The 137,789-nt window shown below is 53.7% G+C and overlaps 6 protein-coding genes and 1 long non-coding RNA gene across 8 annotated transcripts; 3 read left to right on the top strand and 4 right to left on the bottom strand.

The window, feature by feature from the left end:
• Positions 1-3,503: 3,503 nt before the first annotated feature.
• TCF15 (transcription factor 15) lies at positions 3,504-9,444 on the top strand. The gene is made up of 2 exons (XM_067554579.1): positions 3,504-3,980; positions 8,895-9,444. Exons 1-2 carry the CDS (start codon positions 3,504-3,506, stop codon positions 8,967-8,969), a joined length of 552 nt encoding a protein of 183 aa, XP_067410680.1. The 3' UTR covers positions 8,970-9,444.
• Positions 9,445-31,043: 21,599 nt separating this feature from the next.
• CSNK2A1 (casein kinase 2 alpha 1) lies at positions 31,044-65,031 on the top strand. Its single transcript, XM_067554003.1, has 13 exons — positions 31,044-31,174; positions 49,542-49,753; positions 51,473-51,584; positions 52,769-52,870; positions 53,525-53,575; positions 54,842-54,901; positions 55,904-55,987; positions 56,710-56,820; positions 57,763-57,864; positions 59,113-59,213; positions 59,928-60,076; positions 61,608-61,694; positions 62,233-65,031. Exons 2-13 carry the CDS (start codon positions 49,653-49,655, stop codon positions 62,346-62,348), a joined length of 1,176 nt encoding a protein of 391 aa, XP_067410104.1. The 5' UTR covers positions 31,044-31,174; positions 49,542-49,652; the 3' UTR covers positions 62,349-65,031.
• A 2,734-nt stretch (positions 65,032-67,765) lies between these two features.
• On the bottom strand, positions 67,766-71,639 carry LOC137157286 (uncharacterized). The gene is made up of 3 exons (XR_010921049.1): positions 71,345-71,639; positions 69,360-69,440; positions 67,766-68,067 (listed from the first exon to the last, which is right to left on the bottom strand). It is a non-coding gene; the product is annotated as an uncharacterized lncRNA (long non-coding RNA).
• Positions 71,640-71,802: 163 nt separating this feature from the next.
• On the top strand, positions 71,803-86,716 carry TBC1D20 (TBC1 domain family member 20). The gene is made up of 8 exons (XM_067554001.1): positions 71,803-71,937; positions 75,460-75,645; positions 76,897-76,977; positions 78,436-78,622; positions 79,645-79,746; positions 80,835-80,976; positions 82,087-82,271; positions 83,159-86,716. The coding sequence occupies exons 1-8, from the start codon at positions 71,895-71,897 to the stop codon at positions 83,412-83,414; spliced, it is 1,182 nt and encodes a 393-aa protein (XP_067410102.1). The 5' UTR covers positions 71,803-71,894; the 3' UTR covers positions 83,415-86,716.
• A 998-nt stretch (positions 86,717-87,714) lies between these two features.
• On the bottom strand, positions 87,715-98,181 carry RBCK1 (RANBP2-type and C3HC4-type zinc finger containing 1). The gene is given in 12 exon segments (XM_067554002.1): positions 87,715-89,049; positions 89,521-89,664; positions 90,200-90,298; positions 91,097-91,276; positions 91,479-91,590; positions 92,821-92,981; positions 94,582-94,850; positions 94,941-94,979; positions 95,255-95,453; positions 95,640-95,733; positions 96,348-96,492; positions 97,041-98,181. Coding segments are annotated over 12 exon segments (1,560 nt in total). The 5' UTR covers positions 97,078-98,181; the 3' UTR covers positions 87,715-88,968.
• A 3,319-nt stretch (positions 98,182-101,500) lies between these two features.
• TRIB3 (tribbles pseudokinase 3) lies at positions 101,501-106,202 on the bottom strand. The gene is made up of 4 exons (XM_067554000.1): positions 105,880-106,202; positions 104,344-104,628; positions 103,566-103,858; positions 101,501-103,243 (listed from the first exon to the last, which is right to left on the bottom strand). The coding sequence occupies exons 2-4, from the start codon at positions 104,626-104,628 to the stop codon at positions 102,754-102,756; spliced, it is 1,068 nt and encodes a 355-aa protein (XP_067410101.1). The 5' UTR covers positions 105,880-106,202; the 3' UTR covers positions 101,501-102,753.
• Positions 106,203-126,153: 19,951 nt separating this feature from the next.
• On the bottom strand, positions 126,154-133,321 carry NRSN2 (neurensin 2). Of its 2 annotated transcripts, none has more exons than XM_067554577.1 (3): positions 132,007-133,321; positions 129,294-129,484; positions 126,154-127,148 (listed from the first exon to the last, which is right to left on the bottom strand). In XM_067554577.1, exons 2-3 carry the CDS (start codon positions 129,477-129,479, stop codon positions 126,690-126,692), a joined length of 645 nt encoding a protein of 214 aa, XP_067410678.1. In that variant the 5' UTR covers positions 129,480-129,484; positions 132,007-133,321; the 3' UTR covers positions 126,154-126,689. The 2 variants fall into 2 exon arrangements, with proteins under 2 accessions (XP_067410678.1, XP_067410679.1); XM_067554578.1 differs by lacking the exon at positions 132,007-133,321 and adding an exon at positions 130,987-131,061.
• Positions 133,322-137,789: the final 4,468 nt, after the last annotated feature.

The following is a 137,789-nucleotide window of genomic DNA, read 5'->3' as shown; positions in this document are numbered from 1 at the left end:
GAGTCAGAATAGCCTCTTCTGTAGCTGCATCACAGTGCTGACTCATCAGTTTGTGATCAGCTGTAACCCCCAGATCTTTTTCACAGTGCTACCACCTAGCCAGTTAGTCCCCGTTTTGTAGCGTGCGTTCGATTTTTCCTTCCTAAGTGTAGTACTTTGCACTTGTCTTTATTGAATTTCATCTTCTTGTTCCTATGACCAGATTGTAATTTTCCGTGTCCTCCCAACATCTAGCTCTCTGTTCAGGTTGCCTTTTCTATGCTTACCAGTGGCCCCCTGGGAAAGCCCTCCTCACTAGATTGGCGAGTTGCTGCATGAAGATGTTCTTCCTCTTCTTGATTAGGTAGGTGGACCCCATCTCTTCCCTGCAGTCCTGGAGCCCTGTAGTCACTGCTGATCTGCTCAGGGGCAGAGCTGGCAGTATGGTTAGTGCCCACGTGACTGAGCAGCATGGGGTAGAGCTCAGAGGGTCAGAGGTGCATGTGACGTCCTAGATGCAGGCTCCAGACAGGCAGCGCACCTCCCGGGACATCATCTGCAGCTGGCAGATGGGTGCCTCCATTCTCCGCAGGAGGGAGACCCTTTTTTGTTAAAATCACAGCGCTGAGTCTTCTGCCGGAAAAAAAAAAAAACCCCAAACAAACAAAAAACAAAACCTGAGGCTGCTTTTGCATCATTATTTCATTTGTTCCTCCAACCTGATCCAACCGTAGGCCCCCTCTCGCTAAGGGACAAGCAGCCGGGCTGAAAATCGGTCGATTGCACAGAGACACGCTCCTTTGTTGAAGCGGGTTGTTGCATCGCACTTGCTTTGCTAAGGAACCTTTGGTGAGGGAATTAATGAGTGACTGGAGGGCTGTCCTTTAATAAGTGCAACGGGCCACTTGTTGGTTTCAAGCCCCGTCAGTGTAAATAAACGTTCTCTCTGTTGGGGGAGCAGGTTCCCCCTCTGTGTGTTGAAGCTGCCTTCACAGTTTGACCTGCAGAACTCATGGCATCCCAGGCCCTGACGATCTCCGCTCAGCCTCAGGCCTCTGAGGAAGGGAAGCGCAGGAAGCCTTCTGCCGGCTTTATCTGGCTCGCTTCCCCTCCTGCCTTCGCTCTCTGGACCTCTGCTTTCAGGCTGCAGAGGAGAGGAGAGACACTGGGTGCAGTGGGGAGAAAGAAAGGGAGAGCGAGACAGGATCAATAGCTCTGGCAAAGAAGAGCAGGCAGGAAATCTCCCAGCAATAACTCATGGTTTCAGGAAACCAGCAATGGGCAAAACCCGCCCTGTGTGTTTAAGGGCTGTTCTGACCTCTCTGAGCTGCTAAGCCCAGCCGGAGGCTTTCTTCTCTGCTGGGCTGCTGGTTGGAGAGGATTTGCTGAACCCCAAGTGAATTCAAAGGCTTTTGCTGCTCTGATCTCCCTCCACTTGAGGAAAAAAAACTTCATTTTTCCACTGCCGGCACACACCTTCCTCCTGGGGCGAGAGGAAATGCTCCGACTCAGCCATGCTCCAACCCAGCGTTCAGAGGGTTTTATCTAGCGAAAGCTATTTTTTCACTGGGATGATTTATGTGAATAATGGAAAACCCAGAACTAGGGGAGCAACTCCCGGCTCCTCCAATCCCTGGCCCTGCCTGCAGGTATCTCTGGAGGGGAGATTGTAAGAGTGCTGGTGGTGTGCGCAGCTCCCAGGAACGACCACCTGGGAGGGGGGAGGCTCAGAGCTACTCCAGTCACGGGGCTAGTCTACACTCGACGCACTACCGCGGCGCAGCTGCATTAGCGCGTCTGTTGAGGACGCCCGATGCAGACGGTAAAAACCACCTCCGCGAGAGGCGGTCGCTAAATCAGCAGGGGAAGCTCTCTTGTCAACATACCACGGTTCACACGGGCGCTTAGGTCAGTGTACATCACATCGCTCACATCGGGGTGGCTTCTTCACACCTCTGAGCGACATCTGTTATACTCACATAACCTGTAGTGCAGACAAGCCCACAGCCTCTCCGAGCACTTCCCCTTCCGGGAACGGGAGACAGGCCCTGTCCTGAGAGGGTCCTGCAGCTTCTGCATTCGCAGTGCGCAAGATCCCCCCACGAGAAATCAATAGCTCCACTGACGCGAACTGAAATGTACAGCCAGGCAAAGCAAGAAACGTGCAGCTTGAGAACGTCTCAGGAGTTGATCGGAGGCTCTTTACTTGGTATCTTTGGACAGGGGATGTTGACAATGTGTGTTTTAATGGGCATGAAGCTTGAACTTTTCAAATCACCCTCGGCTGTCATTAAATAATTACCGGCTGATCTCCCCCCTCCCTATGATTTCCCACAACTGTGACACTTGAAATCGATACAAAGAGGAAACAATGCTGAAACACAACCCTGGATGCTACCTGTCGAAATGACAGCAAAACAGAAATCAAATTCTGCCAGGCCTGACGCTAGGCAGCGATACAGGGCGCAGGCCGGGCCATAGAGGCACTGAAAGCTAAAGCAGGCCCAGCGCCTCCCAGGAGGTGACGCAGGAGACGGCCTTTGAACGCTCAGCTCCCCTCCAGGAAAATGAAACCCACCATGTGCTGCTAAGGGACCCTGCCCATCTTAATGTCGACATCTTCTGCACCCCCCACGAGCCAGCCCCGCACACCCCACCCTTGGGGGGCGTGCGGCAGGGAGCCGTGCATGGGGGCTAGCTCTGTGGAAGCTCTTCTCGGGGATGATGTGCAGGTGCTGGCTGCGGGGAGGGGGGGTCTCACAGCCTGCAGAGGGGGCGACGGAGAGGAGACGGGGGGGCTGGCTGTGAAATGGGCTGGAGCTGCTTGGTGGGTCTGTGCCAGGAGGAGTTAGCACAGAAGCAGCAGCTCCCCAGCGGAGATCAGATCTCTGATGTGCAGCAACACTTTCCAGGCCAGCCTGTGCCCAGCTGCAGCCTGTTTAGACTCCTTGCTGTTGGCCGCCCCGGCAGGGTTGTGCTCGCAAGGTGTCTGCGAACCAGAAAGGGCCCCCAGCCCGATCCTGCTCTCGTAAAGTACAGCAGGCCAGCAGCGCCTGCTGCCGGAGTGTCTGCTGGCTTTAAACTCCGGGGGCTGGGGCCGCACCACGGTCCTGTTGGCTGGATGGAAAAGTCCAAGGCGGCCCCATTGGCTGGCCAGGAATCTGCTCCGAGTTCCTAGCCCCTCCTAGAGCTTATATAGAGAGATTCTTGTGACTCCCACGCCAGCAAACTGTACCACCCTCTCCCACACGAAAGGGGAGACGCTGGAGCAACAGCTGGGAAGACAGACGTCAGGACCTGCAGAGGGGGTGGGGAGGGCTTCCTGCTTGTGTCCGTGCGTTGCGAGCCCTTGAACGCCACCAGGGTGAGCCTCCGGAGGGAGTCCCTGGTGCTCTAGCGTGGAGCCAGCCGCTGAGACGGGCTGCCTGCCTCTCCGAGCCCTTCCAGCCTGGAGCACGCAGAGGCACCTTGCTGAAGGCTCTCGGAGAGCGGAGGGGCCCCTGGCTCTGGGGGGAATCCCCGCCATGGCATTCACCATGCTGAGACCCGTGGCAGCTCACGTGCTGTACCCAGACCTCAGCCTGCTCTCCGAGGACGAGGAGAACCGGAGCGAGAGCGACGCCTCGGACCAGTCCTACGGCTGCTACGAGGGCCTGGAGAGCAGGAGGAAGGTGGCCAGGAAGCCAGGTCAGGTGGTGATGGTGAAGCAGAGGCAGGCGGCTAACGCCCGGGAGAGGGACCGGACGCAGAGCGTCAACACGGCCTTCACGGCCCTGCGGACCCTCATCCCCACCGAGCCCATGGATAGGAAGCTGTCCAAGATCGAGACCCTCCGGCTGGCCTCCAGCTACATCTCCCACCTGGCCAATGTGCTACTCCTCGGGGAGGGCTGCGAGGACGGGCAGCCCTGCTTCAGCACCATCTACGGCTCCAAGGGGGACCTGGACAACAAGCAGCCCCGCAGCATCTGCACCTTCTGCCTCAGCAACCAAAGGAAAGGGGTGAGTCCATTTGCCCCGCTGGGGCAGACAGGATCCCTGTGAGAAGGGAGGCTGGGAAGGGAGCGCTGCATTTGGCCTGGGAAAGGCCCTACCGCGGTACAGAGGGATGCCTGCAGGAGGGGAGGGTGCTGGGGGTCCGGTGTCGGGATGAATGCAGGCAGAGGCATCAGTGGGACTCTCTGGGGTGTGCCTGGCCGAGTGGCGGGAGGATCTGAAGGGCAAAGGAGAAGAGGTGACAGCTGGCGCAGGCTATCTGGAATACAGACGTGCTGTGGTTCATACTGAGCAGGATGTTTGTGTGTTAATTAACTGCTGCCTGATTGTAGGGGGGGGGAGTGCAGGCATTCACTGAGGCGACCTGTTGCTGGTGGCCAAATTCTGCCCTTCGATCCCTGCACGCAGCTCCCACGCAGATCCCTGGGCCAAAAGCTGCCCTCGGTGTAAATCCCGAGGAACTGAGCTGAAGTTATTGGTGGCGCTCCAGATTCACAAGGGTGTCAGTGCGAGCAAAACCTGGCCCAAGGAAAATAGTGCTCCTGGTGCCTGTGCTTGTGTGGTGGCTTTCAGCCGAAGGTCTCAAACGTGAGCAAATCTCATTCGTGCCCTTTTACAAATGGGGAAACTGAGGCACAGAGGGGTGCACTCCTTTACAGTGAGTGTGTGTCACTCAGCATGCACTAGCGGGCCCATAAACGCTAGTTTAAATGCATACTAAAGAGAATTTAGGGCCCTTGATCAGAAGTGGTTTCGCTCTCTCTCTTCCATCTCCCTTTTCTACAAGCATGTTTCTTGCTCCGCACATCTGCTCAGAGGGCGTCTCAGGAGCTTTCCCTTAGGATCGTCTTGACTCCCCGGCTGTCTCACTCCTCATGGAAACGCTGAGCTCCTACCCCTGGGGCAGAGAAGCCGAGCAGAGATACTAAAAAAGCACAGGCCCCTCCTGTGAGAGGCCTCACACAGACACCGGCTGTGCCTATCACATAACTCGTTCTAGTTTCCATGGGCTTGGTTTACATTTCAGGGAGAGGCAGGCCCGTGACTAAGCTGTGGAGACGTTATACTGACCAGCCTGCAGAGCCTAGGGGTGCCTGGGCCAGGGGGGTCAGATCAGCCCTTTGTTGGAATAAGTCAATATCGAGTCTGGATCCAGCTCGACTCCCATCTTCCCCTCTCCCCAGGCTGTGGGGATGATTGCTTCCTGGGTTCTAGTTTCACCGCGTCTCACGTTCTAGTTTCTCTTTCCTACCTGGAGATAATCCATTGCCGTTTTGCTGGAGGCAGCTACCACCTTTGGAAAGGCCGATCTGGAGTCTTCCCAAATGCCTGTTCCTGGCTACACAGCCGTGCTTTACCCAAGACCCCAGCCTTCCTCCACTAATATCACAATCTCCTGCCTGTGACATCAGAACCTCTGTGAGGTCACAGCTAGGATGTTGGCGTAACGTGGGGAATACAGAGCAGGAGGAGATGAACTTGAAAGGGACAGGGATGTTAGGCCTAACCCTAAGGCCCTTCCTTCGTTTTCACTCAGTCCCTGCTCCCAGAAATCAGAGGGAGTTCGCTGCAGTAAGCACCGCAGGATCTGGCCCCCTCTGCAGCTCTGTCCTGGCTGGTACAGAAGGAGAGGACAGAAACTCAGAGATAGGAGAGTAGCAGCTTCATTGTCTCCCGGCGATGTGGCCTGTCTCTTGGACAGGCTGCAGTGTGGTTTGAGCTGGCACCGGGTGGGGACTGGGAATCTGAAGTCCCGAAATGCAAAGCTCCTTTGGGCAAGCTCTCTGGATGCGCTCGATTACCCTCCGCATGCAGCCCTGCGTGCACACACTGCCCCCGGCTCTCACACACGGCCTCGAGTTTAGTCTCCAGGCCAAGGGTACCTGAGGCTGGATCTTACTCCTGCTTACCGCAGCTGTACCCTGGTGTGACGTGGCTGGCTGATGCACACGCTGGCCAGCCACGCTCAGACCCATAATCCTGACTGAGATTTTTCCCCGTTCCAGTTTCTCTTCCTTTATTTTTCCCCTTTCTCCACCTCCCTCCCCCTCCTCGTCCACCTCTCCTCTCTCTGTTTGCTCTCTGGTGATTGAAGCATGTGAGCTGATGGGTTAAAAATAACAACAGATGCTCCAGAGAGGCCACTTTCCACTTTGCCCGTGCAACGTGCACCCAGAGCATTTGGGCCTGTAGTTGCATGGCAGACCCAGGTCTGGCACCGCTCTCAGTGGCTCTGGTCTGGAGTTCTTCCCAAGGACTCAGGCATGGAAAAGAGGGAGACGACACCTCAACCCTTTTGGAAACTTGCACTTAACCTCTGAGGTCCGAGAGGATAACCCAAAACACCCTCTCACGCCTGTGTGCGGCTGGCAGGAAGGCGGCGGGCAGGGGCTAAGTATTCAGGTATCGCGTTAGAGATGGACGCCATCGTTAGGACCATCTCTCCCTTCTCCCTCCCAAGGCGGGATTGTTCCCCCACAGCACATTTACTAGCGCTGGGGCGAGTCCAGCTTTAAACATCCCAAGCAACGGCGCTTCCACCACTTCCCTGGCCAGATAGACCTCCGCACCAGGAAGCTTCCTCCCGATCTGAATTTTCTCCCGCTGCCGCTAGCTCTAAGGAAGGAGGTTTTAGTGCTTTGGGGGCTGATCGGCGGGCCCTGTCACGGACAGCCGCCGCAGAGCCTGCTCACCAGCCTGTGGGAACAGCAGCCCTGTCTCTAAATGGGAAACAAGCATCTGCAGCAGTTGGGGGTTTCTTTCCCACAGAAAAGACGCCGAGAGAGGAAGGGACTCGTCCAGCAGGTCATTGGTAAACTGGGAAGAGAGCCCAGGCCATAGGATTCCCAAGCAAGTGTCCGGTCCACCAGATTTCACTGCCACGTCTGCCCCTCCCCAGCAGGGTTTGTCAGGGTCAGGTCTTTGTCGGGGGTCCCATCAATGGGACTGGCTCTGGAATTTGGGGGGGTTACTCAATGTGCCGCAGGTCCAGCTGGCTTGGGGTGCAGGGACTCAGGAGTACAGAGGCTTCGTGTGCTGACCCTTTGCCCCTGGAGACCTGGATTCAAATCCTGACTCAGGCAACCGGTGAAAATGACACTTCTGGCCTCCGCCTCGTCTGCTCTCTGCATCACAAAATCCTTCCCCCCCCTACCCCCCTAATACATGCACGTACGAGGGTGGCTGAGGGGCTGCGGGAGCGCAGGGACGCTGCATCTGCAAAGCTTGGAAGGGGGCCCAGGCCCTAAAAGGAGGGCGACTACAGATCAGGACTGGGGCAGGGCTGGGAGAGCTGTGGGCTGGGCTGGGGCTGCAGAGCGGGTGGGGCGTGAGGAGCCCGGTACAGCACCGTCAGCACTGGCGTGAGCCGGCAAAGGGGATCGGCCTCAAAGTAACGGGCACCAAATGCCCTGCACAGGCGAGGGCAGGACCTGGCCTCACCTCTCCGCAGGGGGTTCCTAGCGGAATCCCGCAGCATGGAAGGGCCCCGGTAGTTCACGTGTTATCATGGTAACCAGGATCCCCTCGAGGGCAAGGCCCTGCTTAGAGAGAAGCCGGGTCCCTCTGTGCAGGGCGTGGCGGGCGGGAGTTCAGTCCAGGGGGTTGGTTTCCTGGGGCGGAAGGGCCCGTCTGCCCCGGGGGAGGGTTTACAGCTGGGGGACAGTGGCACCTGCTCGCGCTATTTGCAGGGACCTCTGCCTGTCACAGACTCCGTCCCCCACACCCCGTCCTCACGCTCCTGAGACAGGCTGAGGAGCACGGAGCACCCGCGAGCGAGCCCCAGGGGAGAGGGGCTAGGCTGTGACTGCACCCGCCAGGGATGGCAGAGCAGGATGCTCGTTCCGGGGAGTGTAAAGAGGGCAGGGGCCACGCGAGGATCATTGTCCCAGAAGATCCCAGGCCTCTCTAAATGGGCAGTGGGGATGCTGTGGGGGGGGGGCTGCAGTGACTTCCTGGGGATGCCGTGGGGGTCTGCAGTGACTCCCTGGGGACGCCGTGAGGGTCTGCAGTGACTCTGCAGAAGGGCTGGGATGTCAAAAGCCTTCTGTCTGTTTCTCACTCTCAGCTGGGGGCCCGGGGCCACACTCAGCTGGGAAGACCGCAGGGCACTTTCCAGAAGAGCAGAAGTTTGTTCCTTAGCCAAAACGTCCCCTCCTGCCGCCCCAGGCTGCGTGTTGGTTTGGGACGTGCTCTGGCCTCCTTGGCGAGGAGAGTCGCTAACTCGGCTGTTTTCCTGGCCAGTGGCTCTCTCCCCTGCCGCCCACGTTGCACTCTGACGCATGCTAGTCAGGGATAACCCAGTGCCGGGGGTCAGTCCCTGATTGTTTTTTGCCCAGGTGCATCAAATCTAGAGACAAAGGGAATAAACATAAATCCAAAAGGATTTCAGAGCGAAGTTCCCAGCCAGTGGGGTCCCCAGAAAAGAGACCCAGGAATATCATCACTTTCCAATGCAGGCTCTCATCAGGAGACCGTCACTGGCAGAGGAGCTGGGAGCAGGGAGAGAGAACCATGCTTCATTAGCTCTCACCTCCAGAGCGTAGATGTCACGCTGACCTTGACAGCTAACCCCTTGGCACCTGCAGAACATCACCCAGGATCCCTGAGCTCCTTGCGAGGGTTTTAGTCAGGCAAAGCCCCCAGGAAAGTCACACTGAATTGAGAGAGGACCTCCTGCTCTGGGCTGTTGTGCTCCTATGAAGAGTTAGCAAGGGGAATAGGGTGCTGGGGCAGCAACACTGGCAACCACAACCCACAGCAAACTCTGTTGGAGGATTTTCCTGGTCCCCTGAGCATCTCTTTACCCCCCAAGATGCACCATATCTGGGCTTTCCTCTGTCTTCTGCCAGAAATTTGGGCCCAGCGCAGCTGGAATGAGGCGTGGGCGTCCTGTCTCTAGCTTTTCTTCCTCTTTTGCAGGGCAGCCGGAGAGAACTTGGGGGCAGCTGCCTGAAGGCGCGAGGGGTGAACCCGATGCGGGTGCCGCGGAGATGAGCCAGAGCTGCGGGAGCATCTGCCTGAGAAGCCAGGCCAGGTGGCCAAACCCCAGAACACAGGAGCTTGATAGTCCAGACCAGGGTGGCGGAAAGAGCCAGGGATCCCTGGGGCTCAAGGAAAGGAAAGCCTGTGTGAGACGAGACCACGCTCGAAGGACGACACAGGGGGCTGGGGCAGCACCGACTTGGACTGAAAGGCAGGAAGATGCTCTAGATGCAAATGAGAGAGAGCCACCACTCCTCTGCCATCCGCTGTGCCTGTCCCTCGCGGCCAGTGGGAGCCGGGGGGCAGCAGGGCTCACTGACCCCTGGGAGGGGACGTTGGCCCAGTGGCTGCGTGACAGAGGAGCAGGCAAAGGCAGAGAGTGTAAGATATGGTTCAGCGCTCCGCGTCAATACAGAGCTTTATGAGAGTTAAGATTATTGCAGGTCTCCGTGGTCATTGTTTCTTTTTTTTTTTTTTTTTTTTCATATTCAGCAGGTTTGAAAATAAAGTTATTTTTTTGGATCATTTGGCAGCTCTTTTTTCATTGTTTTCCCCCTCATTTATTCTCAAGACACACAGCTCCAGTACGGGGGAGGGCCAGGAGTCAGGCGTCATTGAGCCAGGACCCACTCCCCCTCCAGGGGGCTGACAGCAGACTGGCTCTGCTTCCCCCGTGGGACTTTTTTGCTTCTGCTCTGGAGGACTTGATCAGACACCCACACCCAGTTCCCCTGAGCCAGTCGATGGCCAGGGAGTAGCAACCAGCTCTGCACTGCAGCACCATCCTGCTGCTCTGCTATCCAGCGCTGTGGAAGGGTGAGCAGCTTGGAAAAAAGATGCAGAAAGTGGCAGGGCTGCCTTGGGAAGGGAGCCAGAACCAGTTTAATGGATTTCAGCTACCCAACTCCAGTCGGCCTCTGGGCTGGATCTGAGACCAGCCTCATGAGAAGTTTGCTAGCAAACACAAGGAGCAGAGAGGCCTCATGGGGATATTCATGTGGTGTTGACTAATGCTTCCTTTAAAGCAGTCAGGGCCAAATTTTCCCTCTAAAAAGGTGCCTGCTAAACTTGCACGTGAAACCAGGTGCATCTATGAAATCATGCTTTTGCACACCCAACTGAGATAACTGTGCATGCAATGTAGCACTGTGTGTGCAATTCCCTGCTGTGCACATGGATAATGTGTAACACTTAGAGAGCACTAAACAACTCCACTGCTCTTTACAAGCCCTAACGAGTTACTGTTCCCAACCCCTGTGGACTAAGTATTTTCTCCTACTCTGACCGACTAAGAAACGAAGACATTTTCAAACAAATTAGGCACACCTAATCTGTGAATCCAAGTAGGATGATTGTGTGTGCAAAAGGCTAGGTACATCCGTGCGTGCAATTACTTGGCGTGCCCATGTGATTGCACGAGCAAATTAAATAGGCAGAGTTGTGCACTTTACACACTTGACATTCTGCCCCAGGGAAGCGTGAAGGGACTTTCCTAAAAAAATCAGTGGTAGAGCTCGGAGTAGAAGTCAAGAATTGTCCTCTGCTTGGTCCACTAGAGCACGCTGCCCTTTTCTGTCAAGGCCCTCTTCTTTAAGGGACTGACTTACATGTTCACACAATTGCTCTGAATTGTGCTTTTCTTTGAGGAAGTCTTGTGAACTCTGGTGGCATGTTCACTGTCTGCTGTCTTGAGAGACCTGCCGGGGCAATGTTTGTGTGAACTGACTCAGTACCGGTGCTGTAACGGTCCAAACCGGTCTGGCACGCCGTGGGTGTTTGCTGATACCCGTGGCTGGCTGTGATAATGCAGAGACACACCGGCACTAGAGCAGTAATTCTGTGTGCTGCCGTGAATCAGCATGTCCCATGGGCTTCCGTTAGTATCTGATGACCCAGGCTCAGCACGGCCAGAGCGCGGGAGGAAGGAGGATCATGGGAAAGGTACGACAGTACGGGGTAACTCGCGCACGTCCAGTGAGCTCATTTGCTGTCAGACACAGCTGTGGAGTAGGGCAGGCTGCTTCACTTCCCAGGCACACAGGATTCCCTTTTATAGAACAGACATTTCCAGGGTTCTCTCACCAGGGACAGCGCTGACCTCTGGGAGCCTCCAGCCCAGCTCAGTCCCCGACCAGAGAGATGCAAAGTCTCTCCAGTGGGACAGATGCATGAGCCCGTCAGCTGCGGATTACTGCTGAGAGCCAACGCTAAGGGCGGGCCGAGAAGTGCTCCACCCGGGCCAGGAGGGAGCGGTTCCTCGGGGCCACACTGGGCTCCCCCGGGAAAGCAGTGTGAGGAAGGCCCCATGCACCGAGCCCCATTCACTCTTAGAGTTGCCAAATGCCTTTCCCTCAACCACTGGGGAGGACGAGGGAATCATTTCCTCCCCGTATACACCCCAAGGGGAGAGAGGTTGGGGGAGACACCCCCTATTCATACACATGCTGCTGCCAGACTGACGTCTCGCTCACTCACTCTGGCGCCTGCATTTCCCTTCCCCATCACCTCTGTAAATGCAGCTGCACCCTTGTGCCCACAAACCCCACTCCCCCCCGCGGTGCAATGACCAGGAGAGCCCGTGAAACGCAGCCTCCGGCCAGAGAACGGAGGGAGCTGCTGCTGGTCCAGAGGCAGCACCGTCCTCTCTAGAGACCATCTCCTGCTCCCCCAGCTCCTGTCCCTTCCCCCAGGGTTTGATTTATGTAGCTGACAGCCCGGCCCAGCTGTGCGAGCAAGTCCCCGTCGGGGACAGGGTGGGTGGGGAGAGGTTTGTTCTCAGCGTATCTAATCTGTACCAGACCCCAATAAACAGCCGTGAGATTCTCTAAACGTTTCTGGGACACACAATCCCCAGCCTTGGGTTTACTGGGGGGCCGGGGAGACGGCAGGGGGTGGGGGGCTCGTTAGACCGTTAAAGGCAGACAACCTTTTCCTTGGAAGGACCGAGGCCTGCAGCTGGAGAAGAAGCCCAGAGACGGTGTCGCTGCAGTTCCTCGAGGAGTGGCAGCTCCCGACTGCGGCCTGGGAGCGCGTGTCCCGGCGGTGCTGCGGGGCTTGCTGCTCGCCGGCTCCAGGCTCGGGCGTGCGGCTCCCCACGGCACTAGCACTGCTGGTGCAGGAGTCCTGCTGCACTCCAAGGCCGGGAGCCTGAGCTGGGCAAACGCCCCTCCTGGTGCTGCTAAGGCTGTGTCAGTGTAAGGGGGGTGAGCCCCGGGAAGTTCAAAGGACACTGCCACATTCCACTACGGCAGGGGAGTCCAGCGGGGAAGGGTTAAGCCAGGCCCACGCTGGTCTGCAGCGGGAAGGGAAGGGGATCTTTCCAAACATGCTTTCCGTGGAGGCTCATATTCTCTTCCTGCCAAACCAGGCGTGGGTTCTTTTCGCCCCAGCTCGGTGCCGCACTATTATGCTTCCCTCTCCTGCGCTCTCTCTCCTTCACCCTCTGCCTGATCTTGGACACCCTTGGAACGGCTCTTGGCTGCTGTCTCTGAGACAGGAAGGTGTCCCCGCGTCTCAGGAAGGAAAAACACTCAGTGCTGAACCCACAAAGACCGTCTCCGAGGGGCTGAGGCTGGACGGGCTCCAAGCCTGACATCACCTGGGAACTGGAACCCGAAGTGCAGCTGCTCTTTGCTCCTCGGGTTTTTTTGTTTTTTTCCCTTTAACTTGTGTTTTTAAGCATTCTTTTTATAGATCTTTTCTTTTCCCTCCCAGTTCCCCTCCCAAATACTTCAGGCTTGCTGAGATTTTAACCCTGAAGGGCCAAAGACTCTGGAAGGCAGAGGGCTGGGGAATGATCTGATTCCTCCCCAGCAGCCAGGACTGTCAAATCCCCGGTCACACCATATGTGCTGCGGGCACAGGAGGAAGCTGGGGTGGCGTGCAGAGGGTTTGTTCCAGCAGGGAGAATGGTGGGGAAGGGCTGCATGGATGTAAAGGGGATGGTAGCAAAGCAGCTGGCGCCAGGGTCCGGCAGCACAACAGAGCAGCTCAGCCTACGGGGCTTTGCGGGAGATTACCCGGCTGCCCCTGCGGAGGACGGCACAAGGTGGCACGGATTCGGAGTTTGAGGCTGGATTCAGCATTGACCCAACAACAAACGCACATGGCGTGTGCTGACGCACAGCCCGGGCAGTTCCCTTTGGGCCAGACTCATCCTTGTGCAATGCCATCGTCTCGGGGGATGTCACTCCAGGGACGAGTTCAGCCCGGTGCCATCTGTGGGGTCAGAGACTGAACCCCAGGCTGTGACGTGACGGCTCAGCGGGGGAGAGCCCCACTCACACGGGGCTGGGAGACAAAGCGAAACTCTGTGTTACGTGGCCGGGGGAGGCGGGATGGACAAGGCCACAGAGCAGGAGGAAGTGACCGAATGAGTCTGATTCCCGCTGATGGCTTGATGAGCAAGTCTGCAAACACACGAAACTTAGGAAGGAAGAATCCCATGCACAGCTATAGACTGGGGACCAACGAGCTGGGCAGCAGCTCTGCAGAAAAGGACCTGGGGGTAACAGTGGATAAGAAGCCAGATATGAGTCAGCAGTGTGCCCTGGTTGACAAGAAGGCTAATGGCATATTGGGCTGCATTAGGAGGGGCATTGCCAGCAGGTCACGGGAAGTGATTTTTCCCCCTCTATTCGGCATTGGTGAGGCTGCATTTGGAGTATTGTGTCCAGTTTTGGGCCCCCCACTACAAAAAGGATGTGGACAAGTTGGAGAGAGTGCAGCGGAGGGCAACCAAAATGATTAGGGGGCTGGAGCACAGGACTTATGAGGAGAGGCTGAGGGAACTGGGCTTGTTTAGTCTGCAAAAGAGAAGAATGAGGGGGGATTTGATAGCGGCCTTTAACTACCTGAAAGGCAGTTCCAGGGAGGATGGGGCTAGGCTGTTCTCAGTGGTGGCAGGTGACAGAACAAGGAGCAACGGTCTCAAGTTGCAGTGGGGGAGGTCTAGGTTGGACATTAGGAAAAAGTTTTTCCCTAGGCGGGTGGTAAAGCACTGGAATGGGTTACCTAGGGAGGTGGTGGAACCTCCATCCTTAGAGGTTTTTAAGCTGAGGCTTGACCAAGCCCTGGCTGGGATGATATAGCTGAGGTTAGTCCTGCTTTGAGCAGGGGGTTGGACTAGATACCTCCTGAGGTCCCTTCCAACTCTAATCTTCTGTGATTCTATGAAACCCAGGGCTGCGGGTGTGGCACCGGACCCGTGCCTTTGCGCCGTCTCTGCCTGTGAACTGAGGGCACTGGGCCTGATTCTGTGCTCACTTACAGAGGTGCAAATCAGGAGTCGATTGTTAGCCTGGGGTCCAATCGGGGTCAGGCGGCAGAGGGTCAGCCCTACGGCACGAGGCTGACCGACCCGGTGCCCTTTGTTACAACAGCTGGCTGCTGCTTCCGAGCCCATATTGTCCCTTGGCTCCCCGTCAGAACGTAGGCGGGGGGTGGTCCCGCTATTGCAGGGAACGTTCCTGGCTCAGACACGACCCCCGTGGAGTTGGCGAGCGGAAGGATCTGAGTCCTCGCGCCCACTCCCTTTACCCAGAGGCCAGCCTGACTGCGAGGACGCCCCTCCCACTCTCCTTGTAACCCTGACAAGGTCGGGCCCAGGATTCCTGCAGGCTCGCCCCCCAAACGTCTCCTGGTCACTTAGGACAGGGGCTGGGGCGTCCCCACCCCGGGGTGCTCCCTCTGCACCGGACACTGCCCTGACCCACTGAGCGATGCCAACACAACTGATTAAACAGCAGCCAGTTAAACCAAATAAGAAGAAATGGGAAAGGTTAAAGGAAAACACCTAACGCCGCCCCTGGCCCGGGGACCTCACCCAGCATCTCTGGGCTGTCAGGGATGCTCCCAGTCTGTGTCACACCTCGCAGGCCCCCTGCCCAGGCCTGGGTGCGCCGCAGGGATGCAGAGTCAGACGCTTGCTCTGGCGGTGGCCACATGCTCCCTGGCGCTAGGGGGCAGGGCCCTTCTCCCCAGCATCTGCCCCCCTCCCCCCCCGTTGGGGTCATGGCCTCCCTCCCCATCCAGCCTGCGCGGCCTCTGGGCTGGGGGCGTCTCCCTGCACTGGGTCCTACCCAGCGTCCCCCTCGCTCTGCCCAGCTGCTCACTGCACCCAGCTCCAGCCAGCCCCAGCCCCTGCCCCTGGCCCACTCTGCCCCAGCGCTGCCGCGGCTCTGCCTCCAGCCCGGCTCCCTGGGCGGTTCCTCTGGCCTCTCTGGCTCTGAGTGCGAATCTCTCCTTAGCTCTGCCCAGGCAGCTCCCGCTCACACAGAGGACGGGATCCCTGGCCCCTGGCTCCCTCATTGGCCCGCCCACCCTGTCAATCAGGCTGACCTGGAGCGTTGGCCTCTCCCTGCTGGCCCTGGGGACTGTCAGTCTCCGGGCCCTGATTTCTCCTCGACCCTCCCCTGTCCGTTGGTCCTGGGAGATGCCAGCCAAATCCCCACTGTGGTTCAGCAGGGGGCCGTCAGCCCCCTTACATGAGCATGGGTCTATGATAATGAACACACAGAACATGCCTCGAGCCCTCTTACCAGAGCAACTGCTCCGCCATCACTGGGGCGCTGAGAAATGTACCCAGACGTGTCCTTTTGCTTGTGCAAACGCTGTGTTCCTGGATTTACTAATTCTGCAAAGCGCTGATTAGCCAAGAGTCACAGCCCGTCTCAGAATCACAACCCATCCCAGATCACCCCAGAGTCACAACCTGTCACAGCTCGTCCTGGAGTCACAGCCCATCCCAGATCACCCCAGAGTCACAACCTGTCACAGCTCGTCCTGGAGTCACAGCCCATCCCAGATCACCCCACAGTCACAGCCCATCCCAGAGTCACAGCCCATCCCCGAATCACAGCTTGTCCCGGAGTCACAGGCCATCCTGGAGTCACAGCCCATCCCAGAGTGCAGAGGTACAAAAGCCCAGTTTACAGGCTGACGGCAGAGTGACATCGCAAGAATCCCCACCAAGACAGCGGATAAATGCAGTGAATTGTCTGGGATTCGTCCAGAAATAATGCAGAGGGGTTGCAATCTTACATTTTGCTAGGCAGCAAGCCGAGAATCCATAGAGCAGGTCAGCCACAGCCTGGTCTCTACTTCAGGTAGGTTTAAATCCTCAGGAGACTGCATTCATCACCCCAGCTGAACCTTCCTCCTGGTGGTAGACTTTAACCTGCTCTGACCCTGGGGAAATGAAACTCTGCATAAAGCTTGCAGGCAGTCATTGCAAATCAGGGATCCCCAGAGCCATGTGCTCATGGCAAGAAACTCGCTAGGAGTGAGAGGGACCCGTTCCCATTTGCACTAGCTGCCATCTCCACAGATCTATGCTGCAGCCCCATGCAGAAGGCCTCACAGCGTCTACTTTCCCACTTACAAGGGCCCTGCCTTCCCTCCTCATGCCCTGAGTGCGGCTCAGCTGGGCCCTGATCTCCATTCTTTGCCAGTCACCTACCAGAGCAGCCAGTGCAATCCCTTTACCCACTGCGCAGTCAGGGCTCCCGGCATGCTCCAGGCTTTCTGGGTGGGTCTGAGTGGGCTGGGAGCAGTCCAGCTGCCCCGCCTTTGGTCGGTTACGGTGATTTGTGGCTCCAACTGATGTCACAGGTGCCTGGAGCCTCAGAAAGGAGTTTTCAAACGGCTTTTGAGACCTCTAAATAGACCAACAACCTCACACTCTCCCTTGTTCCTCACTGTCATGTGCCCCATCTTCACTGCCCCATGTCAGGCTCCAGCCCCCTCTCACCGTGCCTTTCCCCTGCATGCCGGTGTCATGCTGGTTAGATTGGGGGGGGGCGCATTTAGTATATTGTTTGACATCAGTATGTCAAACTCACAATAATTCAGGTGAGCTATGCCGTGCCCGGTACTGTTAGAAAGGCTGTAACGTGCTAAGTAAGATGCTGATGTTTATGTTCATGTGTGATATGTAAGATGGAAGTTATGGATACGGTCGATATATCTGTATTTCAAATTGTGCTGGCTGGGTAACGCCCCAGACAGGATGGCCGCAGAACAATAGCCTGCTTAATGGCCCGTTAAGATGCTCAGGGATGCAAGGGGCCCAGGAAGAAACGAAAGGCATGCCTGAAGAGTTACCAGGATTGGCCCATGTGACTCCGGACTCCATTTTAGTTCTTGTAACATTCCACAAGGCAGCATGGCCGGGGCCAGGGGGTATATAAGGCCAAGCCACAGAATCCATTTTGTCTGTGATGCTGCTCAGTTACAGACACATACCTGCCTCTGGATCATTTCATTTGCAACTGAACCGAAGGACTGAGACCCATCCAGGTGTTGGATGCATACCAGAGGGACTATACAAGCCTGCAACTCCACAATTCTCCCAGAAACTGGATGTATCTGGACTTTCAATCATTTGTATGTATCTGATTTGCTTTGACCCTTTAACATTTCTCTCATAGTTTGTTTCTTTCCTTTTACAATAAACCTTTAGTTTTAGTTAATAAAGGATTGGCCGGCAGCGTGGTATTGTGGGTAAGATCCAAACTTATATTGATCTGGTGCTGTGGCTGACTCTTTGGGGTCAGAGGGAACCTTTTTAGTAAAGAGCAGAGAGTTTAAATAACTGGTCTCTTTACTGGACCCAGTGACTAATTAAGAAACTGAATGCAGTAAAGGGGGTTGTGTGTATTTGCATACTGGCTTGTATGGGGATTCAGAAGCGCAGTTTGTGGCTGGTTTGGAAGTCTGGTTTCAGTGCCACCCACCAGTGCTGGGAGAATCTGCTCTCCGTTTGCAGCCTGCCCGGACCTTGGCATTTTCAGGTGGCTACCCTGGGCATGGACGGGTCACAGCCAGCACAACACTTCATGTGTCCCGCTACTGCCTCCCCTCAAAGGGAGAGGGACTGTGCTGGCGCTTCCCCAGTGGGCTTGGGGCAGATGATGCTTCTGTAGGGAGATGAGGAACGCTGCAGTGACAATAGAAAACCAGTGTTAGTATTTCTGATGCATTCACCCTGGCAACTCACGCAATTCTCAACAATGTGCTCTATCCATCTCTCTCTCTCTCTCTGGTATCACCCCACCTCCCTCCTGCCCTGCACTTCCTGTATCACCCAAATAACTCGAACCCTTAGGAAGTTGTGGTGTTGTCACATGACGCTACAGTTTACATCAGAAAAATTAATCCTAAAACTGAACCTATAGAACAAATTCTCTTAAAGGTACAAACCCGCTGAAGTGGGTTTCTTGGCCTGCTTTTCTTCAGTGTGAGTTTTTATCTCCTCTCATGGCCCACGTTTAGGCGCCAGCACATGGTCTCTGTGTCTCACGTTGACACCCATCCCCTCACACAATTCCTGGCCAGGCTGTTCCTATGTTTCTTTGCATCTCTACATTTTTTGCACTTAAAAAGGGCTTAGGACCCTACAGTGGTTTGCATAGATGTGTGGGTATTTATTAATTATTATTATTATTGTTGTTGTTGTTTTACAAATGGGGAAATGAAGGTACACAGAGGTTAGATTTTCTCTCTCTCTCTCTATCCCGTCTCTGTGTGTGAGTGTACATGCGCTGACATATTATCTAGATGAATGCCTCTGTGTATATTTATAGTAGAGATACATATTCTGCATCTCTCACTGACGGCCACTCTGCTTCCCAGACCGCTGTGTCTCTCACGCCTTCTCACCGGCCCCTCTTTCCCTCCTGATGTTTGCCTCTCTCCTATTTCCTCCATCTCTCTCTCTTAATCCCCAGTAGGGACAGGGTGTGAAACTTACTGCGCGGGGTGAAAAGCAGGTTAATTTCCAAATGGAGCTTCCCTCTGAAAACAATAAGACAATGCCCGGCCGGGGGCTGCCTGCGTAAACCAGCCCCAAGGAGGGGAAGTTGTAATATTTGTATTTAGCAGTCAGTAAATTGAGAAAAAAAAAAACCAACAAAAAAACCCACCCTCAAAGCAATTAGAGCCATTCCTGGCGTTGTTCCTTCCAGGCCTGTCCAGGAGGGACCCCTGGGGCCACTCAGCCCCTGCCTGAAGGTCACCTGAGCTGCACTTTATTCAAAACAGCAACAAACCTCAGTGCAGAACAAAGAAAACAAGGAGAGACAGAGGCTGCAATCCTTCCCCAAACTGCTTGGGCTCAGCCCCTGCACAGCGCAGCTTCTCTCCCTGGAACGCCAGCCAGAGTCAGCTCCAGAACCCGCCAAAATCCTGGGCCCCGGGATCCTATTGTTAGGAACAAATCCTGCTCGAGGAGAAATAGGTGCCGGGATTTGCTTGGGGAAAGCTCATGTGAAAGTGGTGGGAGGGAAATGGGGGGAGAGGGTCCTTCACCGTAACCCTTTCCCTGCCCGAGCGATCTCAATTTCGGGCAGCTCAGGGATATGCAGCAAGCGCTGATATGCAGGTGGCACATTTCCCCCTGCTCCTTCAGGCCAGACCCCAGCTGGCATTGATCAATGAGGCTCCTGTCTCCAGGAGACTAGCAACTCTCTCTGGAGATAGTAACAGTGGCTAGACCGGATCGGACAGGTGGCTCATCTGTGCCGGTGTCCTGCCGTCAGCACCGGCCCGTACGTGATGCTGCAGGGGAAAGTGTGGGAAATCAGACTCCCGCAAGCCCACATCCAAAGAGCAATGCTGCACGTGGGAGGTGGGAAGGGAAGGTTTCTTTCTGACCCCGGGGGTGACCAGCTGATGCCCTGAAGCATGTAATCTCGTGACCCTTAGTGCATGACGTGGGTACAGACGTTATTGCTTATTCACAGCCAGCCCCGGTGTTGCAAGCCCGCGGCCATGCTGGCCTGCAGCAGCTCTGCCTATGAGAGCACAGGGGGTAGAAGGTGGGTCCGTCTCTACTGGAGGGGCCTCTTATCCTCCAACGTCCCTTTGCAGCCAAGGGATTAGGGTCCGTGTCTGTAGAGATTGCCACGGCCGCCTGATCCAGACCCCAGGGACAGCCCCCTCTGCTCTGTAGCTTTTCCTTTCATTTGCCCCTTCTCGATTGCACTAAGGGAGCCTCCTGCAACACGTCTGCTCTAGGCTAGAGAACTGCAGCGAAGTCCAGCCATTACCATGGGGTAAGGGTGCATGGGGGGATGTCCCAGTCTTGCCCACACCACCGTCAGCTTTTGGTTCTCTCTGTACTTTGCTGGTGGGGTTCCCAAGTTCTGGATTCAATCTTCCCTACGGCCATCTCTCTGCAATCTTTTGAGCTCAGCGACCCGGTCTGAACGCTTCAGGAATTCCAGTCTGTTTTTTTCCTGCTGGGGTGCAGCCCAGACAGTCCACTGAGAAAGCCTCAGCATTTCCGAAGAACAGGAATGGCTGGACAGGAATGTTCCGGGGTGAATCAGAGCCAGTGGCTATGGCTTGCACACGCAGCTGGGAGGGAGGCAGGCATCAGCGCATGATTCACAGAAAGGGCGTCTGACCCACCTCAGCCCAGAGCTAGACCAATGCAACCTCCCTGCGCATGCCAGGGCAGGGCACGTCCGGAGCATGCCCACACCAGAGCTGCAACATCCCTGCGCATGCGAGGGCAGGACACGTCCAGTGCATGCCCACCCCAGGTGTTAGGAATCAGGGCCTGCCGCAGAGCCTGTCTCCAGGCTACCCCGTCAGCACTGCCGGCTGTGGTGGGCTGCCGGACTGGTGGGAAGGAGTCAGGAGAGCAGCTTCTCAGCCCAGCACAGCCGCTGGGTGGCAGCTCTTAGCCTTTGCCCACGGGTGTGATGGCTCCGGTGCCTGCTGTCCCCAGCTTTGCTCCTGCCTTGTTCTAGTCCTGCTCCTGCCTCACTCCTGCCTTGGCCTTAACCTTGTCCCCGCCTTGCCTGACTGCAGCTAACATGGTCCCCACCTGCAGCTCCAATCCCAACCTTGACACTCACGGGTGCTGGAACTAGCGGTGTTGGGGGGGCTGCCATGCCCCCGGGATTGAAGTGGTTTCCATCACATACAGTTTGGTTCAATGGCTCTCAGCACCCCCCACTATACACATTGTTCCAGCTCCCCCGGCAGGGCTTCCATAAGAGACACGCCTATTCCCAGACTGCGGTGCTACGAAGGGAATCCCTCCACATGGGTGTATCTGTGCACTCGCTCGCTGGGCATTGTGAGATCGCGAAGGTTCTCACCTCCCAAGTCTCCTTTCCAGGGCAATCTCCCAACCCCTGTCACACCTCCACAGCACTAGCTGTGAGCTCTGGTGACAGCCCTGATCTGGGAATGCACCAGACGTGCCCCCCCCCCCTTCCCACCAGCTCAGGGGCATTGCAGCTCTGGTGTCAGAGACCAGGATGTGGGTGGTCATGCCTAGTGGTTATAGAAAGAGTTAGTCGCCAGGAATAGGAGCCCAGGGGCAGAGCTGGAGCCCAGGGACCAGAGCCAAGGCTCAATCCAGAAGATTTCTAGGGATGGAATTCTCTGCTCCCTCTGTAGGAGAGACGGGGGAAAAGCCAAGTGGCCAGTTTCGCTGACATGAATTACAATGTTGTTTACCAGTTCTGTTGCTTCATTTGGAATTTGTTTATGTTCTGATTGTATAAGGAATACTAGCTGACTGGGCTCATGAACGGGAATAGGAATTGTGTAAGGACGTCCTGAATGGGTCAGTGGGTCACCCTGAGTTCTGGGTAATGAACATTGGTTTGGTAACCAAAAATCTAAGCGAGGGCAGAGCTGTCTCTTGGAAATCAGGAAAGTTGTTCCCTAGGAGCAGGAATTGGGGACAAGGGTCCTATTATGCTCTGGGTTTTCATTTGGGGTGTTGTGCACCCGGTGGGGAGTGGATAGCATTAACTGGAGTGGATTGGTGCTGGTGCTGGTGCAGGTGCAGCAGAGATGACTGTGTACCTGGCAGTAATTCTGAGCTGACTACATCACGCTACTGGAAGCAGAGCGGATAGGGGCAGCGGCCCAGGAAGCTGTGTATGGGAACAACGCCTGGCAGAGCGGTTCTCTCTGGCCTGGAGCAGACAGGCGGAGAAGACCTGACCCGTGAGTACTAATAACTCCAACAGGACCCCAGTGGGGTTTTAAGCAGGTAGCTTTTGTGCCGGGAGGACTGAGTTCTGGGCCTCAATAACTCAGACAGTTCCTGTTCAGAATGGGAGAGGGGACCAAACTCTGGACGGCCTGGTTTGCGCGGCTCCTTCTGTCTCATTACAGAGAGAGGCTTTTCATGTCTCGTTTCATTTTCCCTCTTCCCCAGATAAAAAGGTCCTGGAGTTCCCAAGATGTTGGCAAGGGGGAAGCACCTGCTGCAGAGGTGACCAGGGAGGTTTTATGGATTTATTTTAATTCCTTGGAGCCGGACGTAGGTGCCCCGCTCAGGGGGGTGGCTCAAGCCCTGGTGTGTTTGTTTTAGCAGATGGCCCCTGGACAGCCTGAATCCAGTCCTGTTCGCCGCCCTGGGCGCCTGGCAGACTCAGCTTAGAGATCTGCTGCTGCACAACCTGAGTTGGACTCTCCCGAGCTTCCCGGCGGGGCCCCTTTGGTCTCACAGACTGAGTTTAGAAGGGTGGATTAGCAATTGGACCCACCCCCGGACCGTGCCAGTGAAGGCTCCAGCCCTCCCAGCAGGAGAGACAGGCTGGCTGATGAAAGATCTACCGCTTCCCCATTTATTTCTGCCAGTGGAAGTGGAAGGCTGCTCGACTGAGTGCATCATGCAGATTGGCAATGCCTCTCCAGGGTTTAGGGAATAAATCTGCCTGAAACTCAGCCTGTGGGAAGCAGTTCCGGACTTTCTTAAGACTGCCTGACTCCCTCCAGTCCTGGAGAGCCATCTGCAGTCAGCAGTCAACGTGAATCAGCACAGAAGCAGGGCATGGCCAGAAGCCCGAAGGCCTGCATGCCATCAGAGAAGGGCCTGGCCTGCTCAGCTTGGATCCAGGCTAAACCTGCTTCAAGCTCAGGGCTTTGGTTTGGACCAGTGGTGCGATCTGGATCTGGGTCCAGGTTTGGATTCCAACACTCTCCGTCTCCCAGACGAAGTTCAGTGGGATTCAGATGCAGGGGTCCGGTTCCGACCCAGCTCACGGAGCAGCAGGCCAGCTGCATGGAGAGGAAACAAAGTGGCCGGGGCTTTGTAGCCACTTTAACAGGCAAAACAGAGAGACAGAGATGCATTCCCCTTCCTTCCGATGTCAGCCATGGGGCACGGGCTCCATGCTGCAACCGACCAGAGAAAGGGTGATGGGAGAACACAGGAGGGGACAGACCTGGGTCAGAGGCAGACAGGAGTGGACAATGGAGAAAAAGGGGAATGGGACAGTGGGGGGAGAGGAGAGACAGTGGAGGGGGCTCTGCCGTGCTGGATATTCTATTTAACCACCTCAGGTTCTGATACTGACCAGCCGCTGAGCTGGTATCAGCCCTGAACATTTTGCAGCAATTCCCAGCGGGCTCTCCAGCCCCTTCCACCTCCACCTACCCCGTCTCTATCTCTGTCACACCCTAGCCCCCACGTCAATGCTGCAGCTTAGGTGTCGGAACAATCGCCTGACACAGAGCTATTTTTAGCTGCCGGAGTTCGAAGGGAGGATTCAGCCAGGACTCTGACAATGGGGGGAAGGGGGCCGGGCTTCCCCAGTGACCACTCAGCAGCAGAAGGACCTGTAAGGTTTCCTCGATGACCCAGGCCCATACAATACAAGGAAAGCAAAACAGGGAGATACCCAAGCCAAGACGATCCGCTCCTTTACCTAATGGGAATGACCCCGGGTGAGGGGCTGGGAGAGTCCAGGCAATCAGGGAAAGCAGCAGGCAACTGGGAAACAGGGTGAAGTGAAGCAGGGACTCAGGGTTTCCATTAGGCAGGTCCAGGGCTGGGCCAGGGTTTGGTGGAGCCGCATGTGTGGCCGTTTGCGGGGGGGCCTCCGGCCTGGCTCCTGCCTGTCTGCTAGACCATACAAGAATTCTGCAAAGACCAGGGCAATGGGGTGCTCTATGCCCAAAAGCAAGGGGCATGGCTTAATTCTCAAGGCCCACCAAGGACGCTGAAGGCGTGAGTCACCCGTCCACAGGTGTGTAGCAGTGGAGGGGCAGCGGCTATGGCCCACGCTGCCCAGCCTGCTCTTAGCTGGTCCACAGAGGATAAGAGTCTACTACAGCTCCTAGCCAGAGGAGTTATCTCTTCAGCTCCTGTGACAGTGGCTCAGGTTCTTGTCGCTGGAGGGCTTGGGTTCGATCCCTAATGGCTGGAGTTATGGGGCTCCTGCCTCCTTGGAGCCGGGCAGGAGACGCCAGCTCATTGCGCAAGGGCTGCTGAAGCGCCTCCCGGTGGTAACGATTTTTGGTTACCAGCATCTTGGGCCAGATTGCGACCAGTAACCCAGCAGTGGAAGGCTCCTCTCTCCTTGGCACTGCCCTGGGGCACTTGCTCCCGCAGAGAGGAGCAGCATTGCTGAATAAAGCCAGCGTGCCCCACCCAGCTTCCGGGCCAGGCACGCCTTCCCAGGAAGCTCCCATCTGCTAGGCAGCTCCAGGCGTCTCCTCTCGCTGGTATTGCAGTGGCAGCATCAGAAGCAGGCTGGGCAAAGAGCCCTGCCCAGTCCTGGTGGAGTCTCAATCTGCTTGGAGTTCAGGGGAGCGGAGTCAGGCCAGCCCTGAGTGCACTTCTGAGCCCAGGGGTGTGCAGGGATCGGCTTGTTATGGAGAGACAGTGCCCCATTTCAGAAGGGCGAGTTCTCACTGCCCACTAACCATGCTGTGCCCCAGCCCGTGCCTAAAAGCATGAGCCTCCTCGCACGGGACCCATGGAGGGAGGCGGGGCGGGGGAGTTATTGAGGAGGAAGGAAATTGTAATCCAAGTCCAGCTCCTTTTGAATTCCTCCAGGACCTCTCGTGGTTGGGCTTCAGACCTGAGCTTGGCATGGAGACAGCCAGTTGGTTGATAACTTTCTTTCCTAAGCTGAATCAATGGTGGGGGGGGAAAGGGGGAATGAGTGAGTTTGAACTGAGAAGTTTATGGAGGGGCTGGCATGAGGAGACAGCCTACAATGGCATGTAGCCCATCTGCGACTGCTGGAGGCAAATATCTGCACTGGCTGGTGATGGGGAGGGCTCTGAGTTACTACAGAGAATTCTGTCCTAGGGGTCTGGCTGCTGGGTCTTGCCCACGTACTCAGGGTCTAACTGATGGCCAGATTTGGGGTCGGGAAGGAATTTTCCCCCAGGGCAGATTGGCAGAGACCCTGGGGTATTTTTGCCTTCCTCTGCAGCGTGGGGCACAGGTCACTTGCAGGTTTAAACTAGTGTAAATGGTGGATTCTCTGTCATTTGAAGCCTTTAATGCATGATTTGAGGACTTCAGTAATTCAGCCAGAGAGTAGGGGTCTATTACAGAAGTAGGGGGGTGAGGTTGTGTGGCCTGTGTTGTGCAGGAGGTCAGACTAGATGATCACGATGGTCCGTTCTGACCTTAAAGTCTATGAGTCTAGGGGAAATAAAGGTTCACAAACCCAAAGAATAGTTGGTAAAGATCACAAAATGCCTTGCTGCAGAAGGTTTGCTAAGGAGAAGATGGGAGGGCAATTGTGGTAATAGGTATTAGTGGGGGGCTAAAAGCCTGCAGCCGGAGGCAGAGAGATGCATACACTGGACCATGCCAAGGGTAATCCAATCCCAGGGAGCCCTGGGGGAATCAGATGAGCATGAACGGAATGGGTCTAACTCTTGGGATCTTCTACGCCCTGTGCTGAGACTGCAGCCCATTCTGAGCCTACAAAAAGAGTCCCTGCTCATGTGATTCCATCACAATGATTTTAACATGCCAGAGCTCAGAGAGTAATTTAACCCCCAAATCTGGTCTCAACCGGGATTCTGAGGAGATAGCACCAGGCAAAGTCCCTGGGCCACATGCAAGGAGTAGGTTTGGAAGAGCCTCGGGAAAAGGGCAGGGGATTTGATCTTGTTCACAACCACTGAGGTCCAGGGACACAGCTCTCTCTACAGGATGTGGTAATGCAACTGATTCAGATTAAACCGTAGGAGTAGGGAGAGAAGGGAAAAAAGACGCCTGCCAGGATGAATGTTGAGTTTACTGGTAGCGGGTGAGCTGGATCTGGAATCTGGTCAGGTGAATGAGGGGGCCCAGGACTCCCCCTGGGAATAGTCTGGGAAATAAGATGCTGTCTGAAAGCATTGCTGGACAATAATTCACACACAACACCCTCCCCACCTCCCATCAAAGGGGATGTGGTCTCTTTCTCTTTTGTTTTTTCTTTTTTTTCCTCCCTCCCTAGTGCAAATTCGAGTAGACGCCACTAGAATGCTGCAGTTAATCTCTGTTGGTTTCTACTGGATTCTGTTGGCTCTGACTGAGGAACCAGTATCCAGCAGACCAATAGACTCATTGCTCTGTTCCAAAACCTAGTTGGCCAACTGCAACCAGTAGAAACCAGATGAAACTACTCCACTGAAATTCAGGTGGCTCTCTCTGTCCCATCCCTGAAGGATCCGAGGCCTGGAATCTGGAATATTAATCTATTTACCCTTTTAGGAAGTTTTAACAGGTTTACATCTCATCGGCACGTAAAGATCAGAGACGAAACGATAAGCCTTACAGCAGTGACCTTTTGTTTCGCGAAACATTATCCAGTAATATCATCAGATCTCTCTTTTGAGAGGGTCTTACCGTACTGCGGAGTGACCCTCTTTACAGTACCCAGGACCTGTTGTTTCTGGATTCATCCTATTACTGACCCATGCATTACCTGCCTTGTTAACCCACGTGCTGCACTAACAGTAAAGAACAGCAATTTCACTCAGACCCCATCCACATGGCAATCTGGGGCTGGTGACTGACGCAGAAAGCACTGCTCCTCGTCCCTGCTGAGACGACTCTTCTCCCCCAGCCTTTTCTAACGCTGTCCACAGCCGGATGTGTACTGACTTATCTGGCTTTGTTTAGCTCCAGGGTGGGAAGCAGGCTCAGGGTTTTGTAGGACATTTCCAGTGTACAGACATAAAGCCCAAGATTTCTGAAACGTCCAGGACTGAGCCCATGGTATTTGTCCACATAATTCCCTGGCTTCCCGACTGCGTTTCCCCCATCCCCACCGAGCCCCAATACTGCTTCAATGTCCTTTATGGACACAAAGCACTCCAGGAAACCTGCACTTTTGCAGCATTCCCATGGTGCTTTTGAGGCAGAGCAGGGAAGGTTTGGCTCAGGCTCCAGGAGGGGGGCTGGATGGGAATGGGAACAGAGTGAAACAAGGCATCAAGAGGATTCCCTTGAGATGAAGCGGCGCTGCAGCCCACAGGAGAAGGCCAGGGCATGCATCTTTGCCACCCGTCCCAGGCATTTCATTTAGGGCACAGTCTGGAAATTACAGCTTGTGAGAAAAGAGAAACGGCTGCTGAGTCAGTCTCAGCTTTTCCTCCTTCTCCTTCCGTGCTGCCTTTAGGGAACTTGCTCCTGAAAGCTAGTGGCGGATTGCAAGGGGCTGAGGCAGCAGGCAGGCTCTGTGAAAGCCCACGCAGCTCTGCTGTAGCTTAGTCCCAACGTGCAGTGGCAGTCCCACAAGTCCGATTCAGGGCCCCTCCTGGGCAACACTGGATGCAGCCAGACCCCATGGGTGTGTCTACACTGCACACCAAGCCCAGGCTGTGACTCAGGTTTGAGCCCAAGGTCCTCTTCTGTCTGGACACAAATCAGGTCAGCAAGCATTCAGGACCCTGGTCCTAGGATCCTGCGAGGTGGTGGGTCAGAGCTTGAGTCCTGCTGAGACCCGCATCCAAGTTGTGTCATTTTGCAGTGTGGACACAGGTCAAGCAGCGGACTGCAGTCAGGAGGTCAGAGTGGTGCAGTACGGACGTGATAGCACGGCTGTGAGTCCTGAGTACAGCAGCTATAAACCCAGGTTTACAACGCAGTGCGGACACTCGACACATGCTTGGAAACATCCGGTCGCACAAACCCAGGCTTAGTGTGCAGTGTAGGTATACACAGTGCGGCCAGGCACTTTACAAGCATACCACACACACCTCAATCAATCCACCAGTGTTACTCCAGCCCTGGGCCCCTCTGACACAACGGTCCCTTGGCACAGGACCCCCAGTTTTTTGCAAGCAACTCTGGTCTCAGACCTGACAAACTCACTGCACCGAACACGTCACCTCTCCCTGTTTCGCCAGTGATGTAATGCAAGACTCAGTTGTCCAGTATTGCTCCATCCCACAACTATCAATGGAAAACCATCAGAGACACCTGCAAACAATTGAAACCACTTGGAGGTAAAAAGGGATCATTACAACAGAGACAAGACTGTTTCAGTCTAGCCCTGAGTGGAGAGGGGCACCCGGGATGCATTCACTGAAGAAACATCTTGTAGAAGGGGAAGTTTAGTTTTCCTGGTTCCTGTGACACCATCTGGCTCTGCAACAGACTGAACTTTGGAGAGGAAACCCACTTTATCAGCTAGGAAAGGTAACTATTAATAAGTGTTCACCTTTTATGCTTTTGTTTTGTGTTGTAACCATTTGTTTCCACCAGTGTCTCTTGTTTCTAGCTGAATCTATAAATCTACGTTTGTTTTATTACAAGCGCTCACAAGTGCTGTGCATTATATCGGGGCAGTGATTTAAGATAAAACTAGTCAACTGGAGTGCACTGCTCCTTGGGGACAGAGGAGCTGGGGTTTCTGGGAGTAGCCAGTGTTAGGGGCTGGAGATCACAGGGGAATGATTCAAAGGGACTTGGGGAATCGAGGGCACCTATTGCTAACCTGCAAGGCAAAGATAGGGCTGGCACTGCCCAGAGGAGAGTGCTAGAGTGACTAACAGGAGCAGACACCAAGTCACCGTGGGCAAGCCTCCCTCTCACTCGAAGTAACAAGGTGACTCAGTCCGGGATACCCTGAGACCTGTCACAGCTCCCACCCAGCACCAGCATCTCTCAATCCTGGCCTATTAGAGTTCCACTAGTCCAGTTCCACTGTCCCCACTCTTCTTCCAGGCTACGTCAAACAGGCTGAGTCCTGACTGGCAACACCTCTGCTCTTCAAGTCCACCCCGAGCCCCAGTCTGAGTCAATGAACCTTTATCCTGACCTTCAGCCCCCCGCTATTCACATAGTGGATCCCTGCTGAGCTTGCAATGAGCTTTTGCAATGAGGAGCAGAGATTCAGGCCCTGATCCCGCAAATACTTAAGGAAGTGTGACTTCAATGGTTCTGCTCACATCAGTAAATTAGGCACGTGCTAGGGTGTTTAAAGGCATCTTCACCTTAAATCCTAGTTCCCCTTTTGAGGTGAAAGGCTGGTATGTATTGATCCTGCTGAGCCATGTATTTTCCCCAAATGCTTATGAGTTTCCCCCTGCAGCAATAAAAGCATCTGCAGAGACCTGACAGCTCTCTGAACATCCATCCAGAGCAAAAATATTTGGGAAGACAGTACAGCTTGGCTCGGTGACAGCTTCTGAAGCATAGATCAAACTTGCCACCTGGTGGCAGACTGTGTGAACAGAATATTTTGATCTCTCCTGGCTGCGGCCCCATGAGCTGATGTGCAGTTTTAAAAAAAACAAAACTTTTAAAGAACCATCTGTGCTTCCCACAGCCTACGGAATGCCTCACCCAGTTTCCCCACAGAGCCCTATTCTCCCAACAAGGGCAGAGACTGCGGGAATGACTGAGCTGATCTCATGAGACACAAAGGCTGTCTCTTATTTTACAGCAGCAGCTGTGTATTTGGGCAAGAGATGGACAATCATTGAAACAGATCCCTAATTCCTTTCAAGGGTTTCATCAACCAACATGGAATAGACAAGTTTACCACTGTGTCTTGGCTGCTGAGATTTAATTTTGCAGCAAACAGTCCTGGAATTCTAGGAAGTGTAACAAATTAGACAAAGCTCATTTGCAATTTACAAACAAATACATAAAAATCTTAAATGATTGAAAAAGTCTTTAAAATAAAGATCAATATCATGATGGAACTTGGGTGGGAGAAGGAATTAACTTCTGGCCCTGGGACAAAGGACTATCTTAAGAAGACACGCGCCTCCTAGAGCCCTAGGAACAGGGCATATTGGAAGTTTTAAATCTAAGCTGCTTTTTGAGGTTATCCAAATATGGAGGGGGGGGAAATAAAATCAAAACATGGTGACTGACATCAGTAGGTGTTACACTTGTGGTTTTTTACAGTTGGAATAGAGACAAAAAATGTTCTTCCCCCCATCCCCTGCAAACTTTGCAAAAGAGTTCATGTCTGGGACTGATACAAAAATGTACCAGGAAAAGCCCTCATCCTGCAAGGACTTATGCATAGGCTTAATTTTATGCATGGTGACCAGTCTCCTAAAACTGAAGGTGCATAAAATGAGGCCCATGCATAAGTCTTTGCCAAAGTCGGAGCCAAAAGTAGTTCTGAAGAACAGAAAATTGTAAACAGTATCGTCGCCCAGACTGCCCTGTTTTACCGGGCAAGTCGTGTGATAGTAGCTCGCTCACCACTGACAGACGCTGAGAGGGCACGTGAGCTGTACAAACTATCAGGATGACATGATGCTTTTCGTGACAACGCAACATTGCACTGTCCCTGCATCCCGTTTCGGCACTGCCCCACCCTGCTTCCGTACTGCACCTGGCATCGCACGGGACTCTGCATCCCTTTGCATGTGCCATCGGAACGTTCTGCAGTGGCATTATCACTTGTTGGAGGGCTGGATATGACATCATCAGGTGTTGTTGTGCTGACATCATATTCTGGTATGATGTCATCACACCACCTGACGCTCATGTTTCGGTATGGCATCATCAACGGGGGGTGCTTGGCCGCCATTGCCCCCTCAGGATGCTGATGCCGCATGCTGACACTCCAGTGTCGTGAAGTTGTGACACCAAAGCCTGGCAAAATAGAGGGACTGAGCCCCCCCTCTTCCCCTCCTCCCCAGCTCCTAAGCCCCGCATCTGGCCCGGTAGAGGAAAGAGAACTACATTTCCCAGAAAGCACTGCCGCCGTGTCTCATATTGCGCATGCGTAGCTTTCTCGCGCGCGCGGTAGGCCTCACCGCGGGCGGGGCCTCCCTCAGCCCCGCCCCGCGTTCCCAGCCTCCCGCCGCCGCCGCAGCAGCACGTCGCGAGAGAGTTGGGGGGAGGGGCGGGGTTTCCGGTTCCGGCCAGCCTCGCTCTGGTCCCTGCGGCTGGCTGCCGACTCCGAGCCTTGTGCGCCTCCGCCATATTGTCTGTGTGAGGCCGGTGGGGAGGGACGAGAGAGCGGCGGCCTCTTCAGGTACCGGCGGGCGGGGCGGACCCGACCCCTCCGCCCGGGGCCCGGCTGGGCGGGGACCCCCCCACCCCCCGGGGCATGGTGGGGACAGGGAGTGGGGCCTGGAGAGGAGGGGCCCCTCCCCGCTGTGTGTGGGGTCGTGGGGGAGGCGGGGGGTGCCTTGAGGAGAGACTCATCCCCCTGCCCGGCCTCAGGGGGGCATAACCCTGCAGAGGCCTCCCCCTGCCCGGCCTTGCTAGGGGAGAAGGATGGGGGGGTCCCCCGAGAGAGGGGCCCCGACCCTTCCCAGCTCTGCCTGAGGGATGGGGGCAGTTCAGCGGGGGGGTGGGGTCCCGGGCCCCTTCTTCGCTCTGGAGGGAGAGGGTCCCTCGGGTGTCTGGGGGGCGGAAGTGGGGGGGGGGCTGCATGCTGCTGGCGAAGAGGAGCCCCTCCCCACCCCGGCTGTGTTGGCAGGGTAGATACCAGCCCTGAGGGGGGGAGTAAGTACCCTCCCCACTCCCCTTATCTGCTCGGGGGAGGGCTGATTGGCTGGCTGAGGGGATCCATCTTGCCCCACCTCGGTGCAGGGTGGGGGGCGGGAAGGGTCCACCTCTTTCTAGCGCTCTCCCCGGAGTGTATCCGCTCCCCCTGTGAAGCAGGATGTTTCTTCCTTTACTTTCGTTGTGATGGGAGCTCTTGCCCCCTGGTCGGTCTCTTCTCAGTTTATGTCCTGAGGAAAGCTCCACTTATCACTGCTCTTCTCACCCTGTCTGAAAATCCGTTCCAGAATATTTTTAGCCATACCACTTGCCATTCCAATACAAGTATGTGATTTTTAAAAAAGAGGGCAGATTGGGTCAAGAAAGTTTAGGCTACATACCTTTTTCTAACACATCTTTCACTGATAAGAAATACTGAGGCTGGAATACTCTGCTTATATGTTAACTAAACTTTTAGGCCCTGGTCTTGTGTCAGGGTCCAGTAGCACAGTACTCTGTGCCCACATGGAGCCCCATGGACTTCAGCGTTGCAGGGGTTTGCACTGTTAAAACCTGATAGGATAGGGGGGCTTAAGAAAGTTACTGTTGTAATCAGCATCGTTTAGTGGGGAGTGGTGCAGGAAGCTGCTAGGATCGCACCGCTGTTCTTTTTTGTTACGCTCTTTTCACATTCAGTTACTAGATTTGTGCACACAAATACGGTAATTGTGCAGGTTTGGTTTACAACACTGTACCTACATTATTTGAAAAAACGGCTCAAAGTGTCAGAATTGGGCTTAAGAGTCAACATCCCATTGAGATGACAAGTGACTATGGTTCACACCTCTCCTAGAGTTGCTGTTTCAAGCTCCTTGCAGATACATGGAGACAGCACATCAGCTTTGCATCTGTTTACACTCAGATCTGGTCTCCATTAAAAAGTTAGGTTGGCACAGATATGTTGCTCAAGGGTGTGAAAAATCTGCATCTTTGAGTGGCACAGTTAAACTGACCTAACTTTGGTGTATACAGACTTGATCCATGGAAGAACTCTTCTGTCAACCTAGCTATCACCTCCCAGGGAGGTGGATTACTTATGCGAACAGGGAAACTCCTGCCATCACCATAGGTAGTGTCTATATTTAAGAGCTATGGCAACCCAGTTGCAGCTGTGCTGCTATAGCATTCCAGGTGTAGACAAGCTCTCAGTTCATCTTGAAAGGCTGTCTTTGTAGACATAAGGGCTAGACGTATACTCTATAAAAGAAAAACACTTAAAATATGCAGAATCAGTTGGTCATGGGGCCATGTAATACCTCAGGCAGGCAAGATCGGCCCATGGACTGGGTGTTTGGCTCCTCTGGCACAGGCCCTGGGTATCTGTAATAAGTAGGTATCAAACATCTGCCCAGTACGTGTCTCCCTCTTCTATGGAGAGACACATCTGATGGAGAGGCCTAATTCATTTCAGAGTTCTTTTGGGGGTAGATGGGTCTGTACATCCCCCTGTGGTGAGGGAAGGTCTACCTGTTCCTTAGACAGTTCGGTGTCACCCTCTTCTCACACCAGTAGCGGAGAAAAGGCTGTATTGCCTAAGGGGGTTGAGTTCTTCCCTGCTCTGTGGTGGGGGTGTAGCCTTCTGAGGGGTGAGAGGCTCCATTCCCTTTCAATTCAGTTGTAGGGAGGGTATGTTTGGGGTGGTGGGGATATAGGGTTTGATATCTCATATTAGTGGAAACAGTATCCTTGAAAATCTTGACATGGGGAGGGGTGAAGCACTTGGGGTGCTGATGGTATAAACTTCCTCTGGCTGTATTTTTCTGAGTAGGATGTGTTCTCTGTGAAGAAGAATCACTTTCTTGCAGGTATAATCCCATAATGGAGTGGGAGGAGGGGGAGGTACTGAGAAGGTATTAATCCTAAAAATGATTTGAGGGAGGTTATAAAGAAAATTCCAAAATAAGAGGGTGAGTCTGTAATTGGGGGAGTGGGTGGATTGTGTCCTGGAAATGGCTGTGGTATAAAGAGAGGGGAATTTGATATCAGTGGAGAACTAGGTGATGTTGTATGGTCAGGATTAGACATGGTAAACTGAAGGAAACTAGGTCCTGGTAGGATGGACAGAGAGAGGGAGGTGAAATTGCTGATGTGGAGGGGGGGAGTAAATAGGGGAGAAAACAGGGGAATACATTTTGGCTAGGGTGAAATAGAAGAAGGTGAGGGTTATATAATAAAAATACAGGGAGGAATATGGGTGTGTGGAAAAGGGATTAGACCATGGGCAGTAGTTGAGATGGTGTGCTCAAAGTGGGGGAATTAGATTCTAAGATGGTGCATGAATGAAGATGAGCTATAGTAGTGGGGGAAGGGTTGCCCCTTCATAGCCAAAGGAGGTGTGAGTTGAGAATGAAGATGAGATCCTGGGGTGGAATGCAGAGAAAAAAATGTAGTAAAGGTACTTTCTTAGGGTAGAAGAAGAAATTACTTTGCATTGAGGATGTGATGGTGGTAGAGCACTGGGATTAATTTTTGAGAAAAGGGGGGTGGTAACCAAATGAGGACTGAGTTTGGATAATAGAAGGAAAGTGAGTAGAGGAGGTTGTGGTAAAGGAAGAAAAGGATTAGCTTTTAGGATTCAGGGATTCCCTTTACCACACTACCTTCCTCCCCAGTTTTACCAAAAAGGGACTGGACCTCTCCTGTTGCCTTCTACCTGAATTCTTTGTTCCTTTTGCTCCTCTACTCTCTCCCTTCAGAACTACTTTCCTGCTCCCTTTTTTCCCCACAGGTATCATTAGGGAAGAGGGGAAGGAGAAGGAAAATCCTTTTGTGAAAGGAGTAAGAGTAGGTAACAATATGGAGGTGTGATTAGTTTCCACATCTTGGAGATGTGGGGATGTATTTCTGGGTTATCAAATGTCATTCTTGTTGTTCAGTGACTTGGATTGCTTCTATTAACTCATCTCCCTTATGGGGTTCTTGGGTGCGGTTGATCGTTTTCTGGTGAAAAGTCATAATTTTAAATCCAGGAGGGACCATTATGATCATCTAGTCAGATCACAAGGGTCATCTCATTTTGATTACAAGGAAACTGCCTCCTGTGAACTCCCTGGGTGCCCAATGCACCCTACTTAGTAGCCAAAACCTTAGTCTTCTCCCTTGATGACTTCTACAGTATAGCTATGAGTTGTCAGTACAAAATTCTTTAACTTATGCTGACAGCTAGTAACGGGGATACCATAGAACAAATTGAGTTTAATATAAAAAAATAAAGGCCACTCTACTGATTATTTTAGCTTGCATTCAGCAAAATCCTCATTTAAAAAAATGGAAATGTTGGTGCTCTATCACAAGAGTGCCACAGATTTTAGAGTTGCTGGAGCTGTGTTGGTTCCAGGATATGAGAGAAACAAGGTGGGTGTGGTAACATCTTTTATTGGACCAACTTCTGTTGATGAAAGAGACAACCTTTTGAACTTACACAGAGCTCTTCTTCAGACCTTTGTTAGTCTTTAGAAATTAAATTTGTTAGTCTTTAAAGTGCTACAAAACTCTCGTTTTTGCTGTATACAAACACAGCTACCCCTCTGGAACTTGACTTGTGAGGTTGGTGATTGCTAACGGCAGTGTGATCTCCATTATATTCTACATTTTTAGGGCACTTGGATATGTCCCCCTTCACAGAGGCATATACATTTGTACTGTTTTCAGAATCAATGAACTTGAAGTAGTTGGATTCACAAGTTAGCAGGTATGAAGAATGTTGCCAAGATGGAGGACAGATTCTCCTTAGAACAGCAATTGACAGCTGTGATTTTTATTTTTGTTTTAATATTTTGTATGCTAAGGATGGTCTTCAGCATTCCTATCCCTACTGAGTTGTAAAGACTGTTGAAGAGAATCATAGAAGATTAGGGTTGGAAGGGACCTCAGGAGGTCATCTAGTCCAACCCCCTGCTCAAAGCAGGACTAACCTCAGCTAAATCATCCGATCATCAATACTGCTAGTCTTATGGATTTAGTAATCTCCAAAAGTGCTGGTATGAAATGCAGAATTATAATGAGACAATTCCTTAGTTGATACATTTCAATTGCCAGTTCTGTCTGAGAGATCTGCCTTGTCTAACAATAATTGTTATGCAGGGCAACCTTTCCTCATACTGTATTAGTGACACAGTAGCTGGCATTTAAGACTCTGATTTATGCAGGCTTGGCTGTTTTTCTCTCTGTGTAGTATTTATATATACATTTCTCTGCGGCTTAGTCTACACTACAGCGTTAGGTCACCATAAGGCAACTTACATCAACCTAATTATGTCCGTGTAGTAGGGCTGTAGTGTGTATACTGACATAACTCCACCTCCATGAGAGTAGGGCTTATGTTGGTGTAGTTAGGGTGACACAGTGTCTGTGTGGACACTCTGGGTTACTTACATTGACTGGCTGTCATTCTTGTCAATTTCATGACTCCATGCTAGAGCCTTGAAATTGACAAGAAAGCTGGGTGGGTGGGGAGTTCCAGCTAGAGCCCAGCTGACCGCAGGGCTCCCTGCTCCAAGGCGGCTGCTGAGCCCCTGTCAGAGAGCCGGAAGCCTTGGGGCAGCATCTGTGCTCCCAATGGGGAGCTGTGCATGGAGCTGAGAGCCCAAGCTCTCAGACCCCCATTTCCCCTCTTAAATTAGTGGAGAGAATGTGCACCACTGACGGAAGAAGGACAGTGTGGACGTGAACCACCGCAGTTACTGCAGTGGCTGTAAGTCGACCTAACATAGGTCAACTTATGTGTTTAATGTAGACATGTCCAGAAGTTCAAGTATCAGGTTTGTATGGGTGCAAGTTTTTTAGGGGAAAATATTTTTATGCATTATATCTCCTGGTTTAGGATCTGGGGATGGCAAAGACTTTTCCTTCCTGAGTTTCTTTCCTGATGGTTTCTGAATGTTACTGAAAATGACTTGCAGTCACTTATCTTACAGTCCAGTTCTGTCAATTTCTGATGTTAATCATACATTTTCTGTTGAACAAAGTTTACAAATGTTATCTGCTTGACAGGAACAGACAGCCACAGGATTTCCTGAGGAGAAACTTCCAAATAGTGAGATCTTTTTCCTTGTGGTGGTGGTATTTCCCAACTCTGCCAATACATGGGCTATTTAAAAACTTTAAAAACAAGCCAAAAAAGCTTTAGTTAAAATAACTAGCTTTGCTGTCTGTACTCCAGTGAAAGCACTCTCCTTAAATAATTCATGAGGGAAGCTAGGTAGGAGATTGCATATCAGTGCTCTCTTAGAGCCTGCTTATTAATTAATTATAAGAAAAGCCCACCCTACAAAGCAACAGTTACTAGGTAGGGTGTGATTTTTCCAGAACTCAACTGGATCGGAGGCCACTGTTAAGCCTGAGAGGTCAATTGCAAAGTGAATGTAGTGGTGCTAAAATCTCCCTTTTTAGCTTAAAGAAGCAGCTATTTACTGTTGCCAGAAACTCCGAACTGAGAAGTCCAACAGCCGCAAGTTTGGTAAAGGGTTTATAGTTTGGAAATGGCTGGCCAAGGCCCCAGAGCAGAACAAGGTTTATATTTGGTAGACTGATGAGGAGAGAGAGATTGGCTTTGCATTGGAATTCTTGCAAGTGCTGTTGCTTTGGGTGGTGTCTGTTGTAAATGTGTAGAGGAATAGCCTTTTTTAATGCATTCCATGACTTTCAGCCTTTGGTGCATAACTTGCACCCTTCAGCTATCCTGTATACTATAATAGTATAGTGGCACATTATTAATTGGTATAATGTGGAATGTATTGGACACTTATGCAAAAACATATTGTACACCATTATCTGTCTAATACTAGATGTATTAGCTTGGCAACACTTCTTTACTCATTAATAAATCTTTTAAAATTGGATTGTTTCTCTTCCACCAGTCTCTTAAGTAACATGTAGCACTAACACCTGCCATACTTGGAGGATAACTTGGAACAATAGGGTGAAAGCTCCTTCAGCCCACTTCAGAAGTGGAGATGAAAGAGACCCTGTGCTTTAGTGAGAAAACTTAGGCTAGGACTTTTAGTTGTGATATAAATGCCTCAATAGAACATGGTAACTGAGACAACTTAGTAAACTTAATCTAGAACAAGTCTTAGCATCTTTGGGTCTGTAAAACAATTTTCCGGACAGTTTTTCTTCCTCTAATGCAGTGATACTCAGATTGAGACTCGGGAGTCGCAAGTGGCTCTGTAATACGGCATTTTATAGTGCATGATATTAAAACACTGTGTGATTTAATTATTTGCTTTTACTATGTTATTAACCAATTGTAGAATAATTTTGCTATGAGAATAATATATATTGTATATAAAATATAAAAATAATACAAGAATGAATTCACACTACTGTGGCTCTTTTGGGTAATATTGATCACTAATTTGGCTCCTGAACCACTAAAATCTGAGTATCACTGCTCTAATGTTGAGATCACACTACAATGCACAGAACTAGCCATAATACCTAAAGGAGGGTCAGTGAGACTCTGGGGGGGGAGGGGCAGTCCCAAAGTCAACAGACTACATAAAGTGTTTATTGGCAGGGGACTAGGAGAGAGTGGAGAGAAACCTTCCAGCTATTAGCAGCCTCCTGTTGCCGGATTAGTTTGGAGCTGTTTGGGCCAGACTGCGAATGTCACTGCCAACACTTACACAAGTTTTGCATGGGACAGTTGTCCAGCTAAACTGGGGGTCATTGGGGGGCTCTGTGTGTATTGCATTGAAATTAAGCCCTTATAAAGTTGTCTGCAAACATCAGATTAGTTGCCACAGTGAGCATCATCTGTGAGATAGATAATACTTTCTCCATTTTACAGATGGCAAAACAAAGGCAGAAAACTTGTTTTGCCTGAGACCACAGAGCAAGTTAGCATCAAATATGGAATTACAGCACAGGTCTTCCTTGTTCAATCCTGTGCTTTGTCCACTAGACTGCTGCTTACTCTGAGATGCCTCTTATTTCTCCACAGCTGAGCACCACCCCCATTTAAAAGGAAACTGAAAGGATAGCTTTGGCCCAAAATGCAGCTCAGGAGGCAGCAGTGGTGGGAGAACTATTGGTATTGGGTTTTCTAATCTCTGAATTTCAATGACATGTTTTGTTTGGATTTTAAAATTTGATTTGATTTTTGAGTTGTCATTGTCCCTTTAATGGGCAAATGGATTCCTGGAAAAAAGATGCAAAATGCCAGTCTTGGTCAAGCCAAATCAATTTCCATTTCTAGTTGGATTATGAAAATCCAGGTTGTTTAGAGTTCCTGTATCCTGTAGGTATGCAAACCTGTATCCTGTAGGTATCCTGTAGGTATGTAGGTATCCTGTATCTGTATTGCCAAATGAAATTTGTTTTTAATGTATACCACAGCAGAATGGGATTTTTGAGCACTTAGTGAAGGAGAGACTACCTTCTTTTTGGCCAGATAGGCCTCACTGTAGTCATCTACATCTACAGTGTGTCTAGATATTTTATTTAGAGTGACACGCACCTTGTGCTAAGAACGCTCCAAACATAAGAAAGATGGTCGCTACTCCGGGGAGCCCACAGATGAGAATAGCTAGACAAGTAGACAGAGGTTAGAGGAAAGGGAGTGATGATAGGCAGTTTGTATGTAAGTGTGTAGGTAACTAGATCTGCTTTTTTTAATGTTTCTAGTAACAACATTGGGCATCATTAAACATTGGCTATTTCAGAGGTGGACCTAAGCTCTAACTCTGAAAGGTGACATTTTTCCCCAGAGGTGCAGTATACAAATAGATGCAGGTTCGGATAGGATTTCTTGCTGCTTAGACCAACTGGGGAGGGAGGGTGATTCATCATAATTTTGCACTTCTCAGACACCTGGTAAAAAGTGATATTTCAGAATGAGCAGGCTGTTTTCTTCCTTAGCCACATGCACACTGCTACAATTGCAACTGTTATTGAGCTTAGGTGGGAGAAGTAGGAGTGAGTGGAAAGCCTTTGGATCCATCTGAGCACTCAGTCTTCACTCTAGTTCTCTTCTTAGAGAAAACTGTTTGGTATATGCTCTTTCCAGGACTGATGAAGTGAGGGGAAGATTTCCCTGGATCTCTGGGGACAACATGCAGCCACAAGAAATAATTTTTTTTTTTTTTAAATTGAATAATCTTGTCAGTGCTCATCTTGTTCCTCTGGAGACATTTTCTGCCAGCTTAGTCTGACTCTTATAACTGGGTCATCTTCTGTAATGGTCACATAATAATGAAAAGAGTTCAGTGGTGCTCTGTCTAGATAAACTCAGAGCTTTCTGATAATATTCTGCTGCTGGTGAAAGTAGTGAAGCAGTGCTTCTCCTACCTGGTCTATAGATTGTTACTATTAAGTGATGTTTCTATCCAGGGATGTCTTATTTATACACTAAGCTTTACTCTGAAAGGTCAGGAGTTAGATAGCAGTAGCAACATTCCTCAGGACACCAGTCTTCTGGGAAGTTCTTGGCTTCCAGCTCCATTAGTGTCAATGTAAGCACTCAGACTCATCGTGACACTTGTTTTAGGCATAGGGCCCTGAATAATCCTACACTCAAACTTTTCTGCAAGGAGAGCATTGAAAGAGAAAATATATTCCCATAATTTAGCTACACTCTCCATAAAATATACGAAGTGCGTTTTCAAAACAGTTTTTAAAAACACCTGTCTCTAGAACTGTGAAGGGTGCTGCTATCTCATAGGCAGCTATGCTTTGCTGACATTTCGTATGGAGCCCTTCTACTGAGAAGTAGATTGACACATAGGAAATACCTCTCATTAATTAATATTACTTTTTTGTGCTGTAAATATACGAACTCTTTAGAAAACATAAGTTCTGTAATATGAGTGGCTTACTATTGAAACTAATGAGAGCAGATTTTAGAAGCTGTCGGGATCTTTCCTTTTTTATAAAATGTGGCTAATTTAACTGTGGCTTAAACTAATCAAAATGTTTTTTAAAAAAAATAGAATTCTACTAAACAACTCAGTCTCAGCTTTCTCACCATTCTAATAGTGAGCTGCACTTCTTGTGCCTAATGTAAAGAATCAAGCTCTCAAGATGGCATACTATTTGATTTATCTTGTTACTGATTTCAATTTTAGGGAACTAATTGAATCCTTTTAATAGATGTAAAAAATCGGATGCTAATGTGTGTGTGGTGCCTGGTACAGTTGTTTCTGATCTTTGATTGTTGCCTTTAGCCACTACCCTAATACGATTAATCAGTTATACATTTCATATTTCATTTAACTGTGGTCTCATGATTTTACTCTGCATAAGATAAATTAAGTTCTGTGAGATACTTCCAATAAGGATGCTGAATGAAATAGTGATAAACCCATTCTCAATCTGGTTAGTTTACAGACCATTTGAAATTTTCCTAAGTAGGAATTTGTCTACATGGGGAAGTTGACCAGAATGGCTATAGCATGATCATTCAGAAATATTCTGCAATAGCTGTAACTCCCCTGCGTGGACACTACTCAGTAATAAAAAGGTCTTTTTTTATTTAAGCAACGTTAGTGGTAGAGGTGTGCCTTCTCCAAGCCTTCAGAAATCATTGCTTACATCCACCACCTAAGAAGAGGTGCTGAGATTTTTTCAGAGCTGTGCTGCATTACTGTGGGCCTCAAGTACTGTGGCGCTTTGCTTCAGCAATACTTGGCTTTCTTGCTTTGCTAGGAAGTGCCCCACGAAGCTTTTTGTTTCTGTGGGCAGGATGATATTTTAATTTTATTTTGGTATCTGGTGAAGATAGTAATGTGAACGGTAGGATAGAGTAATCCAGCTGCTAGCACTTGTCTCCATGTGCCTGCTTTTCTGATAAGGAGTGATATTTAAATCAGTATTACATGTGCGTCTGCTGAAGAATAGAGAGTTCAAATATCTGTTGAAACCAGGTGCAACCAAAAGCAGTGGTTACAGTAGCTTTTAGGTCCTATTCATGCTACAGATTGTACTGAGTGAATTAACTGGCATGGTTGGCTCTGACACAGGATTGCCTTCCTGTAACCAGTTCAGCACTCTATTTTGCAGTATGGACAGGACACCCCCCCACACACACACCCCACATTTTGTGACTAGTTTGGTGGCTCCTTCTTTCTCCTAGCTCTTCGTGCAATAGGATCTCCTGGACATGGATCAGTGCACTCCTCTTGATGCCACACTGCATTTCTTTCCTGTGCCTCTGAGATTGACTATAGGATAGTTCTCCAAACTTTCCCTAAATGAACAGGTATTGTCAGGCAATTTGTGCAGATGCACAAACAAGATTGTGATGGCTAGAAAGCTGCTGTGTGGAAACAGACCTTACTTTATTACTTGTAACCAGATTGATCATGTCTTTTAATCTGTTACAAAATCACAAGTCAAAATAGTGTGGACAAGGGCTTCTCTGTCTTGTGCTTTTTCTTATTATTTTTAATGTTTAACATACTGAATATTTTGTTGGCTTTGTTGCTGTTTGGTTTGAAGGGAAGTGTGTTCGCCCAGATTTGAGAGCATAAATGGAAGCAGGGGGTGGAGGTTATAGTGTTCATGCAGAAATAAAGTCATATGCTACATGTAGCTCTGTTGACACTGTTACATGTGTAACTGGTTTTGTAACCAGTTCATTACATTCGTTTGACCTAGGTACAACTCAACTCCATAGTGCAGCTTTTCTGCCTCACACCTATGGGCTGAACTGCATATTGCATGTTCCTGCCTACTACACTGCTTCGTATCAGTATGCTTTGATTGGGGATTTATATCAGCTGCTTAATTTTCCCTCTTGAGACAGGATGAAATATGTATTAATCCCCCCACAGTTCTCTTCAAAAGGAATGAGAGAATTTGACAGTGCTGGTCCCTTTTGGTTTTAAAGGAAATGTAAGAGGATATGCAAGTAATCTTACATTTACCTTAAAACCAAAAATGATCACTACTATCAAATTATCTCTTCCTTCCTCATATAGAAGTGTTGGAGGTAAATACATATTTAACCTGCCACTCCCAGAAGTTTGTGTGGAACTGCGTGGTGGATGGTGGTTTTCTGACTATGCATTTTCTGAGCAGTTCTTCATACTGTACATACTGTGCCAGGCTACAACTACATGACTTATGAAGACGTCTACTGTGACGTTTGTCCTGTTTTTGAATAGTACAACTCACTTGTTTCAACCACATGAAATTCTAGAAGAAGCTAGACCAGATGGAGCATTCTAGAATTCTTACTGATACTTAAATCCTTATGTTTTCAAACTGAGGCCTGGTCTACACTAGAGACTTTTGTCGACCAAAGTCAGCTTTTTGGGCTAAAACAGTGGTGGTGTACACGCTGCAATCACACATGCGCGCACACACACACACACCTGCCAACTCAACTCCCCTGATTTTGCTACAAAATAAAATCACCTCGATGAGAGGTGTAGAGCTTTTTGCGCCAAACTTTTAGCAACAAACTGTCAGTGTAGACACCGCACTTGGTTCTGTTGTGGTAAATGGCCATCCATCCTTCCCCCTTTAAGTGCCAGGAATTTTTGAAATTCAACATCCTGCTTGGTCGGTATGGAGAGCTCATATCTCATCTTGCCAGCTGACCAGGGCTGCTCCACGCTGCAAACTGAATTCATGCATGCTCCTTCCCCCCCCCCCCCCCGCAACCAATAAACTACTTTCCATGCTCTCCGCAAACTCCACCCACACATTCCTACCAAACTCCAGCCCGTAAGGATACCCAGTTCAGACAGCGTCCAGAACGATAGCTGGACTTACACCCAACTGTCATAGCTCACAGTGCCCCTCACCGCTTTCAGCCCTCCAGCCCAGCTTTTCGTGTATGTGTTGTGAATAATTATTTAATAAAGACCTACTCTGTGAAGAATAAGCAATCTTAGCCTCTTGCACATGGTGGTTGCACCTCACATTGATACACAGAGCAAGCTGAATAGCAGTCATAGCATGGCACAGTGCTCTTCACAAAGACACCTTATTGGTGCTCATTGTCAAAATAGTTCCCCAAGGCCTCCCTGATTTGAATGGCCCCCCATTGTTCCCCTCTAATAACCCTGACATCTGGTTGTTCATATTCAGCCAAAGGGTGATCCACCTCTGCGCTTCACCCACGGGGAAATTTTTCCATCCTTAGCTTCACAAGTATGAAGCACACAGCAGGCGGTTATAACCATGAGAATATTTTTCTCATTTAGATCTAACTGGCCTTAAAGGCATTGCCAGTAAGCTTTTAATCTGCCATACACACATTCAGCAATCATTCGACACCTGCTCAACCTGTTATTGAAGCACTCCTTGCTGCTATCCAGATTGCCCATATAAGGCTTCATGAGCCATGGCAGTAAGGGGTAGGCTGTCTCTCCCAGGATCACTATGGGCATTTCAACATCCCCCATTGGAATCTTTTGGTCTGGAGAGAGAGTCCCTGCTTGCAGCTTTCTGTATGGGCCAATGTTCCTTAAGATGCATGCATCATGTACCTTCCCTGACCAACCCACGTTGATGTCAGTGAAAAGCCTATGGTGATCCACAAGCGTCTGCAGTACCATAAAGAAGTACCTCTTTCTATTGATGTACTCCATCACAAGATGGTCCTGGGTCAAAATTGGGATATGTGTGCCATCTGTTGCACTGCCATGGTTAGGGAATGCCATCGCTGAGAAGCCATCCGCTATTTCACGCACATTTCCAAGACTCTCAGTCCTTTGTAGCAGAATGTGATTAATGGTCCTGCACACTTGCGATAACACAGCTCCAATGATGGACTTCCTGACTCCAAACTGATGAGCAACTAACCGGTAGCAGTCTGGAGTTGCTAGCTTCCACAAGGCAATTGCCATGCGCCTCTCCACCAAGAGGGCAGCTTTCATTCTGGGGTCCTTGCGCCACAGGACAGGGGTGAGCTCTGCACAGAGTTCCATGAAGGTGGCTTTGCACATTCGAAAGTTCTGCAGCCACTGCTTGTTATCCCAGACCTGCATAATGATGCAGTCCCACCACTCAGTGCTTGGTTCACGTGCCCAAAAGCAGTGATGCACTGTGCACAGATGGTCTGTGAATGCAAACGGTAATTCAGTGTTGTTTGTTTGCATGGCACACAGCAGGTCAGGCACCTCAGATTTAAGTTCTGATTGGGAGCTCATGATATACTGCATGACCAGCCACGATGTGTTCAGAACACTGACAACAGCAATGGAGAGCAGTGCAGGATCCATCCTTTCAGATAGAGAGGGTGGGTACTCAGGAAACTGGGGCCATTGAAAAATGCTGTGAAATGCAGTCGAAAACCCATGGAATGATGGGACAGAAATCATTGAATCAGGGATGTTGAACCCACACCCATGATGCACTGCGATCCTCTCTGCCTTCCCACAACCCCCAGCAGCACAGAGTAGCAGGATGCACCGTGGGATAGCTGCCCACAGTGCACTGCTCTCACTGGCATTGCTAGAGTACCAAATGTGGACATGCTTCAGCAACGCAAGGAGTGCTGTGTGGACAGGCACATGTATTGTAATTACAGTGCTTTTTGATCATCACTGTAACTTGTATCAACCAACTTTCTAGTGTAGACAAGGCCTGAAATAGCCAAGTCAGTTTAGACGATCTTAGAATCAGCTAGTTGTATAAAGAGTATTAGTAGAAGTTTCTCCTATGCTGTTATGCCTACAAAACTTGACAGCGATTAGCTTGTTGGTGTGTTGGGACCACTGCCGATCATGTTGACGGATTATTTTCTCATTTGTTTCCTTGTACTCCCCCACAGATCTGTCTATATCCGTTGTCTTGTCTTGTACTTGGTCGTAAGTTCTTTGGGGGCACAGACTGCCTTTTGGTTCTGTTTGTACAGTGCCTAGCACATTGGGGTCCAGGTCAGTGACTCAGATCCTAGGCAATATGATGATATAAATAATCTCAAATCAGAAAATTAACCCACGGAAACATAGCAAATTAGTCTTGCATGGTCTCTGTGCATCCAGCTAGCTGAGTTTCTAGTTTTAGCTCTTTAGTGGCTTAAATTGAAAGTCACTGTCTGTCTGTGTGGTGGAAGGGAGCAGGGTAAGGAGCTGAGGAATAAAACTGAAAGTTTTGACATGAAATGTATCATCTTAATGGATTCCACTGTACTAAGTGCATTTTAGTAAACTTGTGAATTCTCACAGTGTATAATTAAACTTTAGGGGCTTTTCATCTCTCTGCATTCTTAATTTCTAGTTGTCTAGGTCATGCAGAACCACACTCACGGCCTTAGGCCTCAGATGATTATTGCATGGTTTTCTACAGTAATAGAAGTTTGTTATAGAGGCATAATACTCTCTCCTGATAGAGATTTTCAGTTGGTGCTCCATGCCACCCCATTTAGCTGAGCTGCTCTGAAATGCACCAGTAAATGAGTCTTTATTCTACATTTATTGGAGGCTACAATCAGATCTGATTTAGATTGTATCCCAAGGATGAACACCTTTGTAATCTTGAAGGCTGCATTATCACAATGAGTTCTACTTGGAGATACATTTAAAAAGCACCTGTCTGTGTCAGTTACTGCAAAATTCAGCAGCCCTCTTGAGTGATAGGAGCCACTACAAGCACCTCCCCAGTGCAGAAAACAGATGCTACTTGTTTGTTAGCTCAAGATGTTGGTTACATTCTACAAAGCCCAAAAGAATCTCAGACTCTGATCACCTCTCCCTTTGTCCGTACATAGGGATTACGATCCAGTAAATTGCTTCCTACAGTTGGCTTCTCTTCTATCCGGGGCAGGTGATGGAATGCTCTTAGTGGAAGGTCTATACCTGTAGGACTTGATTTAGCAGGCTTCAGGGTGCCGTGAAAGGCTTGATGATAGAATCATAGAAATGTAGGGCTGGAAGGGATCTCGAGGTCATCTAGTCCAGCTTCCTGTACTGAGGCAGGACCAAGTGTACCTAGACCATCTCTGACTGGTGTTTGTCTAACCTGTTCTTAAAAACCTCCAATGAGGACAAGGATTGCACAACTTCCCTTGGTAACCTATTCCAGTACTTAACTATCCTTATAGTTCGAAAGATTTTCCTAATATCTAAATCTCCCTTGCTGCAGATTAAGCTGATTACTACTTGTCCTATCTTCAGTGAACATGGAAAACAGTTGATCACCGTCCTCTTTATAATAGCCCTTAACATATTTAAAGACTCTTACCAGGTCACCCCTCAGTCGTCTTTTCTCAAGTCTTCATGCCCCGTTTTTTAACCTTTCTTCATAGGTCAGGTTTTGTAAACCTTTTATCATTTTTGTTGCTCTTCTTTGGACTTTGTCAACTTTTTTCCTAAAGTGTGGAACCCAGAACTGGACACTTCTCAAGCTGCGGCCTCATCAGTGCTGAGTAGAGCGGCACAGTTATCTCCTGCGTCTTACATACGACATTCTTGTTAATACACTCCAGACTATTAGCCTTTTTCACAACTATATCACACTATTGACTTGTATTCAGATTGTGATCTGCTGTAACCCCTCAGATCCTCTTCAGCAGTACTTCCAGCTAGTCAAATATTCCCCATTTTGTAGTTATACATTTGATTCTTCCTTCCTAAGTGTAGTACTTTGCACTTGTCTCTATTGAATTTCATCTTTTGAATTTTCTAATTTGTCTAGGTTGTCTTGAATTCTAATCTTGTCCTCCAAAGTGATAGCAGCCCCTCCCAGCTTGGTGTCATCTGCACAATTTAGAAGCATATGTCTATTCCATTATCCAAATCAATCATGAAAATGTTGACGAGTACTGACCTTGTGGGCCCCCATTAGATATACCCTCCCAGTTTGACAGCAAACCATTGATAAATACTCTTTGACTAATAGAGACCTATGCTTTTTGTAAGGGGCAAGGTGTAGGGTGCAGCAAGCAAATGCTAGAAGTTATTTAAAGTGGCAGTGCCCACTGTGATCTAGGTGCCTTCCACACAAAGGAAGACACAGTCCATACACTTGACTGTACAGTGTTAGGCCTTGTCTACACTACAAAGATAAGTCAACCTATGTTAGGTTGACTTACCGCCCTCGCATTAACTCCTGCGGTGGCTGACGTCCACCCTGCCCTCCTGGGGTCAGTGGAGTGTGTCCTCACCAGGAGCGCTTCCACCGACCTAAGAGAGGCAGTGTGGGGAGCTGGAAGTCTGGTCTCTCAGCTCCGCAGGCAGCTCTCTGCCAGGAGTCCAGCTGCCCCACAGGCTCCTGGCGGGCTGCCCCCCGCACTCCCCATTCCCTGCCGGGAGCCGGGGAAAGCCACCCTGGGGCTTCTCACCCCACTCCCAATCCGGAGTTGGGGGCAGCTGGACTCTAGCAGCCTAGCTTTCTTGTCAATTTCATGACTCCAGCAGAGCCATGAAATTGACAGCAATGACAGCCAGCAGCTGATGTAAGGATACTATGAGATCATGAGCATTGGTATCTGACCTAGGAGTCATGACTCTAGTCTCTTTAGGTTTGTATACCATTTTTAATACCATGATATCTGAGTGCCTTCCAAAAATGCATTCAGCAATGTAACTAGCTATGTATCTCTTCAGCTACATTGTATTACCAAAGTCAAGGTCAAAGCATGCCTTGCATTGGGAGGAAAGATGGTGAGGTTTGTGGTGGGTTAGATGCTGCTGAAGTTCATTTCCCCCATATTGGACCAGCTCTTGAGAAAGCTGTCTTCTACATAAATGACCTTTATCCTTGTAATGGACAATTTCACTTAGCCTGAGGATCAGAGTTATCAACCATGATCCCCAGCCCAGATTTAGTTGATATTTTAAGTGCTTTGGGCCAAGACCATTGCATGAGCATTTAACAATAATAGGTGGCTAGGAATAGACTAGTCATGCTGTATGTTCATGTTTAGATTTCAGACTAAATGGAAGTTATCCATAATATTTAAATATGAAAATTATTCCTTAGATTTGAACTTAGTCTGTTCTGATTCATTCTTACTGGTAATGACAGTGGCATTAATTTATATTAAAGCGAGGGCAAAGCTTAATAAAACACTCAGCAAGAGTCAGACACTAAAAATGAGAAACCATTTGCAATACTCATAGCAAGCAAGATGCAGAGCAATGTTGTTAAACAATCACAGTAGCCACAGTACTTCATTTTCATTTGAATATGAGACCACAGCTCAAAAATTTAGAATCACGTCTTCTTGTAAGACAATCAGATTTGAAGTCTTAACATTTTACGATCAAGTGATCCAAAATTATTTCCTCCTGCCTGTAGAATTTCCCCTAGTTAATGCAGCAGATCCCAGTGATGAGACACAAGCTGTTGAGAATAGTTTCATAAAAGCATAAAAAAAGCATAAAAGTTGACATATTTAAATATTGATATGGTTTTTGTAAAAAGTCTACTCCAGAAAAATCAGTTAAGGTTCCACAAACAATCTTGGCAATCTGTCCATCGGCCCCCTGTATTATGCAGCATCATTTATCACTGCATTACAAAGAGATAGTGTATTTCAGTCAGGTGTGTCATCCTGTAATGTGCATATAGGAGATTGGGCTCTTCAATAGATGGTGACTTGGGCATTGTTTCTCTACTGGAGGGTTAATGAGTTGGATGTTGTGTGTTGCTTTCAAAACTTGGTTGAACTAGGAGTCTGTCTGCAGGTTCAGAGCACATTGCATTGATTCCCATTTGCAACCATAAAAGTTAGAAAACTTTTGTTAGAGTGAAATTTTTAATCTGCCAAAGTGGATGGGTTGGCGTTCCTTCCCACTTACTCAGGATGAGCAGGCAAATAGGATTTTCAAGCCATGAGGAATGATCTGAGGCCCATGGCCAGTCTCCAGTTCTGCTGGACAACTTTTAATGATTAACTTAAAATCTCAAGGTAATATAAAAATGTTTAACCTCTGTTCATTTTCTTTCTGTAGCTGGAAAAACCAGAGGCGCATCCGAGGCCTTCACCCTGTGTTTGGCTTTGAGATCAGAGGCTCCCAGAACTCCAAACACCTAATATAACTCCACCTGGCAACCTGTCCGACATGTCAGGACCCGTGCCAAGCAGGGCCAGAGTTTACACTGATGTAAACACACACAGACCCCGAGAGTACTGGGACTACGAGTCACATGTTGTCGAATGGGGGTAAGTGTCTGCACTTCTTATTGACTGCTGGGCAGAGGTTGATCCTTGTTGGATCTGGCTCAATGGTGTCTGGGAAGCTATCAGTTTGAGCACCTATAATGCTTAAGGTTTTTCTTGCTGTTTGCCACTATTCTAGTGTGAATGGTGTACATTAGGATTGCCAGCTTTACCACCATCAATTGTAGAAATAGTACAGTTCCCCTTCATATTATCTGAAAGACTTCCTTGTGTCACTATTTTAAAACCATAGTAGTACAAGGAAACTTTGAGCAGCCCCCTTCTTCCTTTAGTCTAGCAGCTTTTTTTATTGTGATGGAGAAATTAAAATCTTAGCCCTGGGTGAATAATTTGAAAAGCCATCAAGGTATCTCTGTAAAGTGGGTGATACTTGAAGAGACTTGGGGTATGTCTGTACTGACGGCAGCAAAGTCGCCACCGTCAGATCGATCTTTCTGGATTGATTGAGCGGTCAGTGTAGACCCGCTCAATCGATCAGGAAGTCGACGTTAGTAAACCACCCCCTCAAGTGGCGCAGTGCAGTGAAGACTGCGTGCGGAAGGGAAACACAGCAGTCGATGGGAGTTGTACAAACTACTCTGCATAACTTGTGTAACTCCCGTTGACAGCCGCCGAATCTCCAGGGAAGTGTAGACCAGGGCCCACATAATAGACTTTAAAAAAAAATGATCTGTATATATTGCTTTGTAACTATCATTGCTCAGCTCTCTACAAGGGTCTGGTGAAGTTTTGTACATTTCATTCAAAGGAATGGTGTGCTTACATTGAGGTTATAAATAAAACCTCCCAAGATTCAGACAGTGTTGGTGCCAGCTGATAGTGCAGCATTTCTGCTCTTGTATCGCAACATCTGGGCTGTGCCTGGCCTCTGAATGTATGTTGTCTCTGAGCGTAAGCAATGCCTTGGACTTAGACCGTTTTAAACAGGTATTATAGCAGTTTTGGTGCTGTCTCCCTTAGTACTTTTAATTGACGTTAACAGTCTATACATTTGATTATTTTGTGATGTGCCTGGAAGTCATTCATATAGAATCTATGCTGGAAGGACCAAACAAATGTATTGAGGGGGTCTCAGTTGAAACACATCATTTTTCCTGGCCCTCCACTCATGGAAAATGATTGGGTACTGGGCTTATTTTGACACTTGTTGGAGGAGAAACTGATCAGTTCAAGTGAACTTGGTTCTTGTGAAAAGTCTTGTATTGATATTCCAGGAAATAAGTCCCCTACTCATGGAAAGGTGCAAAACAGGCAGTGTCAATGAAACTCCCCGCCCAATGTGCTTCAACCCTGAACAGGAGGGGCCATCTCTAAGAGTGAGGGTAGCTGTCGATGTGGCCCCTCAGTCCTTGATCTCTCTTGCTGAGAATGTGTCAAGGTCTCCAGATAAGAAAGTGGTCTTTTTGTGATGAACTCCTGTTGAGTAGGAACTACACAGAGACCAGCTAATTACAAATAGGTAGTTATCCGATGGTGGCTACTCTTGGTCATTGCTGACCTGGGTTGAATTTGTATTGAGGTGGAAAGGTGAGGTTTCACATTTCTCTACCAATTTATTTTAGAAAGAGGAAACCAGTCAGCCATTTTACTAGCTTGTATAGAAGGCAAGGCAGAGAGCTGGTGTTTGTAGAGGAACAATTTTATGAATGAAAAAGGACTGACTGAGCTCTTTGGGGACTCTGTGCCTTTCTCTCTTTACAGAAATCAAGATGATTACCAACTAGTTCGGAAATTAGGCCGGGGCAAATACAGCGAAGTGTTTGAAGCCATCAATATCACAAATAATGAAAAAGTAGTCGTTAAAATCCTCAAGGTGAGCAGGGGACTGTGTGGAAGATGGAAATCTGTCCCTGGGATGTTTAGGTGGATATAAAGTGCAGGGTCTGGCATAGAACATTGGAATCTCCTGAAATAATTCTGTTATGGCAAATGTCACTCAGTAGCACATGGAACCTCTGGAGTTTCCTGTTACTCAGCACTATTCACTGTCAATCTGGACAAGCCCCGTGCTTGGTTACCATGTCAGATCTGTCTATAGAAAACCTCTGCTTGGAGCAGCATCTACTTCTGTGCCCGTCCAACCTTCCAAGGTTCTACTGTATACCACTGTGTGCTGCCATGGCTTTCTCCCCACTGCATTAGGGAATTAGGATTTCTTTAAGATCAGTGCTAATATATAAGACATTAGCTTTTAGAGCTGAGAGCTTCTTGACCTGCTGACACCAAAGGGATAATTAGGAAACTCCTGCCCTGTGTGAAGCCATGAGCTCCCTCCTCCGTAAGCACTCTGGCTATTTTTCCCGTAAAAATGGAGAGGCAAAACACCCAAAAGTCAGGCTGGAATTGTTCCACTTTAAGGCCACTGATTAGTTAAACTTTAGTAGCTACTAAGTTTAGAACATTGCTTTTCTGCTCTGCAGAATGTCACCATAATTAAGATTTACAGCTAAAATGCAGGTTGAAGAGAGAGGCTCTCAATGGCTAACTGCTAAAGACCCTGGCATGTTCTCTAATAAAAGGTAACTAGCATTGAAGCACAAATATCTTACAGCCTTAACGGGTGAACTATTTTAACCCAGTGTTTCTCAAACTGGTTGATGGATTGCTGGTGTTCTACTCAGAGCTTGCTGGTCACATGGTGCTATTTCTCATTTCCAGCTATCAGATCATAGAGAGACTCAAAAATACAAAATGATCCTGATATTACTTTTCAGGTCATAAGTGTCTTTAGCTGCAGCTCTCACCAGATGGTTGTACAACTGAGTGTGGAAGGAGAGATGTTCTGTTACCACAAATGTTTGAGACGCCCCCTTCTTTTAATGCATGGAAAATCAGATAATGAAACTGGAAAGTTTGGCCGCTTCATCTAATACCATCAGGGCTCTGACAGCCACTTTTGAGAGAGAGAGAGAGAGAGAGATGCCGAGCTGCAGCTTTTCCATTAGTCTAACTCACTGGAATGTTTTATTTTACCAATGCCTTGGGTTTTTTCTTCAGCCAGTAAAAAAGAAGAAAATCAAGCGTGAAATCAAGATCTTGGAGAACTTGCGAGGTGGTCCCAATATAATCACCCTTGCAGATATAGTAAAAGACCCGGTGGTGAGTATAGATGGTGCTCAAATTGCTGGGTTTGACTTCAGTGTTGACCTGGCCTCAGTCAGTTTTCCCTTGTGCTCTTAAATCCTATCTTTAAATTGCTTAATCAGATTAGCCCTCTAATCAGTTTAGTTTCTTTCAGAGGGCCCTAGCCCATCCATAAACCATTTCTTAGGCTGCGTCTATGCTTAAAATGCTAACAGCAGCACATACAGTGAAAGGAGGGGTTCTCCCATCGCTATAGTTAATCCACCTCCCCAAGAGACGGTAGTTTTTTCCTCCATCAACTAACACTATCTACGCTGGGGGTTAGGCTGACGTATCTCTCTCTCTCAACAGTATGGATTTTTCTGAGAGACATAGATATGCCAGTGGAAGTTTTCAGTGCAAACCAGCCCTTACCCTTCTAGACTGAGGGCTGGTAAACTGAACTGACAATGTGTGAATTCATTCTGTGAACATAGGGCCAATGCAAAGTAGTGCTGGCTTCAGTTCTGCCATCTCTGTGTGAATTCTGGACAATTTACACGCTTCAGTTTTTTTCCAAGGGGAAAAGGATTTTAGTGATAGTCTTAGTAGTAGAAAATTGCCAGATTCATTCATAACTGTACAAAATTGCTTATCAAATATTAACATGACTTCTTTTTCTCTTCTTAGTCCCGGACCCCTGCTTTGGTTTTTGAACATGTAAACAACACAGATTTTAAGGTACAGTTTGGGATATCCACTTGTCATTGTGTTCTTTTCCATTTGAAAGCTATCTCCCTTAGTTCTTATTCATGGAGAGGGACTAGTACCTGGGTCTTGGGCCAGTAATTCAGTCACTGTTTCCTTTTGACATGTTATCCTGACTTTAAAGGTAGCTAATTCTGGGGCAGAGGTTTGTAACTTGCCCATTCATAAGGACTCCGTAGAGGAGTACTTAATAGAATCCATGAATCCTGGTCCCAAGTTTCATTCTGTTAGATTAAATACTCCCTGTGCAGCAGGTTAATCGCTCCAACATTCATCAAAGCTGCATTTAGGCTGAGGTTTCACAACAGTAGTTTGCTTTTACTCCCAGGATAAAACTTCTTGCCCTGATCACTCCTAATTGTGAAATGTGAAAATGCATGTTTCTGTTGTTTCAGTTCTGTGGAGAGGGGCTCAAGTGCTGCTTGCCCTTACCTCTTTTGAACTAACTCTGAAGTTGTTTGCCCCTTCACATAACACAACAACCAGGGATCACCCAATGAAATTAATAAGCAACAGGTTTAAAACAAACATAAGGAAGTATTTCTTCACACAACACAGTTATCCTATGGAACTTGTTGCCGGGGACATTGTGAAGGTCAAAGTATAACTGGGTTTCAAAAAGAATGAGATAAGATCATGGAGGACAGGTCCATCAATGGCTATTCACCAGGATGGTAAAGGACCCAACCCCATGCATGCTTTGTGTCTCCCTAAACCTCTGACTGCCAAAAGCAGGACAGATGACAGAGGATGGATCACTCAATAATTGCCCTGGTCTGTTCATTCCCTCAGAAGTATTTAGCACTGGCCACTCTTGGAAGACAGGATACTGGGCTAGATGGACCATTGATCTGACCCAGGATGGCCACTCTTATGTTAAAACCATCTGGAGTAGCTATCTTAATTCTGCAGAGATCTTCGGCCTATGAGAGCCAGCCTGCAAGCCGTTGCTTTTTATGACGCTACATTGGAAGGTTGGGGGGGTCTGTGGGAAGTGGGATCAGAATTGTACTCTTTGAAAGTGAGCTTTACATTGGCCAAAATTAGAGGTGAATGATACAGCTGAATTAAGAGAGGAAGAGTGCTGAATGAGTGGTGGATTGAGGAAATGTTGCTACCGTCCTGAATGCAGTTGGAGAAACATTGCTGCCAGGAACCTGGATGTTTTGTTCTGTACTGGCATGGATGTGATTTCCTCCTGTGTTCTGAATGCTGAAGTGATGTCTTTGTCTCCCACAGCAATTGTACCAGACATTAACAGACTATGATATTAGGTTCTACATGTATGAGATTTTGAAGGTAAGTGGACATACCCTATTTCATTGATTTTTATCAGTTTTGTGTGTATCGGGGATTTGTCCCCTTGATGCAGTCTTACAATGGTTGGTGTGACTAGTCAGTGATGGAAAACAAATGCAGGTGGGGGAAGGAGGAGGTCTCTGAATGACAGTGTCTCTATCAAGTTCACAGGAACTGGCCTGCCTTGTTCTCTCTTGCTCCAGCCCTGCTGGGGATAGAGATGCTGCAGCCTTTAAACTTTCTAGTCTACTGAGACGCAGAAATCCTAAATCAGATGTGTGTGTACAGCCTATGAAAGGGGGAAAACTTGGATTGGAAGCTATGATGTGCTGGCTTCCTGCCATAACGTAGTCTGTGAACTGCGTGTTTTGCAGCATACAATCCCCTTTCTTATGCATTTGGGGGGAAGTCCCTTTTTCCCCCCTTCATCAGTTTGAAGGAAGCTAGACCAGTTTGGCCCATGGTACCTCATAGCTCTGCTTTTATGGACGTTGTTGAAATTCCACTTACATTAGGCGGCATCTGAGGTGATGCTAGAAGCATTGCTCTCCCCAAAACATATTGATGGACCTACTTCTGGAGAGAAGGTATTGAAAAGCCAGTTCTATAGGTTTTCTTTTTAGTATGAGTCTGAGTAGAACAGATCTCGGTGATGGTCAGGTCTGCTGTTTGGTGAGATTGGCGTACGCATTAAAACACTTCCCCATCCACTGGGCTTAAAGAAAGCTGTATCTCAAACGTTATTCCTGTAACCAGTGTTAACTTTACAAATGGTTTGGTTCATAAATCTGTTATCTGAAGTAGGGCAGTTATCTCTTTGTGGCATCCCTCCTCATACAGGTTCCTCCTTTCCTATGCATGGGGGCCTTGTCAATGGAGTAGATCTCAAGGAATGCAAAATGGTGGGGTTCCCTTGTGATCCCTGCTTTGGTCAAGTGGGTGCAAAGGGAAACTGCTAACCTGTGTTGAGTGACTCCTTCCTTTCCTCTGTGCTTTCCACAGGCTCTGGATTACTGTCATAGCATGGGGATCATGCACAGAGATGTCAAACCACACAACGTCATGATTGACCATGAGCACAGAAAGGTAAGGAGTGTGTGGGTTTCACTTTTCTTCTGATCTACAGCACCTCCATCATGCCATCGCTGTGCTGTGGTACTGCCAGAGATCAAGGCTCAAAGGGGCAGTTTTTCCATCATGTGAATAAATCTAAACTGAAACAAAATCTTAAACAAAATATTTAGTTAAACTTTATACAGAATTACAACTGTTTAGATGATGGCTCTTTCTCACAGCTGGCCACCCTGCTGTATTCTTCATACTGTAACATGTATATACATGTGTTCAAGGATGATTTCTCTCTGGTTGGAAAGTAGCCACTGCTTTTACTTGAAAGTCTAACTGTACTAGTGACTGTAATGTGGTTCCTTTGTCCTTCAGAAACTGATCTTGTATGAGATGCCTGCACCCCCTTAACCCAGACAGAAGCAGCTTATGCTAAGAAATGTTTCCTTCCTACCACATAGATCTTGGAACTGAAATGCAATATTCTGGCTTGCTCAGATCGCCTCAAGGGGGTGTGGGGTTTCCAGCACAAGGATAGAGGGGGTTAGGGGTGTCTAGTTTAGACTAGTCCTCTACCAAGAAGCAACACAAATTTTCATGATCTCATTGCTAGCTGATTTAAAAACACCCAATTTTAGTCTGAAATTTCACCAAATTAAAATTTTCTGAGACATGGTGTCTAAAGTCATTGGAGAGCCAAGACCCAGACCAGGCCTTCTCACCTCTTCCTCTTCCATTTCTAGCTGAGGCTAATAGACTGGGGTCTGGCTGAATTCTATCATCCTGGCCAGGAGTACAATGTCAGAGTGGCTTCCCGATACTTCAAAGGACCTGAACTCCTTGTAGATTATCAGGTAAGAATCACAAGTGAGGTTCAGACCAAAGTTGCTTAACTTTGGCTTGTACAGAAGTCCAAAACCATGCCAGAGTAAGAGACTAAGGAACTAAACGTCTGAAGACTTGACAGAATTAAAGAACCTTGGTGGACCCATCCTCCAATGCAGAAAAAAAAAACAGTAGCAGAGAGTATGCAGCGCCAGTGGACTGACGAGACAAATGTATCTAAGAGGCTCTAGAGAAGAGCCAAAAAACTTACAGGCCTGCTTCCTTGATTTCAGAAGCAAGGGAAGATAAGGGGACCAGCCTTGTACTATGGAAGAGCATACAAGGAATTGAACTGGACCCATGTTTACACTCAGGGTAACTAAATATATGGCATAAATTACTAAATAGAACCATTAAAAATCCTAAAAAGGAAGATTATTGCTGTAGTTCATTTTAACTACATGCTGTTTCCATTGTGGAGGGTTACAAACTGTGTGCTGGGGATGAAAAGGTGTTACTGACTGGCCCAGCACTCCCAGATTCTGTTCTGGTTCAGGGCCACGCCAACTTTTCACCTGCCTATTCCTTCTAAGGGAGAAACAACCTCTTTCCGTTCTTTCTTGCTTGCCCCACATGGCTTCTCTGGAATGCATTGCCAGTTGATCGGTTCTATAATATCTAGTTCCAGTGAATGTAACAAGGTGTGTGAGGGCTGCAGTTCCATCTGAATAGAAGGATGGAGCTGAGGATATCTGCCACTATTCCTTTAAGTTCCCAAAGCCCAGTTTGAGCAACTGGAATTTTAGAGCCAAACAATGTTTTCCAGGATCATGTTGTGTGAGCATGTATCATTCTTTATTCCTAACATCGTCTGGCCTATATGTCATTTGGACAAAGCTCTCTTTAGCATTGGAATCACTTAAGGAGTTAGCTTACCAGAAAGAGTGAATCATGTCTTTCCTTTTCTCCAGATGTATGATTATAGTCTGGATATGTGGAGCTTGGGTTGCATGCTGGCCAGTATGATCTTCCGAAAGGAGCCATTTTTCCATGGCCATGACAATTATGATCAGGTGAGTTTGGCAGGTGCAATCCCCATGGTCCAAGATTCTGGTTTGCCATTCCAGCCATCATAAGGGGCTGAAGAATTAGCATTTATAATGTAGTTTGATTTACCACAAAGGTGTAGAGCCTTCTGAACCGGTTTCGTACTGGACATGGAATTTGTGCTGCAGAGGAATTTCGGCGTTTTAGAGAACAGTCCACTATGTCGATGTAGGCAGTCACAAATCATGACACACATTCTTGAAGACTGCAGAATGATTCAACTTCCTGGAGGTCTTCATGCCTTGCACATCGCTGATAAGAACGCTGTGGCTTGGCTTGACCGGATTGCATACGCCAAATAAATAAAATCATTATTTTTCTCAATCTGAAGCCATGTTTAATCTCTATTCAATGTGTAACATTTATCTACTTAAATGGAGACATATGGACAGAAGGAACTGTAAATCAGTTGAGTCCTTCCTGTCTCAGCAAGTGTATCTGAAAATACTTGCTCTCATCAAGAGAAGTGGTTATATTTAGCCTAGTAGACCAGTAGTTTCAGAACAACTGCATGGACCAGTCACGTTATATGAAAAGCGCTTCCTGATATCTATGTTCAGTTTTGCTCTCGGACTTACCCATTATCTTCATGGTTTCTCGTATTCAATAAAGTGACTGATTTCACACCAAGTTCTTTATATATCCCTGTTAGGTTCTTATGCACCAGAATTATATAGGTTCTAATACCTTGGGCCAAAAGTTTTAAATGTAACATGTCTAAAATTAAGCCCTTAATCCACCCACAGCTCCCATGGATTTAGGTGCCTAAACTGATGTATGAGGTTAAAGAACGTTGGCCTTGTTCAGAGCTTCATTTCAGAGCCCTCTAAGACTGAGCACCTGAAGGGCAATGCACTTCCTGAGGTTTCAGCTCTTTGCCCGGTTTTATTTTTGCCTTAGTTGCTATTTTGGCACTTTCCCTCTTCAAGTGGGATTAGAATATTGCATGCTCTCCTCTGAGAGAGGAGATAGCATATAGTTTTCTTCAAGACCGCCATCACTGATGATGATAACTGAATATCCATAAGGGCGTGTTTGCAGCTTTTGTGATCCTACACAATCTAGGGAGTAGGAGCCCAAAGATCACCCTGAGCATGGATTCAGTGTTCTGGAATGACACTTCAGTGTGCACAAGGGAATATACCGTGTTACTTGGTTGTATCACATCCTTCTTCTCCCTTCATAGTGGTTTATCTTTTGTTGTTTGATACCAGTTGGTGAGGATAGCCAAGGTGCTGGGGACAGAAGATTTATATGACTACATTGACAAATACAACATTGAGCTGGATCCACGTTTCAATGACATCTTGGGCAGGTGAGCCAGGAACCTCTAAGACCAACCCAAAATCTTTGAGCAAGAAAACGAATGCTCTGGCAACAGCACTTTGTGTAAACACAGACCGCTGTCTAGGGAAGAAAGCAACTCTCAGGCTCCTGAAAGGAACCCAGTTCTTACATGCTATCACTCTAGTAGAGAGAGCAGTGCTGCCTGTAAAAAAGGATCCTGTCTCTGCAGTAGTGGCTGAGGACAGATACTGGCAGATTCGGAGAGGTCTGATAGGCAATAAATGTACAGTTGGAGTTAGTGGCTAGGCAAATGCTACCACTCTTCAGAGATATTTGTTAAAGTAGCTGTTGACTTTGTCACAATATAGCAAATGAATCACTGCTTAGGAGGAGGTGGATTTTTCTAATACAGTGACAATTTTCAGTGATAACATCCACCAAAACTACTTCCAGGAGGGTGGAGTAGGCAGAGGAAGTGTGGGTTTAACTTCTGAGAGTTAATTTCACAGCTGAATCAGCGAGCTGTAAGAAGTCATGACTACTATGCCACCCAGTGGTGGTGCGATGTACTTCAACGTTATAATCCACAGTACAGTTTTGATCATATGTGCTGTCACATTGAATAGTGACCCTATCTTTTGTGGCGTACACCTGCCAGCAGGCCCTGTTTAAAAAAAGAGGAGAAGCCACATTCAGCAGTGGTGTTCCAGTCTCTCCTCATTTGACTTTCCTCCGTCTGCAGACACTCCCGCAAGCGATGGGAGCGCTTTGTTCACAGTGAGAACCAACACTTGGTGAGCCCCGAAGCTCTGGATTTCTTAGACAAACTGCTGCGGTATGATCACCAGTCACGCCTCACAGCAAGAGAAGCCATGGAACACCCCTACTTCTGTAAGTATAAACCTTCTCATGTTTTGCTACTGTTTGAGCTGCTGATTCTAATGGTTAGTGATGATGGAGATGGGGCAAGTGGCTGTAAACTGAGCCTTGTGTCTCCAGATGCTTGTACAGGAGCTGAGACACTATTTGCCTCTGATTGTGGTGAGTGGGGTAGTCCAGTACCACTTAAGCCAGCCTGGGCTTGCCCTGCTGGGAAGGAAAGGCACTCACGAGGGGGGAGAGAGTTGTGGTATATGGTACTGTCAAGCCAGTGAGTCAGGTGTCTTGTTAATGAAGACACTTTGTGGTGCTGCTTTGGTGTTAGCCTTGTGATAATTGCAGCACAGATGCCTGATTTCTCATCTGTCTCCTGTGTTTTAATAAAACCAGATGAATCCCTTTTTGTTGTTTAATGTGTAGCTGAATTAATAGCTTGTGCAACTTTTGCCTATATTTTGTTTGAGCATATGGCAAAATTCTCCAACACATTTGATCAAACCTGTTTGCTGACTTCTTCCACAAATAATTCTTGGTCTGCAGATTTTTCATGAACAGTTGGAACAATGTGAAATCTAATGATTTGCTTAGTAACATAAGTCATGTCATTTTCTTGGTCCCTGATTGACTTGTACAATTAACCAACCCAGTGTACAATGAAAATTTTGCAACTTAATAAATAACTCAGATTGCTTTTGGCAAATGTTTGAGTTAAAAAATGTATTTTCATGGGTATTCGCAATCATGACGCTTGAGCACTGGAACTTCCACGGAGAGCGAATGCAGAAGACTCCTGGAAAGTGTTGCATAGAATTTTAGTCCAAATATGAACAAATATATGCAGAAAACTGGTTTCAAGATGTGCTGGGCTCTAGCTCAGCAGCAGCCAGGACAACGTTTGTAATTCCTTGTGCTGGTGCTGCTGAAGCAGGGTTCTGGATCTTTTATCATCAGCTATGGGTGTGGCATTATCTGTCTGCAGTTGGGAAGTCAAGAGGCAGTTAATGAAATAGAGGCTTTTTATGAAAGATAAAGACCTAAAAAGCATGTCACCCTGGAGTTACAGTATCATGTCAAACCCTGAAAACACTGAACAATTTAGGGTTGTATTTAGAAATTATCCATTAATTTGGGATAAATCTTGTTCTCTGGTCCACTAAACTCATTCTCAGAGATCAGCTTTATTACAAGTCAAGTCACTTATTCTTTCCTTCCACAGACTAACTTTGGATGCATTGCCCTCAGCTGCCTTTTACTATCTGTCAAGCACACCCCGGGAGACTAAAAAGTGTTGCGTTAGTGCAGCTTATCAGGAGTCAAATGGAGCCCTTGTACACCTCTGGGGAACTCCCACAGAAGTCAGTGGGACTTGCATCTGTGTACCAGATGGCAGAATTAGACACTTCATTAGAAGAATAAAATAATAACTGTAGTGTACTCTTACACAGTGGTTAGCAGTGCAGATACATTTTCCATCACGCGGGCCTTGTGCTTCTGAGATGCTGCCTGGCGGAACAGACCCTAACTCCTCATATATTCTTCTTAGATCCCATTGTGAAGGACCAGGCTCGGATGGGCTCGTCCAGCATGCCAGGTGGCAGCACTCCTGTCAGCAGCGCCAGTATGATGTCAGGTCAGTTTCACTGTAAACTCTTCTTGGTAAATGCTGTACAATTTCTTGTACTACTGCCAGGAGTGAGGTGAGGAAAGGGATCCAGACTAGTGAATTCTGCAGGCGATGCTGCTAGCTCACACCCTGTGGCTGAAGGCTATGTGAGGAGGGCTACAAAGGAGTTGGGGGGTGAAACAGGAGGAGAAATGGGTATTGCTTCACTCCCTTAACCTGGCATGGTCCCTGCTTGTTTCACAGGAAGTGCTCTAGTGTTGAATGCCTTTGGGACAAGTTTGAAAGATGTAGAGGAGGTGGGAGGATAGTGTTGTGTGAGCTCCCAAGAGAAGTGTACAAACATGAATTCTCCCCCCACCATTTGAGACCAATGGTGATTGTTTAGAGACCAATACAAACTCTCTACTCACGGATTGTAGCAGCATTTTGTTATATTCCCACTAAAGTGGCCTCCCAAAGTAGTTGGCCTTTAGAAGCATATTGGGCTGCGTCAGGCATGATGTGACAACCTTGCTCTAATTCATGCTGAACTGTCTTGTTTCAGGGATCTCTTCAGTGCCAACACCTTCGCCCCTTGGACCTCTAGCAGGCTCACCAGTGATTTCTGCCACCAATACTTTGGGGATGCCAGTTCCAGCTGCCGCAGGAGCTCAGCAGTAATGATGGGTTTTGTCTCTGAATGCCTGAGCTGAGTCAGGTGGGGAAGAGATTTCCCCCTCCACCTCTCCCCAGGATGCAGCTTGCAGCTGACGGGGAAAGGGAGAGGATGGAACACTTTGGAGACATCGTGTCTGAACAGTTGCTTGTGGATTTATAGTAGTTCAGTCATTATATAAAAAAAAATTACTATAGGCTGATTTTTTTTTCTTTTTTTTTTACTTGAACTTTTCGTAACTCAGGGGAATCCCTGAAAATACTGCAGATGGAATATTTCTCGGACAATTTTTTCCCAAAATCCTCATCACTTGAGAACAAGACGAACCAACTACATTTCCAGGCCGTTGTATCCTGCTGGAAATCTCTTCTCTTCATAGTCCCACCATTACTCCTCCACCAGCCCACACCTTGTGGGGGTTGTCTTGTGCTTTTCTCTGGAGGCTACCAGACCAAGTCTTCACAAGGCAGTGGGAGGGGGATTCTTAAATTACCAGTCACTTTAACACCATATTCTGCATATGACTCAACTGGGGTACATTGAGGAGACAATTTCAGTATGTAGAGATGGTAAAAACTTATAAATGCAGATAAGGCCTAAAACCCTATTCTGCCCTGTGTGAATCATGTCTCCCTAGGAGCTAAACAGAGCACCAACTCTCTCCCTTGCATGTCATTTTAGTCTTAAAACATACAGTTACTGATCCAATTGAAATCCTTGCCGTGTCCTGTTGAAGGTGCTCCAGTAGGGTAAGCTGTACCCTAATCAGTACCTTTCTCCACATAGGGTTCTTCCTGCCAATCCTTTGGCTTGGAATTCTGGAATTAATTTGTTACTGGGCATATTGTTTTTTTTAAATCGTTTATACAGATTTTAAGCTGGTGGTTACTTAAAGAGCTGGAAAACCAGACTGCGCCAAGTCACGTATTGAGTCATCACCCCCCACCCCCTCCCTCATGTGCCATGTGGTGAGAATACTGGTTACCTCACAGTCTTGTAAATATGCACTGAGAGGAAGAAGCGAGTAGACTAACTTAAACTGAAATGGTAGACTGTAATTGTGGACGGATATTACTATTGATGACAAAGCACCCCTTGTTACAGCCTTGCTACCCTTTGCTGTGTATATATACTTTGTCCTTCATCTGTGAAAGATCCAGTGTTGGAATTCTTTGGTGTAAATAAACATTTGGTTTTATTTATCAAGGTTAGATTTAAGTTCCCTATGTAGAGGTCTCACTGGGTTGGTGTTGAACACTTACACAGGAGAGGCCTGCAGGCCTGCACATACTGAGGGAGGCTGCTTCCTATTCATATGCACCTTTGTACGATCTGTTGTAGTGAGAGTGCAGAGAAGCCTTATAGAAGCATCACAAGCCAAAGTATCTCCTGGGATAAGGATCTTTTGCCATAGAACTCCTTTTCTTTCTCAGCCATGCTGGGATTTGTGGTAGGGAAACAATTCCCAGCTTTTAGTGCATTGCTGTTCACTGAAATCAAACCACTTAAGCTTGTCAGGTGCTCCACTGGAGAGACTTTAAGCACAATGGCACCATCGCTTCTGGATCTTCGTTTTAATGCCTTGGCAGCAGTTGCTTGTTCTGGGCATTGAGTACTCTTCCAGTTCCCGCAACAAGTCCTGAAGCCTTGGCATCCCCTCCCCTGCTTGTTCTTTCAGCATCTTCCACTTTAATCTATTGTGGAGGTTACAACCATGTATTTCCTTATTGCTTCACTTAATTCTGCAAGGTCAGGCAGTTGAGCACATGGGCTGGATTAAATTGAGAGAAACGACATCATGGAACACACAGCTCCCTTTACATTAGGATCACCTAAATGGGAGGTGAATTTTTAATGCACACCAGGGTAGTTTTCTTCTCCATTATGTCATCCAGTGGAAATGTATTGTACTTTATCTTTTGATTCCCTAGAATGATGTGAAAATCAGACCATGTTGACTGTTTCCTTGATGTGCAGTAGCTAAAAACACCAAGTATGGCAAACATATAACTTGTGGTTTGTTTGCACTGGGTTGGGAGCTACACAGGACACTTAACCAACTTATTTTTGTAAGTGAGGGAGGAGGACTGTAAATCAAAGTACTTGGCTCCTTCCTAGCTAAGAGAGCATAATTTTAGATAAGGCTGTATAATAAGGAAACCACAAACAGCTGAAGGTCTTTGGGCCCATCAAGCCTTGCAAAAGAAAGCAAGAAAACGAGATAAGAGTGGAAGGACTCCGTTCTGGAAGTGACACAAGCTCTTTATATAAAATGCTACATCAGACTCCCTGCACAAGCATGCAACTAAACAGACTGGGGTAGTGTGTCCAAGTGGTGATGGGAGGGCAAGGGATTACAGATTGTAACAACTTCTGTGTTGTAAATTACCTCATCTGTATACCTTGTATTGGAACACTTGTTTCTCAGCACTACTTGTGTCTCTGCTTTGTGTTAGATGGTGGGAAATCAAATGCCAATATATTAGTCCTGTTGGCAACTAACTTCAAGGTCTTTTTTAAAGGTTTTTTAATCTTGTTTGAAGTGGCCCTTTTTTGTTGAAGTTAGACTTTCTTTTCTCTTGATTTATTGGTTGTAATTGTATTGTAACTGTTCTAACTAACCATGCTGGGAAGAAGTTGTGCCATGGAGGTCTTTAATTTTTTTTAATAAAAACATTGAAACAAAAACATCCCTGCAGAGTGAGCAATACAGTAACCTGCAGATAGTTACACATGCATACTAAATTGCTTTGAGTTTACACACATTATATTGGTGTCTTCCATAAAAAGAAATAAAGATGAAATGTTATTGTATTCATTCTAATGCTACAGAAACTTGTGCCCTGCTCAGACCATCCTTTTTTTTTATCTTCTGCATCCATACCACTTCGTGCCATGGCTTTCCGAACTCTCACAAGCAAGCAGGTCCTGGCTTGTCAGAACTTGGACCAGGGCCTCCAAAGAGGAAGTGGTGTTGATTCAGCAAGTGTATTCTTTCCTCCTAGTCACTCCGTGGCGATTAGGGACACACTGTTGCTGGCAGCGCTGTACTTGGGTGAAGGATGAAAACACAAGTCCTGGCCATTTGTGGTCACTAGAAACCTTATGTTGGTCTTTGTAAGTATGAGATTTTGTGTAGGAGAGGAGGGGTAATTTGAGTAATTATATTCTGCACATGGATTGCCCCTGCAGTTTGAGCTGAATTAAAGCAGACACTCTCAAATTCTGGTTGTGGCATTAGGAGTATGTGGAGCCCTTCCTCTTAATCCAAGGACTGAAACATCAGAAACACAAGCAATGCAGTGAAGGAGGGTCTGTAGTTAACTGAAAAAGGAATTTTGTCTTACAAAGCAAACGTTGAGCTTCTGGGGAGCTGCTGTTTATTTCCTGGCCTAAAGTACTGGTGTGCTGTTAAAGAGTTGCCACATTACAGCCGGGAGGTGGCTACATTTAAATGGCAAGTCATGCAATCTCAAAATGTGTCTTTAACACCAAGGGACCCCAGTCAGGATCAGGGCCTCATTGTGCCAGAAGCCGTACAAATAAATACTGAAGAAAGTCCATACCTGCAAGAACTCCCTGTCATTTTTGTAAAGTGGTGTTAGTGGATGAGGTGCTATGTAAATGCATGATACTATTAAATTGGGCCTGTAATACAGGAAAAGAAATGTGAGAAGGGAGGAAAAGATTAAAGCAAATTAGAAATAAAAAATTCCACTGTGGTTGCCTAGTTCTGCAATAGCTGTCACAGACAAGATCTTAGTACAACTACTTGTGACATCTAATTTGTTTTGGCATAGTCTCATTGGTAGTCAATTTGTTTAATTTCATCTTAGGTTGCAGTGTAGACAGGAGTCCTTCTGAGTGTCAGTTGATGGATTTGGCTTCTTTCTCTGATCTGCATAATGTTTCTCTGGGTCACTCTTTCCAGGTGGTGTCCATGTGGACCTTACTTGATGTGGAAGTCATGTTGGTGACATCCTTAAAGTATGTCCTAAATATGATCATCGTTGTCATCTTGCCATATTTGATTCTTTAGGTTGGTCTGCTCTCCTTAGAACTTTGGATGTTACAGAAACTTTCCAATAAACTCTTAACTTTCACAGGCATTGACTTTGGAATGAAGTAATCTTAACAATTTTTTTAGATTTCCATGAGACTGCTCCATAAAGGACAGACATGATGCTGGTGTTAAAAATTGGTATTTTTATGTCCGTGCCAATCTTGCCATATTTTCCAGATCTCTTCAAGTTTATTAAGTTTGCTGCTTTTGATGTTTGTTGCTTGACATTTTAGCATGAAGTCACCATCATTTCACATCTCTTCCCTGGGAAGGTAAAGTGACTTACTATATTTACCCTGATGGATGCATTGCGGACATTAACAGTCATATATTTTGTCTTCCCATTAATGATCATACTTGTTTTGTTTGCCAAAAGTTGGGTTGTCTTCAGTTAAGTGACGTGTTGAACTAAGCAGGACAAAGTCATCACCAAAAACAAGGTCATTCAATTGTGATTTATCATTTGTCCATAAAATTCCTTGGTTGCCTTCTGCAATTACTTTCCTCATGACGTAGCCAATGATGAATGCAACCAATAGTGGAGACATAATACACCCTTGCCTTACTCTGGTTGTTACTGCCAGCTATGGGCTGTTGTCACCGTCTCTGGCTGAACATTAAGAATGATCATACAGATCCTTAAAGATTCAAATTATTCTTGCTGGTATTCTGTAGAATGCCATCATTTTACAAAGACTGTTTCTGTGCACTGTCAAAAACCTTCTGAAAATCCGTAAAACTTACCACAGGCTGCTTGCCATTCCATACTTCGATCGGTCTAAGAACAAGAATGTGGTCTGCACATGATCTCAGTGAAAACCTGCTTGTTCCTCTAAGCTGGAGATGTATTTCCTTCTTGATACATTCCAGGATGCTGCTGCAAACTATTTGCGAGACACTGAGAGTAGTATGATTCCTCTCCAGCACTGGCAGTTGGTAAGGTCACCCTTCTTTGGCGATTTTACTATAAGGCTTCTCTTTCACTGGGTTGGATTCTTTATCTCGATCCGTATTTTATCCAAACACCCAAGGAAAGTCTGAGTGCTGTCAGCACTTGCTTTTAAGCATCTTTCCAGTTATATTATCCTCTCCAGCTGCTCTCCCATTTTTAAGGTTATTGATGGTTTTTCTAACATCCATTTTAATATCTCCTAATCAATATAAAACTCAGGTCTAGGTAGGTCTCATGAATGCCTAGTAATTTGCTTGGGCTTGGTCTGTTTAAAACAGCTTGAAAATGTTTTGCCCATCTTCTCCTTTGTTCTTCTGAGTTAAGTCCGTTTGTATCTTTAATAGGACATCCAGTACTGCTAAAGTTTCCTGTGATATGAGATTCTTATAGAAGATTGTAAGGTCATTCTTTGGCTAGCATCTTCAGCCTCTTGAAGTTTTATCAGTATATGCCCTTTTTTCTCTTCTAGCACTCCTTTTTACCTCTCGGGCTACAGCTCTGTCATCATCTTGCCCCACTTGTGTCTCTCTTCACATCTTATAATGCAAAAACTCTTGAATGCTGCTGCTTTTCCACTGCTGCCCAAGTCACATTGCTAATCCATTCTTAGATTCTATTGTTATTAGGATAGTCTTTGTAGTTTCTAGGTAGTAAACTCTGATGTCTTCCTGCAGAGTATCTGCCTTGCTTTTCTTCAGTTGACTCTCTACTAGAATGAACTGAAGATTAGTTTCAGCAAACTGAAAGGGTCTTCTAACCTTTTTCATCCTCTTTAACTTAAACTTCAATTTAATTATATAAAGTTTATGGTCACTGCTGCCCACCTCTGCTTCACAGTACGCATGAACATCTGCTAAGAAACTAATACTTCCTTGAAATGCAGATGTGATCTACCTGGTCCTTCATAGTACCCTGTGGGGCATTGTGTGTCACTTGATGAATTTCTTGGAGGGAATATTGTTCCACCTGTCACTAGGTTGTTCACAATATGAATTCTGCTAATCGTTTACCATTTCAATTTGTGTCTATCGTCCCTATTCTACTTGCCCATAACTTAATATAACCCGTCACTGGAACGTCCAACCTTTGTGTTAAAATCATCCATAGACACTGTTTTGAAAAGCATCTTTTTCCTCCTTGAGATTTTATTTTTTTGTTGCTTTGTACCATTGTTTGACTGCTGGTTTCACTGGCTGATTTCCATAGACTAAGTATCTGCTCTATATCATTAACATTAAAATTAATTGATACACCACCCTCATATCCATCATCCACACAGCCAGACCAGATACTCTGATTTGTTTCTCGAAGGTGTAATTTGTTCTAACATGTATGTACTTAATGATTTCATGGACATCAAGAGGGTATCCATCTATTTCTCCAGTTATTGGATCAGTTTCAATAGTTTTGTATAGTGTTCTCACCTCCCAAGATCTGATTTTCATTACTAATGTGGCTTTGACCGGTGGACTTTTTAGAGAGGGGCTTCCTGTGTTTGACCCCTGCCCCTCACCTTTCTTACATAAAGTTCTCTTTATTCAAACCTGCGCAACACCAAGGGGCCTCCTGTAGAAAATGTGTTTGGTGATAGGGTTATTGTGATAGCTCACTCATTATTTGGAGCTGTCCACATGTGCACACCCCCATCTGTAGGTTACAGGTGATAGTGTTGGCCGTCAAACACGTTTGTATGATAAGTTGGCACTTAACCATTTTGGATTCTTGTAAGTACAAGGCTTCCTCCATGTTGGAGGCCCCTTGTCCAAGGTTCCCGCTCTAGGGGAGAAATGGCAGGGAACCTCCAGAAGGGAAGGGTCTGTAATCTGCCTGGCAACAGGGACTCTACATAAGAGCGGATCAGCCCGTCCACCCTGGAGACCGTCTAACCAGCACATACAACTGTCCACCCCAGTGGCAGTTAGGAGCAGCAGCATCAGCACTGGTTGGTCTCCAGGGGAGAGAGACAAGGGACAGTCCCACGCTGAAGATAGACGCACTTACCTGGATCCAGACCACATCAAGGACCATCTCTGCCTGGGCTCCTGATCTCCTGGAGTCATCTCTGGAGTCGGTATCCACACCCTGTGAGGGCGAAGAAAGATCCTGAGTATATAAAGACCCAAGCCTGGGAAATAAGGTTTTATGTTGGGAAAGGACCCTGAGTTCACCTCTGTTATCAATCCTCAAGTGACCCTTACCCCTACCCTCACTGTGTTCCCCATTAATAAACCCTTTAATTCGAGAATCTAATTAAGCCTGGAGAGTTTGTACCTATACCCAACCGGTGATAGATACGGGGAGGGGCCTCATCTTGAATAAAGTTAGTAGTTCATCGACCGCAGCAGGAGCTCCCCGTGGGTAGTAGGTTTCCCCTTCGTGTTTTAACAGTTTTATGTTTCACTCAAAGGATTATTGAGGTCCGCCGACCGAGAGGGTGGGTGACTAAGGATACGGGTCAGCCCAACGGTTTGACGGTTATCCGGACTAGACTCTGAACAAGGCTGGTTGTTACGTGACATGCCCTAGAGCAGGGTTGTCAAACTCGCTCAAAGTGACGGGCCGAAATCACAGAACCTCTACTTTTAAGGGGCCATACAATGCTCTCCGCCGAATGTTTCAGGCAATCTGCCCATTTTCGGCGGCGCAGCATCAGTAGCTTTCAGCGCTGCCCTTTCGCTGTGGGGACACTGACATTGCCACTTTAAGAAATTTCTAGGAGGGATACCCGCCGCCGAAAAATTGAAGTACTCCCTCGCCAAGTGGTGCGTGAACAGGAGAGTTCAACTGCCTAGGAGCTACCGCGGCTCAAGCATAGCAGGGGGTTCGGGTGGAATGGGTTGGCATTCTGTGAAAACCTCAGAGGGGTTGGTCACCTAGTGCGTGACTGGTGAGAAGCGTCTCACTAGATCCGTGTTTGGATCGAGGCCTTGGGCGCCGGAGGTTCGGGAGTCACGAAGCAGCATTGTGTGCTGCGGCAGCTTTGCGTGCTGCCTTCTCCTGAAAGAGCCTGAGGCAAGGCAATGGGGACTCTTAAACAAAGACTGTCGTAGACTGGATAGGAAGCGTGGGAGAGGTTCCTAACCTCCACCTTGTGGTGCTCATGAGGGGAGTGTATGTCAGCAGAAGATTTTTCTGCCCTGCTCACTGACATTCAGGCAGCTAATACGGCAGACAACATGGAGATGTTGAAAGGAGTCCACTGCCTATATTTTCCGGGGTTCAGTCTAATTGGCAGGTTTTGTTCCAAGCGCCAAAAGCCCCAAAGAAAGACTGGAGGAATATATCCTCCACAAAAAGGTTCTCTTCAATATGGCTAGTGCAGGGTCCAACAGGCACCCTGGAATTTCGGGAGGTATTATGGCATAGCCTTTTACCTATGTGGAGTGTGACCATGGGCCCCACCGATCCCCCTGTTACACCTCTATTCATGATGGATGCTGCCTATGAATTACACTAGGAGGTTTTCCCCAACTCCAAGAAGAGGGAGCAGGTGTCAGTAGCGAACATGGGAAAAGCCAGTGAAGCAAAAGGGAAGGTGTCCTTCAAGGATGGCTGCATGAAAGAAAAGGGCAATGGCCAGCCCAGATCCCCACAGCCTTCAGTGGACCGACAGCTGCGAACTCTTCGCTGGAGGCTGCTGGTGTGGTAGGAGTGACAGGAAACCACCCAGGGCCTGGCTGCGAAGGAAGGGATGAGACGCGTGTGCAACAGGCGGATAAGAACAAGGCACGTGCGGCTGTGCTAATCTGCAGGGACGGGGCCGAGCTCCCCTTTGAACCCAGTGTGCCCCTAACCCCAGATCCGGAGTAGAGAAGGAGCCCAGGATACCAAGTTACGGGAAAGGACCTTTCGTTCCCTGTTCTCGCTCCTGGAGTGCCCCTCGCCCGCCCCTCGCTAATCAAGCCCGGCGTGTTTGCACCGACCCGCAAGGCGGGCCAGACGCGGGGCAGGGGCCCTGGCCGGAATACAGCCCGCGGCTCCCCTACCCCCGGCGGGGGGCGGCCCCACTCCAAGGCCCGGCCGTGGCACAAACTAGCCGAAGCTCCTCCCGCTTGTCACCGCTCAGCGCCCGGCCGCGGGCGTTACAGGGATCCGGGCGTTACAGGGCCCCGGACCGGCGGGGCGGGCTCCGCGCGGGGCTGTCCCGGGGCAGCGGGGCCGCCACGGAGCGGGTCCCCGCGCAGGGGGCGGGGCGGGCTTGCTTTGATGTCGGAGGCGGTTGCACGCGGTGCCCCGCCCGGGGCCGCAGACGAGGAGCCGGGCGGAGGCGCCACGTGGAACGGCCCGGCCAGGGCCCGCGCCTCGCTCTCGCGCGCGCGCCGGCAAGACAGTCACGTGGCAGAGGCGGCGCAGGCGCAACGGCTTCTCCCCCCCCCCCCGCGCACTTCCGCCCCCTCCTCGGCCAGGCGGCGCGGCGGACGTGACGTAGAAGGCGCGCGCCGCCGGCGGGGGGGGCGGAGCTTATCGGAGAAGCGGAAGCGGAGCGGTGCCCCGGCCCCGCCCGGCCGGGATGCGGCCCGTCGGCGCCCGGAGACCATGGCCTTGCGCAGGCCGCCGCCCGACGGCATCGCGCCGCACGGTACGGCAGGGTCCCTCCCCTCCCTCCCCCCCCGCGGCCGGGCCGGGGCCCGCTCGGGTCGTGGCCGCCGCCTCCGCCCGTCGTGCCCGGGCCGGGGGTGTCCGTGACGGGCCCGGCCCCCAGCCCCGCCCTGGTGGGGTGATCCCGGCCACGGCCCCTGCTCGCTGCCTCCCCCCGCCCCAGCCAAGCTCCACTCCCCTGCGGCGGGTTTGCCATGAACGCCAGCCGCCACGGAGCCCGGTGCTCGGCGCTGCGCAGACCTAGCCCGACGGGGGCCTGGCGAGCTCACAGGGGCCGGGAAAAGTCAGCCGAGTTCCCCACCTTGTTTCACTTGCAACAACATAAACAAGGGCCCGTCCTCACGGGGGGGGGGACGGGACACGTGTTAGCTGCAGCCCCTCGAGCGCATCTGTGGGAAACAGTTGTTCCAAGAGGCCATTTGTTGTGTGGGATCCCTAAGTCCCGGCCCAGGGCGGTGCGAGTCAGTAGCAGGACTAGGGGTCGAGCCGCAGCGTTCTGGTGCAGACCACAAATGGCCAGCAAAGGGTTTGTTACCCTCCGGCAGTGTCTCTCTACTAATTGAACTGTGTGTAGTGTTGGTACTGCTCCCTCATCCATTTACCCCCCCTCCTTCCTTCCTTCACTCACCTGTTGTATTTATCTTCAGCCAGACTCTCTGGGGCACTGTCTCTTGTGTGTGTGTGTGCACCACCTAGTGCCGCTCACGCTGTGCACTCCTGAGATACAAGCAATACACCCACTCTCTGCACATTGGTGATGCTGGCACTGATCCTGCAAACGAGCATCTGCTTCGCTTTAAGCGTATGGAGAGTCAACGACTACTTAGTAGGAAAGCAAGTCAAAGAGGGCAGTCTTGGTTTTGTATCTTGATGAGCAGAATAGAATTGTTCTTCCACTGCCTGAGAGATTTACGGACTCAGGACTGTGCCCTGCACATAGGGCTGGACGTTCCATGCCCAGTGCTGCGTCCGGCAATTTCCTTTGAAGTCTTTGAATTTCCCCATCTGTAAAATGAGAGAATATTTGTCACCTTCATAGGAGTGCTGCAATCTTTACAAAGTTGTCTAGGTGTTGAATATTATCAATGTGGTGCCAACGCTTTCTGTTTCCACGTGCCATTGGAATTGTAGAGTTGTCTCAGCATAATTACTGAAATCAGACACTGGTACTTGTGACCATCTCTAAACAGCCCCTCAGTGACCTTGGCAATCACCTACATCTTTATTTTATTTATTTTGCTTTGTATTTGTACAACTGTGTAAAAGATCACCTATCCCAGGCTCTGAGCTCCCTCTTTAGTCCTGGACATAAACAAAATCCATTTAAACCAGCCAGCTGAGCCTTATTTATGGCAGAGCTGGAATTACTTGTATAGCAAAACCTACCTCATCCCTTTGGCTGCACATTTCTCTCAGACAAGGTGTTGGTGATAAATACTTGCTAGGGACTTAAGTTGAAGTTGTTGGTGGATCAAAAACGTGTTTGAAAACATGCATTCTTTCCACGCCCACGTAACAGTTCTTGATTTTTCGCACTGGTAAACTTTAAAAATAATTTAATGTGTGGGAGGCCAGTGCAGCATATCTTTTCTTTCGTTGGTGCTGCTTCCTAAATTCTTTGAGCATAAACAGGAACTTTCTCTTTTGTAAGCTTTCTCTTCTCCATCCTGATTCATTCAGTATATTCCAATCCAGCATTGGTATTGGCATCAGTAGGCAGTAACAGAGTAGAAAGGAGGAAATTTCTATTCGTACAGTAACATCTTGGTGTGCAGCAGGAAGGAGAAAGGAAATACAGGGATAGTGCAGTTGCTGGGTGAGGTTTTGATAAGTTTCTCTGTTTACTGACCTCAGGAGATTTGTTTTTTAAGGGGGAACTGGAGACCTATCAAAAGCTAAAAGAACTACATCTTGATTGAAAAACAAGCTACCCCATATACAAAAAAGTGAATTTTGAAAGGGATGCTGTTTAGATGGGCACCATCCACCACTTGACCTGCTTATTTGTTTGTATATGTTTGGAAAGCCTGTCTTCCTGTCCACTTTTCTCATTCAGACACTTCAAAATGTAATGCTATGAACTAAGCAACTCTCTAATAGCAAACAAGTGTGCAAGAGCAATGGAGAAAAAACACACTTCTGATATCAAATGTTCAAATTTGCTGTAAACCACAGTGAGTGAAATCATGGTGGGAAAACCAACAGTTTTTTCCATTAGACCAGTTTTAATCGGTTCCCCCACAAAATCCCATCCAGACTGATTTATTACCAGTTTAATGTGGTTCAAACCAAAGGGCTGTATAATGGATTGCAGGAATGGGCTTTAGACTGGAAGCCGCACAAACGTGATCCTGTTGGGAAAGCTTTTGAATGCAGGCTAGATGTGTTCTCTCATTTTACTCACTGGAACTATGGCTCTCATACAAAACTTCAGACATAGGGAAGGAATTTGCTGCCGAAGCATAGGGAAATCAGCTGATTCTCAGCTGCCTTTTTTTTCCCACATACAGCATACTCCTGGCAAGTTTGCAAATATGGCCACACTGGAATCTACCCTAAGGAAATATTCCTGTATAATGCATTTAACCTGTTAATAAGCTGTTCATTGCATGCATTGTGTGTGTCATTCTTTTCCCCATCTACTGTCCCTTAAAAACAAATGTTTCTTTAACGGCATCATTGGTGTATTTGCTTGATAGTACTTAGCCCTGACATATCACTTTACAAATATTAATTGACAAATCCTCGCAAGCCTCCTAAGGGGTAGCAGATACGATCTGTATGGAAATTGAGTATAATTCTATTGTAAATATGGTCTGCTGTGTGTATAGAGCAGCAAGGGGAAATTTTCAGTTATGCAATATTTCTTGGTTCTCATTGGGGTAAGCTCAGTGGAGTAGTACAAGGGACTAGCTGCCAGCCGGTAGGAACACAGAGTGCCAGTCTTATGAACCACGTGACACCTCAGCTGGAAGCTGAACCATCCCTAACACTGGAAGGCAAATGGTTGCAAAGTGGCTTTGAATAGTAACTACTGGCTCAGGTGCGGTAGCCGTTCTGTTGACATTGTGTTAGAATCGAAGGGCAAGGGATCCTGTAGAACATTAGTGATTGTTTCTCAAACCAGAATTCTTGCATCGTGTCAAGAACAGCAGCCTATATTCTAGTGAGATCTCACGGAGTGTGAAGGAATTGCAGAGCTGGTAGCAGCATGGCAGATTTGGCATTTTAAGTAGCAAAAGTGCCATTGCTATGCCTGGCCTCCGGTGAAGATCCTCTGTGTCCATTGATGATAGGTCTATAACCTGCCCTTCCAGGGGAAGCAGAGTGCGTAATCTCCTAGGCCTCTCCCGTCACTAGCCATGGTGATGCATGCACCATGTTTGTTCAGTAGCCTTTTTTATATGGTCTTCGTATGTGTGAGCTGAGCCAGTCTGTGCCTTCGTTCTGCATGCTGGACAGTAGCCGTAATCCTGACACTTTATTTTTGTTCCTCTTGCAGACTATGATTCTAAGAAGAAAAGGAAAGTAGTGGATATTTACCAGGCCCTGAACAGCGACCCCAGCGACGTGGCTGCACTCAGACGAATGGCGATCAGTGAAGGGGGTCTCCTGACAGATGAGATTCGTTGCAAAGTATGGCCAAAGCTTCTCAATGTGAAGACAGATGACCTGCCTCCCCCTCCAGGTACAGAGAAGCCTTTTCTTTGCTGCTTTGGAAAAACCTCTAAAGATCTTTGTACGTAGTTGGGGCTTGAATTGTGCTGCTTTTAACTTGCGTTTTCTTCATATAAATTGAGGTGCCTTTTCCGTTACGCTTGCTTGAGGCTCAGACTTGTGGCACGGAACAATTCCCAGTGGTTTCGCCTACATTGCATATTGAATTATATTAATAGCAGATCCAGGAATAACCTATTTTTTTATTTTTTTTTCCATTGCACTGTAAGAGCTCTTTTACTTTTGGACCACATTGGTTGAAGTAAGTGTGCTTGAAACACAGCTCCTGCGGTCTGGTGTAATTAGCCGGCAAAATGCACGTTAATCAGTAGCTAAAAGCTGTCATGTTGCAAACATGTCTAGTTTAATTTCCTCTGTCGTGATTAGTAGCTTGGCTTTATTGAATACTAATGGTGGTTCCTGTCCTAGGCATGGGTGAATCAATGGCCAAATTACTGTAAATTGAAGCTTGTGTATAGAATGTTAGATTTGAGGCACGGAAATTTTGCTTTCTAATGACACACAGACCTGACCATCAATTCTTAATCTAGGAGGCATTCTATATGCAATGGTGTTTATTTCCATAGCCCCCAAAGAGTAAGATGGGTTTCTGTGAGCAGAAGTATCTGTTCAGAAGTGTGCATTTCTGATTGTCCTTGAGTAGCTTGGATTGTGTTAAAAATCCGGAGCTGTAGGAGACTGGGAACTAATGTACAGCTCCACACAGCTGCTTGCATGGCTTATGGCACACTAATGATTCCTTCCATTTAAGTTGTTTTCAATCCCTTAATTACCCATGCTTAATTTCATTCAATTTCTGTTTATTAAACGGTATGTCATTGCCTCTGCCCCTATGTAATGTCTTGGATTTAGAACTAGGTTCTGTCTTGCACCAGGGGCATAGTGATGGGGCAAAGACTTACACCAAAGGAAAGATGTCGGTGTTTGTACCGAAGAAATGATTGCCCTCTTTTCTGGCACTGGAATGTCAGGAATTAGTATGGACAATGCCAGAGTGTACGTCAGTAAAAGCGAGAGCACTGGGCTCACATGTAAAAAGTGAAAATGGGGATCTAAAACTGGGCAATCAAGCAGTTTGGGGCCTACATTTCATGCTCTGGACTTGTGCGTGGGGCCTCCTCTGAACCAGCTTCCTCCAATGCACTCTGCATGCTGCTCAGTGACTTGGGTAGGTTTTGTAATGCTCTGCTTTCTCCATCAGGAAAGGAGCTGCGAGAGGACAATGAAGACTACCAGCAGGTGTTACTGGATGTGAGGCGATCCCTGCGCCGCTTCCCGCCTGGTGAGATGGTCACACTCTGCTCTTCCTGTTTAGAACAGGGAAGCCCCGTGTGCACCCAGAACTCCCTGTCCCACACCTCCATGTGATGCATTTTGCTTCTGGAGCCACAGCAGATCTGCAGTAGCAATGGCCCAGTGGCCCACAGAAATGGCCTTTCCTGTCTGTTTGCAGCAATACCCACTTCAGAGGTGGCATGTTGTGGCTGCAGGCTTCCTCAAGCTTTTCCTTGCACTGCAACTGTTTTTCAGCGTGTTCTTTCCACACTAAATTCTCACCCTTAACCTGCTGACTGATTCTGCCAGCAAATCTGGTACAGTTAAAACTCTCACTGTGTCTAGTGAGACCTGACTCAAATGTACCCATCTCTGATCATTCTGCTATTGTTCATAGGATGCAACAGAGTCGAGTATGGTGTTTGAGCAGTTTACCATTTGCCTATGTGTAGTTGGGTTTGGAGCCTTGAGTTCACTAATGATTTAAGTGGATTTTGTTTGTTTAATTATTGCTAAAGTATATTCCATCCAGTGACTGTCATGCACCAACCTAAAACCGCTGTCGTCATTGAATAACAAAAGCCTCTTGCAGTTGGTTAGTTCATACGGTTGGTTGGTGCCTCGTGCTATTTATAGACCCTTTTACACTAGCAGTTATCTGATTTTGCAGAGCAGCTGTTTTTTTGCTCCTGGGCAAAAACTGCTTTTCACAGCCTGCTGATATAAACAGTCAGTATATTCAGATCGTCTGTATCTTGTGGATACCATGCAGATCCCCGTAGCTCGAGGTCCTGCTGGTACCATCTTGCTTTTGAATGGCCATATTCTGGCGATGCTTAGAATTCTTAATAGACCATGTGACATTCCCCTCTGCAATCTGGACTGGTGAATTGCTGTGTCACCTCCAATCCGCCACTCCTGGGGCCCATCTCGCTCCGACTCGCCATGTCAACTCCCACTCCTGGGCAGATCACCCACAGCCCTCCAGCAGGCAAGTTGCCCCCAACTCAGTGGATGAGTGCCTCTAGTAAGCCACTCCTGGGATTATGCAATGGCGTGACCCCAGCCAACACCCTCAGTGCCAGATGCAATCCTAGGAACTGCCATCTTACAATGCTCATTGCTGCCCACTGCAAGCTCATATGTTCGTCAGTTTATCAAAGAAATTGATGTGCACAGCCTTGTCCCTTCAAATGGAGCCTCACACCTCAAACCACATGCACTGCTTTAGATAAAACAAACATGTTTATTAAGTACAGAAAGATTTTAAGTGATTATAAGTCAGAGGAAAACAAGTCAGATTTGCCAGTTGTCAGGACATTGAGATTATGGCCATCTCTGCGTCATAGAGCTGATTAGACTGCTCCTCGGGGTCTCTGGGTGACTGACACAGTACGTGGCAGGTACCTTGTCAGGTCTCTGCGACTCAACCTTGCACTAAGCCCATCTGCTGCTGCCCCCGCAGGGATGCCAGATGAGCAGAGGGAAGGGCTCCAGGAAGAACTGATCGACATCATCCTGCAGGTTTTACAGCGCAACCCCCAGCTGCACTACTACCAGGGCTACCACGACATTGTGGTCACGTTTCTGCTGGTCGTGGGGGAGAGACTGGCGACCGCTCTTGTGGAAAAGCTTTCGACCCATCACCTCAGGTACTCAAGCCAGCGTGGCACGTGTGGCGCGTCTGCTGCAGAGTGGGGTGAGGAGGGTCTGCCTGCCCACCTTCCCCATCGGGAGCCGCACCTTGTGGAGAAGCTTTCCCTGCCTTTCGCCTCGGGAAGAGTCTAGAAATGCAGGCAGTGGGGTGAAAACAAGGAAGCCCCTGGAGCCCACAAAGCAAAGCGTTAGTAGACTGGCTGCTTTTAGCCTACAGTGCTAGCAAGGCAACGGGTTAGCTGCAGCAGTAATGCCATGAATAGCACATGGCTTCACAGAGACCATGCCAAGGGCAACGCTTAACTGAGGGCTGGCCGTTCACATGTCATCTTTGAATGCACTGTTTGTAAATTAGAAATCCTCTTCATAGTCCCTCCCGTGACCAGCTGTTCCATTGTCACTTCCGTGGCTTCCCCCGGGGTTGCCTAACATAGTGGCTCGCTTTTCGTGGGGTGCGGTAGGCTGTCTTGGACCTGCTCAGTGGGGAGCACAGCCAGGTACCAGAGGAGAGGTCGGAGTGAGTTTTGTGTGTCACCTGAGCTGGAAGCCAGCCTCTGGCCAGCGGGACGGCTTTTGAAGGGAGTCTTCAGTCCCCCAGTGCGGAGCTGAGAAGGCATTAGGGTTCTGCCAGTGTTACTTTCCTAACTCTGGGCGTATCTGCACTCAGGCATGCACGGACGTAGCAAAAGGTGTGACGTAAAACCAGTGCTGTGGTTTCAGTGAGAGTCTGCGTGTAGCCCAGCTGTGTCGTTCTTCCTGCTGTGGCAGGGCAGAGGGTATGCCAGGGCAGAGTCCCTTGCTCTGTCCTGACTCCCTGCTGTGAAGCAGACCTCAGAAGGGGTGGAATGCAACAGGGTCAGGACTCCCTGAGATGCAGTTGTGGGGACAGCCCCATCCCCAGGGTCGGTTAGGTTGCAAGTGTGTCTTCTGATTTGCATTGTGTGTTGTGCACTCACTGGAGTGAATGGGACCGGCATGACACTGTTGCTTGATGGAGCTTTTGTTTGTCTCGCGACAGGGATTTTATGGACCCAACAATGGACAACACCAAGCACATTTTAAATTACCTGATGCCCATTATAGACCAGGTGAATCCTGAACTCCATGACTTCATGCAGAGGTACATCGAGATTTACCAAACCTTTCCCTTTCTCATAGGGCTCAGCAGAAGTTCCCAGCCAAGCCCTGCCATTCTCGTGGCATTATTCCAAGGCACTGTTTGGGTCAGCTGGGTCAGGACCCGCCCAGCACAGTGCTGGTTTCCTCAAAATGGAGCTGAGGACCCATCGCTGACAAATGTGAAAACCCTTGTGGCCCTTTGGTTTTCCAGTGGCCCCTGTGCCCCCTCCTTTCGAAGCCATTACATTGCATCTGGAGGGCTTGTTCATACTCTGCCATCATCACCCCTGGCTGCTTATCATATGTGCCTGCATAACAAAACGATTAACAGCTGGTTTCGCACATGATGCTAATTCGTCCCTTCTGATTGCCTTGTGTATAGTTCTGCGGGTTCTGAGACAACTCTGGGGGAGGCCTGCAGTTTATCACTGGCCCTGAGAATAACTGGGCTATCTTTCAAAAATGGAGGTGGGTTGAAATAAGGGAAAGTGCAGGGGGACCTGTCCAGAGAAAAGCAGAGGTGGGAAATTTCTGTTCAGAGTCCCTTCCCCCCTAGACAAATGGCTGCACTGTCCATGGGGATCACAGTGTCTCTTTAGTGATGAGGTTGGTGGCAGACTCCCAAATGCTGGGGTGGAGTCCACAAAGGCAGCCCCGCAGGAAGATTTGTAACTTACCGTGCAGTGTGCTTTACGCTGGTGCAGCACACAGCACTCTTCTAAAACCTGAAGAAAGAATCCAGGGTCAAACTCCTGACCTTGGTGATGGAACTGTGGTGAACTGGGAACTGAGGAAACCCTGGGCTCCATGTGACATTCCTGAGTGTGTGTGGTGCAGTAACGGTGCATTTCCATAGTGTTAGCTTCTTTCTGTCAGGGGAGGGAGGCACAGTTACAGCAGTGGGCTGTGCCCTGATCTCTCATCACTGACCATCAATGGCCCATCCCTCACCAGAAACAGAGGAAGCCCCTGGCGTTAAGGGGTCACCAGAAGTACGTTTATCCCCACTGGAGAGCTGTGCCTAGCGTGTGGCAGAGGAGATTCTGGGAGCAGACGAGCTGTCTAACTGGGTGTTGTCTATTTGCACAGTGCTGAAGTGGGGACCATCTTTGCACTCAGTTGGCTGATCACCTGGTTTGGGCACGTCCTGTCTGACTTCAGGCACGTGGTGCGATTGTATGACTTCTTCCTGGCATGCCACCCGCTGATGCCCATTTACTTTGCTGCTGTGGTAGGTCTCCGCTCTCGTGAGGTTGGCAATGAATGAAACCAGTGTGCGCCATTGATGGGGGCTAACTGAATTCAGCCTGGCTTCTAACCCTGCTCCATCTGGAGTGCCAGGTGTCCCCAAGGCCCTTTCTGAGGGAATGGGGTTCAGATACGAAGAACATCGCATGTCCCTCTCCTCCCCACTGCCCCGATCTCTCAGCCCTGGGAGTAGACTCGCCTTCCTGCTATGCCCAGGCAGGGCAGTCGTCGTGGCTGCGCTGTGTGGCTGAGAGGGAAGCCGGAGATACAGCAAGCTTCTTCCTCCCACAGCAATGAGTGAAGGTGTGGGGCAGACCCCGGGCGCAATACTGACTGGAATTGCTTTTCTTGGCACTGCCACCGCAATTGGACTGAGAGAGAGACTTACCAAGGCGTCACTTACAATAAGGGCGTAGTTGCGAGCAGGCTTCCGATTTGTGTCCATGTGCCGTTTATCCGAGTGCTGGCTTCACAAATCTGGCTTCCAAGGCAGTCTGACCCAAGGGACGCTGAGAGCAGGGAGGTGTTTGAGGTACTGACTGTGGGCCTAGCTCGGGAGTCTCTGACTGCTCTCAAAGCCCAGTACCTCCAGCAGGAGCTTTTCATGGCTTCAGAGCTGCTGGGGGAATTGGCTCTGTCTCGGCACTCAGGAGTGGGATGTTATAGTATGCACTGCCAGCTGGATGCTGGGGTTTGTTATGAATTGGGGGGCGATCCCTTTTCGTGGTGGAGGCGAAAAATTGTTCTCTCTAGCCTCTGAGGATAGGACAAGAAGCAAGGGGCCTAAATTACAGCAAAGGTGGGTTTAGGCTGGACATGAGGAGAAACACCCTCACTGCCATGATAGTTAATAAATTGCCTTGGGAGGTTGGAGGTTTGTGAGAGGTTAGACAAACGGGGATGGTCTGATAAAGCTTGGTCCTGCCTTGAGTGCAGCGGACTGGACCAGACGGCCTCTCGAGGTCCCTTCCAGCCCTAGGATTCTATGGCAGGCTGAGTTCCTTTCAGGCCCTAAAAGCAGTGGCAGCGAATGAAACGGAAGGGGTGCCATCCTACCCCAGCGCACTCAGCTGCTGCTTCCTTCCCTTTGCAGATCGTGTTGTATCGGGAGCAGGAGGTGTTGGATTGCGAATGCGACATGGCCTCTGTCCATCATCTCTTGTCCCAGATACCACAGGACCTTCCCTACGAGACCCTGATCAGCAGAGCTGGGGATCTCTTCGTCCAGTTTCCTCCGTCGGAGCTTGCCAGGGCAGCAGCACAGCAGCATGCTGAGAGGTGAGTGCCGGACAGCGTGCGGCATTAGTGCAGCGCTCTGGGAATGGAGCATGTCTAGGATCAGCCTTGTGCTCTAAAGCTTAGTGCTTCTGGCGTGGGCAGGCAGAATGTTCCATTTCGTCTGGTCACCGCTCTTTCAAAGAAAGCCAAGCCAGACCAGCTGGCTCACGCCATCAGGCTCCGCCTTTTCCTCCTCCTCACAAACTCCCATGCAGCTTCCTCGCTCCTTTGGCACTACCTCTGGTGCCTCCTCCATGCTGGATCCATTCCGTCTGTGGGCTGGGATTCCTGCTCTCCCCACACAAATCTAACACCAGGAGCACTTGCTCTAAATAACAGGCCGAGCTTTGTGGAGATTTGTTTCAGTGTGGTATCAGGGCGATGCTCCTAGTGTGGGTGTGTGTTGGATGGGCTGTTCTTGGGGCTGGTGGACAGAAGCCAGCAGAACAGAACTTGGGGTCTAACTACTTAGTGTTAGCAAAGCTCTGTTGTTAATGCCTAATAAAATCAGCAAAGCTTGAGAGAGTCTCTGCTCCACAGCGCTGCTCTTCCATGCCGAAGGTCTGTTTCACGTTCTGTTGGAACGCCGCTTGCCATACTCTGCAGTCACCTGGCCTCTGGCATTCTCCCCGTGGTGTTGGCCATGTCTTGTGGGGCAGCTGCTTCTACCAATATTTCTCTTTGCACTTCACTTAGTGGTCTTCAAGGCAGTGTAGTTCCACAGTCCCCTGCTGCTCCTTCATTGCTCTCATTCAGCCAGCGGGGTGGAGTAGGTTGAGCAATGCTCATCCAGCTCCGAGCAGCTTTCTGCCTGCTAAGCTCTGGGGTGCAGAAGGGCCCCTTCAGCTCCTTTTGTCTTTATTATTGTCTCTCTCTCTCTCTCGCAGGACCGCTGCTTCCACCTTTAAAGACTTTGAGTTGGCTTCAGCCCAGCAGAGACCGGACACTGTGCTGCGACAGCGCTTCAGAGGGCGGCTCCAAGGGGAGGAACGGACAAAATCCATCTTGACAAAACCAAGGACCAACCGCTTTGTCAAGCTGGCAGTGATGGGGCTGACGGTGGCACTGGGGGCAGCTGCCCTTGCCGTGGTGAAGAGTGCACTAGAATGGGCTCCCAAGTTTGAACTGCAGATTTTCCCCTGAAGGAGGGAGAATCGTGCCCTGCCTCTTGAAAGATCACATCCTGCCATGGATTTCCTTTCTTGAAAGGACCTGTCTAAAAATGACTGGTGTAAAGAGTTTTCTATTCCTGCTGCCCCTGTAACATGATTTGCCTTTGTCTCCGAGCCTGAGGCAGAGAGAGAGGGATTGGCCCAGCACCAGCACTGGTGCTCACCATGCAAGGATGCTGACCTTCTTCTCTCCGCCTTGAGCAGCAAGGAAACGCCTGCGCTGAGGAAACAGAAGCGAACACTTCCTGGGCTGGCAGTGCCTGGAACCGCCTGGCTGGTTGGGTTTCACATACAGAGACTGGACACCTGCAGAGCTGTGTGCGTCTGGTCTCCTGAAGCACTCTGACATTCTCTTCACAGAAAATGACTAAATATTTTCAGGTGGCTAAGCAGTCCCATCTGCAGCAGGCTGGGAACTCAGCGGGTTGGTGGGGAGGTTAAACTCCTGGCGAACGGTGTAAGTAGCTTTTTGGTTCCTATAGCATCCCCGTCTGCGTTCCTGCAGAGCACTCCGCTTTCTGCAGAGCCTTGGCCTTACCAACTCTCTGATCTTTTTCTTGCTCTGTAGGCAACGTTTTAGTGGGGCAGAGCCCTCATAACAAATTCCTGTCACGGGAATAGACCCCTTAAACCAACATTCTGGTTCGAGGTTGTCGCCACTTTATAACACAGCGTGAGTTCAATTAGTCTCCCCAGTCTGGTGTGTTTACAGGGGGAACATCCATGGGCTTTTTCTGGTCTCCTAGAGAGAGGTCAGTTCTCAGCCAGCCACGTCAACTTGACTGGTAATGAGCATAGTTTAGCTGCTTCTTTCAGTTCAGCAAGATAAGACAGGGCTGAGTGTGAATTATTTTGTCCAAAGTGTGATCTGCCAGGCCACGCCAGCTCACGTGTTACTACCACTACAGAAGCCATTTAAATTGCTAACCTTTAAACGTTTAAACCCAGCCTTTAAAGAAAAAAGGTTCTTTCCACCATGCAAAATAGTTTGCAGCGGGACAGAAGCCATTGTAACTGGAAGCCCCTTTAAAATATCTCCAGCTACCTATTTAAACTTTCACGTCAACCCCTAAAACGCTGCCAGTGAGTGACTTTTCTGTAAATTGACCCGCAGGTGCCCTGTGCCAAGCCGCTCATCAGATTTGCTATTAGCTTCTCCTCCCACCTGCACGCACCTAGTCCTCTTAGACAACTCTGTCTAACTTAATCTAAGCCAATAGACAGTACACACCTCTACCTCCTCCTCCCCACTGCTGCTAAACAAGTGCCCTTATCCTGCCCCACCACTTCCCAGGTGACTCCTGCTGTGTCCCACCCAACACCATCTGTCCCCATTTCCAGCAGTTACACACCCGGAAATTAGATGTTGATTGAAGAATTAAGGCAATCTGGATGTACTAGAAACCTTGTACCCTGCAGTAATCTAGAGCCGTTTATTAAGTCTCAATACAGTCAGTGTTAAATCTGAGAGACCTTGACTGTTCCCTCAATCCTAAAGGCACCAGGCCATTCAGAACAGCAGCTCAAGGAACTAATAATGCCTCCCGAGCACAGCAATGTGCACATTCTACAAAGCTACCGTTACCGGAGCAGAGCTGTGCTCTGAGCAGAAAAACTGCCCTTTGCTTTTGCAGGTGCGGCTGGCTTGGGTATGTTCTGATTCAACAAACAAACAGAAAAGCAGGGGAGACATGTGCACACCCCCCATTCTGTTTTTGGCCCCTTTCTTTCTGGGCACCTTGCTTTCTACTGACATCTGGCCAACACCTCTTGTAATTGCTGCCTATTTAAAAGCTGCGGTAAATTTCTGTCTGCACGGGAGTGGGCAGTTCAGCCACCGGCAATGGGAAGTGGATGGTGGCACCCACTGTGCTGCACTAAATGAAGTGGGGGCACGGCAGAGCTGGGAAACGACGCACTTTGTTTTAGTTTATTTTATTTTATTTATTTTTTAAAAAGCAAAACCTTCCTAGACGAGGAGAGCCCGCTCCTGCCTGCTTTATTTTCTGACGTGGTTTACTTTCCTTGCCTATATACGAACCCTGAACCCTGATTCCGTCAGGGGCACCTTGCATGCTTGCAGCTGATCTCATTGGGGCAGAAGATACCTTCTTGTATAGCGACCATGAGAGATGAGCCTTTCTGTTGTGTTTGGCCCTGGTTTAACCTGGTGTGGTTTGTGATAGAGCCATGCTGGGAATTCAGAAGAGCGGGAGTGGGTGGGAAAGCCCTGAGGTGAGTTCAAAGGGGTTTATGCTCCTAACTCAAGGGCTTCTGAAAGTCCTGCCCCACCTGTACAACTAACGTGCAGTGGGGAATTGTGGCTTGTTCTTTTGTTTAAAGGCAGATGGTAAGGAGTTCCCTTCCCCCCTCCAAAAACCTTTCTGCCTTTCTTTTTTTTAATGTTAGACATTCAGGTTTGGTCTCACCTGCTTTCCTTAGCAGACTGGGCAATGAGAGCTGGTCGGATTGATATCACAGGTACCAGGAAGCAAATCCTGAGCAGCTGAGAGGTGCAGTCAGTTTTTAAGGTTGTTTTTCCTGTTAGCGCCTCTAGCTCAAACACCAGACACACAGCTGGGAGGAAAGATCTCCGGTAAAGATCGAAACACCCTGTCTGTGCTCCAGTTACAGGCTGAAGGAGCTCGTGTTCTTGCTCTCTGGTCCTCCAGCACACACAGGGAAGAGGAGACTTGGTGTTAGTGATACTCTTGGGGGGGAAACCACTTAGAAACATCCCTTCCAGGCCTTCTATACGCCTGACAAAGCAACAGAAGGTGCATGCCATTCCTTTCCATTGCAGGCACCTGTTGTGGTGCTGTGTGTCGTGTACGGGATGATTTCCCCTTGTATATACAGATCAAAAGGCCTAGCAGGTTGCCTGGAGATGCTGCTGGAAACGAGCCCAGCGCTGGGATCCAGTCAGACACATCCCACACCTACGGGTGAACCGCGGCCTTACAGCGCTCGGAGCGGTGTGGAAGCATCATTCCTGCCTGGGGGCGTTACTGGGCCTTCAGTACCTTTCCATTGCTGAAGGTCTCTGGAGACAGGTGGCTGGTGCTTGTCCTGCCTGCAGGCTCGCTAGGAATGGAGTGAGTTCATTCTCTTTTCGCAGCTTCACTGAGGAGGCAGGACGGTCCCCTGCTGAAGGAAAGTGTTCTCTCTCCGGGTGGGTTTACCCTGTAGAAAGACTTGTACATACGTGTGTAAATGCTTCTTTGTACAGAGCCCTGTAACTGTGTACAATAAATGGCAATAACCTGGTTCCTACACACGTCTCCCCGTGCGTGTTCCTCGCTGCCAGCCGTTCTCTCTGCCGCCGCACGGGGCTTGCAGCTTGTGAGGGGCAAAATCAGCTTTTCTGCCTCCATCCCCCGTGCCTGGAGCTGCTCCTGCGGTGCAGTGGGTGAGTTGCTGGGGTTATTCCCAGCTCTGCCACTGACGCGGGGGTCCCGCTGCTCTAGGCACTGGATTGTGTCTGGTTCCCTGTTTGCCAAAGGTCATAGAGGCGGAAGTGATGTGTAAAGTGTGTGACACCGGTGTGTCGTTAGTTACACATTCAACCAGTGACCGGGTTGGGGAGCCCCACTGCTCCTGTCGTGAGGATTGTAGGAAAGGCGGCTGGCTGGTGTGTAATGTTCTCGGGTCTCAGAGCTGTACTGCAACTACATCTGCTGCCCTCGGAGCTGCCCCGCCCCAGCCACCTAGGAAGCGGGGGAACGTAACCGTGTCTTGGCAGATGCACATGAGCTGCAGGAGTAAATAAAATCCCCAGGAGAGAAGCTTCACCTCTGGATTGAGGCAAGTGAAGGGACAAAGGGACTGAGCGGTGAGCAGGAAGCGGCTGAAATGCCCTTAGGGCCATGGGCAGAGGTGCCCTGTCAATGCCACGTCTCAAGAAGGCTGTGTAGCACCCAGCCAGTCCCTTGGGACACTCTCACCTATTACCCCAGGAAGGCAGCACCATTCAGCCTGAGCCACGTTTGGGTTTATTATTCTGCTCTGTTCACCCCTGCAGATACCGCTGGTCTCCTCCCGCTCGGCGGCATGTGTGTGTCAGGCACTCGCTAACAGGAGACTGTCCACCAGGGGTGGGTTGCTGCTGTTTTGAACATGCTGTGACCTCCTCCCAAGAAGTCATTTTCCTAAGAATCTTTCAAGCTTTTTCTGTGGTAGAAGTTTTAAGTAGGACGTGTTACTTCAGCTGCCGCTGGCACGCAGCCCACCCGCCCAGCGCGGCAGCTACTTACAGTCCTGCTAGCCAGCAGTGGAGGGCAAGAAGGGAGTCGCACCTCACAGCGAAGGGAAGCCCAGGTAGCCAAATCTCCTAACCAGAAGTGGGATTTACCCCCCGATAACCTGCAGGGCTCTCCTGCCTGGCTCAGGCACCAGACGGCAGGCTGGCTCCTCCGCGGGGGTAGAGCTGCGGGGCGTGCTGGTGAGTTGGTGGAATGTGATCACGGTAAGACGCTGCTGATGCGCACCAGTCCCTCCTGCTACTTGAACCAGATTCCCTGGAGCAGGAGTCGTTTGGGATTTTATGTCTACAACCCGCTGCTGTGTGAGGGGCCAGATAAACCTGCCTCTATGGATCCCGCCTCTACACAACCGGGCCCAGCACCTAGGGGCTGACGCAGAAACTTCCATACCAAAAGTTGCAGGCCTTTATTGTAAATCCAGCTCGAGGGCAGTGACAGCTGCCTGCGAAGAACCAACACCGAAACCAAACACTGCCCCGGCTCGTCCCCCATGCTCTGGAGCTGCTCCGCCTCCTGCACGCCAGCTGGGCTGGGCAGCTGCTGCGGCCGCTGGACCCATCTCTGCTCCAGCTGACGGGGCTGCAGCGGTGGGCAAGGAGGAGGCTGAAACGGGGCCGGTTCCAGAGGTGGTTACCCTTGAAGTCCCCTTCACTGCTTAGCTTTTTTTGTTCCTCTCTGCTGGCCTGCCCTTTCCCCCCCTTTTTTTTTGCTTGGCCACAGGGGAGTTGATGTCAGGGATGAGGAAGGACGAGCCTGAGGGCCAGTAAGTACCTACCGTCTGGGAGAGGAGTTACCCCTCTGCCACCTCCATCAACTCAAGCAGCCAGCGTGTTCCCGTCATGCCAGCCGGCTGTGCCACCCGGCCCAGCTGATGCTAATGGACTCATGAGGTGGGCGCCCCCCCCCGAACTTTTACAGGGCAGTTGGTTCCCAGCAGGGGAGGCCAACACCCAGCCATCTCTTAACTCTGCCTTCAGTCTGAAACAGGAAGGCTCTGCTCCACCCCCGGCTGCAGGTCCACGCAGTCCTTCCCCGGAGGACGCCGGGGGCTGTGGTGGGTCCGGGGAGCCAGCAACGTCCTGGCCTGAGCCCCGGGCTGTGAAAATGGGCCAGGAGAGCTGCAGGGCCCCCGACGGGCACCAGCGCTGCAGGCTTAGTTCCTGTGCTGCTGCCGGAGTTGTTCCAAGTGCCCCCCTGCGGCAGGGCTGTGGGGGGCCTGCCTGGGGAGCGGCCGTCCCCTCCTCCCGGTGGGCTGCTGCGTGCTCAGTGGCAGTTCTGGCAGCGGGGATGGCAAGGCATTCCATTCAGCCTGCAGTGGCAGCCACCGCTGGTGTCACCGGGGCCCTAGGGAGAGGAGAGATGATGCACAGCGGGGGGGGAGGAGGGGTTGGACTGGAGTCAAAGGTGGGAGGGAACGCGGGTAAGGGGCCGTAAGGCCTTGGGGTCAGAACCCGCCCTGGGAGCAAGGCCTGGGTGCTGGGCTCTGGTCCGGGGGCTGGTGGGGCTGAGTTTTCCTCCCCACTCATGCAGCCAGCTGAGCTGTGACAGCCGGGCTGGCTCCCCCAGCAGCCCCAGAGCCAGCGCTGTGCAGAGTCCACAGGCCGGCTGCAGCGTGTGGGGCAGCTCCCGTCTCGCTGAGAACGGGGGGGGGGGGGCCTGCTTGGAGAGTGGGGCAGGCCCAGCCACAGGCTGGGGTGGGGGGCAGGTGTTTGTGTAGTCTGGGGTACAGCTGCCGGCCTGGGGCTGCTCGGTTGAAATGTAGCCGTACCTCCGGCTCAGGCCCACCGCCCCACGCTCTGGTTCCTCCCAACCTACCGCCGGCCCCCAGCGTGGCCCCTTGGTCACCCAGCAGATCTCGGTGTGACAGACGGTGCAGCGTATCCAGTCACAGCCGTCCTTCTTCTGCACCACGATCTTACAGCTGGGGCAGTGCATGGCCTCCCCTTTCTGGACCATGCTCTGCAAGGAGAGGAGCACCGGGGTAACACCTGCTCCCGGCCCCAGCTCCCCCATTCCTACCCCGGCTCCCCAGCAATGACCCCCGGGGGGGATTTGCCCTGCAGAGCTGCCCCCGGAGCTCGGACTCAGCCGGTTCGCGTCACCCAGCTCTCTAGCACCGCTACGCCCTCGTTAAGGCGTGCTCCGCCTGGCCGCTCGGCTCCCGCGTGGCGGCAGAGCATGCAGGAGCCGAGCCAGGCGAGGGGTTGGTGGTGCAGCCTCATCCCACCCCGTGGGCAGTGGAAAGCTGGGAGATTCACCTTGCTCCCCTTCCCCCCAGCACCCCCCCCCCCCCCATCAACCCATTTCCTAGCGCAGCAGCAATGGCTGAGAACAGCGTCACAACTTTCCTGGTCATTAACTCCCCTGCGCCCCCGGCCTTGCGTTCAGCGCTAGCCTGCGGCCCCGGCCCCCTCCGCGCCCCCCCCCCCCCCCGTCACTGGCGTCTCGCTGGCCGTCTGCCTGCACGCAGCTCTGCCCGCGACAGGGATCCTACCGTGAGCATCTCGGTGGTCTGCCTGGCAGCCTGGTCGTTCTGAGCCCGCAGGGCGAGGTCGTCCTGATACTCCTTGCAGTTCATGTGCTCGTGAATGGCCTGGGGAGAGCAGGCGGGGGGCTCAGCTGCTGCCCTGGCAGCTCCCAACACCCAGGCTCAGGGGCCGGCACAGCTCACGCGCTACCCCTCCCCCAGCTACGGCAGCCCTAGGCCAGGGGAACACGTCTTCCAACGCAACCCTGGGGGCACTGAGATGGAGGGTGACCCCGGGGCTGCCCCACCACATGCATTCCAAGCTGCTTCTGCGGGGCAAGGAAAAGGGCCCAGCCCGGAGGGGCAGATCAGCACGAGCTGGCGCCAGGAGGGAGGGCGGGAAGGCCAACGGGCCGTCTCTCCCGGCGGGGCTGGTTACGCCGAGCGAAGGCCACATCTGCAGTTTTACACTGGCCCTGTTTGCACGCTGGGGGCTGTAAGTTCGCTGTAGGAGCCCTGTTCTCCGGCCCTGAACTGTCCCCGGGCGAGGCCGAGTGACCGTGGCAGGCAGCCTGGGACAACGGGCCTAGAGAGCAGCGGGGACGTGCTGCGGCTTTTACAGGGAACCTTAAACTCGCTGCTCCTTCTGGGATCTTCTACAGCCCTGTGGGGGGGGGGTTCCCCACTTCCAGGGGCGTCCATGCTGCGCTAGGACCCAGCCGGGTTCGTGCGTGTGGTCAGTGCCACCACACATCATTCCAAGGCCGCCTCCTGCCAGTGCCAGGACCTGCCCCCCAGAGTCCCACATCCCCCACACAGCCATGCCCCGGGGCACCTGGCTGCACGGAGCCCAGGGGGCTGTGAACAAGTCTCCCGTCCTCTCGGCCCGGGAAGGCGCCGGGGCAGAGGCAGGCGGCGTCTCACCTTGCAGAGCAGGCAGTTCACTTTCCGGCAGACGGGGCAGGCAAACTCGTTCACGTCGTCCTCGAAGATGCACCAGCCCCGGCAGTCCGTGGTCTTGCAGTGGTAACTGGAGGGGCTGCGGTTCTCGGCGATGGAGACGCTCAGGTCCAGGAAGCGCTGGTATTCGTCCTCACTCAGGAGCTGGGAGTGGGGCCGTCAGCACCGAGCCGGCGAGAACAGCCCCCGTCTCCTCTCCCTGCCCCAAAGCCCCCCCTTCTCCCTCCCAGAACAGCTGGCCCCATCCCCCTCCTCTAGCGCTGGCATGCCATCGCTGTCTTGGTTTGTCCAGCCTCAGCCCACCCCTGGCTCCCCTGGGCTGGGCGCACAGGCCCCTGGCCCCTACCGCTTTGATCTCACGCTCCAGAAGCTGTCCCGGGCAGGAGTAGCGCTCGTCGATGTACGGGCAGGGCACCTCGGGCTCCGGGCTGTTCAGGATCGTCCCCTTCAGACAGTCCCTGTGGGGAGCCAGGGGGCAGAGGAAAGACCAGCAAGGCCCAAGCGCTGGGCAGGCTCGCAGAGGGGCCAGCCTGGCCAGCGGCAGAGCTCAGACGGAGGGGAAATCCCGGCCCACGTGTAACCCAGGGAGCGTCTGCGTCCTGCCTGCAGCCCCAGCCCGGGTCCAGAGATCATAGCGCAGACGCTCACTGGCTAGCAGGCAGGGACTGGCTCCTTCCCGCCTGGCCTGCGGGCTGGCATCCCAGGCGGGACTGACTTGTCGACGCCGGCTTCCCCTTGCACACAGACACCCCCCGGGCAGATGGGATGAGGCAACCTGGCTCTCGCCCGCAGGCCGCCCGGGCAGGGAGGCCGGTCAGAGCTGGCCCTGGAACACGCTCCCAGCTGACCGAGGGAAGTGGGGTGGGGCCACGTGGGGCGGGGCCCGTCCAGTGCAGAGGGTTGGTGGCTGGAGTTAAAGCCCCCACAGGCAGGTGGCTAATTGGGTGGTAAGAGCCCATGAGTAACGAGGGGAAGGGTGGAGCAGAGAACGGAGCAGGGTGACGATGCATGCCTGCTCCGGCCTGGGGGCCCCGTCAGCACCCAGCACACTGTCTCCAGTCCCATTTTCTCCTGGGGGGCTGGTTTGAACCCCTGGGGCCAAGCAGAAGCTCTGAACCGCAAGGACAGGGCGGGTCAAAGCGAGTCCCTCCTGCGACCCAACGCCTTGGCTGGGGACGGCCCTGACATGCGGCTTTCCCCTTTCCGGCTGGCAGAACCCCTGCTCCCCACAGCAGTTTGCACCCCCCAGATTTCTGGCTAGCCCGGGCCACATCTGCCCTGCGCAGTCGGGCCAGGCTCAGCAGGCCCCTCGCCTGCGTGGGTAACCTGATGCAGCCAGGTTAGTTTCCTATCGCCCTGCCAATCTTTGGCCACGTGGGGGAGACGGCCCCGGCCCCATTCTGCTCCCCAGCCGAGCTGCCCCTTTGAGGGTGAGCTGTCCCAACGGCACCTCTAGGGAAAGGTGCGGGGGAGACGCTCTGCCTGTCCCAGCACTGCCCAGCTGGGCAGTTCTTCTGGCCAGGGGCCGTGCAACCAAGCACCCTAACCCAGAGGCTACACTGGGGACACACACCAGCCGGCAAAGACCAGGAGCGTCTGAGGCAGGTAAGGCGCCAGGGCGGAGGCTGGCCGGCCAGGAGAGGGCCAGGGTTCCCGGGGCAGGAGGGGCCAGGCGAGGACGGACCCACCTGCAGAAGGAATGCAGGCATTCCCGTAGGGTCACCCCCACTCCGGGCAGCAGGGTCACGAAGCAGATGGGACATTCGATCACTTCATCGGCGGGCACCAGGCTCTGCCCCTCCAGCCGCAGGAAGTGCTGGTAGTTCTCCAGCTTCTGCCGCTCTTTCACCTTTCCAGGCAGAACAGAGCGGGTCAAAGGAGGATCTGGTGGGTGGGGCCCTCGCCTTCGCCACTGAGCTGTGTCCTGGCCTCTCTACACCACCCCAGCAGCTGGCAACTAGCTGGATTCTCCCACCGCTGAATGTTCTGTGCGGAGGGGCTTCCTGGGGTGCAGGGACAGTGAAATGGCCTGTGCCCCCGAGCAGTGGCCAGGGAAGGGACATGACCCCAGCATGCTCTGCACTCTAGCTGTTCTGGGCTGCAAGACTGGCCCCTGGGGACACTTACAGCCTGGGTATAAGTTAGAGCAGTCCCTGGGCGGCTCTAACTTACCCCAGGCACAAAGCCAGGCCCTTGGCCAGGCCATGACTCTGCAGGTTCGCAGGCAGGAGTCAGTGAAGTCGTATGGTCTGGTGCTACGATAACAAACCTGTCGGCTGGGTAACACGCTGGGGCTGCTGTTTCCGCCAACCTATCTCAGACCAGGGCTTGTTTTCACTTCCTTGCCTCCCTCTCTGTGGGTCTCTGATAAAGGCTGCCCGAGGTCAGCCCCACCCTGATCTGACCCGGATGGGGGAGGGAAGGCGATTAGTCTCCCCAGGGGTGGGGTTATCAGACAGTTCCTGGTTTTCTCTCCCAGGGACTCGCAGCCATTGATGGAATCCCCTCTTGCCCCACTGTCCACAGGGAACCGAGGACCAGCTCACTCAAGAGATTTAGGCACCTCACTCCTATTGAAGTCAACTAATTTACCCCCCCCTGGGAGGCTGTGGCAGGCCTGCCCCCTGGGAGTCATCCCCTGGGAGTCATCCCAAAAGCTTCATGTGAATAACCAGAGGGAGAAGGGACTCAGGGAGGGAATCGGCCTCCTCTGCCGTCACCCGGTGCCCCCAGCCTTTCCCAGCCCGCTGTGCCCCACGCTGCTCCTTTAAAACCCAGCAGCTGCAGCTCTCGGGGTCTGTTTTACCCCTGGCTGCTGCAGGCTGCACTTCCCGGCGGCAGGGCAGAGCTGGGGCAGGCGGCAGGGCACGAAGCCTGGAAAGAGCCCAGAAACGAGGCTCTCCTGGCCCCGGAGCAGAGCGCCGCTCCGCTGCCAGCCCCCACGCGGTCGGGGCTACGGCCCCCAGTGCTGGAGATGAGGTGCAGTGAGTTCCTGGACTTACCCGGGGCCGGGAGTGGGGCGGGCCCCCTGGCTCACCGGAGCAGCCTGGCCTCCTTGCAGGCCCTGCTCTCTGACCCCCTGGGCCGGGGGAGAACCAGTGCAGCAGGAGGGCAGCTGCCTTGACAAGTCCCACCTGGGCAGCTGCTGGGCCGAGGGCGGAGCTTGGCATGGAACCGCCCCCCAGGCCCGTGCAGGGGAGCATCAGCGGCCAGGTGTGCTCCAGGCCTAGGGGGAGATGGGAAGAGCCAGCAGCCCCCATCCCTGCCCCCTGGTCTGTGGATGTGCAAGGGACCCTGGCCCCAGAGACCGGCCCAGGGGAGCCAGGTCAGAGCGCTGCAGCGGGAGCCCCGTTACAAGGGTTGCTCGAGGCTGGGGGGCTGCTCAGGGCAGGATCTCCCCCCTCCCCCCTGCAGCCGGAGGGGGCGCAGAGCACTTGCGGCTCCCCCACCTGTTCGTACTTCCGCGTGGCCTCCTCCTCGTTCCTCAGCCTCCCCAGCTCCTCCTCGTCGGGCTGGTAAGCCGCCGGCACCGTGTAGTCCTCGGGCCGCTCCTTGCAGCAGATCTCGCAGCCGGGGCGCGTGGGCTTGTTGAAGTAGGTGCAGCTCGGACAGTCCCAGCCGACCTAGGAGCAAGCCCGGTGAGAAGACGGCCGGTGAAAGCAAGGAGCCAGTGGGGGCAGCTGGGGCTCCCTTACCTGGGGGGGCTCAGGGGCAGCGGCTGCTTCCACCAGCGGGAGCTCCTGCCTCAGCTCCTCCAGGCCCAGAGTGTCCTGCGCCCCCCCACGCGCCGTCTCCGCCAGGTCCGGGCTCCCGCGCGGCTGCAGGGTCAGGTCTCCGATGCCCAGTTCTGGAGGGAGCCCAGACAGAGGAGTTGCTTACAGGACACAGATCTCCCTCCTGCCCCCTCGCGCTCCGGCCGGCCCCCCGCAGCCGGCGCTCCGTGCGGTCCCGGATTTCAGCGCCTGCGTCTTGCCGTCGCCCTGCAAGATCAGGGCTGGCCCTCTGCCCTGGGGAGCAAATCTCCATCGCGAGTCCGGAGGCCCTCCCTCTGCTTCTCCCGCTGGAATTCCCCAGCGCCAGGCTCTGGGGACGCTCTGCCGTCCGGGGCTCCCCACGACTCACCTGCCAGGACTCGGCGCTCCCGCTCCCTCTGGAACGTCTCTTTGCTGAGCCTGGCCTCGCGGGCAGACCTGAGGTAGAGATAGGCCGTGTCGCCGTCCCGCTGGACGCCGTTGTAGTGCAGGGTCTCCTGGTCTTTGGGGAGCCTCTTGCCAATCACCCACTGCTGGATGCTGGGCGGGAAGCCGTAGTGGAGGAAGACCTGGGCCAGGAGACACGAAGAGACACCCAGGGCCTCACTCGGAGTTGGCTGGACGCCCACCGGCAAGAGGTGACCCGCGCGGGCGGAGGTGGCGACGGGTGGGGCTGGGTGGCCCACGCTCTGCAGGGTCTCCCCTCACCCCCCCGACTGCCAGCGGTGCCCCGGCTCCGGCCCCCAAGCCCGTACCATGTCCTTCAGAGCAGCCAAGGTCATCTGCGGCTCGACCTTCAGGTGGATGGGGACTGTGGTCATCTGGGCGTCCTCCACGCCCACCCACAGCCTGGAGGCGGAGGGGAAAGAGGCAGTGAGAGCCGCGCTGGTGTCGACGCTGTCCCCCGCCCCGAGGTCCGTTCCCGCCTGCCGCCCTCGCTCAGTTCCCAGGCCCCAGGCTGGCTCAGTCTCTCTGTCCCTTCCTCCCGTTCGCACGTCCCCAGTCATCTCCCAGCTGCCGTGGCCTCCTCCTTCCCCACTGAGCCCAGGGCGGGACCCGCCCCGTGGTTCCCCGCGGCTACAGCCCAATGGGACAATTAGACCCAGGAACCTTCGGCGCAAAAGGCACAGCTGCCGCTGGGGCCAAGGCCGTGGGTCCGTGGCGTCTCCTGTCGCCCCACGCCCCGGTCCCGTCTGGCCTGGGCCACGCTCAGGGCAGAGCTACCCCGGGTGCGTAGCAGGAAGGGGGCCGGGACCACAGGAGGGAGACCCGAGAGCTGCTCCAGGGAGGGAGGTGTCCACACCCCGGCCCCCTGCATCCCTTCGCCTGCCGGTCCGGGACGAGCCCGGAGCAGTGGCCGAACAGAGCCTCTAAAGGGACGGCGACGCATTTCCCATCCTCCCCCAGGCTCATGTGTGGCACCCACCCGGGTGCCCTCTGGACGCCGCCAGGGAGGCGCTCACCGGATTTCCCTTTTGGGGTAGGCCTCCTGCTTCACCTGCACCCTCAGGGGCGCGCGCTGCTCGGCCAGCCGGCCCGCGCACTGCAGCGCCAGCTCCTTGTCCCCGCCCTCGATGGCCTCGGCCAGCTTCAGGGCCAGCTCCTCTGCTACGGACAAGAGAACAGGCTGGGCTGGGCCGGGCCGGGCCCCCCCTGGTTCAGAGCCAGGGCAGGACCTGTGCAAAGAGCCAGGTGGGCACCGGCTAGGGACGGGCACGGGAGTGGGGGGTCAAAGCCGCTGTGTGCAGCCCCCGCTGCTAACGAGCATTGATGAACATTATGTAGATTTATGCAAATATGGAGAGGCCCCTCCACAACAAACTGAGCTGCCCCACGGAACAATGACTTCCCCTCCTCCCACACCTCTGATTTCTCTGCCCCCCAACCTTCCCCCGGCTGTCCCCTGCAGCATGCTGCGACGTGGGCTCGGGACGGGGGACGGGGGTTCGGCCGGCGTGAGGGGACGCTCTCCTGCCAGCCCCAGGCCTGGAAATCCGGGGGGAACCAGTGCGACGGCCTCTCCCCGACGTGCCGCTGGGGCGCACGGGGCACACGAGGTCGCTGCCCGGTTCGGGCCGCGTAGCCAGACCTCCGTGCAGCGGTGGGGCCCGTCCCCAGAGACGCCCGCGCTCGCTCGGGTGCCCCGAGCACCCCACCTTTCTTCGTGGTCTCCTCCACGTATTTTGTCCCCATGGCTGCGGGATCCAGCGGCTGTGTACAGCAAAGAGAAGCCCGTCAAAGCCGGCCGGGGGCAGCGGTGCTGGACGTGCGGGGCGGGGTGGCTGGGGCGCCGGGAATCCAGCGCAGCCCTGGCATCTCCCCGACAGGGACCCCCGAGTGCAGCCGGCCGCCCCCAAAGGCAGCGGGAGAGTCGGGGGCAATCAGACTCCCCAGGGCTCAGTGCAGGGCTGGGCGTGGCGTGGGCAAGCAAGCCAGGCAGGGGCATGCCGCGGCCGCCTGTCCCTTCCCAGCCATGCAATGACCCCCTCCCGCTTAGCTCTCACCCCCGGCCCTGCCTTCTCCCCAGAGCTCCCTCTTGTGTTCTCCGGTGCGCCTTGCGCCTGCTCCGCCCCACTGGAGGCTGTGCCCGGCCGGACGCGCCCCCCACGCCGCCAGGTGCCCGGCCGACCCCCTGCATGCACAGCGGGAGCGGACGGACCCCAGCGGGGCTGTGGGCAGGTCTGTTTCCCAGCCTGGAGCCAGCCCCGCTCAGCCCAGGGGGGCAGGCGACTCGTTCAGGATTTTGTGCCATCAGGCCTAGCCTGCATCGTGTAGGGCCACCCCCGTGCCAGGGTAAGTCCCTGCCCTGCAGGGCCATCTCCCCTGAGCAGCGCAGCCTTCCTCTCCTGCAGGGCAGGTGGAAGCTGACAGGTCCTGGATTCTGCTTTCTGCATTCCTCGGACACTGCTCCCCGGGGCATATCTGCTGGAGGCCGGCTGGACGCATGCAGGATCCCTGCCCTAGACTTCCCAAGCCCGGCTGCGCTAGGACTGAGCTGGGTCAGCGCCGGCAGGCCCTGCCGCTCACTGAGCCGGGCCTCTGCACCGACACAGCCCCGCTGGGCCCTGAGGGCGCCTCCCGCAAGGCTCCTCTCTGAATTCCTGGAGGGCCTGACATCCTTCCAGCAGGGCTGGGGCTCAGCCCAGCTCGGCACAGACCTGCCAGTCCTCGCCCCTGAGCGCACGCCGGCAGGAAGAGCAACTCGGCAGGCAGGGGAGATCACTGGCTGGGAAACACACCGTCAGGCTGCAGAGCAAAAGCCAGCGCCTGCGTGTCCCACCTGCCTGGCTCACTTACCTCCCAGGGCCCTGCAGCCAGGGTCTAGAGTCCAGCTGACCCCAGGACCTGGTCAGGGCTCACGACTGAGTGAAGTGAAAACCGAAAGCAGAAGTGCAGAGATGAGTAAATGGAGCCAAGGCCTTGAAACAGGGCAGGGCTGAGAGAAACAGGAACAGAAAAGCAGCTGCAGGGGACTCAAGAGAAACTGAAAGCACGGCTCCCGCCTGGCCTGGCAGCTGAGAGGGATCGCTAGGGGCTCCCGCACCCACGGGCTGCAGAGCAGGAGATCCTCCGACTGCCTCTGCCCCCAGGGATTCCCACTCACCCGCCTGCCGCCCGGGAAGGGCCCGGCTGGACTTTGAAACCACGGAAGGGGAGGCCTGCCCTGAAGGCACCATCCCAGGGATTGGCAGGGGAATCGAGGCAGGCGGGGACAGGACGCTGGGAGTCTGCGCTGCACCGAGCTGAAATTCAGGGAAGACAAAGGCCAAGTACGACGCTTAGGAAGGAAAACTCAAATGTGGAGCTACCCGGCGGGGACTAACGGGCCGGGCGGGCGGGCGTCCTGCTGGAAAGGCTCCAGGATCACAAATTGAGTCTGAGTGACCGGGAGCAGTGGTGCACAGGGCTAATCTGTCACACGGGGGGCGTGTTACCAGCCGTGTGCCAGGCACAGGAGGTCATTGTTTCGCACGGCGAGGCCTCACCTGGAGCGCTGAGGCCCGGTCTAGGTGCCGCGCTTCAGGCCAGATGTGGGCAAACGGGAGACAGGCCGGAGGAGAAGAGCAAACCCGCTCAGAGTTTAGAAAACCTGACCTCTGCGGACGGGTTAAAACCTGGGCCTGTTTAGTCCCCCGGGGCGTTTGGGGACTCACTTGTCCTCCAAGGCTACTGAAGGGAGGCCAACCCGTGACGGGCTTCATCTGCAGCCCGGGAAACGTGGAGGTTAGGAAATGCTTTCCAACTCCATGGGCTGTTAAATAGCCTGAGGGATGCACCAGGTTCACCTGGGCCTGCCTCGACACAGGGGACTGGACTGGACCGGACGACTCTCGAGGTCCCCTCCAGCCCGGCATGGCTGTGGTTTTCTGCTGGCGTCGGGGGCGGGCTCCTCTCCCTTTCCCAGACCGTGCCCCCAGCTCCGCAACAAAGGACAGGCAGGTGCAGAAGCGCCGGCGGCCGGATACCGACGGAGTCTGGGTGTTTTCATTCCCAGGGACCCGAGCAGCGAGACCACACTGCCTGCAGGACGGGCTGGGACAGTCTGAATGAGGGGGGACCCCTGGGGTGGGAGGAGGGGCTGGCTGACTGCTAGAGGGAGCCCCAATCTGTGACCACAGAGAAGTGGGGGTGAAGCAAAGGGAGAAGGGTGAACCCGGGCCCAGCCCCAGGCAAGCCGGGCAGCGAGGCAGTTTGGCTTCTGTGCGCCGCCAGGCGGGGCGAGGAGATGGCCCCTCAGCGAACAGGCGAAGGTATGGCTCCCCACCAAGAGATGCCGAGCGGGCCGTCCTCCTGCCCCGGGCACCGTCAGAGCGCCCCTTCCTGCTCAGCTGCACGGGCCAGCTCGTCGAGCCTCCGCTCTTTCGTCCTACAGCCCGTACAGCCGGCCAGACTCCGACCTTCCGCGGCCCCACCCGAGGTCTACTGAGAACAGGACTCACTCAGTGCTGCACCCAACCCTGGGGCGAGGGACCTCGCACTCCAGCACGTCTTCCCCTCTGCCTTGGGCTTGTCAGCGGGAGATCCACAGAGCACCTGCAAAGCTTGGCTCACCGGCTTCCTCTCCAATCCCTGCACACCCAGGCCCTGGAGCCGCACGAAAACAGCAGCTTCTCCTCCCGCATCCTTTTCACAGCGAGATCAGCCCCGGGGTGAGTGCGATTCCCCTCTGCAGCTTTCACAGCCCACCCGGCCCCACTGGAGCATGTGTGAGCTATTAAGTTGCCTGCTATGGCCTGGGGAAAACCAAACTCAGTGGCAGAGCAGGGGGCTGGGGGGGTCTAAGCTGGGGCTGAGTTCATCTGCACGGCACTCCACATTCACCCCGGGCTCTCCTGTGTGTGGCAGCGGAACCAGCGCCGCCTGGCGACGGGCCGGGGCGGAGGACAGGCTGTCCATCCCAGTGACGCCGTCAGGCCTGTTGTTGGCATGGGGGGGCTTGTTAAACTGACAGAGTCTCTTCCCGAGGGGTGCGTTCGGCTCCTCCTGGCTCCACGAGGAGGCAGCTGGCTGGTCATTCACATATGGCCAGAGCCCACCTGGGGCAGAGAGGGCAGCGGGCTGTTGTCACCATTAGATCGGCCACGGAGAAACAGGCTCTCATGCTAGGAACACGGGACTTGCCGCAGGACAACGGTCCAGCCCCTCCGTTCGCCAGCAGCAGCTAGTGCTCGCTGCTAGAGGAAGGTGGACGCCCTCCCCTCCTGGACAGCTACAGAACCACCTGTCCATGCGGAAGCTCCTTTCTAACCCGTCGCTCTGTGGCTGACATGCCCTGTAGACGAGGGCTTATGTCCCTTTATGAATCTCTGTCCTATCTGCTGTAGCTGCATTTATTTGTGTGCTCAACGTACAAATCCTTTGCAAATCCTGCTAACCTCTTGGACTCAGGGATGGTCTCGGAGCAGCAAGTCCCACCGGCTAATTATACGGAGGATTCAAATGTTTCCTTTCGGCAGCTTGAAACATGTCGCCTTGTTTATCTGGGTATCCCCTTGGCCACATGTTTATGCTACAGGAAAAATAGAAGCATCCCCTTGCCTGTCTCAGCCTCGTTCGTTCCTGTATATTTCCTCCTTTAAACGACAGGCTCCTGATTTCTCTTCCCCTAGAAAGCTTTCCATGCCTCCAGTCATTCCTGCTGTCCTGGGCTGGACATGCTACCCCTGCCTACACAGTTTGTGTGATACAGAGAAGCAGGCGGGTGATCAGAATGGAACACGCTATCCCTGCAGAGGATGAGTTGGACAATGCCATCACAGTATTTGCAATATTCTCAGTCCCCCTCTACGTGCAATCCAACGCCGTGTTTGCTTTTTTGCCCCTGCTATTCCATTCAGCAGATGGTTTTACTGGCCTGTTCAAAATAACAGCCAGGCCTTTTTTCTGTGCAGTTACTGCTCACTCACATCTTGGCTACGTGGATGACTTACTCTGAATGCAAGTCCTCGAAGTGGGGCCAGAACTGGACCCCTTCAGCCACAACCCCCTGAACTGTGCAGGCTGGGTTCACACGGAATCAGGATCTGAGCCTCTGCAAAACCAAACCAGAGCCCCTCTCTGCTCCAGCCCGGCCCACCTGAGCACAGACGCTCCAAGCAACACGCAGGGGAAGAACCAATCTTACAAACCTTTTATTTGTCAAAAGACAGAAAAATAGACAAATGGGGCTGCGTACAAAAGAATCCTGGCCTGGGCCCTGTAGTGTCAATACATGATCGGAGTATAAAATGCACACGGTACACGCAGCTCGGGGAGAGGCTCGGTGCTGGGCCTGCACTGGGCTGGTGGCAGGCGCCAGGCTGGGCTGCGCTGGGTGAAACAGGCAGATCCGATCTGTGCCCTCCCCAGAAACCAGCTGCCTCACAACTCCCTGAGATACGTAAGGTCAAAGCGCTCCTGGGCAGCCGCAGGCTCCCCACCCGACCCGAGGGGAGGGCAGGGCTGGTCCAGGGCAGGATCCCCAGGAGGCTGGAGATTAGAGGGCAAAGCCAGCCTGCTGCGGTCACTGTGCAGGGGGAGATGGAGCAGCCCCACCATGGGGCTCACGCTCGGCCCCCTCCTTCCCTGGCCAAGGAAACAGCTTGGGCCGGGGCTTTATTTGCTCATTGTCAGCTGGTGGCCCCTCCTGCGCTATGCCCATGAGCGTCTCCACCCTCCAAGCCCTGCCTGCAGCAAAGGTCCCGGTTCCCAGGCAATGCCAGACGAGGCGCTCCCTACTTCCAATGCCCTCCCAGGCCACTGCCCGCTGGGAAAGGGCCCCTTCTGCTCCAGGAAGCTGGTATCAGAGCCCGGCCCCCTGGGCGTCACTCCTGCTCTTCCACTGACACAGGGACAGGCCCTGAACCGAGAGACGCCAGGGCCTGAATGAAGAGGAGGACAGGGCCTGGGTCGTCTGGCTGCTCCCTGCCTCTCGGACCGCTGCGTCTCAGGAGCCCCGTGTCCGGGGGCGTGGGAAACGCACCCTCCCGCTGGTGATCAGAGTTCGAACAAGTTCTTTGGCACAAGTAAGAACTGGGCACTCCGGGGCTGGCTCTGGGTTAGCCGCCTCCTCCCTGAATCAGCTGCGGCGAAGGCGAAGGCACTTTCCCACTTGGCAGGGACTGGGAGACACGCTGGGATGGTCACCGCTCCCCCCTGGGAGGCACTTGGGTTAGCAAAGTCTTGGGTCTGGGCCCTGCGGGGGCCGAGGTGAAGACGACAGCCACAGTGTTATCCGGGTCTGAGCAGCAACCCCCCCCCCGAGACAGCCAGTCACGCCCAGCTCGCCTGGGACATCTGACAATCGACGGTTCCCTGGGGGCAGGGAGGGCCAGGCAGGCCCCTTCCTCTGCCACTTTGCTAAGGCATCCTTGGGGCTCCTCTGAAGGCTTAACTGTGCAGATCTTCCTCCTCCTCTTCCTCGTCCTTCTGGCTCCAGCTGTCCGGCACGACCTGCTCCAGCCCCCGCTCCCCAGAGGGGTTTGTGCAAGAGTCCTTGGAGACGGCGGCTCCGCTCGCTAGCCAAGGGTGGAGCAAAGTCTCCCGGGCCGTCAGCCGCTCCGAGGGGTTCTTGCGCAGGAGGCACCGGACGAGGCACCTGGCCTTGGGCGAGAGGCCATCCGGGATGGAGAAGACCCCCCGGCGGATCTTGCTGAAGAGCATGGCAGGCTCAGAGTCCAGGAAGGGGTATCGCCCCACCAGCATGGTGTACAGCACCACGCCCAGGCTCCACACATCCGCCGCCTTTCCTGAGTAAGAGTTCTTGGCGTTGAGGATCTCGGGGCCCACGTACGCCGGGCAGCCGTGCTTGTCCGACAGAGCGTCGTCCGGGCCGCTCAGGAGGCAGGCGTCCTCCAGGTTCTCCAGCACCAGCTTCGTCCTGCAGAGACAGAGGGAAGGGTTCAAAGGGGCTCAGCCTGGCTGTTTCAAATGGACGTGGGGGCTCCTACAGGGGCCAGGAAGCCCTCCCTCCAGCCTGCACTAGCACCGACACGCCGCTGTCCACCCCTTCCCCGGTGCTTTCCTGGGCTCAGACCGCCCGTGTCACAGCAAGACTGGCTGCAGCCCCAGGGGCAGGGGAGCTCAGACCCGAGCTTCGGCTCTGCACAGCGAGGAAAACGGCACCAGGCTCCCATGCATCGGACGCAGGAGTCCTGCAGCCCTCCCACCGCCAAAGACTTAACCCGAGCGACTGCCCTCACCTCTCCCCGTCCACGAAGACGAACTTGCGGAGTTTGAGGTCTCGGAGGACGACCCCGTGGTCGTGGCAGTGGGCGACCGCCTCAGCCATCTGCCTGAAGAGCCCGGCAGCCTCTCCCTCCGGCAGGCGCTTGCAGCGGCGTACGTAGCTGTGCATGTCCCCTCGGCCGGGCGGGAAGAAGACGTAGACGTTCTGGTCCCCTTGGATCACCTCGGCGACCTGGGCCACGTTGGGGTGGGGCGGGAGGCGCCCGTAAGGCGCCGTCGTCTCTGGGTAACTCTTTGCTGGATACACCTAAAAAAAGGACCGAGAGGGCATGAGGAAAAGCACCCTGCAAAGAGAGACGGGGGGACGGTGCCGTCCGGGTCGCGCATGGGTCTCCAGGCGATGGCTCCCTTTTGTCTACAGTCTGCTGCTGCCAGGGATCGAGGCCTGTGTCTGGGGGGGGCAGGCCGGGGGTGGGCTCCTACGTGCCAGGCTGCTTCGGGGTTCTCAAATCGTGCATTTAGTCACCAGGGGGCAGCGCTGCTCAGGCAGAATTGGAGGCGCATGGCGAGGGGGAGTGTGGACAAAAGGAACCCGCCCGCCCCAGTGCCCGGCTCGTATCTTGCCTGCCCTCTCCCCCACCCCAGCAGTGTCCCCAGCTAGCTGCCCAGACAGCAATTTGACACTCCCCCCAAAAGCTCCCCGTGGCATGTCATCTCCAGGATCACCAGGCTCTGGTTGCTTTGTAAGGGGGAGCAGAGACTGGCACTGTCACACCAGGAGCCCTGCTGTACCTTGCAGCTGTACTCCAACTCCGTGTGCCTGTGCACGGCCCTGTACGAGTGGCCCCCTTCCCTGGGCTCCAGAAGGATGTAAGGTCCGATCTGCAAGATGCTGGAGTCCTGGTCCACAGCACACGGGGACTGTGCAAGGGGCTGCAGGCATGGGGTGAGTCCTGACACTGGGCTCAGCCGTGGGCGCTTGGGCTTCGGAGTCTCGGCCTCAGGGGTCTCCTCAAAGTCCAGCCGTTTCTTCCTTAGAGGAGACCCTACAGGGATCACCTGCATGTTCAGACTCATCTGGAGAGCAAGAAGATGAAGGGGTTAAATCTAGATACAGTCGCTTAAAGAAAGAAACCCCAGGAACTCCCTGCTCTGCCAGCTCTTGTATCTCCTTTGTACGGAGACGCTCACTGGGGGGGACACAGGTTTGTCTTCCAGCACGCTGAGCACACCCTCAGCGCCTGGAGCATACAGACACACAGCGCAGGGGGCGACTCCGTGCCAGGCGCTGAATTTAGTCCTAGATTTCCAGCGTTAGGGCTGCACGCATTCAGCTGCCATGAGATGCAGGGTTAGTAACAAGACAGTCCGCACAAACCCTGGCCGAAAACGCCTGCTTCCACTCCTCGAGAAGGGTATTTATGCCGCCCTGCTACCCGGGGAGACCCAGGCACTCGGAGCAGCCGGTTCTGATTCACTGGAATTACTGCCCTGAATGTCAGACAGCCCAAAGCTACGCGCCAGTTCCTCCAAAGCCCACGGCAAAGGAAACTCGCCACCCACCGCTGGCCTCTCCGAAGCAGTAAAGGCTCCAGCAGCTGGCGTCACCAGGACCCGTCGGATGATGTGTGCGAGCGTTCACAGCGGATGATGTAATGGTACTGGCTCATAGTGTAATAATGGTGAGTGTGTGTGTGTGTGTGTGTGTTTCATGACAGCACATGTCTCTCTCCCAGAGTGTAATAATAGTGATGAGTGCATGCCTGTGTCTCAGCAGCATCACAATGCATGTGTCACAGTGTAACAACCAGGGGTGAGTGTGTGTGTGTGTCTCCATATCCTGAGAGTGGCTCTCTCTATGTAACAAGGGTGAGGGTGTGTGTCACAGTGCAACAATGGGGTGTGTGTGTGTGTGTCTGTCTGCGGAGGGGGGTGATCCTGCATGTACAGAACTGAGCTCCCCCCACCCCTGAAGGCAGGCCAGGCCGGCCACCTGCCCCGGCCCTTGTCTGCCCTACAGGGCAGCCGAGTGACCCTTACTCACCCCCCGGCCCCGGGCACCCCGAGCCGGGCCGGGCCGGGCCGGGCCAGCAAACCCTGGCTCCTGCCCAGCGGCCGCTGCCCCGAGCCCGGGCACCCACCGGCCGCCCTCGCCCCGCAGCTTCCAGCGCCCCGGCCCCTGCCGACTCCCGGGGGGCCGGGCCGGTAACGGGGGCTCCCCACGCCCGGCCGGGCCGGGGCTGCAGCCGCCCCTGGGCTGCGGGTGAACCCGAGCGCGCCCCGCGGAGCACCCAGCCACCACCCGCCCCGGGGAGCCGGGCGCCCTACCTTCGGGGCGCGTCTCTGCGCTGCCTGTCCCGGCAGGGCGGGAGGGATCCCCGCGGCCCGAGTCCAGCCTCAGGCGCCCCGCTCCTCCATCGTCCCGGGCGGCTCGGCTCCAGCGGCCCCCCAGCCCAGCGAGCCCCCCGCCGGAGGGAGGGAAGGAAGGCGGGCGGCGCGGTCCCCTGCGCTCCGCGGCCGCGCAGGGCTGGCTGTGGCCGTGGCTTTGTTCCCGGGGCTGGCTCGGCTCTGCGCCGGGGGAGGCTCGCATCACATCGCGCCGCCGCCGCCGCCTCTGGCTGATGTAAACCCGAGCTAATATTAGCTGCTCCCCCCCAGCCACCCACCCCCGGGCCTGCCCGGCCGCCGCTCCCCGCGCCGCGCTCCCTGCAGCCCCGGCTCGGCTGATGCGGGAGGGACGCGCGATTGCAACATTCCCCCCCGGCGGCTGCAGTCCCGCCCCTTTCCGCCTTTCCTTCCAGGCGGCCAGGGTGAGGTTTCCATGTGCAATGCAGGCTCCGCCGGTGGGATTGCGCCACTCCTCGCCGCGTTACTCAAACCGGCGCCAGATTGCAGCATGCGGATTCCACAGGCACTGGCTGCTCTGTGTGTGTGTGTGTGTGTGTGTGTGTGTCCTCACCCCAGCTCTAGCTAGCCTGTCCCAGGCCTGCATTGTGTCCTGCTTCGTGTAGTGGAGCCAGCCGTGTGCAAGGCGGCTCTGCCTGCTGCAGAGCATTGGCGGCTGGTCTGAAAGGGAAATATCTGTCCTGGCTTCTACTCGGGATCCCCCCGGGGGAGGAGAGAGACAAGTGGCACTTGGAGATCGTTCACGAACCATCTACCTGCACGGTTCCGGGCCGGGGTGTGTGACTGTCTCACCAGCCCTGTCTCCTGTCCGGAGACGTCCGGAGCAAGTGCCTGACATGCAGCGTTAGGGCCCAGGGATTCCCAGTAGTGAGCCTGACCCCCTGGTCCGCCCCTCGCCCTGCGCTTTGTTCTGCACCTGTGCAAAATGAACTTACGTGTGACTGTCCGCTCCCCCGCCCAGGCCCGCTTCCCCCTTTGCCCTGCACCTGGCGCTGCAGCGGTGAAGCACTGCTCCGTGTCTGCACCCGCTTGTGGAAATGACTCCCCAAAGCAGAAGGCAGCGAGGAGACAGACAGTTACACGCCCCGGCCCATAGCTGTGCACGTGGATGGGTTCGTGAAAGATCTCCTAGTGCCGCTTGCCCGTGGGATTATCCTGAGGGCGCCCACCCTCACCATCGCGCTAACCGCGTGCACAAAATTGGGCCTGCACTTTTACGACTGCGCCCCTGGGTGGAATGTAACGGCCTGCCCCTGCCCTTCTCAGCGCCTCGCCCTGCCGACAGCCCCTGAATGCCGGGTCACAGCACGGAAGGGATGGAGCAAGGCGGCTATCCCGCTCCAGCCGGCGGCGCGCACTGGGCTGACAAGTGCTGCGCGTCAGGTGAAGGGAGGCCTGGCTCCAAAGGCTGTGGCAGCTGCACAGTTAATGCCCGGAGCTCTTCGCTGGCAGCACAGAGCAGCTGAAGGTGAGTCAGAGCAGGCAACCCCACCGCGCCCCGTGTGTCTTTCCCTTTCTAATTATTTTCCGTTCTTGCCACGGGGCAAAGCCACCAGGGGCCTGAGCTTCTGCTCCCAGCCAGCGTTTTGCAGACCCATGCCTTCCGTTATAGATGTGCTGACGCATCAGACTCTCCCCTCCGCAGTGCAAATCACCGTCATGCCGCTGGAGTTGTTGGCACTGCACTGGAACAGAAGTAGCCGAAGTTTGTTCCTGGCCGGTTTATCCCATTTGTTCTCGTGCCAACACTGTCCTTTAGCTTAAATGGCTCTTCCCCCTCCTGGCGTTTAGCCCCAGACGTGTCTGTAGAGAGCTGTCAGATTCGTTGTGCTAAGTGGAACCAGCAAAGCTCTTTCAGTCTCCTCTCATATGCTAGGCCCCGATCCCCTGATCGCCCAGTCTCTCTTCTCTGCACCTGCTCCAGTCTGAATTTGTCCTTTGTCAGATGACGTCATTCCAGATGACGGCCTCCTTCTGCCTCGTAGAACGGCATTAACACTTCCCTTTCTCTATGGGACATGCCTCACCTGATCCATCCTATGGTTGCACTGGGCCTGTTCACAGCCACCCCACACTGGGGGCCCAGCGTCAGCCATCACAGTCCCTGATTTATGCCATCTGAGGATCTGGTGTGGGACTTTTAAAGGGGCCAATTTCTGCCCTTGGTTATTTCTGTCCAACCCCAATGACATCCAGTTGTCCCTGAATTTGCATCCAAAGGTTTCCCTGACCCTTCTCTGTCTGGGAACCTCATGGGAGCAAAGGTCTCCAGTGTTTGGATCTGAAAGGATTATTCAACAGCTTTCCTTGTTTCCCCTTTCCCCACAGATTCCACATGATTTCAGTCCCTGGCCACTGATGTTTAGGAGTGTTTGCCTCATCCCCGTGCTGGTAACCCCGCTTCTGTCAACAGCCATTTCCACATCAGAATGACAAGTCAGCCATGAGATGTGAATCCTGCTAACAAACGGAGCTGGTCTGGTCTCTGACTGGCTCTCTGCTTGCTACATACGCATGCCATTACTAAGAATAATTTCTACATGGATATTGCAAAGCACCATTCCTCCAGGCAGATCCCAAAGAACTTTCCAAACTGATGAACAAACCATGTCTATCCATAAATCCCTTCACCCGCCCCTGAAACTCAGTCATCTCTGAGTGTGAAAGATGGCAGACAAAAAGTAGAAGTTTGACAAGCACCTAAATGACTGAGATGTCCAGTGATTTGAATGGGACTTGGTGCCTAAATCTTCTAGGCATGCTTGAAAATGGTACCCAACAACAGTTTGATTGCCAGCTCTCTGGGGGCAGAGTCCATCTTTGGATTCTGTTTGTACAGCGCCTAGTGCAATGGAGTCCTGGGCTGTGACTGCGTCTCCCAGGTGCTGTGGCAATCCAAAATAATCATCATCACCATGATGATCAGTTCATAACTACACAATAGTTTCAGACCCAATGTGAGAAATACCCTGCCCAGTGGGAATGTGCGTTTAAGCAGGCAGAATGCATCAACCCGGACGGGAATCCGGCCAGAATCCTGGGGCAAACCCTCTGACTTTTGTTGAGTCTTGTTGGGAGGGATTCTTAAGAGCCTGGACTGCTCAGCACCTTGGGTTTACAACTCATGTCAAGGCAAGATCAAACTGAACTGGCGGAAGGAGCGGTTGCTTGCTCTCTGTAACTGAAAACACCTTGTTTCTCTTCTGATATCACACGCCGAGGCGGAGCTGCTCCGGCTGTTACCAGGCCGCCTGCCAGGAGCGGTGCAGGAGTCACTCTCAGGACTAGCTCTCAGAGGCTGCTGTGCCTGCGCTCTACGACGAGCTTCGTTACGATTTTTAGTTGTAGACTGCCAGGTGTATGCCAGGCTCTTTGACCCAGTCCCAGAGCTGATCCACCCATCCAAGCACCATGGAGAATGCTGTGGCAACAGGCACTGGAAGCCGGCTGGAATCTAGCTGAAAGAGTTTGCTGCGATCATGGAATCGCAGACGGAGCTGGACGAGACCTAGCCAATCGGCCCCAGGGAGGGGGAGGCGGAGGAAGCATTTCCTTCCATTGTGCAGAGCAGATCTTTGTAGATTTCATTCTGACTGTGCCACAACAGGAGGGAGACCCCATCCTTGTTCCCCAGCCTCATTCCCTCATTCCCTGGGGCAGCACAGGCTCGGGAGATACGGAGAGAGAGCGAGAGCGAGCACATCTCAGCAACCACACCAGCCGATTGCAGAATGGCACTGCTAGGTTCCCATCCAATCCTCCTGGTTGGGGAGGCTGCAGTGCCAGGCATATGGGATGGGGGTGCAAAGCAGGGGAACGTAATGTGTGTTTGGGGATCCTCAAATCCTGGCCAAGTTTATGGAAAACCTTCCAGGGTAGATTTAAAATAGCCACAGTGGGAAAGCTGCGAAAGGCACTTCCCTGACGTGGGGGCAGGGCGATCTCCGAGCATTCCCGCTATCATGCAGTTGCTTTCAGAGGAGTTACGCCTCCATTCTGCATGCAGCAAATGTCTTTGTTTCCTTTTGGAAATTTGCCCTTGAATATACACTGAAGAGAGCAAGCAGCATGAGCAAGAGCTGAGCTGACCCTGGAATCAGGGCTTTGGGGAACCCCCAGCTCTGTTTGCAAATGCTCCAGACCCTTGGATAATTTCAGCGCAGCGGCCAGTTTTCATCATGACCAAGGGCACCAGCAGGTGCCACCAGGTTTCCTACTAACGCTGGTGTTGTTTATGGTGCTTGTTAATGAACTGGGAGAGGGGGGAGCCATGTGGTGGCAACATATGCAAATGGCCCAAAATTATTTCGCTTAGTCAAGAGCCAAGAAGATGGCGAGTGCCGGAGGAAGAGGAACAGGAAAGGAGCCAGTGTATTCCCAGGGACACGGGAAAGAACTGACTGAGATTCGTCTCTGAAAGAGGGGGCGTATATTGCGCTGTCTAAGAATAGGAGAATAGCTCTTTAAATGGTTGGTCAGCCTTTTAATGGCTCTGACTGTGTTCTTCGTTTTACAGGCTCCAGAAACCAGTCAGAGCAGCAGGACACACGTCTGCATAGTTAGTGACCCCAGTTACTGGGGACCCAGCCCCACCCCGGTGGATTCTCCATACTGTGCTGGCCGTGCAAAGCGCAACAGCCGCCACAGGTGCCTTTAAGGAGCAGGGAGCACATGACCATGGCCCTGCCGTACAAAAGGCAGCCTGCTCAGTGTGGGGCTGGCCCCAGGTGGGGGTGGCTGGATCGGCTGGTGGGCGCTGGAGGCTGGTCGGGAATAGGGTGAGTTCTCTTGTTGGGGGTGGGGGGGTAAATGTTGGGTGTTTCTGAGTGCGAACGTATGAGGCACTGGAGAAATTCTCCTGCACAACTAAAACTGTCTGCTGGGTGTCTGTCTGTCAGTCAGTCAGTCATATGCTGTGCCCATCGTGGTGGTCTCTGGGCAGGTCTCTGGTCTCTGGTACCGCCCATCCTGTCAGGCCCCCGTCTGCCTTCGCCCTGCACAGACTTGGCCAGGTTCCGGCTGTTATCGCTGTAAATTACTGAGTGACACCAGATGTTAACCGAGGACACGTGGCTTTCGCTCTTATCTTGGGGCAGTTGCTGAGGGGCTCACGGGCGTTTTGCTGCGTTGCTGCACCTGGCCTGGGTGGAGAAGCATGTGGGAGATATTAGCACCGAAGTCCAACGGAAAGCGTCCTGCCGGAGCCAAGCATGGCATGAGCTGGAGAACAGACCAGTGACACCAACGAGGGTGAAATCTCTCAAGCAGCTTCCCTGGGGATGAGTGAAATGATCTGCCTGCTGGAGCTGGTCACGAACGGAAAGCTGACCATGCTGACAGGCTCTTTTAGCACAATCCCTGACTGACGTTTGCCATTCTCATGGCTTTGGAGGAGCTCAAAACCCTTTACGACGAGGTGCTGCGGCGTGGCGGTTAGACCCTCCCCTTCCCCCTGGTGTTTTCCCATTCAATTCCCCCTCTGTCTCTTCAGGGAGTTCTCCCGCTGCAGCCTCCCCAAAGGTACCTGGAGCAGCTGGTGTGTTTCACAGCTCCAGGAGGGCTGCTGGTCCGGATGAAGTGGGTTAGACCTGCCATCGCTGTGGCATCAGAGCCTGCTAAGGCATTCGCTCCCGGCTGCTCCCTCTGACCCCGGGGCCTGCTGGGGCTCAGGGGAGGGGAGTTGCGACTCACCCTGGCTTCCAAGCCCTTAGAAGTCAGCAGCAATGAGCTGTGCTGCGTCTCACCCGGCCTGCGTGACCCAGCAGCCACATGCTATTGATAAGGGTCTCAGCGGGGCTGTTCCTTGTGGGCTCGATGCTCAGGTGACAGCGTGGTACTCGGCTTCCTCCGGAGACCTCGGAGCACTTTACGCTAAGTGCATGACTTATTCCCAGGTCCAGATGGGGAAACTGAGGCCAGAGACATGCAGCTACTTGCCCAAGGCTGCCCAGTGGGTCAGTGGCAGAGCCGGTAATAAGCCTAGCGGCCTCCTGCCTGCCCTGTTTGCTGGACCATGCCAGTGGCCGGGCTGGTTTCCTACAGAGCTCGTGTTAATTGCTGGAGTTCTTGGGAAAGGGGAGAAGCCACTAGGGGCCTGATGGTTTAGGCAGCTTCTCACCACACTGGAACTGCACAGCCAGACTCAGATCCAGAGTGGCTTCTGGGGGTTGGACCCTGCAGGCCTCAGGGGTGTTTGGGGCCCATCCCTACTCCGATGGGGGGCAAGGGGGCAGCGTATTAGCAGGCAAATGACGAACACGCAGATGTCGTGAGTCAGAGCGAAGCTTCCGCAGACGTTCGAACGCGTGTTGTGCAGGGGCTGGGCATGTGGCAGCTGCCGAGCTTTTAGCAAAAATGGTGACTTGGCCGTGGATCGGCAGCAGAGGCCGAGCCGCTTGTGCTTGGAGTTGGATGGCTGCACTCAGCTGATTGTTTGACAAACAGGGAGTGCCTAGGACTCACGCAGGGCAGGCAGGGAGAGGATTTCCCTCCCAGAAGGGCAGCGTAGCCAGGGCATGTGAACAGCCTCCGGGCTCAGCCCTGCAGGCTGCCGGACAGAGCCCGGGGGGAACTGGAGAGGAGCAGCAGGGAGCCCTGGGGAAGAGGGAGAGCCTTTCTTTGGGACAGGACCAGCATTTGACAAATGGTCTAAGGGAGGGAGCCAGGGATTCCAAGGCCAGAAGGGACTTTTGCCAGAGAACTGCCCTAAAATAATTCCTAGAGCAAATCTACCAGCAAAACAGCCAGTCTTGACTGAAAAATCGTCCGTGATGGAGAATCCACCATGACCTTTGGTAAATTGTTCAGTGGTCAATTGTCAAAACCGGACGCCTTATTGACAGTCTGAATTTGTCGAGGGGGTGGTACAGCTGAAAAGGATCTCGGGGTTACAGTGGACCACTGAGTCTGAGTCCCCAGTGTGATGCAGCTGCAAAAAAAGCTAATACGATTCTGGGGTGTGTTAACAGGAGTCTTGTATGTAGGACACAGGAGGTAACTGTCCTGCTCTGCTCAGCAGTGGTGAGGCCTCAATGGGAACAAGGGGTCCCATTCTGGGCACCACGATTTAGGAAAGTTGTGGACAAATTGGAAAGAGTCCAGAGGAGAGCAACAAAAACGATCAACGGTTTAGAACACCTGACCTAGGAGGAAAGGTTTAAAAACCTGGGCATGTTTAGTCTTGAGAAGAGAAGAGCAAGGAGGGACCTGGTGACAGGTTTCCAATCTGCTAAGGGCTGTTCTAAAGAGGACGGAGATCCGTTGTTCTCCATGTTGACTGAAGCTAGGACAAGAAGCAATGGGCTTCATCTGCAGCAAGGGAGATTTAGGCTGGACGGCAGGAAAAACTTTCTAACGATGAGGGTAGATAAGGTCAGGAGCAGGCTTCTGAAGGCCGTCGTGGGATCCCCATTTGGAAGCTTTTAAAAACAAGTTGGACAGACGTGTCAGGGACGGTCTAGGAGGTTTACTTGGTCCTGCCACAGTGCAGGGGGCCGGATGTGATGGCTTCTTGAGGTCCCTCCCAGCCCCACATTTCTCTGTGTCTATGATTCCCCATCTGCAGTTACATTTGGAGACCTAGGAGTTAGCCAGTGTTCCATCCGTTTCGTGTTGATTTGTGTATCACTCTGCGGTTTTTAATCAAAATGGTGTTTGGGGCCAAGTCAAATGCCTCACAGATGCCTAAGTGTATTACATCAATTCCCTTCATCCACCAGACGTGTGATCTGGTCAGTAACAGGTACCCGCAGAGTGTGACGGGACGTATTTCCCGCAGCCCCGCCTCGATTGGCATTAACGGTGTTATCGTCTTTACCAGCCCTGTCCCGTGTCAGCAGCGCCATAATGTGGCCCAGGGTGGATGGGATTTGCTGGAAGGCTGGAGCTGCGGCAGGCTCTTGGTGGAGCCAGGGGGGTTGGGCGAGCCCAGGGGCAGGAGCCTAGGCAGAGGTGAAGCGGGGCACTGGGTGAGCTGTGCAGGAAGCCAGCCCGCACTGACGGGGCACGGGGGTGCGAGGTCTCAGGAAGTCTCAGAACAATCCAAAGCAGCTGGTTTCCTTCAGGCCGCTCCCCTCTCTTCCCTCTCTCCCCCCCCCCCGTCTTTCTACTGCCTTCCAGTGCATGCTAGCCCTTTAAAAACAGAGATGTGGATCTTCCCCAGGGTGCCTAGACTGGGGGCTTTGGTCTGGGCCCTTCCCTCCCCAGTGACTCTGCTAAGGGGCAGGTGGGTGAGGCAGGAGAGAGCCTGTCGCGGGGTGCCTGGGATCGCAGCTGGTCCCTCCATCTCTTTGCTGCATCCATCGGAGAAAGAGGATTTGCTGCCGCTGGCCCTTACAGGAAAATGGCCTCATCCGGGTGAGCCGCCCAGCCCGTTACCAGGAACCGAGCTGTCACTGGGAAAGTCATCATTCCTGCAGGGAGGGGAATCCCGCTGAGGAGGGGGAGCACAGACACTCAGAGGCAGGAGGCAGCAGGCAAAGGAGACAGGAGCCGGGCTGACTCCCTCCTCCTCCTGCGAAACCACAAACCTCACTCAGAGTTTTCCTGTCCTGGGGGGGTTAGGCACAGGGTTTCGGGTGTCCTCCCATGGCCCAGGAGCTGCTGGATCTGCGTGAGGAAGGCCGTGTGCCAGGCCTGCGTGGACGGTGCGTTGCACGTTATTTCTATGGGAGGCCTGTTTTCCCAGCAGCCCCAGGCAGACGCTGGGGGCACGTCTGCCTGCTTCACTCTGGTCCTCGGGGCCACACTGCAATGTGATGACTCCGAGGTAAACCTGGTGCAGGCGCCTCCCATCCTGGCTGGGCAGCGGGAAGTGACCGAGACCCAGGCTCTGAGCAGTTGCATTCCAGGAGAGTGCAGAGGCGTCCCTGGTTCTAGCTGCTGTGGAAGATGCTGCATCTTCGGGCTAGGATTACAAAAGTGGGCTGAGGAGCCCCAGTTTATTGCAGGCCAGTGCAGGGGGCTGAGACTGAGAGTGGAAGGCAGCCGGGGAGCCCTAGAAGAGCGGAGGCTGGGCACGAAGCAGCTCCTACCCGGGGTGTTCCCAGGTGTCTGGATAACTCCTTTCTCCCGGGGTGGGCGGGAGAGTTCTGCTGGAGATGTGACTTCTCCTTTCCCTCTGCGGTTCTGGGAAGCAGTGACGCGCCGCCAGGGAAGGCGTGGGTGCAGCCGGGAAACCCTTCTGCTTCCTCAAACCCTGGCCTCCAGTGCCAGGTTTTGCCACAAATGGCCTCTGTGCAGCTTCTTAAAACCTGGGGAAGTCCAGGCTCTGGGGAAGTAGAAAATCCTGCTGCTCAGCTCCCCTCCCCCCCGTCCCGTGTCTGGAATGCAGCCCGTGCTCACAAAGGGAGTGTCTCTCCAGGCTGCTGTGGCCTGTGCTGGGCGTCCCTGCAGGCTCTGCTTTGCACCCAAGAGGCCACGTTTCTGGTGTAGCCGGGGCCCAGGAAACAAGCTGGTTGCAATGCCTCGAGTTGCAGTTCCTGCACAGTGCCAACTGCCCACCCGTCTGCCATCCCCACCGTCGTGCGGGGGCCGGGTCTCTTGCTGAGATCTGGCAGAACCAGTGACATTGACCATGGCCCCTGCTGGATATAGGCCCTGTCGCCACCGTCTCTGCTGGCCAGGGGCAGATGGGGAGCCAGCCCCTTTGCAGTTTGATCCCCGTGATCCAGTCCGCAATGCAGTGCCACTGGTTTGCAAACGACCCCAAAGCCCCTGTTCCCAGCGGCCAGGCTGGGCACTCTGCCATCCCCCAGTGCACCGCTGGCAGCACGCGCGTGCAGGTCTGAGCGCCGCGCCGGATGTCGCCCCATCGCGCTCGGACTGGCCTGAGCGAAAGGGATTATCCCGGGCGCACGGGGGAGGGGTCACGTGCGACTGCTCGACTTGCACGCCCACTTCCGGCACGGGATCGTGCACACACGTGTGCGCGCAGGGGGCTGACGTTCTGGGCTGACAGCGGCAAAGCCCCTCGCTCCCGGGGGGGGGGCATTATTGCATCTGGCTGATGAGAGAGACTGTGCCCCAGAGGGACCTGCACAGGGCCACAGAGGGGTCAGGGGGACCCTAGGAGGTTCTGTTGCTATGCTCAGTCCATTACCCCCATCCCTGCCTCTCCTACCAGTGAAGGCGTGACATCCAGATTGTCCTTCGCTCTTGTGCTGAGACAGGGAAGACCAGGGGCAGGGAAGGGGCACAGGGTGGGGATGGTGACGCCTGGCAGGGGCAGAGACTCCTCTGTCTTTTCCAGGGTGACATTTCCCACGTCCCCCCCTTTGCCTTCCTCTCCCCCGCCTGCGCTGCACTTTCCCTTCTCCTCTGCGCGCCTGCCCTTTTCACGTCCGGGCCTGGCTCTCCGTGAGTTCATGCCGCAGAAGGGCTCTGCAAGGGGCCAGAGATGGGGCTAGCCTATTGCCCCCCCAACACAAAATTAAAAGCGAAGGGGGGGGCCTCACTCCCCACCCACGCCTACCCCTCCGCGCTGCGCGGCAGAGGAGGCCAGAGAACAGGAAGGTCTTTGCTGGTGCTGCTGGCCACTGCTCTGCCTGTGAGCAGCTCCTGGGGAAATGCTCCCCTAGCCCCATGCCCAGGGGTCTGCATGGCTGAGCCCCCCACCCTCCAGCAGCACCAGCCTTTTCACTGCAACGAGGCTGACTGGCCCAAGGCTGCGATTAGCGGACGATGCCCCTCGCCTACAGCATTCGTGGCCAGGGAGTCTGCTGCTGTGTGACCCCCGCTCCCGACCTCTGCCCCACACACACCCTGCCCTGCCCCCACAGTGTGTCCCCCCCACTCCCGACCCCTGCCCCACACACACTCTGCCCTGCCCCCGCAGTGTGTCCCCCCCACTCCCGACCCCTGCCCCACACACACTCTGCCCTGCCCCCGCAGCGGCCCCTTTCCCCCCACGCTGCCTGTCCCATGGGCCACTCCTGCTGCCCTCAAATATTCAACGGTGCAGGCCCTGGGCGTGGGAAAGCAGGAGGTGTCGCTGTAAGTGGGGCACTGGTTCCGCCCAAGGGGATCCCCAAAATAGCTGCCGCCCACGGTCTCTTTCTGATTCAGCCTGAGGGGGAGGCAGGGCAGGAGTCCCGCCAGGGGCTGCCAGCCTGCCTGCCAGCTGCATCCTCTGGGGGCGAGGCTGGGGCGCTGCTGAGGAAAGCACCAAGTGGAAGATGCGGGTCCATTGCTGGGTGCCGGGGTTCGGTGTCTAACCTGAGTCACAGCGGCTGCATGCCACACCGAAGGGCGCCGGCGGCTGTGAGCGCCAATCCCCCCGCCCAGGTCTTCCCAGCCCTTGGCAGGGTCGTGAGGTCTCCTGTGTGTGAACGGCACCATCTCCAAGGGACTGAAACGTGCTTCTCTTCCAGTCCCTGATCCCCCCGCCCAGAGCAGCTGGCACTTCAGCCACTCTCGCCCCCCCTTCCCCACTGGGCCCGCCAGAAGTATTACATCGTCTCTCCCTCCCACCTAGGACAGATGGGGAAACTGAGGCACGGGGCCGGGAAGCGTCTTGCCTTCAGGCACACAGAGAGCTGGTGTCCTCAATGGGAAGAGAACCCTGGAGTCCTGGCTCCCTTCCCCAGGCTGTCCGCGGTGATGGCAGCGTCCTGTATGGGTTTGGTCTCGGAGGCGGCTGGGTTCTCTGAGCTGGGGCCGAGTCTCTGGAGGTGAGCGTGAAAGGAGACGTGACTGTGATCCGTGGCAGCACGTCCCGCAGCGCCCCCAACTGGCCAGCCTGGGGGCTTTGCACGCAACGTAGGTGTACGAGGCACAAGGGCAGCTCCACCATGTTGCCTCCCCATGGGTGGTGAGACGTGATCCCGCCCCACCCCACTTCCGGCTGGGCCCTTGTGCTGCACGCAGCTCTGGGAGCAGGCCCACGGACAGCCTGGGAACGCAGGCGGCCTCATGCAGCTGGGCCAGGATCAAGGGAGGCTCTGAGCTGGCCTGCCGGCGCTCTGAGAGCATGGTCCATCTGGGCCCGCACCATCTGCCCAACGAGCCGCTGAGTGCAAAGAGACAGCAAAGGGCAGCGCGAGCCCGGGCTTCTACAGCCTTTCCCATCGCAGGATCTCAGCGCTTCACACCAGACCCCAGCAACGCAGCCGCTGTGGTGCCCATTTTACAGATGGGGAAACTGAGGCTCAGAGCAGTGACTTGCCTGAGGTCACAGCGGGTCAGTGACAGAGGCAGGACTAGAACCCAGGGCGCGACCCACAGCCCTGTGCCTTCCTTGCTGGAGCCGGCTCCTTGAGAAGGAAGCAGCTGGCATCAGCCTTTCTGGATGTAACCGGAGCCCAGTAGGGCAGGTGCTGTTGTCTAAACAGGAAGGCCAAAAAGCAAAGCCTCCTGTGTCTCATCCCTCGGGACTGCAGCCTACTTGGCTGATTATACAACCGCGGTTCTGGCCCGTGGCCCGGCTCATTTCGTTCAGTGCTTCCCCGTCTGTGCGATTCCTGACCTCACCTCCAGCCATGCACCGCCCTCGCCTGGTGGCAAACGGCGACTGCTCCCCAGGTCAGCGCGGGGTTACAAGCTCACACTCAAACCACAAATACACACCACACGTGTCCACAGCGGAGTGAGCCTGTAACCGTGCACACATTCCAGTACATGCAAGACCAAGGAATGCACGCAGCCCTGTGTTTACACATGCATGTGCGCACACACAGTCTCTCTCTAACACACATGCATCAGGAGTAGCCCTGGGCATGTGTCTCTAGACAATTTATGAGCTGATACAGGTGCAGTTATTCACACAACTCAGTGTTCACAGACTAATGCACCAATAAACACTGCCATGTGCACGCCCAGCCACAAGAACACACTCAGCCATTTCTAGACAGCCAGGTGCATATGTGTGATCTCTCCCCCCCCCCACACACACACACACACACACACGCAGTTGGAAGGCAAATTCGTTCCCTTGCAGTGTGACTCTTGCCTGGGATTTCCCCTCGCTGTTTCTCTAGGGCCCCCATTCTGAGCGGTGAGATGCAGCTGGCCAAAATGCTCTTTTGCAAGGGGTCACCCTGGGAGGCTGCACCACAAACCCTGAGCGGCTCATGAGTGTTCCCAAGGCTCTGTTATTCCTGCAACATTGACATCGTGCTAGCAGCCCAGTTGCCAAGCTGGCTTGGGGCCCGTCGCGCTAGGTGCTGTACGCACATACAGTGAAGGATAATCTCTGCCCCCAAAGAGCTGGCAATAAGGTGTAACAGGTGGGTGAAACCAACATGCAGGGGAGGGCGGGGAACACTGACCACAGATTGGTTAAGCCCGGTAGTCTGGTGTAATTAGCCAACGAGCCGCAGCTTTTCTCGCAGTTGTCTGCCTTGGCCCCACCCTGGCCAGAGCTGTGCAGGCTGGAGGGGGAGAGGGTGTTCCCCATGTTCCTATGCACAAGGGTCAGCATGGGAGAAAGCATGAAGGCAGGAGAGGGTGACCTAGGCAGGCATCGTGGCACCTTGCAGCTGGGGCGCAGGGCTCAACTGTGGGGGGCTTTGAAAGGAAGGCCTAGCAGTCCCTGGCGGAGGAGGAGGAGGGGGAGCCAGGGTGGGGTTTGGGGTGGGGGGGTGCAGTCCAAAGGCCGGGTCTGGGGCAAGATCTGAGCAGCGCGTGCGGGATGGACTCCATGGGGATGAGGCCCAGGTGGTGAGGCCAGGGAGGAGGAGGAGGCAGACGGTGCGAGATGCGCAGGGCGTGGCCCGGCCCGGCCTGGGGCCTAGAATTGGCCTTATGGCATCAGAGAGAAGCCGGCCCCTGGCAGCAGCCCCGGGGAGGCAGGTTTCCCACCGCAGGCCTCGCCCCAGCAGCCAGTGAGGGGCAGAGCTGAAGGGAGCGTGAGCCTGCCTGGCGGGGCCCCAGGACAGGGAGTGCATTCTTCAGGCGCCGTCCTCGCTGCGGCTGGAACGCCTCCTCCCTGCTCCGGGAAGTTGGCTCCCACACCACCCGCCCGGCCTCCTACATCCGCTTCCCAAAGCAGCCCCTGGGGCTGCCGCGTTCCCACGCACTCGGGGTCATGCGCTCACACCAGGCCCCGGGCAGCCGCAGCAGCTTCTGTTTCCCCTGCTCCTAGGGACCCACATGCCCCCTGCCCAGCTCTCCCCCAGCTCTCCCGGGGCTGGGCCAGCTGGCTCCAGGATGCCCGGGCAGTGGCAGGAAGGCAGCCTGCAGGGGTGTGAGTGGGGCCCTGTCTCTGGAGTTCGGTGCTTTGCCCACGGGGACTGGGGGCTGGAACCGAACCTGCCTGGCAGCGTGCGGGGGCAGGTGCCGGAGCCGCTGGAGTCAGAGGGGTTTGAATCAGGCAGGCATGTGGAGCCAGACACCTGATGCTGGCGTCCCTGTAACTGGCTGGCAGGGGTGGGGACCGCCAGTCCGCAGCCCGGCCCGGGAGGAGGTTCTGATTGTTCCCGGGCATGGAGTGTGGTACTCGAGGCTGGCACTGGGCAGCTGGGCGAGATGCCCACCAGGGCTGGGGCCTGACTTCACCTGGCTTGACACCTCTGCCCTGCGGCCCAGGAGCACCGGCTGCATTGCGAAACGGCCCGTGTGATTACGCCATGCGACTTCGCCCGAGGTTATGCAATCTCCGGGCTGCAGTCTGCGAGTGCTGCTCCCCTGCCGAGATGCTGGTGAGGCAGGATCCTTCTGGCACCAGGAAGCGGGGCTGTCACGGTGCCAGCTGTCCCCGGGTGTGGCTCACAGGGCTGGGGGGGGCGCTGCGGGGGCACAAGAAGAAGCTGAGCTGTGCCATGGTTTGCGGCGTGCCCGCGCTGGGGGAAGGGGCCAGGAGCTGTCTGATGCGCTGGCAGTGACCCTGCTCCAGCCTGGGCTGTTGAGAGGAGTCATGACTGAGTGACTCAGGCGCAGGGAAGGGAGAGGGGCCGGTAACCGGCATCTGCCCCTGTTTGTGGGTAATGAGCCAATGCAATGCACAGCTGAGGCCAGGGGAGGGCGCGCGGGGCAGGGAGTCGGGAAGGGGCCACGGTAGACCCGAGGCGATGAAAGTTGGTGCATTTTTGCAAGCGTTGCTGAGTGCTGGATCCCGTCAGCCCAGCAGGCTGCTTGCTGGGGAAATGCAACTCCTGCATGGGAGAGACACAAAACCAGGAGTACGCGGGCACGCTCCCCATCTGTAGTGCCCGCCCCGGACGCTGACCCGCGGGCAGCAGTGGGCTGTGCTTGCTGCTCCAATACGCGCAGGCCGCGCTGTGCAGAGCATGCATTAGTAGCATGCGTGCGGCGGGGGCGGGGGGTGCCCCCTCCTGCAGCCCCACACATGCGAGAGGGTCGTGCCTGGGGGATGCAGCATCACAACACGCCGTGGAGGAGGCCACGGCCCGTATTTGCACCCGGGAGACGAGAGGAGGCGTCTGGAGCTGGGCTGGGCTGCGGCAGTTCAAAGTCCCTGAGCCGCTGCCCCCCAACAGCCTTTCACCGCGCGGGGCGGAGGCTGCGTCTTCAGACGGGTTCTTGGCTCCATTTGCCGGAGCAGTTCCCCTGCTCCCCCAAGGCGCTTGCCAAAGGCCTGATCTCCAAAGACTCTTTTCTCCAGAAATGGGGAGCCCCTCTCCCGTCCCAGCACTGCCCGTAACGCTGGAGCAGGCGATGGAATCACAGGAGGGCCAGCACCACCTTCTCTCACCTCAGGGGCAGGCGGAGGGGAACACCATCTCCCCCCGCCTCTGTGCTGCGGGTGACCAGAAACAGCTCCCTGTTGCCTGTCAGATCTATTCCCTGCACGGCAGCGCAGCCCAGGGTGGGGGCATGAAGGCCAGTCTGGGGGCGTTTGCATTCAGGCGGGTGGATTCAGGTGGGTGGATCTGTAACAGCAGGGGCAGGAGCGGGGCCGTCTCACTTGGCGAGCCAGATACACACCGCGGGGAACGGGGCTGTAGCCGGCAGGGAGAAGCTATTGCCTGGAACTCAACCTTCCCTTCCACTTGCACCCATTTACTAATCCCCTTGGACTCACAGTGGGTGCGAGCTCAGACTTCCCCAGGGCTTGGATCCCAGCTCCGTGCCTGGCCCATCATGGGGACAAGGGTCACCCACCGAATGGGGATACAAAAAACTGCATCCAAGTTTCCCTCCAGCGGTGGGGTGTTTGGATGCGGGGGTTCGCCTGGTGCTGATCTCTTCCTTAGACACACGACTCCAGGGTAGATTTTCAAGCCGGTTTGCACACAGCTCCCCTTCTTTGGCCACAGTCACCCGGCGGGCGTGGAGACCCCCGCCCTTCCTGCTGGTCCGACGTGCATGTCTCTATGCCCTGAGTTATAATAAGCAACCTGGCCAAAGGATCGCGCCGCTGGGGAAACGAACCATATGCGCCTCATGGCGCATTGTCCTCATTTTATTCCCAGGAGCAGCCCTGGCCCGCGGCTCTGCTGACCCGATTGCAGGTGCAGCCCTCGGAGAGCCTCGTTGGTCTTCGTCGGAGCGGTGCCGTAGCAGCCCCAGAACTGGGCTGGGTTAAAGACCCGTTCTCCTCCTGGCGGCAGGAAGCACAGTCAAGCCCATGTCAGTGTCAGGGCTAATGCCCGGCTTCCGCTCGCGCAGCTGTTGCCACCATGACCCAGGCTGCTGGGAGCTGCCAGCTGAGTCAGCCTTCTGGGTCAGCAACGTTCTTTATCTCTCCCCTTCACCGCAGGCCAGGCTCTGCGGCTGCACAGGCATGCGAGGCCGCGTGCATCTCCGGGAGAAGCGTGCACATGGCCCAGCTGGCTTAGCAGGGCAGAAGCAGAAGCGTGCGCGAGGGAGTGGCTGTGAACTCCTGCACCTGGGGGAGCGGAGTTCTGCAGCCTCCGCATTCCCAGCCACTGCAGGGGCGGTGCAGGAGCTCTGGCTACAAAGGCTCTCACAGCTGCATTAGCCCGATTCCCTCCCAGCAGGCGGGCCAGCACAGGCGGGAGGGGACGGAGAATCTCGCAGCCGCTCCCGTCCTGGCCTCTCCCACCAATGGCCCCGTCTGTCTGGAAGGATGAAGGAGCAATGGCTGCATTTCGGAGCCCAGAACCACATACAGCCCCCTCTCTCAGAGGCCTGGGAGCTGTCCCTGGAGGAGTTCCCGCTGCCCAGCAGCCTGGCTTTACGGGACCGCGCTTGTTGCATGCTCTGGGGAGAGCTGGTGCAGGAGCTGAGCTGCAGCGGGTCCCCTCCCAGGGTGGGGCAGAAAGGCTGTGCCCCTGCCGTGCAGTCCTGGGGCCGGCTAGAGCTGGTTCCCTCCCCCACAGCCTCACGCTGCCTGTGCAGGAGGGAACGCCCAGCTGCCATCCGCAGGCTGCTCTCCTCCGGGTCTCCCCCGGCCGAGCACGGCACTCCCCGCCAGCCCCAGGACATCCCGTCTGCAGCGAGGGATCCAGGCCCTGAAGGGGAACGGCCGGTCACCGCTGCTGTCTCCCCCTCCTGCCCGGCCTGCCAGCCTGCGCTTCATGCCACGCCCAGCACTGGCACGTGCCGGGGAAGCCTGTGAGCCACTAGCCTGCCTGGGCATGGCCTGTGCTCTGGATTGCCCCTCCCCGGCTCCCCTCGTCCTTCCTTCCCTATCTCACTCACGCCTCCATTTACTTGCAGCTTCATCCATCCTTTCCCACGCCCGGCAAGTCACCTTCCCCATGCCCTCGCCCTGCCCCCTCTCACTTCCTTCTTCATTCCCTTCCTGCTTCCTCCCTCCCAGCCCAGGCCTCTCATTTTCTCACAGGCCGGCTTGCTCGCCACCCGGTTACTCAACCCTCTCGGCTACATCCTGGGGGCGAGGCCCAAAGGCAGGGAGCTGAAGGCAGGAAAAGCTGAGCTTGGCCGGCGCTTCCAACGCTGGCACAGGCTCCCTCATCGTGCCCCTTCCCCCCCGGCTCAGAGCAGCGCCCGCAGCTGTTTGTGGGCAAAAATGGGATCCTGCCCCCACCCCTGTCTGCAGGTGGCTGGAAGCGGTCCAGCTAGGCCCTGCAGAGACACAGCGCGCGCCAGACAGGTTGTAAGCATCGTTAAAGCTGCAACGCTCCGTGGGATGCTTGTGGATGGAAAGGGATGTGTAAGCAAGTCAGTAGCATGGTGCCCAGTACTTACCTGGGGAGACGTGTGGGTGTGAGCGTGTGGGTGTGGGGGTGCTGGCAATGAGGGCAGGAGGCAAAAGGTCTCCCCAACTCTCCCTGGTTACTCATGACCAATGCATAGACCCAGCTGCATTGAAGGGAGGCTGCTAGCAGAGCAGGGAGATGCAGGGGGCCGTTGGAGGTGGAGGGGGCTTTGCCCTGGCAGTCAGGACCGAATCCATTGCCCCGGGAAGGTAGAGGCTGGGGGCCCCTCAGAGTACAGCTCCCCCCTCACACCGACACTGCACCAAAGGACAGGAAGCCAGGGTCAATCCCCTCCTCAAGGAGCCAGGGAAGCCTCGGTGCCGAAGGATTTGCGGCTCTCCGGGTCTGCACTGCGCCAGCCCTGCTCCAGCGCGGTAGAGAGAACCAGTCACTGGGCAGGTGATGGTCCCTGCCGGGGGGCATCAGGCACCCCCAGAGCTCCGGGCTGGGGGCAATCCGGAGAGGTGACCTCTGCTGCTCGCCGGTAAGCCGCTAGCAGGCTCTGTGTCCTCAGCACTGCCTGGCACTGCCTTAGTCCTTTGCACCCCGCTCCGCCAAGGGGGAGCACAGCACGAGGGGCTTGTGGAGGCACGAGCTGGGAGTCTGGGGGGGGGCCAGAATGGGGACAAACACCTCAAGGGCCGGCCATTGCCAGGCTGCCTGGGGGCTGTCCTCACAAGGGCGTGCTCACACAGGGCTCTCTGCCGCGGGGCTTTCCGGCCTGCTAGCCCCCTCCCCTGTTCTGTGTCCCACGCCTCGGGGCCCTCGGATCCGCCCGATCTCTCTGACTGTGGCACTGGCAGCTCCTGTGCCCCGAGAACTGCCCCTCACCCAGGACGGGCTCACCGGGGCCTCTGGAGCAAGTCTGTTCTTGTCATTCGAACTGAACTCAGGGTCTGAGTTTATCCACAGTGGTCGGATTATCTACCTGAAGTCCCCGAGCAGGCCGGGAGTTGGATGAGGGGGAGATGGCTGGGTCTGAACTGCCCCATGGTCCTGCAAAATCAATACACACTGAAGGCTTCACGCCCAAGTACCTTCTTTGCTGTAGACCAGCTGAGCGGTGATGAAGGCCTGCTGAGTCGCTGGGGCCATGCCATTTTCCATTTCCACTAGGATGTGGAATGGAGTCTCCTAGCAAATACCTTGGATTCACGTAGCTGCCAACTCTTGTGATTGGATTGCGAGTCTCAAGATATTTGGTCTTGCCTTTCAATCCCCAGCTCCTGGAGTCACGTGATTATAGGAGACACTCAGCTTTCACTCGAAGAACAAAAAGTACGTTTCTATCCCGCAGTTGCAAACCTGCCCCCTAAAAGCTCAGAAACAAATAAACAAATACAAAGAACCCAACACGCAGTATTTTTTAAATCCCATGATTTAAGCCAGTCTCACCGTTTTGGGGGACGGGCCTGAGCCATGCTTTTTGAGCTGGGTACAGCTGGTCACAAGGATTTTTTTGGCAAAACATTTTTTACCAGTTGTCAAAACTGAAACTGTTCCCGAAAGTGGATCAACGTACAGAAATTTCCTGTCTCAAAAACCCAAACCCTCAGAGCGCTTCACAGAGCTGCTGCCATGGAAGGCAATAGGCCTGTCCAGGCCCAAGTCATTGGTGCTACTTATAATGGGCTCAATTTCACTCCCAGTTATACCAGTGCAGAACTGCTGATGTCAGGAGGGTGGCCTCACCATATGTGAGAAAAGAATTCAGCCAAAGTCAACAGCAGTGTGTAACCAGCCCGGCTGGAAGCTGTGCTGGAGTCTGTTGTGGGTTTTGCCTTGGGCTTTTCTACCTTCTGCACGTCTCCTTCCTCTCCCCCAGTAATTAACAGAACTTTATTCTGCATCGTGCCTTTCCTCACAAACATATTCTAAGCAGTACTGGAATGGCATTTGCCCTCTGTAACCACTGCTCAAATGAACCAATAACCTCTGTTTAAAGTGTCGAAAGGGCGGAAGCTGTGTCAAATGATTTTGTTTCTGAGAGTTTGATCCAATTAAGCCAAGAATTGAATTAAACGGTGGGCGTGGGCGGAAGGTGAAGGGGGCTGGCATGTGAGACCCAGGGCTCAGAGGATGGTGACAAAGGCAGGCCAGAAATTACTGCTGATTCGGAGTTTCTTTGCATCTTTATTGAGCCAGCGTGGGAGGAGGTGAGAGCTCAGCCACTGTGGTCAGTTACAGCTGGCCAGGAAGCAGGGCAGATGAAGGTGCACCACAAAGCTGGGAGGTTGTGCATTAGCTCACGGCCAATCCTAGCCCACCTCGTCCTCAGAGCACCGGTTCCTTCTTGCTGATAGGTCGCACTTGTAGCCCAGCCTCCCGCTGATGTGGCGCCAGACCATCCCATTGGCTTCTGAGGCTCCAGCTGGGCATTTCTGTTCTGGTTTGAATCCTGGTGGCTTGGCCAGAACACACCCCCAGCGGTGCTCAAACCTTCTCACATGGGGGGCCGCCCTCCACACTCACTTCCCCAGGGGAAGGCTCAGCTTTAGCCACTTGCAACTCCCCAAGTTCTGCAGATGAAGCAGCAGGAAAGGGGCTAGGTGCTGTGCCCGCCTCCCCCCTGCTAGCGCTGAAGGGTGACGCACGGGGGCTGTTAATCGGGGGGTGGCAGTAACATGGGGGGGGGAGACAGAAGAGCTCTTAGCTTTGGGAAGCTGCAGCAGTGGTGGAGGGGGCCGGCAGGGGGGGCCGTGTGTCCCTCTTTGGCTGGATGTTTTGTACCCACGAAGAGCCAAAGGGCACGGCCGGGGCTCCCGCGGCTGCTGGTGGCGCGATGACGGTGCTGTGCTTCTTCGGCGGGCTCTCCCGCAGGATGGGCGACAGCTGCTGCTCCTCCTCTTCCTCGCCCGGGCCTCCTCGCGCCACCCTGCCCAGCATGCATGCCAGGACGCACGCAGCCCCCAGGGCCCCGGCCATGGCACACAGGACGGCGCCCACCAGTCTGCAGGTCACCAGGGCATGGTTATACTCCACGGCCTGCAGGTCAAGCACCATAAACTCCTCCTCTCCGATGCCCTCCAGCTTCGGGGGCACCAGGTACCCTGTGGCCAGTGCTGCGGCGCCAATCAACAAGAACAGGGTTCCAGCCGAGAGACTCACCTGGGGCCGGGATGCAAAGGGCTGAGTCAGCATGCTACTAAGAGAGGAAAGGCTCTAACGCTGGGGATGGGAACAGAACGGCCTAGTGGTTAGGGCCTTGGCCTGGCACCCACGAGAGCTGGCTTTCTCTTCCTGGCTTTGCTTTTGGCTGCTCCCTCCCACTCTTTGTGCCTCCGTTTCCCCTCCCACCCTTTGTCTCTCCAGACTCTTGGCTCTTCTGGGCAGCGACTGTCTCTTGCAGCGCCTGGCACACCTAGATGCTTCTGTAAGGCAAATTAATAACACCAGCCCCACGGAGAGGAACCCCCAAAGTCCATACCCCTGCTGGGGAGAGCCCTGGGCAGCAACCGAAGGCCTGTGCCCGGCTGCTAGAGTCCCTGCACAGTGATCATGGACTCTAGAGTCAAATCCCCAGCTGGCAGGTCCCCTGGATTAGGCATTTGGGAAGGTGCTTAGCGAGACTGTCCCATCTCATACGAAGGGAGCAGGCCTCTCAATAAAGAGCCACTCCCTGGCCCCCTGGAAAATGCTCCTTGATGAGCTGATTCTGCTCCCAGGGCCTCTGCTTTCATCGCAGGATTGGGGCTGGGGCATCTCTGATTCTGCCGGGGGGTGACGAGGCTCGGAGCAGGTACGCCGTCGTGCCAAGGGGAGAAGAGCGCAGAGAACAGGTCAGTGCCCCTGGCTGATTAATTTGGGGAGGTGTCAGCTGATCTCTGGGCTACACTCAGCTGACCTGGTGGTGACCCTGCTCTCTGGCAGGACCAGGAGGGGAAGCTCTGGCTTAGCTGAGATCCTCCTGAATGCTGAGCGCCTTTCTCCTCTCGGATTAGCTGGTGAGTGGCGAGAGGCTGTGCCTTAGGGGCCCATCTCGCGGCGCTCAGCGTGCATGGGGCTGGCGCTGGGCGCACGGAGTCCAGACTCCTGGGTTGCACCCGCTCCGGCCTGAGGTAGGCAGGTCGCATCCTGGCTGTGCCTCAGTTTCTTCCTCTATAAAATGGGGCTCCGGATCCCCGCCTCCCAGGGCTGGGCTGCGAAACTGGGTTAATATCCGTGCTGGGAAGTGAGAGTTCAGATTGGGATCCAGTCCGGGTCTGGATCAAATAGCGTAGGCCCTCCCGCTGCCAGGGCTGCTTTCTCCTCCGAGTCCCTAGCACAGGGGTTCTCAAACTGGGGGGCGGGACACCTCAAGGGGTCATGAGGTTATTATGGGGTGGAGGGTCAGGGGCTGTCAGCCTGCGCGGCTGCGGGCCGGGTGCTCTGAAGGCAGCACCAGCGCCCAGCAGCAGTGCGGAAGTCAGGGTGGCATGGCCTGGGGTGGGGTGGGGTCGTCACAGCCTGAAATGTTTTCAAAAGGGGTCCCAGCAAAAACCGTTCGAGAACCTCTGCCCTAGCGGGTTCCTAGTGAGCAGCTCCCGTCCATCAGCACGGCGCTGCCTGCTTGAAGCTGAAGCTCAGCCTGGAAATGGGGTGCATGCTTTCAAGGGTGAGGGTAAGTCAGCAGCGGAACAACTCACTGAGGGCTGCGGTGATTCTCCGTCAGCGGCCAGTTTTCGATCCAGAGTGGATGGTTTCTACAGGATCTGCTCTAGTTCAAAGAGGGATTATCCCGGGGATGTCCCCGGGCCTGTGTTGGACAGGTCAGACCGGCTGATCGCAGTGGCCTTAGCATCTGTGGGTACAGCAGAAGCCCAGGGCTGGGCTAAACGGGGTTGCTGCCTTGCAGCGCGGCGGGGAGGGGATCCAGGGAGGCACGGGTTAGGGCTGTGCTGGCGGAGCTGTGAGGGGGAGGCCGGTGCTGTACCTGCCTGCCCAGCGGCACGGCCAGACGACAGCACTGTGCCAGAGAGCCAGGTGAGCGCCGACAGGCTGACCCAGCCGCCCTTCCCGAGCCTTGCCTGGCATTTCCAGCGTGTTGTGCCTCACCTTCCCCTGGCCCTGGGCGGCCCAGGAAACCCAGACGGGGTGGGGGAAGGAGCCCAGGCTCTTACTGTGGGCTGGAGAGTTTCGGGGGGAAATCCTGGGATGGGGGGCTTGACCTCCCCAGAGGTGATGCCCAGACGGGGTGAGTGACCCTTGACCCCAGGCTCTGGGAGTACAGCGCCGCCCGGCAGGGGCTAACGCCGCTGACCATGTGGCTCTTACCTTCCAGACGAGAGAGGGCCATCTGCCCAGGGCACGGGAGACTGGGGGCTTGTCCGCGTCGTCAGCCGGGCCGGCACCCGTGCAGTCCTCGTAGAAGAGGTGCAGGTAGGAGCGGACCCCGTACCACTTCCCGTGCTCCACACTGGGTCCCCGGCTGCAGCCGCACGACTGGTCGTGGGCAGACATGGGGCCTGGGGCGGGCGAGGGGATGGAAAACACCGATCAGGACGTCCCTTCCCTGCTGATGCCGAGCTCCGGGGGCTGCGAGCTAGTCCTGCCCCCCATGGGCACGGAGCTGAGGGGATACCCAGGAGACAGCTCCGGGCCCCATCTTCCAGCTGCAGCCAGACACTCATGTTCTGCTGGGTGCCATCCACTCCTCCGGGAGCAATCCCTGAGTGCAGAGCTGGCTTCTGCCTTTCCCGCCCTGTGAGCTGAGCACACCCCAACTGCCCACCGTGTCCGGCCAGGTGGTTAGTGGTTAGAGTACAGACAGACACCCCCGCCCCCAGACGCCGAGGCTCAGCTCCGCGCTGGGCTGATAACTAGCCAGGTGGCCTCGGGCGAGTCGCTGACTTGCAGCGTGACTCGGTTTCCCCCGCTGTGATGACCCTTGCGCCCTTCACCAGGGGCTGGGTGGCGAGGTTCAGCTCGTTCACGCACCGCGGGGAGGGAGGGGCCATGGGAACGTGCAGAGTCTGTGAAGCTCCAAGTCAGCTTTCCCCGGCTCTCACCCAGCGGCCAGGAATGTTCCCCCTCCTCTTTCTGAGCGTGTCCCACCCCCCCCACCTTGCGGGGCAGGACACCCCAGGCTGGGTGCCCCTCCACACTGGGGGCCACCTCCCTCCCACAGCAGGGTGGGCTCCGATGAGCTGGGGGCAGAGAGGATCGGGTTAGCCAGGGCTGAGGGGCTGACGGCCAGGGCAGGCGTGGGATAACGGTACCGAGGTGGCGGGGGGCCGAGGGGGTGCACATGGGGACAGGAGCGTGAGAGCGCCTCCTGCTGGTACCGAGGAGACGTTGCATTCTCAGCAGGCCAGCCCTGGGGTCCTGGGCCCTGGAGGAACTGCACTGGGCCCTTCCCGGCAGGGGCTGCCCGTGCTGAGCCAGGGCCCTGCTCCCATGGCTCCCCCACTCAGCCTCTGGTTCCCGCCCCATTGACATCAAGGGAGGGGGGGTCGGCCACGGGCTGCAACGGAGCCAGGACCGAGCCCGTCGTCCTGTGAGCAGAGCCAGCCTGCGGGACCTGGACAGGGCCAATGAGATTCTTTGGGGGCACCCCCCCAGGAGCCTGGGGGACCCTGCAGCCCCATTCTTGGTATGCCTCGGGCAGCCCGGGGGGGCAGCGTGCCCTTCGCGTGCCCATGCCGCCTGGCAATCGGTTCCGGAGTCACTGGCATTGGCGTGAGCAGAGACTGACCTCGACCCCTCTGGTGCCCCCACAGCTCGGGGGCCTCTTCTTGGGTCCCAAACCCCGGCCCTGCTGCTGCATTCTTGCTACGGGGCCCAGCCTCCCGCCAGGAGCCCCCAGGAGCACTGTGGGGCTACAGGAGTCCAGCTGCTTGCAGGGCCCTATATCAGGCTATCCCCAGTTACTCCATCACGTGAGCAGAGGGGGGGGGGGCGGCGGCGGAGGGGCTGGAACCTGAAGCAATCCCCCCCCCTCCGCTTTTCCTATAGCGCCCATACCCACCCTGTCCTGCCGCTGCCCACCAATCACCGTGTCCGCCTGCAGCGGGGCTGCTCCGGCATTGCCATGGGAACTGCCGCTGACAGCAGAGCCGGTGTAGCAGACACGGTGTGCGTGCGTGTGGAGGGGCTGGGAAGTGTCAGACCATCCCTGCTGGGCCCTGCAGGGGTACGAGGGGCAGGGGAGGGGGACCCCTCCAAGCCCAGGAGGAGGGGTTTGCTGAGGGTCTCGGGGCCAGATTCTTTGCTGGAGTAACCCTGGCGAAGTCAGCAGAGTGGGCCCCGAGGGCCGACGTGCTGTGTGCTGCTCCCAGAGAGGCAGGTCCCCCGCACCCACCGAGGCGTCGCCCCGACACAGGATGGCGGGACGCTGAGAGTTTGGGAGCCCAGGCCCAGGGCACTGACACATCCCCCAGCCAGAGAGACATGCCCTGGGGCCTGGCATGCTGGAGGGTCGCCCTGTACCCACAGGGTCTGCCTGCCAGGCCGTGGTGCTTAGCACAGGGTCATCCAGGAGGAGCAGCAGCCTGGCCATGACCCCTCCTCCCCAGTTCCAGCCGGTCAGACCATCCCTCTCTGAATGGGATGCGCCCTGAGTCTGAGGCTGGGTTTGTGGCTCCCAGGCCAGCCCTTCCCCGCTCCTGTAGGGAGAAGCCCCAGGCAGGCAAGAGGTTTCTTAACCTAGGAGCTGAGAGGGGGCCCTGTTGGCATCAGACACCACAAAGTCTCCCCCGCTCCTTGGCTGGTGAGTCACAGGCTAGTAAACGCCACGGTCTGCATCACTGCATCTTATCCCCCCCGCCCCCCGTTAGTTCCCCCCTACTCCCAACACCCCCCCTGCTGATCGCTCTCCCCCCCCCTTCCTGCAGTCCCATAAACTTCAGGGATTTTAGCACATCAATTTCCCCTTGTGCCAGGCGTGACCCTCAGCATCAGGCAGAGCCGGGTCCCCTGAGCCACGCCGCGCCACCTCCCCCCTGGGGTAACCTGCTGCCCTCCGCGGAGCTGCACCCGCTGCCCTTACCGCCGGCTGAGACGCAGCAGGTCCTAGCACATCCTTTCCCCTCTGCCTTCTGCCTCTGGGGATGGCCCCTTCGCTTGCGGGATGCCCTCCTCACCGGGGCCTGTGGCGGGGATGACAGATCTTGCTCCAACCGTATCCACACGGCAACGGGCACCTCCTCCCTCTGTGGCTGGCTGGGACACGGCGGGCGCTGGCTCGTGCCACGGCTTGGCGGCGGTGGGCAGCTGGTGTTATTCTCCTTTTCCAGGGGGCGTGAAAGGGGCGAAAGCAGGGCCGCGGGGGCAGGCGGGCCGGGGTAGCGAGGAGGGGGCGACAGAGAAAGAGCTGTTTACCTGTTGCAGCGGCCGGCTAACCGAGCATCTGCCTGGCTTTTCCCAGCCAGCAGACGCTTGTGAGAGGCTGACTCTGCACGGCCCCGGAGCTGAGCAGTGTCTGAGTCAGAGGAAGAGAGAGGATGCGTGGCTGTGTGTGTCAGCCAGTCTGAGGGGATGGGAGCACGCGGAGGAGCCGTCAGGCGCCAGCGCTGGGGAGCCCATTGGGCCGGGGACCCCCAGCCAGAAGGTGCCTCCAGCCCGGCGGTGCAGCAAGGGCCCACCTTGGCTGGAAGGGCAGCAGCGTTGGTGGCAAGAGGAGAAGGGCAGAGTGGAGAACCTCCTGGGCATGGGGCAGAGCTGCACCGGGGCACTGTTCTCTCAGGAGAGCCCAGCCAGGCTGGCAAGGAGGAAAATCTCCCTCTGCCCTGGAGTTTCACCAGCCACGTGAAGCTCTGAAGGCACGTTCGCCGTTTCCCATCGTGGCGTCACATCAAAGGCAGGTCCCTCGAAATCCATTGCCTTCCCCTGGGCTTGCACGGTGTGCCGGCAGTTACTGGCCAGGCCTGGCCTCTCTGGAGGAGCCACATTGTAAAGGGCAGAGCTGGGCATAGAACCCAGGCGTCCTGACGCAGAGCTCCCCCGCCCCCATTCTGAGACTCCCATCCCTGAGCTCAGCGCAGAGCCCAGGAGTCCTGCCTCTCAGCCCCCTGCTCTTGCTCACCAGGTCGTGACAGCTCCCTTCGAAGCAGTGCTCCAGCCCAAAGAGTTCAGACCGCAGCTTTGCTGGTTGTGCGGTGCTGAGTTTCAGCTGCTTGGCTGCTGGTCTCAGGGAAGGAAGGCCCCTCGCCCTGAGCAGGGGAGTCTCAGCGGAGCAGGGCCTGGCCCCAGGTTTGGAGCCATAAAGATCCTTTTTGGTCCCAATGGCTTTTCTCTCCTCCGGGTCTCGTCTCTGTGTTTCTCCCCCCACATCTCTTTCCCACCCCTTCTCTCTTCCGGGTCCTTCTCTTCATTTCTCCCCCACACTTCCACGCTGCCGCCCCAGCCTGCCAGCCTTCTCTTCCAGCGCCTGTTCTGGCATCTCCTCCCCTTCTTTAACGCTGCTGATGCAGCCGCACACGTAACCCACCGCCCACCGGTTCCTGCCTGGCGCCTGAGTGCCAGGAAATGATCTGCAGTTCCTTTCCCTGTGCTCTGATCACCTGGGGCAGAGCCAGCGCTGTGTAGCGACGGTGCCGCTAAGGAGCACCTGTTGGGGATGGCGCGGCTGTCCGCGGAGCACGCAGGACGTGACCTCTCAAAGGTCCTGTTGCTGGGGCTGAATCCTGACCCTGCATTCAGCCGATCACGGCAGTTGCTAAAGCAACATCTCTGCAGCTGATCTGGAAACTTTCTGTTTCCAACAAACCCGGAGGAAACCGTACAGCTGACACTCTGCTGCTAGGGCGCGCAGGTGAACCCAGCTGGGGGATGGCAGACGTGGGCGTCTCTGCCCCCCACTGTTCTGAGGCAGAGCGGCCCTGGATACTGGGCTGTAGGTGACCGTGGTGGCTGGGTTTGCCCGCTGGGGAAGGGGGGACATTATAGGCACAGAGACATGGCGCAGCGTTCCTGGGGCAGTGAGCTGGGGAGGGATTTAGTCATGGGGGCTGCTACGTGGAGAGTAACAGCGGGAATCAAGTGCCATGCGGGGCAATGAAAACGGGCAAAAACCTGCTGCTCTGTCACACTATTGCTGCCCGGAAGCCCTGCGCCGGGAACCTGCTGGGTTAGTGCAGTCCACGCTGGCCTGCGCGCCCCCACCCTCCACGCCTGGGAGCTGGGGGATTTGGGGAGCAGGGTAACCGGCGCTCCCGTCACTGCCTCCCCACCTTACAGACTTCCTGCCCATCTCCCCACCTGGCCTAAGGCATCCCGCCCACCGGCTTCTTTGTGGCATTCCCAGAAGCAGAGAGGCCAGGCATGGCCCTCCACGCCCGAGGCTGGTGATAGCTGTTCCGTCTCTCTCCACTCAAAGGCGAACACAGACTTTTAATGCGAGCCGGTCCATTGAGACTGGGCGGCTCTAAAAAAGATGCTCTGGCTCAGCCAGCAGTGATGGGCTGGGTGCAGGAATCCCTGAGGGAGATTCTCAGGCCTGTGCTTTTCAGGAGATCAGACGAGATGCTCCGGATGGACCCTGTTGGCCCTCTGATCTCTGCAACTGATCGTGTTGCTGCCAACATCCAGCACGTTAGGAATTCAGAACAGAAACGTGCCTTAAGTATGTGCCTTGTCATGGCGACGGTCAGCACTCAAATGTAGGTTGGACTTAACTAGCACCCTTCCAGATTCAGGGCCAAGTTCTGCTTTTGGTTGGAAGGCTGTAAATCTGGAGTCATTCTGGATTTAATCCAGTGTGAGATCAGAAACTGGGCCATCGAGAGGCCAACTCACACTCAGCTGGGCTTTGTGGAGGGCATGGTGAGTGGAAACAGGAGAGATGGTTGGTATAATTCCAAGTGTCTAAAGACACGTTTCTCCTCGTTCTGCCAGCAGAAGGGATTGCTGATGGGAATGGATCTGTGTGAAGCCCAGGGGAGATGCGAGCCACATGAGGAGAGGAATCATTGAGGAGCTGGCAATATAAAAGGAGGAGGAAATAACTGGAATAACTACAGAAAAAACACACCTTTGGGTTGGTTTATTGTAATATGGGGCAGAATGCAAAATATGCATCCTCCCTCCAAAAAAAAAGGGGGGGGGTATTCAGATGCTGGGAGTTTGATCTGGCTCCAAACTCCCCCAAAATGTAGAGGTGATTTGGTTGGGACCTATCCCTAGCAAGCGTTAGATCCAACCAGGCAGGGACCCTCAGCACCCTGGTTACAAGAGATGCCTTTGGTCCTGTTGTCACCTTGGTAACAGCTGCTTGAAGCAGAGGAGAAGATGAAAACAAGAGAGTTGGGTGTTAATTCCTTGGAGACGAGGCTTCCAGGGCAGAGGGGTGCATTTGGATCTCAGTTCTCCCGCTGCTGCTGCTGTTGTTCAGCTTGGATTTATCTGACTGTGCAAAAGCGGCAGGATTAGGGGACGTGTCTCAGAGGCGTGAGCTGCCCTGCAGTTCACCCAATCCTGTAATTCCCCAGCTGGTGTCACAACTTTCTAATACTGCGTACAGACAAGAGACCAGCTGCCCGGCCTAATCCAGCCAGGAATTTCGGAGCAGTTCGAAGGGGTCTGAATGGCTCTGTTATTTCCACGTGGGTTTTATCTGCGGCAGGGGCAAGTTTTTTCAATTCTTCCCCGAGGCGCTCGGCAGTTGGCTCCGGGGACAGCTCGTTTACCATGAGTCATAGGCCGGCGCCACCGCCCTGTTGCCATGGAGACAGCTTTCCCTGGGTGATGGAGTTGACATTCATAGGCCGCTGGTTCTGGAAGGTGGAGCTGGGAGGCCTGGGCCACCCCAGTGTTGGTGGATTTAGGGGTGTCCTGAGCCCCTTGGGAAGGATGAACAGGAGGTTCTCAATCCAGTATGTCTTGTGTGCCACAAATAAACCCCGCTAGATCCTATGGCACCTTCCCCACAAGGTCTCAGTGCTCTTTGGGGACATTAAATACGAGCACCTCACTGCTGGGGACACTGAGGCACAGAGGAGTTCACTGGCTTGCCCCCACCCAGGTCTCCTGATTCCCAGACCCACGCCGCTACCGCGTCCAGGTGTGCAACGCTAGGCACAGTCAGGGGCTCAAAACGCCTCCCTGCCCCCCCACCCCCCCCGACCAGCTGACACCCCGAGCTGTCGAATCAGACACCGCTCCCATCGAACGGTCGCAGCGGCTGGCGCTCTGAGCGAACGGCGGAGCCCAGCTGGCGCAACGCTGGCGCGTTAGCGAGCCGAGACAGGGCAGCCTGGTACCGAGCGGCTCGGGGTGAAATCGTGGCCCCCCTGAAGTCAACGGGAGCTTTGCCATCGAGTTCAGTCAAGCCAGGATCTCAGCCCTGGCCTCCCCGAGGTCGAAGCGCTAGCCATGCCTCAGGGCCAGTCCGAGTGCCACCCGTGTGGCCTTGGGCGAGTCTCCCACCCTAGCCCTGGGTCGGCCCCTGCACTGGTGACGCGGGGTGCTGCTCACCCAGCTTCTGGACGCTAAGCGTAGGGGAGAGCTGTGTGCACAATGCTCCCACCGAGCAGGGGGGCCGGAGAAGGTGCCTCTTCGCGCAGACAGAGCTTTCCCATTCGGAGCAGCCAGCAGGCCTGACGCTGCAGCCCCTTCCTCCCACGGGCCGCGGTGCAGTGTGTGGAGACAGACAGACCGAGACGGTGCAAGTCCAGCCTGTGTGGCTGGGCCGGGCCGGCCGCAGGCGGAAGCTCCGGTCTGGCGAGTGTCTGCAAGGTGCGGCGAGACACCCCGGGCGGTGGAAGCAGGGCCGCTGGGCCCAAACGAAGGCATTTATTGAAAGCCATCCTGCCAGCTGCTGAGCCTCCCCGTCTCCCGCTGAGCTCGGTGGCAGGATGGGCCCTTCGTTAGGGACTGTTTGACTTCCGGGTGGGGTCGGTGCCGGGGAAGGGGCCCCGCAGCCTCTGTCTTTCCCTAAGAACGGAGGTGACGGAGGTGGCCACAGGGCAGGTCCCAGCGCCCTGGCCTACCCCACATCTCAGCCCCGAGAGCACCTCCCTCCCCACAGCCCAGTTCATCCAGGCCTCTCTGCCGAGCCTGGCCTGCACGTAGGGCCAGCGAGCGCTAACCGCAGTGGTGGGCTTTGTGGGGCGGACCGAGAGCACCGGCTCCGGGACTGGTGCCCGATGGCAACCTAAGCGACCTCCAACCCCTGCTTTCATGGGACTGATTGCAGTCGGCAGCTCCTCTGCCCCTGGGTGGCCTGTTTCCCTGCCCTGCGCTCCCATCTGCCTGCTGTGTCCCACGCGTCGTCTGGGTCCCTTGGGCCCCTTTGGCTCCTTCCTTCCTGCCACTGGGGAGCTGAGGGGTAACCTACTGCCCTGGGCCCTACACAGACCGCTCTAATGGGGCTGCCCTGGCAAACGCAATCCACAGCCTTGACATCTCTCCACGGCGCCGCGTGCTGGAGACTGTCTTGTATAACAGACCAAGGGGGCTGGGCTGGCGTCTAGTACTCAAGGGTCACTGACCGCAGCTGGGCTGGTGTTTGACACAGATATTTAAAGGGGGGTGAGTTTTAGGCCTCAAATTGTTATAACGGGGTAGGGGTTTGATGTGTTTTTAAAACCGACCCTTTCCATGATTAAGCTCTCTTTCTTTCTCTTTCTTTCTTTCTTTCTTTCTTTCAAAAAAGGTGTATATTTGTGGTGCTGACAATAAACAAGGTATTGTGCCCTCCCTCCCCCGGCTCTTTAGCAGCTGCTAACCAGCCAATATTATTCCCGGACCCCAGCAACCCTGAGACCCAAAGGGTGTTTTGGCAGGACACCATGCTTTAGACATTCAAGGGATTGATTTGATCAAGTGATCTGT

Source organism: Emydura macquarii, unplaced genomic scaffold (genome assembly GCF_026122565.2).
Source record: "Emydura macquarii macquarii isolate MOO-44397 ecotype Brisbane River unplaced genomic scaffold, CSIRO-AGI_Emac_v2 contig_1483, whole genome shotgun sequence".
NCBI lineage: Eukaryota > Metazoa > Chordata > Testudines > Chelidae > Emydura > Emydura macquarii.
The sequence above is the reverse complement of the archived record's forward strand: the minus strand, read 5'-3'. Positions and strand labels throughout refer to the sequence as shown.

Bases quoted from the DNA above. Each gene is read 5' to 3' on its own strand.
- TCF15 (XM_067554579.1), top strand. From the start codon at position 3,504: ATGGCATTCACCATGCTGAGACCCGTGGCAGCTCACGTGCTGTACCCA. The intron at 3,981-8,894 runs GTGAGTCCATTT...CCTCTTTTGCAG, and splicing joins TCAGCAACCAAAGGAAAGGG to GGCAGCCGGAGAGAACTTGG.
- CSNK2A1 (XM_067554003.1), top strand. From the start codon at position 49,653: ATGTCAGGACCCGTGCCAAGCAGGGCCAGAGTTTACACTGATGTAAAC. The intron at 53,576-54,841 runs GTACAGTTTGGG...TGTCTCCCACAG, and splicing joins TAAACAACACAGATTTTAAG to CAATTGTACCAGACATTAAC. The intron at 54,902-55,903 runs GTAAGTGGACAT...TGCTTTCCACAG, and splicing joins ACATGTATGAGATTTTGAAG to GCTCTGGATTACTGTCATAG.
- TBC1D20 (XM_067554001.1), top strand. From the start codon at position 71,895: ATGGCCTTGCGCAGGCCGCCGCCCGACGGCATCGCGCCGCACG. The intron at 78,623-79,644 runs GTACTCAAGCCA...GTCTCGCGACAG, and splicing joins CTTTCGACCCATCACCTCAG to GGATTTTATGGACCCAACAA. The intron at 82,272-83,158 runs GTGAGTGCCGGA...TCTCTCTCGCAG, and splicing joins GCACAGCAGCATGCTGAGAG to GACCGCTGCTTCCACCTTTA.
- TRIB3 (XM_067554000.1), bottom strand. From the start codon at position 104,628: ATGAGTCTGAACATGCAGGTGATCCCTGTAGGGTCTCCTCTAAGGAAG. The intron at 103,859-104,343 runs GTACAGCAGGGC...TCCTTTTTTTAG, and splicing joins AGTTGGAGTACAGCTGCAAG to GTGTATCCAGCAAAGAGTTA. The intron at 103,244-103,565 runs GTGAGGGCAGTC...CTGTCTCTGCAG, and splicing joins GTCTTCGTGGACGGGGAGAG to GACGAAGCTGGTGCTGGAGA.
- NRSN2 (XM_067554577.1), bottom strand. From the start codon at position 129,479: ATGTCTGCCCACGACCAGTCGTGCGGCTGCAGCCGGGGACCCAGTGTG. The intron at 127,149-129,293 runs GTAAGAGCCACA...TCCCGGCCCCAG, and splicing joins GGCCCTCTCTCGTCTGGAAG to GTGAGTCTCTCGGCTGGAAC.